General features: G+C 40.8%; 3 protein-coding genes across 6 annotated transcripts; 1 reads left to right on the top strand and 2 right to left on the bottom strand.

Annotated features, from left to right (window-relative positions):
• Positions 1–54,620: 54,620 nt before the first annotated feature.
• QRSL1 (glutaminyl-tRNA amidotransferase subunit QRSL1) lies at positions 54,621–68,723 on the bottom strand. 2 transcript variants are annotated; one of them, XM_055809487.1, is made up of 11 exons: positions 68,593–68,723; positions 68,239–68,398; positions 66,991–67,089; positions 65,480–65,576; positions 63,585–63,761; positions 61,125–61,300; positions 60,881–60,993; positions 59,156–59,348; positions 58,647–58,764; positions 55,535–55,740; positions 54,621–55,048 (listed from the first exon to the last, which is right to left on the bottom strand). In XM_055809487.1, exons 1-11 carry the CDS (start codon positions 68,614–68,616, stop codon positions 54,837–54,839), a joined length of 1,575 nt encoding a protein of 524 aa, XP_055665462.1. In that variant the 5' UTR covers positions 68,617–68,723; the 3' UTR covers positions 54,621–54,836. The 2 variants fall into 2 exon arrangements, with proteins under 2 accessions (XP_055665462.1, XP_055665463.1); XM_055809488.1 differs by lacking the exon at positions 63,585–63,761.
• A 58-nt stretch (positions 68,724–68,781) lies between these two features.
• RTN4IP1 (reticulon 4 interacting protein 1) lies at positions 68,782–93,221 on the top strand. 3 transcript variants are annotated; one of them, XM_013304584.3, is made up of 9 exons: positions 68,782–69,148; positions 70,725–70,876; positions 71,683–71,751; positions 72,007–72,131; positions 77,332–77,380; positions 78,897–79,033; positions 81,272–81,455; positions 82,816–82,908; positions 83,647–83,927. In XM_013304584.3, the coding sequence occupies exons 1-9, from the start codon at positions 68,902–68,904 to the stop codon at positions 83,671–83,673; spliced, it is 1,083 nt and encodes a 360-aa protein (XP_013160038.2). In that variant the 5' UTR covers positions 68,782–68,901; the 3' UTR covers positions 83,674–83,927. The 3 variants fall into 3 exon arrangements, with proteins under 3 accessions (XP_013160038.2, XP_027651956.2, XP_005244094.2); XM_005244037.4 differs by lacking the exon at positions 83,647–83,927 and adding an exon at positions 93,088–93,221 and having other exon boundaries at positions 68,877–69,148; XM_027796155.2 differs by lacking the exons at positions 77,332–77,380; positions 78,897–79,033; positions 83,647–83,927 and adding an exon at positions 93,088–93,221.
• Positions 93,222–93,521: 300 nt separating this feature from the next.
• Positions 93,522–139,362, bottom strand: CRYBG1 (crystallin beta-gamma domain containing 1). The gene is made up of 22 exons (XM_055809486.1): positions 139,292–139,362; positions 136,596–138,082; positions 129,524–130,976; positions 129,262–129,438; positions 126,651–126,698; positions 126,419–126,537; positions 124,902–125,064; positions 123,789–123,928; positions 119,897–120,023; positions 119,554–119,589; positions 119,011–119,153; positions 118,631–118,757; positions 118,394–118,539; positions 112,046–112,172; positions 111,823–111,855; positions 109,978–110,087; positions 109,592–109,721; positions 105,724–105,863; positions 103,245–103,368; positions 101,895–102,053; positions 98,892–99,054; positions 93,522–96,078 (listed from the first exon to the last, which is right to left on the bottom strand). The coding sequence occupies exons 2-22, from the start codon at positions 137,342–137,344 to the stop codon at positions 95,990–95,992; spliced, it is 4,503 nt and encodes a 1,500-aa protein (XP_055665461.1). The 5' UTR covers positions 137,345–138,082; positions 139,292–139,362; the 3' UTR covers positions 93,522–95,989.
• Between the last annotated feature and the right edge of the window lie 4,817 nt (positions 139,363–144,179).

The following is a 144,179-nucleotide window of genomic DNA, read 5'->3' as shown; positions in this document are numbered from 1 at the left end:
ACTGTAACTTCCTAAACAAAAGAGGCAAAAATGTTCTAAAACCAAGCTATAAAATGGAGCTGTAAATCAAAGTTATCTAATCAGAAGATATAAACATAATATTTGGATAATCTCACAGAGGGATAATGAGTGTCCAGAAGTCCTGTACTTGCAAAGTCATTGGATTGAAATCTGCTTGTATATCCTTGGAAAACTCAAATGTAGCCTTATATTTCAGAAATTTCTTCATCAGGTTAGTGGAAACACAAAATACCCTACTTGCTTAATGACAAATGTGGATTAAGGCAAAGATCTTTGCTCTGAGACAGCATTTCCAGTAAAACATGGAGAAGTGCCAGCAAGAGGGAAGGGTGGAAGAGGTCACACTTGATTTTAGAAGCCGCAGTGTTGTCTGCCTGGGAGAGGACTCCCAAGGTCACTACCCAGCAATGATGGGCAGGCATGAGAGGAGCTTAGGAAATACTCCAACCCCGTGGCTGACTTCCCACTGAGAAGCAGGTGACATGAACAACCAGGCTTGCAAGGAAAGGTGAGTGACGGTATTGTGAGCACTGAGAAGCCCTCAGGGTGCATTGTAGCCTGCAATTTGGATCAGCAGGATGGGAACTGCGCTACTGCCACGTAGCCATGGTGGTAAACGAGCATACCTAAAACTGAAATCATGCAGCACTTGGAGGGGAAGTCTGTCACGCTCATGCCTCTTTCCCAAGCCCTTGGAGGTGTTTCTTGCAGGTCAGGTCTGTAGCACAGAGGGATAACTAGGTGGTGAGGCAGAGAGATAGAGCATCCTTTACGGCTCGCTCTCTTCTCCATATGGCATTTCCTCACCTTCCTCACCCAGACCAGGCAACAAAGGAGAGAACTTACTAAAAGCTTTGTTTTCCAGAGTAGTTTGGTGTTTTCTACTTAGTAATAGCACACTAGTGGAATAACTTTTGCAGCCTAAGGTAAATCTGCTTTTGTAATAAAAATGGTTTTATGGAGAAGCTCAGAAATCAGGAAATCTGACTCCTCCTGGAAATCAGCCCTTTCTTCCTCTTGCCCCAGATAACTTTTGAACATATTGACCAATTCCACCCTTGCCTGACAGAAAGATATGAGGTATTAGGCTGCTATGGACTTTGTCAAAGGAGGTGCTGCGAAGCAGTGAGGAACCACCCCAGGTTTGATGGAAACTGCAGCATATGCTCAGCCTTTGTTAGCCATCAGAGTCCACACTGTTGTTTACCTTCAGGATGCAAACTACAGGATATCAGGTTTCCATGTAGCTCACAGAACCGCTGCTGTTTGTTTATCCCACATTCCTGTAATTCTCAATCAATGACGGAATGATTGAATTCCTGTTTGTACCTTTATTTATATCATTATCTGGACCTGAAAATAAACCCATACTGACCCTTTTTCAGTTAAGCAGAACTTTTGTTGATAAAGACTCCTGGAAGTATGTAGCTGTTTGTCTGTAAACATTTTTGGTGCTTGTAAGCTGTAGCACTCTACCCTGAAATGCTCTTGGTGAGGTGGGTTGGTTGCTCATCTGCTCTATCAATGACCCTTTCCAGGATGAAGGTGGGGGGAGTTGGTTTGACTGATCAAAAGCTAATCTGCCACCTGCAAGATTTCAGAAAAAATGTCATTCTGTGGCATTACAAATCTGTTACAATTTGGTTTTTAGGACCCATTTGCATGCCTGAAAAGATGAAAAGAAAAAAAAGAGTTCAGATCACATTAAACCAGTCCCAAACACCCTCACAAAGAGAAGCTGATTTAGTTTGTTTTCCTGGAAGAATGTCTATCTAGGTTTATTTCTTCAATTACATTGAAACTCACATTTGTAATACATCACAACAGAGCAGCTGCAAAAGACCCGTGAGCAAACACGAGCCAGGCACATTGCTGAAATGACAGCAGGGTCGCCTGGACACCTTTCTAGAGACAGTGAATTGGTGTGAATTACCCATATTGTATGCACACCTTCCTTCTCCAGCTGTGGAGATGAGAGGAGAAAAGAGAGGGCTGAAGGGGCCCTCCACAAGGGCTGTGCCTCTCTCAGGGCTGAGCCCAGGCTTGTTACAATCCTTGCCTGACACAGACACTGCTGTGTTCGAATAACATTGTCTTCAGTCACACCACATCCATCACATCTTGAGCGCTACTGAAGTTCATAGGCAAATGGCTGTTTGCTAAGCAAAAGCCCCATTTAAAGTGTTTTCTTAGTCTCTGTATAACTTATTTAAGGGAAAGTGACATTTATTTTGATGTAACAGTTTTGCTTAAACCCTTGGGTACATCGCTCTTTATTTACTAAAACTTCTGCCTATGCCTAATGTATTTTTTCAAGGATAACTTTCTCAAAGTGTAGAAGTCATCTTAGTTACCATCAAAGCAGTAAAATCCAGTATTTCAGTTTTCCTGTTAAGGCTTTATTAAGTCATTAATTGTGCTAGTGCCAGCAGGGTATCCTTGTAAATTTAAAGAACCAAGGCAGTTATTTTGTAATATGCACGTTCCAGGACATTTAAATTATTGACCAGGTATGTAAATAATTGATGGCTCACAAACATATCAGTGTAAGAGCCCTGGAAAGCATCTCGTTCATTTGCCAGGGAGATGGTGGGGTCAGGACTTCTGTAGCAAATAATGATTCGTTCTTCAAGACTCAAATGCCATTATCCTGCTCAACTGCGTGAACAATACATTTAGGCTTGAACCAAGAAATAAACCTTTGACGCATGCACTGAGTATGAGGAACATTGTGTAAAGGTACCTTTTAGCGATAAACACGTGAGTCTGTTTTCATTTCTGTCCTGGCCCCAAGCTGAAGTGGCCTTGGAAATGAGGAAGCCCTGTGAATTTCTCAAAGCATGAGCTGGCAAAAAGAAAACTATGTCTATCAAGGAAAATTGACCCCTACATGTCACCATCTCGCTGCCGCCGCTATATGCCATGCCTCCCATGGACCTGGCAGCCCTGCCCTGGCGCAGCCATCACAGGCAGAACCCCACTACGGGCAGTGCCATGGCTGCTCGGGATGGCACAGAGATGCCAGCCTCTGGGGGCGGGTGTGGGAGCACACCCCATATCCAACCTGTGTGGAGCATGGAGAGGTGTTTGGGGCTGTGGATTACAAAAAACAGTGCGGTCACTGTTGGCCAGCTATCAAGGGACACCAAACTACCGGTGGCATGGGAGCAAGTGGCGGTCCTTAGGCAGTGCCCTGCACAGGCAGCCCAAGTTCCCACCCACACACCGTGTCCTTGGCACAGGGCTCTGTGTGTGGCTGTCATTTGGGTCTCCTTTGGAGCCAGCCGAGGGAGGAACATGGCTTTGAGCCAGCCGGTGGCTGGGGTGGTCCCTGCTGAGGTGTGGAGGGATGTAGTGTGGGAAGCAGTGTCAATGAGCTACAGATCCACAGCACCATATGTGAGTAAAATCCATGCTGCACAATTTAAAAACATGCAAGTATTTGTCAAGTTGACCAACAAGATGTAATATCCAAAAGCATATAGGTCACCAGAGAGGCAAAATCCACTGTCCAGCCTCTGGAGTGGGAAATTCATCCCTTTTCCTAATAACTCATAGCTGCTGTTGAAGCCATGCCCACATAAATATTGAATTTTTTTAAATTCAGTTTAAGTCATCAGTCTTTCAGCTGATGCTTTTTCTCACCCAGCTTTTGCCACAGGCTTGCTGACCCTTTTTTCATATACCAGGTTTAGCCTGATGCCTAAGACAGAAGAAGGGGGACAGTGAAACATGAGAGGTAATGGGTGACCTAGAAGTAGAGCTTCAAGAGCATGACAAAAGGTGATGTACAAAAGGTGACTTGAGCTCACTTGGCAGTGGGGTGCTCCAGCAAGGGGTGAGAAGAGTGAGGAAAGGCCACTGGGAAGCCCAGAGGGGAGAATATCAAACAAGGTTAGAACCCCTTCATTAGGAGGAATGATGTAATATATCCTTCCTCACCAAGTGAGAAAAAGGAACAATTAAAAAGTCAGGAACGGTATGGGAAGGTGAAGCGTAAAGAAAGAACCTGAGACTCGTGGAAGGAGACAGTACCTGAGGGGACCAGCAGCCGCAGCAGCCTGGGTCACCGCTCGCCCAGGGTGAAGGAGCCTCGCCATGCACGTTCCTCACAGGTCAGATTTTCTCAGCACCAGTTATTCCCCTCTTAAAACCCTCCATCCAGCTTGGCCCCCTCTTTGTCTTTCAAGTGAAACACTTCAAAAGGGACTTGGTAGAGTACCTTAGCCCTGAAAAGAGTGAAATTATGTCTCCTGTCTCTCAAAAATTATATCCTTCCTAGCGTGCCCCAGGCTCACACATCTTCATGCTATTGATACATAAGAAATCTTGGACCTATTTTATCTTCGCCCCCCCCGCCAGTCAGGTGCTCCTCATTTTGTACTTGATTTTTTTTTTCTCCTTCTGCGGTGTAGATCTAGCACTTGTCTTTGCTGAATATTTTCACAGTGATTTCATACCCTCCACCCAAGTTATTATAGATCACTTTTAGCTCTAACCCTGTCCTCCAAAGCATTTACAACTTACAGTTTGGTGTCATCCACCCTGAGCACTGTCATTTAGTTGTTAATGAAAATATTGAGCGAAAGAGAGCAGATACCACCAGGTCTCCTCCTAACAATCTCTCTCCCCACCTGACAGTGTCTCATCACTAACTCCTGTGCTAAAAGCAGGTTTTCAGCTCCTTGTGTCCACACCTAAGGCTGGTTACAGCCAGACTGTTGCTAAAGCTTGTTTATGAGGATGTCATGTGAGATGATTCTAAGTCATGTATATAGCTTCCCCTTAGTCCACAAGGCTGGTTACCTTGTCAGAAAAGGACATGAGATTCATCTGACATAAGTTTTTAACAAAACCAAACTATTTGGGCTGTTCGCTTAACCCTTTTGTCATCTTCTGGGTACATGTGAACTGATTGTTCCCTTGTTTTCCTGGGAGCCCAACAGTCTGTTCTGTAATTCCCATGTCCTCTTTCATATCAAATTTACCTTCTGCAGACTTCTCTTCTCTTCCACACAGTATTGAAAATAATTGGTAGTGATTTGAAGGTTTTGTTCGCATGGTATATTATAATGAAATACACTCATGCACACCCACCCACCTGGGGAAGGGCTGGGTGATATCTCAGCCAGTCTCATAAGAGTTTTGACAATTGCCAGATGTTCCCCATCTCTGGGAAGGTCAGTGATTACTCACAGCTAAGAATCCCGTTGTAGATGAGAAATAACCTCAGGCAAATGGAGAAACGGGGAGGGAAGAATTGGGCCTCTTGAGGACAGCAGTGTTTTTGACAAGCTGACAGTAGCACAGCATATAGGAAAACTTGAAAAAAAACCAACCTGCTGTTGTGAGAAGGTGGGTCTTCCTGGTAGTCTTTATTTTTTTAACTACTGTTTTTTGAGCACAAAATTACATTTATGATTTAAACCTTTCTTTACAGAGATTTTTTCATTTTGGAGTATCCTGAGTATCTCTGTTCTTCTGTGGGATATTTTCTCAGTCTTGGTGTCAGATGATGCCCAGAAATTACTCAGTCAGAGAAACTGACAGCATTTGTGTTCCTTCTGCATTTCTGATTCCTCCTAGACCCAGGGATTCAGTTGGGGGGAAACGTGACTGCAAGAGTATTAGGAGAGAAGATAATATACTTAAAATATTTAACAAGACTGAGGTAATAAGCAAATTTGAAGCTAGCTAGCTGTCCTATGATTCTGAAGATCTTTTCTTTTCTTAATCTGAAGAGCTTATATATCTTATGTATTTTCAGAGAAACAGAAAATACATGTCATCTAATGTGTGTACCTGAACATCACCTTGCTAAGTTTAAGCTAGTCATCCTAAGCTTTATTTACACTGGTGGAGAGAAATAGGCCCCTCTAGAAGGTAATTCATCAGACCTACTTTATTTACATCTCTTTATGAGTCATTCTCTTGAGGTACCTGTAGTTCTCTATTGAGTATAAGTGGAGCCCAGGATGATGTGGATAATTTCAAGATGTCCATGTTAGATAACACAACTTCATTCAAGCAACCGTGAACTTGTTTTAAGAAATACTAAGAGGTTTTGGGTTATTTCAGTCTTTGATTTTAAAAAAACACAGTACCAGCACCAATAGAAGAGCCATAGAAAGTAAATTAATACATTTTAGCTGGAGGCTGTCAAGACCAGAAGGATTTGGGAATATTCAAATTTCATTCTTCTGAAGGACTAATTACCATTGTCAATTTGAATGTTACAAAGCTTCAAGCAAATGCAGAAGCATTCAAAGATCAGCCATTTATGCTTTGCATTCAGTACAAAAGTAGCTGAACATTTGTTCTCCTAATCTTTTATGCCTTCTTTATTGTCATATGTTGTTTGACATTCAGGAAATAACACAATGTTTTAATCAACAGTATAAGATTGCATTAAAACTTGATGACCCATGGTTTAATGGCAAAACTGAGTAATTAAAGCTGTGGCATGAGTAATAGTTGGAGGCAAGTTCTGGTAAGATTTCTTCTGCAAACAAGGGAACTTCCAGGACTTAGTCACCCGCGTCCAGGGGCACAGAGGTGGAGGAGCCACTTGTATTGCTTTCCTCTGTTTTGGGCTGTGTGGTGAGCCCACCAGTAGCTAGACTTCCAACGGTCATGCATAAAGCGGTACAGTGCTCTTTCCAAGGTGCAGCCCATAGTGATGGTAGTAGAGAGACTACTGGTAGTCCTTTTACAAAGGGCTGGTAGTCCTTTAATTGGAATAAACAACAGCAAGAATATGCTTATTGCTAAATATCAAAGCTGCTTCTGGTGCAAGCAGAGGAGGAAATCTCTGCTCTGACCACCACCCCACCCCCAGATATCATGTATCTCTGACAAGTTAATGGGAGGATTTTGATTACAACCAAGAAGAAACTCCATACTGAAACAGCCTGGTATGAGATAGGTTCCCTATTGTGTCCTGGAGCTCTCTTCTTCCTCTCTCACTGTCACAGGTCACCTAATATGTCAGGCATGAAAGGTGCCTTAATCTTTAGCTTTGCTGTCCTGTCTGATACAAAGCATGTTTTAAAACTCATGTCTAGGGTGTCTTATTTGTAACATTTTCCAGCCGTATGTAATAAAGTAAAACCTGGTTCTGGTACCTTAGAAGAACATTGTCTTCTTGGAAATGTCTGTCATCCACACACTTGTACCATGCAGGTCTCCCAGGTTTGTGTGTGGTCTGTAGCAGTTAGGAAAGAGAGTATCATGGAAGGAAAGAGGGTCGCACCATTTTCCCTCTGCCGGCTCTGCTTATCATAATGCTATCATCTCATAGGTATGAAGTGTCTAAAAATGAAAGCTTTGAAACAAATGCCCACGTGGCAATGTCCTTCAAGAGAATCGGGGAGTGAGATGACCTAAACATGGCTCTCTGAGGACAGTGTGTCACAGAGCCCTGAAATGTGGCCAGATCTTAGGAAGAACGGGAGAAGTGAGGTTACACTGGCAATGTGCTGAACAATGCCTCACACATTTCAGAGGCTGCACTTCCACCAGCAAATTGAACAGGGCGCTTGGAGCTCTTCCTTTGTGAAATGTAATCATATTACCTAACAGAAAAGCTCTCTCTGTAATGTTCCTAACCCCCCTATAGAATCCAATATACATTCATTTTGCTTCTGAAACTGGTATTTTAAAATCCTAAAGCTAAGACATGCTGTGGTTTCTAGCACAGTGGCTGCAGCATCTTGCAGGTTCTGTCCCTCTTCCACAGGGCATTTCCTCAGGGCATTTTCTGAAGGAGTTTGCTCATTTCAATTGGTTTTCAAAATAATTTGGACTTAGGTAGGGGTGTCAGGGATCATTAAGGAAAAAAATAAAATCCTGAGCAAAGTCCACTCTTGTTCATAGAGTGTTTGCTTCCATTCGTACCTTCCTCATATAGACTGATTTAAGTTGTTGGTTTTTCAAAAGGAAAAACACGGACACAGTAGCAGTACTATGGTAGGCAAAAGCAAATGTGCAATCCATATTCCTTTCCTTGTTCAGTGTAGAAAGATCAGGTGCAGAAGAGCAGATATTTACCACTGTACCCAAACCGCACCCTATGGTACTTGCCTTGGGAATTAGAAAAACTTTCTTAAAGTATTCTTTAAGATACTGTTCTTGGTCCAGAGATAAAGAAAGTGAATTTAGGTCCCACATGGCACTTCTCAGCTGTCTTGTAAAAATAGCATTTTTCTCCGTTACAGCATAATAACTGTTCTAAGTAGTAAAAATAATGCAGTCCCTCTTCTTACTACTTCTTTTTTTTTCTTTGTGAGGTGTAGCTTTTCTCTCTCTCTATCTGGCTGTTTCTACTTGTTAATAAATAGGGAAGGAAGGATCACACTTCTGATCTTTGAGGCCTTTCTCTTAGAGGTTCAGCCCTGAACATGGGGTCCTGGTATTCCTCAGAAAAGCAGCTTAATTGTCATTCTTTTCACATATGCACAGTCATTCCTCAATTTCTGTATTTCATAGGAGATGGATAGTAGAGATAAAGTAAGTATGCACTGAGATTTAAAGCACAGCTCACCTCATCAGTCCATAGCAGCAGAGATGAGAAAAAGCCCACCTACCTGAATAAAATGATTGCCCAGGCTGTCATAGCATGCATTTATTCATTCATGTTGCTCCTTGTACAGAAAGACCATCTAGGAAAGAAAAAAGTGATTTATAAGACAAAAATAAATGCACTTACCTAGCAACTAACTGGATTTATTCCAGTACTTGCTGAACCCCCTGCGGAGCAGTTCTTATTGATTTGTAATAGAACCTATCAAAAGACCTTTTTCAACTGTAGATGTGCTGTCTGTGAAACTGAAACTGGTGAACCATATCATGCTCTGTTCCTGGAAACCTTTCTGCTCCTGAGATCAAAAGAAAAATTAATGTGTTTTATTATTTTCCTGTCCTTTCATATGCTGGTATCTCTTAGCTCAAATAATTTAGATGCTTCTCAAGTGAAGTTGGCAAAGGCTTCATAGTGGGAGAAATTATTTACTTGTATATGCAGGTTTGCTACCAGGCCATGTTCCAAAAAATAACCATGCTAATTATGGGCTGAGATAAGGTCTGCATAGTCTGGCTTAAGTTAATAATAAACTGGGTTCTACTGGCTTGTTTTCTGCCTTTCACAGCACCATATTTAAAAAAAACAACAAACCAAACAAAAACAAAACAACAAAAAATCCCAACCTCTTTTGTCATTCAGACCAAAGTTTCAACAGAAAAGGATTAAAGGTCCTTGTATTGAGAATGGAAGTACCACCGACTGCTTCTGTGCCTGCAGAACTGCAGTCAGGTTTTGCCTGATGATCTCAAAAGGCTGTCTTGTAACAGTCTGATAGCATCAGGTTTTGCTCTGAAACCGTTTAGATGTCCATACTGATAAGTAAGCAGATTCCAGGAAAGGCAACCCCTCCTCCCTCAGCCACAGTACTATATGGAGAATTATTCAACCAAGAATGGGAAAAGCACACTGAGAGCATTGCTAGAAGAATATTGAATGATCTAATTGAGAGAGAGAGTGAGTGAGCGGTAAAGCTGATGTAACAGAAATGATCGGAATAGACATGTCTGAAAATACTTGAAATTTATGGTGTTCTCACTTTTTTTTTTTTTTTACTCTAGAGCATCACGACTTACATTCAAACAGCTTGGTAGGTTTGAATTTTAAATTAAGATGGCTTAGAATTATGAATAAGACCATTAAGTATTGCCTTAATAACCTTTTATTGCCTGGAACAACTTCTATAATTGCCAAGGGGAAAAGAACTTCAAGCATTTGCATTTGAGTAATTGATGGGCAATTTACAATGTTTGTTTTCTATTTTCTGGGGAGAAACGAAAGGGCCCTAATTCTGTTGTTGACATTTGTTTTTCTCTAATGTGATTTTCAGAATCCAGTCCCATTGATCTGCAGTAGTGTGCAAAGCTTATAAAAGTAGCCAGCCAGTTTGAATCTTGGAAGAGGGAGAACACAGATTTTTGTGGGATGAGAAGTGTGGCTCCAGTCTGGGTAAAGCAGTTTGTGCACACTTACTGCTATTCTGTAGGGTTGTCAGCGCCACCGGTCCTATGAGAGTTGCATCTTGCACTTGATTCTAAGGTTGCAACAACCCAGCCACTAACCCTGAATACCAGATATTCCCTGGGGATTAGGAAATGAGAAATAGAACTGAGAAAGAGTTATTTAGAAAAAACATGCTGCAGTATCTGTCCTTTACAGGGGGAAATACACAGTAGCAAGTACTACACTGATTAGGAAGGTCAGATTGATTGGCATCATCCTAGCATTGCAAAGTGGCGTTCAAATGCAGAAACAAAGATTAAAAGACTGCAGTGAATCAGAACTTTGGTTGGCCTGAGTTATGCTAGAAGTTTAATGTGATACTTACAATGCCGGCTTCAAAAATCTCATGATGGATTTCACTTTCCTCTCCAGGTTCCTTCAGGTCAAGGCTAAGTTGTGTTTTACTGGTGCTGCCCATGCAGTCTTTGTTTGTGGATAAATATTATGAGTGTTCTCAGCCTGGCAGTTTTCACAAGCAGTAAGTAGTTCTTAATGTTTTAATTGATTTTGGCCACAAACGAGGAAATGGAAAAGAAACTAGAAGCATGAGGCAGTGCAAGACAGAAGTACCAGTATTCAGATTCCCCTAATGCAGATTATTTTCTTAGAAAAAATACTCTTGTTGAATAGGACCTTGAAACAGTCCAATGTGGAAGTGGCAGAAGGTGAAAAACACCCAATGAAAGGCATTTACAGTGGTAGAAATGATATTTTCTAGGCACAAAGCAGAAACTTCAAATTCCTCTGAAGTGTCCACGTGTCAGGAGCTTGGAAGCTTACTTTTACTCATAATACATAGTGTTTTCTAAAAGAGCTCAGAAATTAATTAACTGGTGCATGACCTATTGTTTATACATTTGAAGAACTGAAGGTTTTAGCCGCGACACCAGTTTTTGAAGGTGTTTGAGAGGAGATCCCGGAAACTACGGATAAATAAATCTGCTGTGTCAGTACCAGGCAAATCACTAGGAACTGCACTAAAGAAAACAGTGTACACATGGGTAAATATGATATATAGGGGATGGGCAAACACCGCAAAGACTTACTCTTCAGGAATGTATCAGAGTTTGCTTTCTGATGAGGTTAGTAGGGATGTTGATAAAGAAGATCCAGCTGCTTTGACTACCAAAAGGCATGTGACAAGGCTTTAAACCAGGCAGCTGTGGATGTTCATCCCTGCAGATACATAACGAGCTAAATGAAGAGGGAAGAGAAAGGAGGAGTCTTGCATAGTTTTCACACTGAATGCCAACCAATGGAGGCTTATATAGCTTTATGGGGGGGTAGGGTTTAAGGTCAGTGAAGGGTCTGAACAGGCAAAGTGACCAAACTAGCAGTAAGATAATTCAGAACAGTAAAGGTAAGGGCTAAATGTGAAGGATCTCTTGATATTGTGTGATAAAATGACAGGTGAAATTTGACATAGATAAACATAAAGGGAGGTCAAAAAACACTTCTAATTTTACAGTGTTGGAATCTGAGCTGCTGTTTTTCAGAAATGAGACTTTGGGGTTATTGCAGACTTTGCTAAGAAACTTTGTAAGGAAAGGAAACTTTGGGACTAAACAGGTGTGGGTTTGTGGGTTTTTTTCTGTCATGCTGTTGCATACTCCTGTTGTGCTCCAGTAACCCTGTTCAAGCTCCTGGAAAAGGTATAATAGAACTTGCAAAGGGGGTGAAGGGCTGAAAGCCAAGAAATAATGACTAAACAGCCATGAACTTTTCAGTGTGGAAGCTAGATGACTGAGGGAGGGTCTGGCAGATATCTACAGTACTGCTAGTGGGTATGATGAAGAAGACTGAGGAAAAAATGCTTGTTGTATCTTGCATCACAATAACTAGGAGTCCTCAAACAAAACTTGTATGGGGCAAGCTCCAAACAAACAAACCAAGTAATTTTTAGGAAACATGCAAAGAAGCTGGAGAACTTCTGACAGAGGACGTTGAGGAAGTCAGAGGTTTATCTTTGTTCAAAATGCAGCGGGATAGATTCTGGGGGGAAAATATGTAAAGATGCCAGCTTTGACCCCAGATGCCCTTGACTGGGGGTCTGGGGCATGTACCAAGGAAGCATCCAGGTACAAATACAGCTGCTCTTGGGCATTAGTGTGGGCCAACGGTGGAGACGGAGCAATGGGGAATATGAACCTGTGACCTCCCCAAGTATGACTGTTCTGCTCCTATATGAATGTTCTTCTGCTCTTTAGGTACTTAAAAATGCAAAACAGTGAGTGTGTTTTGCCTCTGATTCTCACTGGAGATTAGACCTGATGGAAAACAAACTTTGGACACAAGAGTGCATCCAGACCATGTGACCTCTAGTTATGACTTGCTGGGACTGGAGTCACCCCAGAAGATGTTATACAACATTCTGTTAAAAAGATAATTTCCCTGTGATTGCCATGGTATTCTATTTGGCAAGTACTGTGCAGTATATCTCTGGCACTGAAATTTTAATATATTCACTTTAAATATCCACCAGTTTCCGCAGACTGAGCCTGAGAAAACTCAGAGCTTTTTTTTCTCCCTGCTAAAGCTAACAGGTTATAGCATATAAATTCAGATGGTAAGCAACTTCTGGGAAAGTGTACAAGAAGGTAGGATGTGAAGCTGAACAAGAAAACAGAGTTTTCAATGGCTTTTGGTTTTCCTCTTACAAATCTGTGATGAGTTGCCTTTTTATGCTTTCAGGTGTGGAAGAACAAAAAATTCAGGAGTCCTTTAAAAAGATAACCTCACACCTGTGTTTTACACTAAACCAATTCTGAGCTGCAGCAACCAATACTTGAGCTAGACTTATTATTTACGTGCCACCATATTACGTGTCTAAGTGCTTCCCGCGGAGCAGCCTGCTGCAGCTGAGGTAATTGTTCCCAAGTTTCAGCCCTAAATGTGCATTTCCTTTTCAGCAGATGCTATCTGAGTGCAGCAGCATGAAGTTCAGCCTGTGCTGATTGTAGCCTGTGCTTGCCGGTGACTCTCTGTACACACAAAGCTACACCAAGTTGAACTCTACACCCATACTACTTCTGGTACATAAACCAGCTCATTTAAAGCTTCCTTGGGTATCTCTGTTGCTTTGAAGCTTCCAACATAGGTGTAATGTTACCTGAAAAGAAACCATAACTGGAATTGAAAGACATATCCTGGGGAAAACTACAGGCTTTCTCCTTTAGTTTCTCCATCTACAGCCAAGATTTGCTGCAGGAATAGCACCCTTGGATTAAAATCCTGGTTCATGGGTAGGGTCACAATTTTCAGTGACTGTGACAGATGGGTCAGATGTGTTATATAGATCATTGCTGCAGAGGGAAAGAGGAGGATGCTCAGTGTTACATGGCAGGACTGGAGATTGATATTTTGCTTATCTTCCTTCTGGAGTGACAAAAGAGAGGCAGTCCTGGCTAGGTGTTAAGTGCAGTTTCCCTTGTAAAAGCAAAAGGTTTTCACTGCAAATGTTGGCATAACTTCCAGCAATCCAGGAAGACTGCAGAAAACAACTGAGAATGGGGGGTTTGATGCTTGATACAGAGCTGTCATCTGCAGATGATAGTCACAGGCTGTGCTGGAACAGTAGCTTGTGTTTCAGATCCACTTGTGACATTTTTGCCTTTTTTCCTGTGCATCTTTCTTCTTTTTCAGTGTTTTATATAAGATTGTTGTTACCCGGAGATGCCTGCTAAGATCCTATATAGATATTCTTTTATAAAAGAGCATAAGGAAAGATTTTGTGGTTGGTTGGTTGGGGTTTTTTTTCTACCCCCGCCCCCCCCCCCCCCCCCCCCCCCCTTTTTATGCAAAAAGAAGCTGTGGCATAAAGGTTGATGAAGTTGCACACAGTAAGAAATAGGAACAAGTCCAGTTTTGCTCATTTCCCCCTACCCTGGCATCTTATCTGCTGACTTGCATTCACTCTCATACAATAAAGAGCATAGCTAACGCCAAATTTAGCTCTGTGCGTCAAGGTTTACCATGGACCGCTGCACTCTTCATAGCCGCTAGCCATTCAAAGCTCTTACCTGTCTACCATTTCCTAGAGGTCAGTTCTTGTGTTTGCTATACAAAGGCTGACATACTCCCTCTGTATTTACTTTCACAGTCGGATATTCATGTTGACAAGTTATTCCAGTCTCTTTCTAGATACCTGTTCAGGTAGAGTGGAAGAGTCTTCTTCATTGTCATTGCCATCATCAGGGGCAGCAAAGACACCAGGCAGGGACAGAGTAGGAGATAACTGAGGGACTGTGTCTTTGTCTTTTTCCTTAATGGTGCAGAAACACTTAGAGTATTTTCTTGCTCCATGTTGGAAAATTCCTATTAAGAAATGTCTTTGGAGTAACAGTAAATGCTCACTTAAGGAGTGTGACCCGTGTTGCAGTTTGTCAGAAGGATGCTTGGTGTGCAGTGTGCACGACTGAAAATCACTTCTGATACCTCCCCCTTCCCTCATTTCCCTACCCATTTTACTAATAAATAAGTCACAAACCGAGCACAGAAATATTTTCCTATTATTTGACTCTTCTCTGTTTATAGCAGTGTTACTCTGTATGCCTCACTCTATGCCCTCCCATGGCTGCAAAAGGTTTTTTTCAATAAAATATTCTCAAGCTAAACCTAAAAGTCAGTAATACATCATGGGTGTTCAAAAAAATTATTAGTAATATTAATGGAAGCAAATTGCTTCCACCACTTACCATCACTTCATACATTCTAAATCACGTCTTAAGAACACACCATTGATGCTGCTCTTTTTTCAGTTCAGCATTGGCAGATGCCACTGGAATAAAAGTCTTGACAAGCAGTTGTCATAACTTTTTTTCCTCCTCCTTTAGCTAGTAACTGATTAAAGAAATGCCAGTTTTCCCACACACTGTGTCATATGTTTTGAATGCATTATGTCTTAAATGACTTTGAAATAGTTGGTACAAGCTAGCTGGCATCTCTCTGGCAGCTCCGGAGGAAGCCAAACATAATATGCATGCACTTTTAAATTATCTATAAGCAGTTCTGTTTGGTTTTCAAGGGTGAATGCTCAGCTGTGTTTCATTTCCAATGCATTTTTGTTTAAAGCTCATATTTAAATATGAATGTAGTAGTAGATGGGGAAAAAAGGAAACTAATGTACATTGTTAGTATTTCCACAAATTTGAATAGTTTCAGGTTTTATACTTCAATTAAGAGAATGGAGCATAGAGCTAATTAAATAATAAACACAAATTAAAAAAAAATAGAGTAGGATCTAAACCTACATAGTTTTAAAACTATATTATCTTGAAAGCAAATGTGAATTTGAACTTTTAATGCCATTTTGCCACTTGTCCTTTAAGCACTGCTTTTTCTTTATCAACACCCAAAAGACTTTGGTAAGAAAGGAGAAATGGAGAAACTGTCTGCAATCAGAGCTCTGCTTCATAATCATGAATCGCCCCTGGGTCCATGGATAGAAGTTGATAAGACTCTCTTGAATTTTAAAATGACACTACTTACTAAGTTGATGTTGTTTTTTTTTTATTAAAATGAGAGTTTAAAAATACCTAGATGAATAGCTATGATAAAGCTCATAGTAAAGTTAGGGAAATACTTTTACATGAAGGAAGATCCTAACACGACTGCATAGGCAAAAGAAAAATATGAATACAAGACTCGAAGCATGTCCCTGCAGAAATGGTCTCCACTGATGCTAGGACACCGGCTGTTGTGCTTATCCAAACATCTGTCAATAGAGACATGGCAGGGTAAGTGGTTAGGAAACTACCCAGTAACAACTTCCCCCTTATGACTGCCACAATAGGTCTTAAAAAAGGTTGTAGATGGCTGTTTCTCTGATTATCATTCAAGCAAGAGTTTTGGAGACACATTATCAAAGCTACCGCTTGAATAAACTGCAGATCAGTATGACTCAAGGGCAAGGGAAAAGTCTGAATAAAATTTCAGGGCAAATCCAAGAAGGGACCTAGAAAATGAAAAGAAATAACAGGCTTAAGAAGCTGAGACTTTCTCCTGAGCTTGTATCTTGAGGGATGTAAAAAAATTACAAATACTAAGGTACAGATGTTCTGATAGATACATAAAAATTAATTAAGTAGCTTAAACGTCTGTTTCTCTGATTTCTGTGTTTCAAAAGCCTTTGAACCACCTTATTGCTTTTGGTGTCTGCAAATAAACGTAAAAGCAAATGAAAGTATTTATCCTGACTTTTGCTAAGAGTGATCTTGGGATATTAGTTAACATCAAGTAACTCCATGGTTATCATGATAATCTTTGAACAACACAAGGATCCTGGCACTTCAGTGCTTTTCCCCAAAGCAGAGAAACTGAAATGGGGTGCATTCACTGAAGGTGTTATCAAGTCTGTTTGAAAGTTAGTTGCATGGAATTTAAGTAGAAGGTGCCTCTTCTACCTAACCAGCAGGCAAACTGAAACAAAGAGAACCTGCTGAACCCCAGGCAAATCTGCAACCAGGACTTGCCTTGAGAATTATAACCAATATGTTGTAAATAAATGTTTGGGAAACTCTGACTTGGAGAAAGTAATAACCTGTTACCTCAGCACTTGCTCTAAATCAAAATGTTTGTTATCATGACCTAATTATGGTAATTTTATTTCCATCATACACAGAATAAAACAGACAAGTGATTTACTAATGGATCTTGGGCACAAAGAAAAATCCCAGTCTAAATAACTAGTGTAACACCTTAGTATACTGAGACCTAACTCTAAAGCTATCTCACTGTCTGTATAATATAGCAGACAATCTGGAGGATGCTTCCAGCAGCCCTGCCTGAGGACTACTTCCCATACAGTGTTCAGCCTTCATTTACAGAAGGGAAGCGAGATTTCCCTCTGCACCCCCAACCTTTGTCAGTCACAAGGCTTTTTCCTCTTGTCGCTTCTATTTCACCATTCACGGACCTGTAGAAGTTCCCTGGCCCCTCTCCTCACCCACCACTGATTTTTGCCATACAGCTCTAGGAGGGCCTGGCATCCTTAAGCCATCAAACTCCAGGTGGAAATAAAAATTTTTTTCTTCCATTTTGTTCCTGTATATTTGCTCCTACAAACTGTTCACCTGTACTGTTTGCTTGGATTCTGTAAACAGATGCTTCTATTTGCTTTTATTTAACCTTGTTTGCCTTAGGGTGATTTTAAAGTAGTTATCTGAACTCTTGTAATCCCTCTGGCAATCTTAAAAAATAAGATACTGGCTGCTTTTCGGGTTCACAAGCTCTGTACTGTATTATCTAAATTCAAAGAAGCTATGTCTCTACCTGTTTATGGAGGACAGTTTGAGAGCTGGTTAAAAAGGGTTTGGGAAGAAGAAACATTTCCCACTTACCTTTGTCAGCCAGAAAAGATCTCTTTCATGTAGCAAACACAGAGGGCCATACCTCATCTCCAAGGGCACTTAAATTTCTCCATAATAGATTGATTTCGCTTCTGAAGGAATGTTGTGTGTGTTTTGAATATAGGACAACAGTTCCTCGATAAGTATTGGCTGTGATTTAAAAGTACATGAAAAATTCTGTTCTTTTAGTTCATCTTTTCTTCATGTAAAACTTGGTGGGGGGGGAGGGAAGCTTGAGGAGGCTGTGATAAGAAGGCAGAAACAAGATAAATACAGCTTTAGGCTAGCTAGTTGGGCATAGTTGATAGTATAACTGTGGCAGCATGGCACTGAAGTAAGAGCATTTACCCCTGATTTAAGGAGCATTTGCAGCCTGTGCTGTGCTTAGTATCACGTCAGATATTTTACATGTAGCACCTGAGCCAGCCAGCTTAGGCACGTCTACTCAAGCTGCACTGTACCAACTCGCGTAGTCATGGCACTCACTTAATGGGTAGAGTTTTGAATATTCATATGGAGCTAATTCTGCTTCCTGGAAAATAAATGGAGTGTGACTGTCGGCTCCAACGACAGGCAATCACTCGCTCCTTCTTGAATATTCAGTAAGGTGGCATGGCTTGGAGTATTTTATATGACAATTCTAATATAACGTTTGGAGGGGATGTGGATTTTTAATTGATAGCTAAGTAAGCAAAAAGCTGTGGTAGGGCACTAAAGACCAAGTAAAAATACAGTTGGTTAGTTTAACTGTCACTCACAGAGAAACTACATGCCTTCAGTAGTATGACAGAGTTGAAATACCACTACAAATCAGCCTCCTGACTGGTCCATGGCAAATGAATAGGCACCAAGTTTATACTTTGAAACCATTCACTCTCACAGCTGCATATCTTGTAATCAGACACTGTGGAAGGAGGGGTGGTCACTGTTCCCCCCATACATTATGTTGAATCTCATCCTTTAATCAGCCACAGCTGAGAAAGGATAAGCATTGAAAACATTACTTTCTAAGTATCAGCTGAGAAGCCCTGATTGTAGTGTTGCAGATGTCTCTTTTCAGCTAAGTAATTAAGTATAATGTGTAAGAAGTAGGTATTCTATATGGCAGTTGACTAAACCCTAGCAAAGAGTAGAGGAATATTTTTACAGTTCCCACAAGGCCGCCTATTTACTTTGAAGCATTCCCCAAAGGTGACTTTATGAAACACAGCCTCCTCTGGTAGTGGTGGTCTTCTAGTTTCCTTCCTCTGGTTCTTGTGAGGTGGGAGGGAAGATCCCAGGCCAGATGTTCATATGTATAAATTGCCACCACTCTGCTGAGTCTCAGCCTCACTAGGCCAGTCCTTGCCACCTGACCAAGCAGAGCTAAATGAATTTTGTAATTATTACAAACATCTAATTAGACTGGATTCTCCTGTTTCATAGGTGGATTTAATTCTGAAGTGGAGATGATTAAAAAAAATAATAATTCCTTAGAATAGATACAAGAAATCCTATGTTATGTTATACCCTTGAAAGTCCTTTTCATGAAGCTGTAAATCATAATGCCATGAAGGCAGCATGTATGGAAATTTGCTGATTATTTAAGATCCTGAACTTGCAGGTTAGTAAGCAAGTTTAAAAGATTTATCTGACTAAATGTAGATGTCTACATCTGAGCTACTCATCTTCAGCTGTCTTCATAGTGGCAGAGACATAGTTGAAGATGAAAAAGATTAAAGATGAGTAAGATTCATGTCATCTGCGAGCAGATTTCTAAATTTAACTGAGAGGAATTGCTCCTTCAAAGTACCTATTTCCCTCCATCAGATATAAAGGAGTTCCAGAGTGTCTAGACATCTGCAGTATAATAATCTACATCTGATCTAAAGTGAAATGTCCTCTGTCATCAGTTATTTCAAGTTTTTGCCTGTGATCACAGTAACAAAAATGATTGGGAATCCATATGGGTGCAAATACCAAAACTACCTAAAACGTGATAGTGCTGAGGTGCCCTGTGATACTGTCTGTATTTGCATTGCAAACTCAAGAGAAGCAAAACCAGTTTGTAAAATGCTGCAACACTCCTTTTCCATCAAACACCAAGTCAATGTCGATTATATGTACGTGCAAAAGACCCCTCTAGCAGGCAGCTGTGTTGAGTGCCATTTGCTTGGACATGACTTCTGTTTCCTCACCAGCCCACAAAAAACCTGTTATTTCCCAGGAAGCCTCATTTGGAGCATGCCTTTTGTGAGGGGTCTCTGACTACGTTAATGTTAGTATTGAGTCTGAGTTTTTTAAGTACCGAATACTCACTTTTATTGCTTACCCTGCAAAACTCACTGGCCTGTTGCTGAAAGTGATGCTGAGGCAGAATCACAGATTTACGCTTTGTTTTGATGCAGGTTGGAACCTGCCAGCTCCTGCCATCTGGTTTATAGCATCTTCATAATCCAAACATACTGTCAGTCTATGGCTATGGATGTCTGGGATGGAATAGTTTGTTTCAGCTGGTAGGTTCTGCAAGTGATGCACCTAGGGGTGGTTCTACGAGGCAGCAGATATTAAAAACCCTTCTGAAAGCATTAACAGTCACTGAGTTTTATTTGGTGCCAGGGCTGGAGCTGAAAGTAGTATCTGGGTTTGGAGGATGAGTGCTGAAGAGGTAATTTTACCACTAGATCTGGCCAGATACTCATGTTTAGAACTGAGGAATGGTGCCTGAGAAGACAGGTTGATAATGTAGAGTGCTCTGTGGGGTAGGGTTCACGTGGGGTGTGATTGAGGCTATGTTTTGGCTTCGTTTACTGTTCAGATCAACCACAGCTACAAATGCTAGGTATTTCTGGATGACAAAAATGACTTTTGGAGAGAGGCTGGGGTGGGGCTCCAGTGGCAGTTTCAGGGGTCATAGTTAAATTTGGGGCCAATGCTTGGCCTCTCCTTAAGGTGATGGACAGCTGGATTGGACAACTAGACTTTTAGCTATAGAAGGAATATCATCACTCTGGCCTAGGTTATGGGCTAGTTTCACAAAAGAACACACTTTTTTTTTCTTTCTGTGGCCTGCAGCTAAGGTAGAGGTTATGGTTAGCAGGGCCTGATGGTAAGTAGGTATCTATGTGGCAGTTTAGGGTTAAGGCTGGTAGCCAGAGGGGAAGAGCTCATTCTTTTTTCAAGCTATGATAAGTATCTTGGGACTCTAACTATGTCCAGACAGCAGGTTAGTGTAATAGCAGGGCCAGAAGAACAATGTTTGAAGGTACAACACAGAAGGCACTGTGGACTAAGATACTGGCTTGCCAGGAGGCAAGAATATTTAGTGCTTCTCTACAGCCTGCATGAGGGTTTTAAAGATACAATCAACTTTAAGGTTGGAAACAGCAGAGCCTGAAATACTAGTTTGACTATTTGGATCCTTAAAGGTGCCATGTCTAGGCATCAGGCAGGTGTAGGTTTTGTAGACCCATAATCTGGTCTATAACTATACCAACTGGAGTTTGGATTTTTGAGTACCAGACCTTAATGAGTTTGGATTAATCCAAGAACATGAAGACCTTAAGCTGAAGGGCTGTGCAAGAGGTGGAGAATGGTCTTCATATTACTTCAGCTTCCTCCAGCAGGCTAGACACACATGAATAAATGATGTGTGTATGTGTGTACTTTATTAGTTTTCTGTGTTTGAGAAAAGGGCTAATAAACTGTCTTGTGCTAGGGCTGGTAGAGATACTAACAGCAGGACCTGAAGACGTATTCATGGCTATGGTCTTCAAGGCCTGATCTCTTACAATGATGACCATTGCTAGAAGGGAAGGATAGGTTACAGGTTTTTTTTCTTTCCAGGTAGGCCTCTCTGTGTTAAGACTAAAGCCTACCTTTATGGGTGGGAATAAAGTTAAAAATTTGGTATGTAGAACTACATACATTTAGTATATAGAACTAGCCTAAGCCAAAGTCTTGTCAATGAATCTTGTAAAACATTCAAATTTAGAATGAATAGTGGAGAGGAATTGTTCCCCTACTACTGTTGTCCAGTAGCCACACACTAACCACATTCCTAATGCTAGTTATACCAAGAGGCATGCCCCACTAGCAGATGTATTCACAAGGAGCTTCCTTCCTTCTGATACCAGTCCTCATCCTAATCTGCTAGGCCTGAGAAGATCCAAGTCCTTGAGCTCTTCTCAACATAACCTTAACTGTAAGCATAACCACAACCCTAGCCATAGGCTTAACAATAACAAACTCATCTAAACATGAAGAAATATCATACTTTCCTGTTGATAGCAGTCCAGTCCACAGGCATTTCAGTACCTGTAAATATCTGTAAACCACTAGCTCATCAGCTGAATCTTGGCTCAATTACATCGCCCAGAGTTGCCTCTTCTCTTCAGCTCTCCATTGAACTTAGAGTAACAAACCATTCTCGCACATGGCCCCACATCTCATCCTCTGTCATTGAACTTTGCACCACTAAACTGAGATCTTGAGCCCCTTTTCCATAAGTCTTATCCCCTCTCCAGTCTTAATCTTAGGTGTGAATAATAGTTCAAGTGACATAAAAATCAGTTTAGCTAGTGAGATGGACTTGTCATGACTAGCCTTAAGCCAGTTTCTCTTTTCAGTCTGAATCTCCATCCCACTCCTCTGCACTTGACAGATCCATGACAAAGCTGTTCCTGCTCTCAGTAATTGTAACCAAAAGGAGTACGCTAACCTTCCTTCACAAGCATTCCAGAAGTCTGAAACCAAATTAAAAACACGCAGGACCCAGCATATGTCCTAGGAATTTGATCCTTCCAGTCCAGAGCCCCACACCTTAGCTCATCCTGAATTTAGACTTGCCTAGAGCTGGGGAGATCCCTGTTACAGCAGGAACAATTTAATTTCAGCATTGGTCCCTATTCTGGCTCAGGGCCTTGTATTTTACTTTGACCTTCAGTTGCCTGCTCTTTGCAACCCTACCTCCAGCACCAGTTCTAGCTGTAAACCTAACAATAGACCAGAAATATCTACCCAGACAAGAAAGAAAAAAAAAATATTTATAAGGTATTCTGTCCTTCTCCTGACTGCATTTGCTTTCCATATCAGTGGGCCATGCAGAAATGAGATTTGCCTCCACTGCTGCATGTGTTCATGCCTTATTCTGGCTCATTCTTTTCCTGCTCCACAAGTGACCACAGTTGCTGCCCCACCTTTGAGTTTGGTCTTTGGCCAAAGACACTGTGTAGGAGAACGGTGGGCTTAATTTTACAAATACAGCAGCTGTTCCAGGAAAGCAGCCCCGATAAACTGCTTGCAGACCTTCTGGGCATCCTTTTGTTTCAGGAAGAAGACATGCATGAGTTCCTGGGATTCTTTGTGTTAAAGATTTCTGAAACTATTGTTCAAACTCTCTACTTATGGGTAATGAAAGTGGAAAATTAGTATGAACTCATCCAGGAATTTGCCTTCATTGAGTTCTTGGAAAATACTGGTGCTTTTAATGGAATCCAGTCCAGCCAGTGCCTGGCTGGGGACAGGCAGAGTTGCATCATCCTCCACATGTGCTGCAGCCTCTGTGGCTCACCAGCTGGGCCAGCCAGATGAGGAGGGAGCTGCCAGCTTTTTGGGGAGGGGGCAAGTGAATCCCTACAGTGGAGGAAGAGTTGTTGTGGTCCACCAACACACTTCAAAGTGCAAATACAGTGACATACGGTCACCAGTCAGCTAGGGTGTAACTTTATTATCAACTATGGGACATGTTAGATTATCTGTTACAAATAAGCCAAATTGTAGTTAAATGAGCGCTGATCAGATTTTACACATCACCATAGAGCATCCCTGGTTCTTGTGTTGTTTCTCAGGCCCTGGCAATGCTCCTTGACGTTAGGTCCTGATCTGCTCTCTTTAGTTTTCTTCTCCACTTGTCTGTCCTCAGCAATGACTTTTCACGAGCTCCTATGTGCTATGCAAAACTGGTTTTTACATCAGAGGTTTTATCACATCTGCTATGGATAGCTTAGTCTGATTTGGCATTTCTTTTAATATGCTACAGTCTCCAAACTGCCTCTCTCCGGTTTATGTTCTTACTGAGCTAGGTTAAATACAAGTAAGACCTTTTCTGTTACAAGGTCAACTCTTTCTCAGGTTCCGGCATTAGCAGTTTATCTGGCCATGTTGTTTTGGGACCCACAACACTATCTGAATAACAGTGCCTCTCACTGCAGCTTGTGAAGTGCTGCTAAAACCTGTTTAGGAATCTCCAAGAACAGACTGTCCTGCAGACCTTGGCGCATTAGCAAGGCAGAGTTACAGACCTACATGTCGGCTTTAAGGGTGTGAGTACTCTTGGAGGGGCCTTTCAGGTTTGTTTTCTCTGTAAGGAGACTATTTACATGTGCCATCTGGATGCAGTACAGCCCTGTGCGTAGTAAGAGGGAATGATCAGAGGATTAACTTTAAAAGCACATTGTAGCTCTGATTTAAAAAGCTATTGTAGACTTACACAGTAATGTCCTTAGACCTGCTCCATAAGCCGTACCTGGACCAACACAAATATAAGCCGTTCTCCACCCTGTTAATGCCGCTGCTTTAGGGCAGCAGGCAATACACCCACCTCCTCCATCTTCCACACTCTACATTTTGAACCTTCCATAATCCACTGGCAAGAGGGGAGCAGCAGCCCTCTCATCTCTCCAGTGAACAGCAGCAGTTTTCTCCTGCTTCCCATCTTCACTGTCCAGGCCCAGCACCTGCTACCTCATGCCAGCCCATAGGCAAATGGGCGCTGCTCACACCTGAGCTAAGCTTTAGTCCTCACACACATGTCTTACTCTGGTTCTTGCTGTTTTCAGATCTGACTGCAAACTTTGGACCCCACTGTCAGTGACCCTAACCCCTGCTCAACCTAAAAGCTAAAGTTAAAGCTTCCACCCCGTATGCTATCCATACCGCTTTCTCCTTACCACAAATCAAAGCCTCACTCTCTGCTGTCCTAAATACTCTTAATCTAGCCCTAATCCCAGGGCAAGCAGTAAACCTGATACCCCAGCGTGATCTGATGCTGGCTTTATGCCAAATGACTGTGAATCTTTTTGGAGCCTGGTGCTTTATTTTTTCTAAAAGTGCACTGTAAGTCATTGTATTCAGCACCATTTCTTTTATCATTTGTTGCTAATTTTCTTATTTCTGTTCATGAGAAAATAAAAAGCACAAGTAGTCTGGGCTAGCAGTCAGGTTATGGTCATAGCAGGGACTAAGGTTTGAGGTGTTTTATCATTCAAAGCCAAGACAACTAAAATTTGGGGGTGGAATTATGGTCAAAGTAGGATGGAAAGGTTTGTCTTTAACACTAGTTGTGCAGGTGTCTCTGGACAATGCTGAGGGCATTGGGAAGTTTGGATTTGCAGTTAGGCTGTTGTGTGCTGAAGAGATTGCTTTGCTGCTGGATCCCACAAAGTCATCACAGGTGGTCCAGAAAGGGCTCTCCCTGCAAAGACACTGCCCACACCAGCACCCAGTGCTCTCCTGCTAGTAACGAAGGACCTTGTGTTTCCTTCCTTTGGTCCAGCTTGGGGGGCAGTTTGGTCAGAGACCTGCTGAGCCTGGCTTACCCCAGGGAAGTGGGGGCGACTGGGGGGACTGGTGGCAGTGAGCAGTGTATGGATTGAGAGCCCACTACAAATCCCACTGCAGATTTGTGGGGGTCTTTTTTGCAGAAACTTGTCTGAGAGCAATGAGGTGAACAACTCCTCCAAGAGACGTGGTAACCAAGATTTTTAACTCACAGAGAATTAATGTTTATGCCATAATACTGTCACCAGCAAAATGCAGGCTCTAATAGTCTTATTCCCACAAGGGCTGGAGAGAGTTAAGGTACAAATGCTTCCATCATCCCTGTTAATTTAAGTGAGCACCTGAAACTCGCATACCATGCCGGCAGACCTGAGCCAGCATAACAGGTTCTACTTAGGGTTGCCTTAGTGAATTGTTTAACCTAAAAAACAACAGAACCTGAAATTTTCTTGATGTGGCAACAGGCTAATGTTGCTGAGACAAAGGGCCTGCAAATAAGCAGGGGTCCCGTGACACAGGTAATGAGGCTTTTGCAATGATGGAGGTCCTTAAAAATGGTCCTCATCTCTGCTGGGACTTGTATAAGAAAAAAAAATTATACAAACATTAAACATGATACCTTTAAAACCAGAATGTAAGTCTTGTTGAAACCTGTCATATTAGCAAGCCTAGAAAATTAATTCACCAGTTATGTAGCACTAGCAGCAATTTATTTACCACAGTTTAAAACGAAGACCTGTGTGAAGGCTGAATTCATCGCGGTAGGCTTAAAGGGAGCCTGCATACATCTCGGGAGCAGCTGGATTTTTCTGAGTGATGACGGAATTGAGGATTTAAAAGGCAACTTCCGTTTACTTTTTTTTTTTTTTTTTTTAATATTTGGATTTTCAAATCTCTCAGCTGCTGATGGAGTAGGGGTAGAAGAGCTGTGCTGTGTGGCTGGCCTTCAGCCATGCGTGGGTGTGCGGCTGCGTCTCAGCCTGAGACATTACATACAGTGTCTAATCGTGTAAACCATAAAATCTCACGTGAATAGTGCCATTGATGAAGCTTGCAGGTAAGGGCTGCTTGTGTGAATGACTGCTTGAAAGACCCAGCCCTCTAATTTCAGTCTGCAGGAAACTTTCATAGCTGTGTTTTGTGTAAAAACACCTAAAAATCCGCTCCTAATAACAATCCTGGCAGACTTGCTGCTGTGGCGTAGAAGGTATTGCTGATATTTAGCTGACTGCTATGACCGTGAAAAATGATGAATGGATTAAGGCCCTGGCCAGGCTCCCAGTGGAACCGATCAGTTGCACCAGGAGCTGAAGCCACTCCTAAATATTGGCGGGGCTGAACCCCTGGAGCAGGGATAGAAGACAGACAATCCCTGAAAACACCGTGAAGTGCAGTGAAGCTGACCTTGCAGCCCTAATTTTATGCCCAAAGGACAAGAAGGTGGGAGGTAGGAAAAGGGGAAAGACTGAAGTTAATAAACTTGTGTTAATGATGTGAGTCATTCCTCCAGTGTCTGCAAAGAAGCAGTTAATTTATCTGCCAGGAATAAATTAACACTGTAACTGCTTTGCTAGTCTAATTACCTTGCAAGCTGAAAGGAAATGAGGGCTTGTTGTTCCTTAATAGCTTTTTCTTCAATGAACAACTTCAAACATTTGCACTAAAAATAATGGGGATGAGGAGGTGTGTGTGGGGTGAGATTTGTGTGTTTTGCTCTGAGTAGCAGGGTTTGTTCATTCTTACAGAGACAAGGGAGGAAAATTTTATGCCCTAAGCTAAACAGATACATTAGATATATGTGGCAGACAACTGTCTCAGGGTAAGATACTTGGAGAGAGAGTTGTCTTCCTTGCCAAAGCTGCTCTGTTCCATACAAGGAAGATTTCATTCTAAATATTTTAGATGGATCTTGATCATTCAATCCAACAGATACATAGTCTTTTTTTCTTTTTTTTACCATTTAATATCCTCTTCTGTGCATAAGTGGAGAAGACTTCACATAATCATTTGGCCTCATATTCCAATACATTACTAAATCTTTTGTCATTAAACACTTTTTTTCTAGTGCACCTAAGGAAGGGAATATTAAAACCAACATATTCCTAGGAAAGTGAATTTGAAGGTTTCAGATACCCAAAACGCAAATTCTGTGTCTATTTGCCCTTCTCAGGAAGTTTTGAATGATGCCACAAGTGTGACTTTGGACACCAGCTCTGAAATATGTCACTGGCTATAGCACATGCAACTGGATTTGAGGAAAGTTGATAGGTAGTCATTTTTCACACAACCACCACATTCCTAGATGCTTCTGTGGGCAGAATCAAACACTTTAGTACAAATGTGAAGACCTATGACTGATTATAAAGACCTCTGCAGGCAAGTGTTGTGGGATTTAATATTTTTGGCTGAAAATCTCACTGGATGAAAATGTCACAGAACTTAAACGTTGCAATATATGTAAAGGAGAGATGAGCTTATTTGGAGGCAATAGTTGAAGAAGAAAGAAACAAGAAACTCACACTGGGAATATTTGTACCAGCAACTCTCCATTCGAAGCCAGTATTTACTGTGCACAGGCTTTCAGAGACCATCTAATGTGATGGTTGGATTAAGTGCCAATTTTTCATTACTTAGTCACTGAAATGTCTGACTACATCTGTTTCTTAGCAGTTGTACAGCTGGTTAGGAAAAAAAATCAATAGAACACCTACTCAGTAGAATTTATTGATTTTTGTCAAAATTAAAATGTTACGTGGAGAGGGTTCTGATTCAGCGGAAGCCACAAATATTTTCTCCCAGGACCACTATGCTTGATGAAAGGGGTTGTTGCAGTTCCCCTGCCATAGGCTGCTATCTCAGGTGAGTTCCTGGCCAAGTGGCCCCTAATGCCTGTCCTGAAAAATCAGTCCTGGCAAATCAAAGGGGTGGGCGGGGAGTAACGAGCTTGATTGTTTAAATCTGGTTTAAATGAATGAGAGAATGCTTCTGTAGGAAAATCTTGGGAAACAGTAACTTGTACCTATATGGCTGGGTCTGGAGCGTATGCCCAGAAGTCTGAGTGATGCCTGGGTCCCCACAAACCAGGTTTCCTCTTGTCCCTCTGGAGTCCAGACAGTTTATTTTTCTGGTTCCTCTGGCAGGTACCCAGTGGTAGAGCTTGGGGATTTCCAAGCCACACTCTGAGACACATGGCCAGGTGCAGGCTTTTTGGTGGCAATATTAAGTATTTTTATACTGACAGAGCGTTTTGAATTCTGCTGGGGACAAAGCTGTTTTAAAAGGCTGAAGACTTCTCACAGAAGAGTTTAATCTTTTAAGATGTCTCTGTTTCAAAGTTAAAATGGTATTTTGACTGAAAGTACATGAAAAGGCAGGCTCTCACAGAGCTGAAGACAGACATAAAGGTGGTTTCTGTGCAAAATGGGCAATTCTGCTAGCTGATGCAGGCTTGTAGGAAACTGAAAGGATGGTGAAATAAGTTTGAAAACTCTTTTCAAGGAGAAATCATTTCGGCAGGCTTTTGAAAATGTTATGGACGTTTACAGTAGCCCCTATCACCTCCTCCTTCCCTCATGTCTCTGAAGTAGAAATAGTAGGATGGAAGAAGGTTCTGTATGCAGTAATCTTCACAAAACCTGCATGAAGAATATATTTTGGAGCAAAGAATTGAACAGAAGCAATAGAAAACTAGTTTGCCGCAAAATGGATGGAAGAATAGTACTCCTCTGAATTGCTTTCTTACTGAAGCATCTGCTTGAAACATGGAGCCTTCCTGTGTTACGACAGTAAGGTAAGAGGTCTCCCATGCTGTGGTCATATAGGGTGGAGGTGTTGCTCAGGAAAGCTGCCCCGTTTCTTGTATGTCTGTGAAGCATGTGGTTTCTATATGAAGACAGAAGTATATAATAAATAAGGTATTTTGTAGATCTTGAACTGTTGTTAGAAAAGCAATAAAGCCAACAGAAGATTATCCTCAGGTCTTTTGTTGGTGGCATTAATTCAGAAGATTAGATATTTAAATTTTGAAATTCAGATTTAACTGATTGAAAAAATTATGAGGTTTGGGGTAAAATTACTTGAATCTTGTAAAGGATTACAGAAAGAACTGTGTAACTGAACACTTAAGACTGTGCTTTCAATTTGTTTTTAAAATCTGTCATCTAAGAAAACATGTTAGTCTCGTAATTGTCCATTTTCAGTAAAATAGTGGTCTTATTTAATATGTTTTGCTTTCATTAAGTTCTCTTTCCAATTCTTGATTTATGCTCCTATTAAATAGGTTTTTATATACATTCTAAAGTGTTTGTTGGTTTTGGATCAGTTGGCCAGGAGAGAGTAAGGAATCACAGGAAAAATCAGGGGGTTTTGATGAAGGAATTTGTCTGCTGGATTTTCTAGTAAAAACCAAAATTGCCTGAGAAAGCAGGGGACTTGACTTTGTAGTCAGAATTTCAGCAACAATGTTCTTACGCATTGGTTTTGTTTCCTGGCAAATTCTGCATTACTCAGGTACAACCCAAAGTATCTCCTGTTGATTTTGAATTTGCTAGAGATTTTTATAATCATCTCTTTATAGGAGAAGAAAGGGAGAGGAAGAATGAGTGCTAGAGAATTAAATTATAACTGAGTATGATTGATTGTATCTGTATTTTTTTCTCTTTGTTTATAACATATTGTTTCTTAGTTTGTCTTACGTGCCAAGATGTCAGGAAGATGTTTGTATAGTAGTTATAAATCTTACTGCAAGCCTAGAAAAGGAGATTAATAAGTAATACCAAATCAGTCTTAACTTCTTACGTACCTTCTCAGTTACTGAGGACTTCCATACGAGGTTAGATCTTTCCGTATCTCCAGGATAGATTGGTGTGTTAGATGTTCATCCTTGCTACCTGCCTTTAGCACAGCAGCAGGTGTTCAGCAGTTCACATGCACAAACATTTTGAAGATTGCTCTGCAAGTATTAGCCCATTTTACTCACCTATGGGGCTGCTTTTTGTGTATATTCAGTACTTTGGGACTGTTCCTGTATTTTGATAAACAGACTCCAGAGTGTAACAGGAGAACCACTTGACTGCTTAGCGTCACTGAAATCCAAAGTTTCTTGGTCAAAGATTTTGTCTCTGAATGCAAGCAGGAATGAAAATACATCTGCATGCGTGTGTGTACTTATTTTTTTTTAAATTACTAGAATCTGAAGATCTCTGGATAGATATACTGGGTTTATAAAGTGGTATATTTCTAAGGTGAATTCTTAAATTTCAGGTACCAGAAAAAAATTCTTTCCTCAGCTACAGCTTCACGGAAGTTAAAATTAATATATAGGCTTGAATGAGAGCAGAGAATGATGTGTAGATGTCTTATTAGGCACAACATAGAAGCAAAAAGCCCAGGGTGAGTTCCTCTAACTCCCTTGTGGTGACCTCCAAGGGTTATCACTGTTGAGTGTAGGCAGAATTCTGTCACCAAGAGGCATGTGCCGCTCTAAACCAGGGAAATGAAGATCTGGAGAACCTCATCTGGGTGTTGTGCTGGGGCCTGAGAGATATCTCCTCATCCTTCTTGGAAGAGGAGTTTGTTCTTCAAATGAGTGCAAGGGAATTCCATGGGCTCCTCTGCAGTAGCTTCCTTCCGTCAGGAGATACTGTGCGGGGACACCTTTGTATCCACTCTTACACAAGGGCCAAGATGTGCATCAACTGATCAGCGCTCTTGGGAGAATAGGGAGAGTAAAACAAAAATTGAATGAAATGAGAAGGTAATGTTAGTAAAGCTGGTCAAAACTCGGTAATTCATTGCTACTGTCTACAATATTGGTGGCATTGCACCTGGCAAACTGGTTTTAAAAGAAGTGTGCCATACAGAAACTTTCATTTCCTCATGGAGACAAGTGTTGCTATAATAGAGTTCTTCAGCCTAGAAGACCTAGAAGGGGATCATAAGAAAGCTTAGTGCTGAAACTAGAAGAATTATACCAGAAATAAAATGCATAAGGCCATTGAAAATGCTTTAATTTAGTAAAATATCTGCTGTTTAGGAAAGGCTGGAATTCATACGAAGGTTGCTCTGGGATTTAAAATCTATTAAAACGACTTGTGAATAATTACTTGCAGTAAACATTACTGACACCAACTCAAAAGACCTGATGTACATTGGTTAAATGTTCCTAATAACAGTTCTTAAAATCCAGATTCTTCTACTTTCAAATGTCCATAATATCCTGAGAAATGAAGTCTTAGATTAAGATTTTGTTGGTTTAAGATAATCCAATACATGCTTTAGAATCTGCATGACTCATTATAATAAGAGATTAGCTACGTTTTTCCAGAAAAACACTAAAGAAATAATTAAAAATTGTTGAAAATTAATGATGAGTTTTGGAAGATAGAAATAATCTGGAGTTTCACTTTCTCATGACCTTTGAAAAATAGATTAGGTTTTCTTCTTTTGGCTTTTCCTTTCTTCTTGTAGCATCATTCTATCTTTGCTCACAGGTTTAATGTTGCTGTGCAAAGATGGGTGTGGGGTATTGGCATGTCTTTAGCTCAGGACATGGACAGCAATTGTTGCAGTGCATGGAGAAAGCAGAGCAGGAGAACCTGGCTTGAAGAGTTCAGACATATCCTGGGATGGAGAGCTGCCGCTGCCAGTCAGACTTCATGAGAATGTGGCACATCGTCTGTAACAGAAAGAGGGGGAAGAGTGAAAGACAAACCTCATGGAAAAAGAGATTGTGAAGCTAAGTGCCAATATGATCATTCTGCATGAGGAACAGTGCACTACATAATGGTCCTTAGTGCAGCAAGCATGGGGAAGGTCCCTTACAGGCAGACGGCAGGTGACAGATCACAAAGAGGCTATATTTGCACCTCATAGACAAGTTGATTAACCAACTCTCATACACAGAGCTGAAAAAAGACAAGAGCGCTTGCAGTCTGTTAGGGCCGATCTGAGCTCAGTGGGAGAAGGTGCTGCCATGTACTGAGGGGGTGTGATCCACCACTGCCTATTTTCAGGAGCATCCCTTGCTCCACTTCTTTGTGATGTGAGAGTGGTAGTTATGGGTTAAGGATCTGTCTTCAGTGTGATCTTCCTTCTCTGAAGGCACTTGTCTTTCATGTGAGGAGCCCCAGTCTTTAGATACAACCAAGAAAATGTGTCTTCTAAAGAAAAAGCTGTTAAACCATAGCTGAGGATGACAGGCTTTACCCATGATATTACTATATTACACTAAGCATTAAGTGCTGTACCCAGGTAGAGAAATCTTCTGTGAGGCAGAGAACTTCCAAAAGGTTAACGTTAGTGACTATGTAAATATAATACATTTTATTGCCAAAGTCAATTCAGCATTTCATGAAGTGTGTTGCACTGGAGTGTGGTGGTATGCTGATTCACTCAGGCATGGCATGGAAACTTCTGCTCAGAAGTCATAACAAGGCCCTCTGGAAATGTTCATCTTGCAGCCTATAAATAGGTGAGGCCCCCAGCCCATAAAGACTTACTACGTTACTGGCACTTTCTGAGCAGTGAGGGAAGTCATAAAATGAGGGTTTCATGACTTGGTCATAGAACTAGAAAGAAAAAAACATTGCTTTCAGAGCTGGAGAGAAGAACTCAGTGTGAATTCAGAAAAGACATGCAGAGGAGGACGCCTTCAGAAGACCTGGAGTGGAGGCTCCATGGACTTTGTCAAAAGTCTTGTGCTTGAAGGCTGAAGAGCCTGTCTGGGTGAAAGACATGGAAGGTTTTTACTTCTCTGGAAATGTTCTCTGACTTTGTGACAGACAGTGCCAGAAGGCTGGGTGCCCACTCCTTGTTAAGACACCAAGTCTTCTGAATTTGATCCAACGACGATTTACATTGCAAAGGATCTGAAACATTGTTAATTCCACACCAAAACATGCTTTAAATCTACTTTCATCCCTAAAATAGCTATAGCCTATGTAGAACACTAGAACCTGTGATTATGCTTAAATGCTTGAGCTTCTGGCATCTAGGGGTGAATTTAATCCCATTTTTCATTACTTAAATATTCACTAAATAGAGTATATCTGTGGTCTGCAGGCTAATTGTGAAACAAGACCAGTTTGAAATACTAGTGATGTGTCATTGACTTGACTGGTCTCCATGGATCATGACAATGGTATCATTTCCCCCAACACGTCCGCTTCTGCCTAGATTGGAAGAAACACTCTGTGTTGCCTTCCTGAGTAGAGCAATGACTGCGTGGATCGGTTTAGGTGTGTGGGCGTAAGGCTTATCAGCACATGTAGAAAATGTTTCTTTATGACTGATGGGGTACTGTCAGAGGTAAGAGAGCAGGAAGACAGAATAGATTAGAAAAAATAATTGTAACAGAGCTTCTACAATAAAAACTCATTAGGTTTTTAGAGAGAACCAAAAAAATTAGTGTTGTAAAAGCATCAAACAGCAATTGTACTCTCTGCAGTCATTTACATGAATCTCTTGACTGTGATAGCAAATCCAATAACATTTTCTACCTATTTCTGAAGCAGCCTAGCTTTTTAGAGTGAGCTTCATTTACTATGAATAACATGTTCCTCTTTCAACTCAGAAAACAATTAAAGATTGTGGCTACTGACGCCTCAAAACCTTGGAAATATCCACGTTTTCAATGTTTATTGTTAGGTAGGCAGAAAAGAATAGTTTGATCTCTAAATAAGCATTTTCAAGACCTCAGTAAACCATCATTATTGATATCTAAAAATGTAGCAGATGTACTGCTAACAGATGATTTGGGCTTTACTCATCTACCCCTGCTTGAAGCTGCTACAGCTGATGTAACTGTCTAGAAAACATTTTGTCTGCAATCTAGTAGACAGTAAGAAGCAATACTTGCTTCCAGCTACTTTTCTAGATCACAGGCAGCTTAAATCAGGGAACAAAAATACTCCTGAAGGTGATATGGCTAAACATTTTGATTGCTTTTCTGCAGATCCTAAGAAAAAAATTGGGAATAATTCTGTCAGCTCTGTAAGCATGGAAACGTTGAGGTATGCCCTAGTAAGACGTTTATCTCTCTAACCTGCAGTGAACAGGATCTTAAAATATTTTACAGCTTCTATAAGTTATTTCTGCACATTAGGTAAGGCTACAATAATTAAACCTTGTTTATTAAGGTTGAAGAGACTCTTTCAGTAATTGCATAATGCTTCTCTTTAACAGCATACCAAATGTAGCCTTAAGATCAAAATAGTCACATTTTGACTGTGATATGCTGGAGGAACTGCTATAAATACATTAGACCATTAAGAAATAGATGATAAATATTTTGGCTATAAGTGTACCCACACAACTGGGTACCTGTGTACCCATAGTAGCTCAGTAAGATACAAACACATTTTATGTGATAGTCTGTGCTACCTCTGAAATACCTGATTTCCTTCTGAATTCAGAAAAAAATTGTCTTAGCTTAATTCAACCACTTTCTCTGGAAAAATTGTTTAGAGTTCAGGTGATTCTATTATTTACTAGTGCTTAAATACTTGACAGAATGTTGGGTACTGTGTTTGTGTAAGGGGTGTTATGCACTGAGAGACCAAGGAGCATGTGTTTACGTGCTGTGGGAGTATTGATTTCGGAAATGGTATAATTTTCTATCTGTCTGTAAAAAGCTCATTTTCTTGGTTACCCAATAAAGTCTATAAATACCACATTCATATCTACTCCTGATGTAATAGCTGAAACACTCTTTCCCTTGGGTAAACTGACTTGCACAAACTGTGAAAACTGATAAATAATGGTTGTACTGAGGCTAACTGTGAACTAATTTATATTGCATGTTTAAGGAATGGATTTTTAAAAAAATCTAAAATGGATAAGTGTTACTTCAAGTAATAGATAATTGTATTTGAGTGCAAAAAACGTGCACTTGCCAGAAAAGTACCTGACCTCTTGAGAAACATTTTCCTAAAACCCCTCTTAAATTAAACTCTGTCAATGAAAAAGACTTTTTGTGAGGAGGCATGAATAGTTTATTATGTCTGGGGGCGGATATGACAAGAAAGACGTCTCACCTTACAGCAAGGTTAGGCAATGGGAAAAGTTTTTCAATGGTAAAACTGGTGAAGTAGTGGAGCAGATTACCTGGGAAGTCCATCAAAGTTTCTAGACTTTGAGCTGTGTAGAGCAGATTAGACAAGTATCAGGAATTACATGCATGTACTGGGTTTAACTCTGGAGGAGAGTTGGTAAATTGTTTCCTGGGATCCTTTGTTTTCCTTTTCTGTCCTTTCCCCTCTCCCTCCCCACACCTCCAACAGGCTGGTCTTTAGGCCTTTTCAAAAAAAGGAACAAGCCTTCAAAATCATCCCTGAAAAATCTGTACCAGTTGGGTTATAGCCCTGAGGTTTCTGCGTCACCAGCAATAATTCAACTATTAAACCTTATGCTGAGGCACATCATGGAGCTGGTGCTCATCGTGGCCTTTGTTCATGGACATGCTTTCCTCTGGCTCTCAGACTGAGCGTGGAAATCCCCCGTGGGGATTTTCTTAATCTTAAGTGGGGGCTTAACTCTGCAGCTCGTCTGCAAAGTCAGAGCAACTCTAACTTCAGACCAGCCCTTGGAAGGCAACTTGGAAGTCACTGCTGACTTATTCCCAGGGAAAGTAGATTCATAAAACCAGCCTGTAATGGCCATCTGGATTAGCGAGGGACCAGAGTAACCAAGATTAATCCAGCTACCTCTTAAATATCAACAGAAATGGGTATGCCACAGAGTTACACAGACTCTGACATGCCCTTCTTAAAGCAACTTGCCTTTGTGTAATTTTCATTTCAGGCAGAGAGGTGCTCATGGCTGACAGTTAATGTCTTGTGTTGAAGTGTTCACCGTCTTTGGCAAGATGCTGTTCATAGAATCATGGCTTTCCACCTCAGGATCAGGTTTTAATCCATTGGTTTCTCTTTTTTGAAAAGCATGCAAAAAAAGATGGGGTAACCAGGGCAAGTACGGTAATTTTAAAAAATAGATTCTAATGTGGTTTTAGGTTACTAATTAGTAAGAGGTCCTGTGCTTCACCCATGTTTCGGCAGATGGCAGTTATCTTGTGATTTGCTGGGCACTTCAGATTTTGAAATGATGCTGAGTGGCCTATAATTTTCTCAATTAGTAGTGGCCTTAGTAGCCACCTTTGGCAATCAGGTAATTCACTTGCTTTCTATATGTTTTCTACAGGTTTTGAGATTGCTTTGTACTTTTTTAAACAATGATATCTTGACATTCCTCAGACTTTGTTTTAGTGCTTGGTACAATTTATATTGTATTTAACCAGTGACAACAGCAAGATTGTCTTTGTTTCTTTACACCGTAAGTTAGTTCCCAATAACGCTACTTATAATAATAGCTGGCATGTAAAGACAGAAAAAGAACAATCTATTTGAAAACATCAGAATAAGTGAGAATGTGTGAAAGTTTACTTGTTGATTTATAAATGGGGAAATTAAAGTTCATTTATAACGGCTTATTTAATCTCTAACTGAATGTAGGCAGTAACTTTCTAATGGGAACAAATACGCATATTGACAAAAAAGTTAAAAATTATAGTACAGATATTTATTGATTTAATTCTTTAGTCAACCAGTCTGGCTTTTTAAACCAGTGGCTCAATACTAATAAAAATAAGCATGTTATACAACGTTACAGCTGTAGGACTTTCAATGCTGGCAAGGGAGTGCTTAAAGAGACGAAGGAAAAAGTTGCTTTTGCCTTCAGACTGGTTGCAGGCTGTAGTGTGGGTAACACAAGCACTTCAGCAACTGCTGCCAGTGTGGTCTTAATGGGAGGCTACACTAAAGCAGAAGTTCAGTTCAGTTTGGATTTATGCTGTATTTTATCTCCCTCCTGAACATTCATACTGGAATCTGGCAGTGTATCTGGGAGGACAGACGCTGTCTGAGGGACTCAAGATACATATAGTGATCAATCAGATAAAATACAGGATGCAGAAACAATTCACTGAAAATTAGTTATTTGAACCACAGCCACATCAAGCCTTCCCGCTTCTTATAGGCAACCATAAATCTATAAAGATTAAACTATCCTTCCCTTCCCGAGTTTTGCCAAGAAGTTACACAAAACTTCCCAATCAGCATTTTTCTTGAAGCTTTTTGCAAAGCTTAGTGTTATAACTCATCTTTATTTAAGCCTGGAATAGTGCCAGAAGAATTGTACCTCCGTCATTTCAGGAGGCAATGTCTGACTTGTGCCCAGTGCAAAAGAAAACCTTCCCCAAAAAATTACTTGCAATGACTGGGTAGTTTCTTGTGACTGTAGCTCTCAAACTGGAGAGTACGAAGCCTGCTCCCTCCCGGTGCCTCTGGGAAGGCACACCATCCTAAAGGTGCAAGGAGGAGATGGAGCTGAGGTGGCACCAACCCAGGCTGTTGGCTGGCCTTCAGGGGAGGGAATAAGGCATTACTGGAGCAGATGGCAAAGTCTGGCTTCTCCTGCTTCATTCCTCTACACCTCCTGCAGGTGTACCTGCATCCTTTGATATCCTTAAAATCAAAGGGAGCTGCTGAAAAGTCTGCCTAGGGCTTTCTAAAATCCTCATCACCCATCCTTGCAGGTCAGATAAGATTGATAGCTGTATATGCCCCTGGTTTCATTTTTTTTGATCAATACAATCGCATCAGATGCTGCTGGTGCCCAGAGGTAGGGGAGCTGGGTGCAGTACAGCACACACTCACACATCTAAATGAGCTGTGTGACCAGAATACAACAGCACAGTGCATCAGGGATACACAGACCCTTAGAAACAACAACCAACAGTGTTGAAAGGGATCTAATTGTTGATGAGTACAAGCCAAACACCTCTGCAGTTTTTTGGACCTTACATCTTCAAGCCCTTATATTTTATGAGCAATGCTTAGGCACAGTAGAAGTGGCTAGGATGTGAAAAGAACAAACAGTTCAATGTCAAGAGCAGATCATGTGGCTGCAAGTCAGCCTGCTTGCTCACTGCACTAAAAGCTCAGCCAGGGTACGGCTGGAAATTCCCACTCAGGACGTTAAACTGGAAACTGTTTTGTGCTGAGAACAGTGTGGGTGTGGGGGGAGACAGCCACCCACTACAGCAGGGAAACTCCCCTGTTCTCAGGAGGGTTTCGAGACTGAAAAATCAGATTTAGGGATGAAGGTGAAGCAGCAAAGGTACCTCAACACTTTGCTGCAGTCCACTGAAGACCTTGAGCTGGAGCCAACTATTGTCCGTGCCGCCCTGACACGCTGCCCACACCTGCCTCCCGGCAGCAGCTGCCTTCCCCTCCGGGCACACTGGTCCCACCGGCCGTGCCCACTGCCCCCCACCCTGGGCAGCCCCCGGCACGCAGGGGACACAGCGAGGCCTGGCCAGGCAAAGTCAGTGGGGACACGCTGCCGAAGCCTGATTCACACAGGCACACGATGGCAGAAGAAAGCCAAAAAGGCATAGGGAGGGTTTTTTCTGTAGAAGTACTCTCACCCTTATACTTGCTTATTTTTGGCAAAGACATCCCCTGTGCTCGCTTTAGCAGAGGATTGACGATATGTAGCAACCCCTACTTGTCATTATGCTCTTTTCAGGGCAGCAGCACTCGCTTCTGCTTTCTCTCCCTGTTTAACAGTCAATGATCTGGAAAAAGCAACAAGGAGTAAGGTGACATTGCCAGTGCTGCAGCTCTGGGGGAGACAGGCTCTCTGTTGGAGCTCATGCTCTACCTGAATGTCAGTGGCCAGTCATGCCATGTGGTGTGTGCGCTGGGGAGGCATGTCCCTCGCTAGGGTCACCTAACCCAGCGTCTGCGCGGGCCTCATGGTGCCCTGGCAGCTCGGCTGGGGCAGCTAAGGGATGATGGGGAGCTGGCGCAACCCACCTGGCAGGACAGGGGCTGGACAGCCTGGGCAGAAGGGGTTGCAGCCAGAGAAGATGGCAGGGGGACCTCTCTCTTTGAGTGGGTAGCAAATTGGGAACAGAGGTCAGGTGGTGGCAAGTGTGGGGACAGATGCAAAGAGAACTTGAACTATGGGTGTTGGGAATGTAAGTCTGTGAGAGCAGCCACACCGAGAGGCCAGCACTGCCCTGGGTGGCCCCAAACCATGGTCGACGCTTTTGTATTAGTCGTGGCTGAACTTTTCTTCGTGGAACACGCCCTGTTGCAGTAATGGGCTGGTAAAATTGCAGTGCGCTGTTAGGAGCTCCCGTAAGCTTGCGTTGCACGCCCAGAGAAAACAAAGGCTATTGAGATAATGTGGCTGCTGTCTAAGCAAGGTCTGAAAAGGCTCCAGCCAGCAAGGTATGGCCTCGCTGGCAGCACTGTGTGCATCTGACACCACCCAGCCTGCCTGCCCGTGGAGTGGCAGTGGTCGCAGCATCAGTGTATATGTGCTCCTCCTTTTCTGGGGGTCACAAATGCCCTTTGGCACAGCAGTTATTTTAAATGAAAGTCAAAATGCTTTTATCCCTCTAAGCACTCTGGGATCTCGTGGTAGCGACAGCAACAGCTAAGGGCTGTGTTTCCTGACGAACGCACATGCCTGTGTATGTGTCTGGGGGTGTGTGTGGGCATCGTGTTCAAGGAAGGGGCTGGTGCCCCAGGGTGCCGGGGGGGCATTTGCCCTTCAGCGGGACTCTGAGTGCAGGGCTCCCCCAGGAGCCCCCCAGGAGGAAGCTCCAGCCCAAAGAGGGCTGTCCTGGCATCTTTTGCCTTCATAATAAGTGACAGTATCAGCAGCAAGGAAGAAAGGGAGCTGCACCGGCTGCTTTTGGCAGTAGGTACCCCTGCACGTTTCCAGCCTTGGCTGTGTGAGCTTGAGCACGTCTTGCCTTGCAGAGGGGCCCTGCTGTTCGCTGTGGAGGTATGGCTTCCCACAGGCAGCACGTCTGCACATGCTGGCCTGGCCTCAAGCCATGAGACAGGCAGATTTTGAAAATTGAAACAATACAGACTAGCGAAGGAGACAGCAGCCTTCGTGCAGGGGGAGGGCAGTGGTGGCTTTCCAGTGGAAACGTCCTCTTTCTGCTGGTGGTACTGTGGAAGGCATGGTGATGGGGATGTGTAGGATTGCAAGAAAGCAGCAAATGGTCACTGTTGAACTTGCTGCAGAAGCTAATAATTACCAGTGAGGTGCCAACTCCAAAGAAATTAAGATAGGCTTGACATAGTTGCTTGATGATGTTGCTATCCACTTCATGGACAGTGAAAGCTGGTTCAGGACCTGCAGGAAGAGCTGTCAGAGGCACTCTGGGTCTTGCAGTGAAACCCAGATCTGGGCAGGTCTTGGGATGCAAGAGGAAAGCCTTACAGTGCAGTAAGAAGGGTTCAAGACAGCATCTCTCTTGCCCCCCAGAAATGTCAAAACTTTCAGGAGCCTGAAGTCCTAAACCCAAGCTTTAGCTTGTGAAAAGGGACCTGACTGAATTTTAAGGTAGTATTGAGTTGCTAGTAGCTCCTAATGAGTTTATTTAATTTCTTATTTCTCAATTTTCTGTATCTATGCTGTCACTTTAAAGTAGCTGCTCGTGTTCCCAAAAAGCAGCCAGTTCTCATTATATCTCTTACCTTGAGACCGGGATGAGAAGGCAGTACTGGGAACTGCAGAATACCTTCTTTGAAAACTGTTGCTGGACCAGACTTGATTTTATTGTCCATCCAATACAGAGAGCTAAACAGCCAGCTGCTGGTTTAAAATTGGCAACGTCATGACTGCTCGGGTATCAAGAATGTCAGCAATTCAGCAGGGCAATGGGAACAAGGGACTTTACCTCCTGCCCTGGATAAAAATACCATAATCATAGTCATAATATTCTGATTCTTCAGTTTATAGCTGAGAACAGAATCAGAGGTGGCAAGAAAGCATATTTCAGTTTTATACTCTCAGAAATATTTCAAGTATATTTACATTTTTCAGTTGAGTGAGTTGCTGGAAGGTTAAAGGCTTTATTTCTTCCCTGAATCTAAGTAAATGTGAGGCATTGATTTAAAAATAAATAAGCGTTAATCCTTTTAGTCATTGTCACTTTAATGCTCACAGTGGCAGTGCTGCTTGGAGAAGGTGAACAATGTACTTTGATGGCTTCTAAGTAGTGCAGCAGAGAAGATGAAGCTCTTCCTGCTCAAATTCTTGATGGTGCACTGCAAATTGATATGATAATTACATCACATTGAGTGCACGTTCACAAAGTCAGCAGCTCAGTTTTGTTTAGCTTGCAGCGTGCCGTGGGCATTTAGGGATGCTTTTCCATTCACTGGTGGAATGGGATGTGTTGCACATCAGTATGGCTTTGGGACCTTAGTCTGAAAGATTTTCAGAAGGTATCTGCATGGTATTTTCAGCTAGACCTTCTCCTTCAGCCAAACCATATGTGTATGCTCTCAATACTAATGATTCTGTTTTGGTGTCAGTTGTTTTTTGCTCTCAGTTTGTTTCTGTGAAGAACAGTTCTACTGCATTTTTTCAGAGGGATGATCAAAAAATGCGAGTCCTCAGGCTTCAGAAGCATAAATATGTCGTTGGTTCAGGTGCTTCACTTTAGAAAGGTGAAACCATAGCAATTCAGACTTCTCAATTTCCCTGCACCCCATCATGTGAGACACCTTAGGTCAGGTTATTTGATCTAGAAGGGCAAAATGCTTGCACAATCAATCACGTGTGGGAGAATGTGATGAGGACTGCCCAGGCACAAGGACGCAGGGGCTGGTATGTCTGTGCCCCTGTGTCCTCAAGGAAGGACCTGGGGCTCAGCGATTAGTGATGCTGCAGTGGGGCAAAGAGCGGCTGTGGCACAGTGCTGCCTGGGACAGCACAGCAGCCCTGGAAGCTGAGTGGGCCTGGGGTTTTGCTGTCAGATTTGGGGACATGGTACTTGCTAAGTGACAAGCTCTTTGCTTGCCAAGCAGAATAATTAATTCCAAATAAGCATGATGCTTGCTCAGGAATGGCATCTGTGGAGGCTGCTGGGAGCTGGCTGCATCCTCACTACCTGTGCCAGCAGGTTTCCTCATGTCAGCAGCCCCTGGTAACTTTGGTAAAGGATGTGGGTAAGGCAGGCTGATCACAGCAGCTCTTTGGATACCCTTAAAAGCTTTAGGAAAGGGATTGCCCCATCTGTGAGCATCTCCTCCATGGAGGAGGCAGGGAGTAACTCTTGCTTGAAATGCAGGTCCAAAATGCAGGAACTTGTTCTAGTTTCACCTTCCATGCTCCTTAGCACATGCCTTCAGAGCATGGCTTGTTCTGCTATGGCCTGTCAGGGTAGATAAAGTGGTACAAGCTCATTAATGTGGGTACAGTACAAAGCAAGCAAGGTTTGCCCTTGTTACAGCAACTGGTGCACTATGAAAAACAGACAAGATTTCAGGCACTTGAGCCTTTTTCCAGGTTGTCTGCTCCTTACACAACCACAGATATGGACATGGCTACTACAGTGCTGTATAGGTGTTCTATAATACCTGGCGATTCCCATGCAGAAAAGGAAATATGCACAAACTTACATACAACAGGTAACAAGCCTTGCAGTAGGTTGTTGTGTTTAAAAAAAGAAATCATACTAACTGAAACAAGAAACCTTCTAAACTCAGTTTGGCTTTAAATCCAGCTTTAAAACCTGTAAGTTCATCCTGTCATATATTACTAACATATGACTTCACAAACAAGTCCAGGTTTCCTATCTCCACACCAACACAGAAGACAAAAGCATAAGCTTTTTCATTGAAATGTAAAGCTGACAATTTCTTTTGCTAACAGACCAGTTTACAAAAGGCAGGTACGCCTGGATGCTTGGTGACAAGCAGGATCTGAAAGTTCCTTCAAGGCTCCCAGCTGCAGTGACACAAGGTCAGAGCAGGCTGCAAAGTCCAAGCAGCCACTCTGAAAACTGATGAGTTTCCATGCAGTTGTGAACAATATGTTCATACATTTGCTTTCCTGACATTTCTTGTATATTCAGTGTTTTATGCCGTGTCTGGGTTTCATGCTATATAAAAGGTCTGTATTGCCAGTTTATTGATATGCCATAGGAACCGCGAAGGATGAACCTGGAGGATTTTGACCATTGGCTAGAAAGCAATTGGCATACAGAGAGGCATATGTTTTCTCAACGGTTTTGGTAGCACAATCAATGATGAAACCACTAAAAAATTTGTTATCCAAATGGTTGTCCACAGCTTGGTGACCAAGCAACCCACAACCCATTGAAATGCGTGAGGCAATTCACGCTTTCCGAGCACCGTTAGTCTGGCTGCCAACTTTGGAAATTAACGCTGTAGCAATTTGCACTTGTTTCGTGTATTCATAGCCATAGATCTGGAGACAAAAACAAAACAAGCCCTTAAATTTAGGAGGATTGGGGGATCCTGAGCTCCATGGAGTATTGATGAAAGAGTATAAAATCCTGGATGTCATTCAGCCATGCTTATTAACACGGTTTGTACCTTTGTTCTTGGTGGCTATTTTCTAGGCTTTTTACTTATTTATTTTTCTTTCTTCCAACAGTCTTGCAAGGAAATCTTTGACCTACAATAGCCTTGCAGTGGTATTGGCTTTGAATTGAATCAAGTTTCTGTAGGCATTTGAAACACTAAGGGGGTCACTAAATGTGAGATTTGTATTGGGCTAAGCAAACTGAGTAAGAAGTGGTTGCAGAGAACACAATAAACATCTAAGTATGAAAATGCTTCAGTTGTGGGAGGAAAAGTCCTGGCTTTTAAAGTGGCTCTATAGGCAATAGTTCCTTTAGGACATTCAACTGGAAAGTTGCTTATTTGATCTTCCAAGAAGATGTAAGTTCTCCCAGCACAAAATGCTGAGCCATTAGGAGATTTGGATTAGGAAGGAATAATTTCTGTTCTGAGAGTAAGAGAATACTGCAGCTAGATTTTTTATTCTACAAAGACATATAAAGGGCCAGCAGCAGAACATTGTGTTACTGTATTGGCAAGATGACAAGGTTTGAAAGTGGCAGGCATTAAATAGATAGGTGGAAGCACAATTACTTTGAATAAATTGCTTTTTCTCTCTTTTTCTTTCACTATTTTTCACACCTTCTTTCATTATTGCTGTTAAGTACTAATTACACTACGATTTGTATTACAATCTGTAAGAATAATTGGTCCTGTTTTAAAGCATATCCTGTAAAAGGACCATTTCACAAGGTGTTGACTAAATTTATGACTAAAGCCATTCTCATTCCGTGTCCAATACAACTCTAATAAGATGCAGCACTGATTTCAAGAATGGGCTTCTGTGGGTTTGATTATTTGTGCAGGATAACCACCCTGATGAAAATTTGTACCATACTAGAAATCAAAGGACAGGACTGCATCATTAATGCCTGAATATATGTGTAATAAAACAACTTCAACCTTTAACTGTCCTCTGATATTTTTAACGTCATGTTTCCTATAAAACAATGAAAGCTAAGAGCAAGGGTATGGACACACAAGGAATGACTTTTGCTTTAAAGATTCATTCCTGTCTGCCCTCCTCTGAGGTGCAAAACTACTCACAGGGCAATGTTTTGATTTTTTTTTAAGGGGGGAGGGAGAGGCAAAGCAACACATGGTCAAGTATTAACTGGAGTAAGGACAGAAACTACTTGTGCATGCCGAAGAAAGGCTGCAGGCATAAATTTGTTTAATGTCTCCTGCCTTTGGTTGTGGGGGAGAAGGGAGGCTCCTCCTCTTGGTGGGTTTCTGGTGAGTGGGCAGTCCCTGAGCTGGCTGCGGGGGGTAACTGCTGCTTCTGCCCCTTTGTGAGAAAGCGACCGACAGCAGGGCACGTGGGACCTCTGGCTGCCCCAGCATTAGGAAAAAGTGAAAAGGGGAAACAAATGAGCACCCGTTTAACTCCAAGTCTTGCTGCGGTGAATAAAACCAACCCAAATGCACAAGGACATGATAAGGAGAAATTATTTAGCTGCTTAAACCAATGTGAGGGTCCTAGATAATAAACAGAGGAAGTGGAATTGCTCATTTATGAGCATAAATTCAATAGAGATGGCATTGCTGGAACTTGATGGAAAATTTCTACTGACTGAAATCTTTAAATCACTGGTTATAATCTCTTAAGAAAGGTTTAGTGGACATAAGGGGATGAGAAATAGCATGCTATGACCAAAAAAAAAAGGGGCATGATTTATTTACTAATGACAAATGACAAAGAAATGATCTCATGGATTGATTTCCCACCGTGAAAAGTGTAAAATGGAGTATGAGTTGCTGTCTGTGGAAGAGTGGTCATTTTTGTGGAGGACCAGATGACTGGCTCCTTCAGTTACTATCTATAATGTATAGGAAGAAAAAGAAAGTCACTTTTTTGTGGGAGACATTAATCCAAATGACATATGTCAGCAGTCTCTTGCTGCCAGCACTGAAGCATCTTCAGAATCACTAAATAACATTCTTCATTTTCTTGCTTAAAAAGAATTGCACCAGGGAAACTCTAGACTAGACTTCTGTCCTAGCTGAGGGGAGGAACCACAGAACTAAAAATTAGCAGTACGATAAATTTAAATGGTCATAACTCGATTACATTTGTTGAAGGCAAACAAAATGCAAATCAGTAGCTTTAGCTGATACAATTTGACAAAGTGGAAAACAATTCTGAACTAAGTCAGTTGAGGGGAAAAATGTAAATTATAATTGGAAAACATCGAAGAATACTTTACGGGTTGCCTAATAAGCTGTAACTGGGAAGAAATAAGGGTACATTAGTTTCAAGAAAAACAACAACATCCTAGCCGAGGGAGCTGTTAAAACAATAATCCTCTTCTCCGTGAATACATAATAATAAGAAGAATGGGGAAGCTGAGAGTGACAAATATAAGATAGAAACTTCTAACTGCGAAAGCTGATACAGCCCTTTCCATAGGATAAGCTACTAAACACTTGAGCTAAGGTAAGACATTAAACACTTGAGCTCTAAGCTTTCTTAAGAATAAAAACGACCTTTCCTTCCCAGCCCAGCTGTGCTCCTGGTCACCTACTGGTGCCACTGGCAAGACAAAAGCTTTGTCACAAGCAGCAGAGAAAGGACTTTAAAGACGTTTATAGATACAAAACAGGGATGCTATAACCATGTCTTCTGACTGTATGATATCTTCCCCTCCATAATAATTTGGGAGAATGCTAAATTGCAGCTAAACATTTGAAAATGCGTAGCTTCCCTCCAGGAAACTGAGTGGGGCTGAGAGGCTGTGATGAGCGTTGGGGTGGCTGGTGGGGAAGCCCCAAGGAAGGCAGGGGGGAAGCTAACCTGTGAGACCTGCTAGCATTTCAATGGAGACAGCCAATCATAAGTGTGTTGTGCCTTAGCCACAGGAAAAATAATAGAAACCATGGGGGGGGGGGGACACTGGACTGATAATGCTTTGAAAACAATATAATATGACTGTCAACAGACTGATAGAAAAATGCTTCCTGTCAAACCAACCTGAGAGCTTTATAATGTTGTTAGAAGAGGTGGTTGATAAAAATAATGTTGCTATCATACATTTAGAGTTGTAGAGTGCTGGTTTTTTTTCTTGGATGGTACTTGACACTTGTGTAGAAAGTGAGTGACACAAAACCAGCATAGCACACTACAGTAAATATGGCCTGCTTCCACAGAATAATAAGAAAAATTATTTATGGTGAAGTGATGCAAACGTGGTCTCTGTTGGTCTTGTCCTTGTAAGTCTTATCAGGCTTGTGGAAGGCACCCTTAAGTCTGATGGCTAGTAAAGCTTTCAGAAGGGGTGCCATAAGTACAGAGTTAAGTCATATCCAAAAAAGATCCGTTTGAAAACGATTTCTTTGGTTTCTCTGTGCAGCTGCTCTTCCTCTGTAAAGCGGAGAAAGCCAGGGCCTCCTACCTACTGTTAAAGATTAATATATTGAAAGACAGAAAAATATGACAAGTGTTCTAGAAGTGGCATATGGGTAGGGACCTGACAATGTCAACCTTATAGAAACAGAGAGATATCTCCAAAGGTTATTCGTGAATGATGAAACTCATTTTCAGATTTCATCTTCATGTTTGGAGACTTCGTAATTTTTCAGGGCTCTTTCTTGCCAATGTTCTTTAATGTTAATTACATATAAAGGTTAGTGCTTGCAGCAGGTCCTAGAAAAAAGGCCTAAAAATGGGAGAGATCAACAGAATAATGAAGCGGTGTTTAGTCTTCCTGTCCCCCACCCATCCACTGCGCTAACTGATACTTAAGGCAATGACAGCAATTTCTGACTGTAGCAACCAGAGTCTGAGATGAGTTAAGTTCTCGTATCTTAAAGATTAAAATATACTTTAAAATGGCTTCAATGTGTTGTTAATTCAATAGCACATTCACTCTGGTAATACTAGACTCCATGGCAATATGATGTTTGTTTAGTGAGTTTGCTCATGAAAGCCACAGGCAATGGTTTAGGGAATGTCTGTGCTTTCAGAATGAAGAATGGCAAGACAAGGAAGTTTTGGACACCTTTGTTAGGCAAGCATGCACATTACTATGTTTACTGATTCTCTTCTTGACGAGAACATGTTCATTCCATTCACAGCAAGAAGAACCAGTTTTCATCTCACTTTTGAAAGATTCCTCCATCATCTCCAGTCTATCAACAAATTCCGTGTTTATTGCCAAATTCATCAGGCAATTTTGTTTTTAAAGAGAATAAATTTAGTGGCAATGAAGTGTCAGACTGGAGAAGCAAGAGTCAGAGATACTGTACACAAAGAGTGCAAAGGTTGCACAGAGAAGAGCAATAGCTCCCTAAAGTTCCTTTATGCCATAATTTGTCTAACAGTCTCACTTTTAAAGAAGAAAAAGAAATAAATGTAGTCTTTATTTTCAGTTAGGGTGCTAGTTCAGTGCAGGTTCAGCTGAAGTCTGTTTTTTCACCAGGTTCAAAGCATGTTAGATCAAGTCCCTATCCTCCAGTGCTCCAATTTAGTCTCACAGAGATGATGGAACTGGGGCAATGCGCCTCCCTTTCATCAGGCTGTTTGCAAACATAACTGTGTGTGAAAAGCAAATGCATTAGAATATTTTGCTGACTTGCTTGCAAAAATGATTTTCTGCTTTGGTATTCCATTTCATTTCCCCTCATTTTTTTAAGGCATGCTACAAGCTCCCCACCACCATCCTTTCCTCTAGCATATACTAGAAAAGAGAAATTTGATTTTCAAGAAAAACACGCCAGGTGGAAAAAATACGCTTGGCACCTGCAATGTCTCAGTGTATATTCTAGGGACAAAACAAGAGTATTTTTGTCCAAGAATAGTGTGTTTCTCTGAGTTCCTCCCCCGAGATTGGTACGAGGAGGTGTAATCTGCTCTCCCCTTGACTGAAGATCAGTGTGGCCTCCTTGCTCGCTGTGTGACGGACCCCCTCCTGCCAGGATGTGCTGTGGTCCTGCTGGGCTGCCCTCAATTGAGAAGGTCTCATGGCAAAGGTCTGCAGCAGTGTTGGCCACAACACAGAACGTTTTTTGGCTTTGAGGGTGATTCTGTTGACTGGGTGCTTTAAGTCCCAAATCGAACAGGTGTAAGCAGAGCTGGGTCCTTTTTCCTCTCTGGGGATATTTAGGCACATCCCCCAGGTCGACCTCATGCTGTGGGATAAGTTATCACCTCGACTATATAGTCAGTGTTTCACATAGCCCTTGTGGCTTTTATATGTTCCTCACACTGTGTGCGTGCATCTATTGGTGCTTTGAACCTTGCGATTGGGCCAAGATTCAAGACTGAGATGGGAAATGAAGAAATACATATTTATCATTGAGTCCTTGGAAGCTAAGAAGCCTAACAATTATTGCTATCACTATGCTTGAAAACTGTAAGAACAGACCTATTAAAACAAACAGTCCTAAGAAATGCCCTTTTTCTAAATGATGTTAGCTTTCCTATGGACCAGCACTTCTGGCAAGGTGCCAGGACTGCCCTCATGTCTTCCTGAAGACAGCCTTTGCCCTGCCTGTAGTGGACAGCCCTCTCAGGGGCAGCTCTTCCTCCTAAATATCTTCTCTGACTTGTTGTGTGACCACTGTGATGGAGCCTAGCGCCTTCCCACCGCTGATCATCTGCACAGCAAGCGAGCTGGCCTCCCTAGGAGCGGGCAGACTGACTCAGAGCTGCTGCTGCTCTCTCAAAGTCTTTTTGAGGTATTTCATGCTCTCCCTGAGCCAGGCGGTGTTGGGTGTGCACTGTCAGTGAGCTTGTGTAGCGCAGGGGGCAGACACAAATACAACCCAAAATGAAAGATCCAGAATGAAGTGTCGTTTACAGCTCAGCTCAACAACATGGACATCCTCCTGCCCGTCACACTCCTGACTGGGAATGCAATAGAGGATTTTGTTGCTTGTCTGCCTAAATACTCTGATGTTAGATGTTTTCTTCGGTAAAAGAACTGGCATTGTCTTACATGCTGTATCAAAAAAGCACAGCACAAACTTTGCAACACAGTTGTGCTTTCCCCCTTGCTATTTGAGTTAATACCTGCCAAAGTGCTATGGCTACAATATACTTTTAAAGTAGTAACATCCTCCCTGTTTAGGTTATGCCACTTTCCTTCATAGTTTATCCTGTCCATTCCTCTGGGCATAAGTCTTAAATGTAAGCATTAAACAAAAATCTACACTTTGTGTATGAACAAGAAAGTAACATAATGGCCCCTCCTTCTAGCTCCAGTTCCAGTGACCATCTGGAGACTTCCTCGTTCAACTCTGGATGAACTTCAGCTGAAGTACAAGAGGCAGTTTGGCTCCATACAAGCTGTTCCAAGCCTCATTGTTGCTATTCGCAGTTTGTCTTAGTGACAAGGCTGCATTTTGCCTATTGAAGGTTTGGTTTTAGTGATTCAGCAAGTTTCCACTGTTCGCAATTGAGAGTAGATCATTCAGGCTCTTATGTTTCCAGCACTGTGGATACAATAGCATATTATCCTGGGGTGGGTTTTTGTTGTTGTTTTTAGGGGGGGGGGGTGGGGGGGTGGCGGGTAAACATGCAATAGATGCAAGCTCTTTTCAAGGGCAGGTTCTTTTCCTGATATTCTTGCACAGTGTCTATTGCAATGGGGCTCTGTTTGCCTGTAGCCTTCAAAGCAAGCCAGTTATGGAACAGAATGAGGACCAAAACTCCAAGTTTTTAAGTGTGGCTGCAGCTCCTCAGGCTGTATCTAGCTGTTGTCAATAAGTGATGCACTGTCATGAATCATCAGGCCACAGGTGAGATTTACTGAAGCTACACAGAAGAAGCTGGATTTTATTGTTCTCCAAGTCCATTGGCAGCAAGGGCTTGGAAAATGATTGCAATGAGGGTAAAGTTATCATGGAGTCACAGAACAGTCAGGGCTGGAAGGAACCTCTGGAGATCATCTAGTCCAACCCCTTACTAAGACAGGTTCTCCTAGAGCAGGTTGCACAGAATTGTGTCCAGGTGGTTTTGGAATGTCTCCAGAGAAGGAGACCCCACAGCCTCTCTGGGCAGCCTGTCCCAGGACTATGCCACCCTCAAAGTAAAGAAGTTTTTCCCTCATGTTCAGATGGGTTGAACATCCATCTGATGTTCAAAAACCACAGGTTTCCTCCCGTGTTGCAGTTTGTGCCCATTGCCCCTCATCCTGTCACTGGGCGTTTGACGCTCACCCTTAAGGTACTTGTAGACAGTGGTAAGATAGTGATAAGTAAAGATATTTGAAGGACACATTCTTTGTTTCTGATGACATGAAGCTGGGAGTTACTGTCAAAACAGTGGAGAGTTGGACTCTACAGGAAAAACTGGAAAACTGATAGTTTGAATAGCAGTAATGAGGAATGCAGGCTCATTAACCTAGAAGCCTAACAATGAGCTCTCAGCTCATATGGAAATGCTTATCTGTTGAAAGCAATGGAGACAGAAAAAGCCCCTGAGTGCACTGGTTAATTGTAAATTGGCTTTGAGCCGCCGGTGTGGTGTAATATGGCTGAGTAAAAGCCAAGTGTGGTTCCAGATTGTTTTGGGGAGGAATTTTTCAGGAGCAATGGGGAAATATTAATGCTGTTGCACTTTTAAAACTGCACCTGGAATCATCTTTACAATACTAGTCACCTGTGTTGGAAGACAGATGGATTCAGCTGGAGCAGGTGGAGTGAACGGCTACAGGGATTAGCACAGGGCACTCTAATACACAGGAGTAAACTGGGAGAGCTTGATTTATTTGTCCTAGCAGGATAAAGGCTAAGGAAGAATGCAACTGTGCTCTATAAACACAAGAATGAATTAAACACAAGGAGTGAGAAGGCATATTTAAACAAAAGAACAATATTGCCTTGAGCAAATAGGTGTGTATGGCTTGGATGTGATTAAAGTTTCTCACAAAAGGTTCTGGAATACTAATAGAAGAAACCAAAATACTCTTTAGATAGATTTTAATAAATTTATGGAGATGACTGTATGAAATAGTTACCTATGAAGAGAAATTGAGCTCATGAGGTCCTTTTTGCAGTGTGTCCTTAGGCTTCCTGAAGTATATTGTTAATTACATGTTTTCCTTTTGGTCTTTGTTAAGCACGTATTATGTGTCTGTGTCAGGCATTATGTGTGCCTGAATAGTACTCACTTTGGGACCAGTTTTCAAATGCAACTCTTAAACATTCTGGTCTTGGACTAAATCAAGTGGACATTCTAGTTCAGAGAGGTGCAATTCACAAAGGCACCCACCTTCAAAGATTTCCATTTAGGAACATGAAGTTGGGGCCCCTCCCTCCTTCAACAGAATATTTATGCTTCCTTGTCCCCATGTCCTTTTCTTCCTAAGTCTCTGGCTTCTCAAATGAGTTAACAGCTTCTATGACACTTAATCTTCCCCCTCTTCCATGTGTTTTACCCCCTGGTGTTTCACAGCCTGCCTAGACAACTTTTCTGTGCTTCTCTGTGTCTCTTCCCAAGCCGAAACTTCTCCTCTTGGGTGGCACAGTGAAGTGCCTATTGCTTGTACCCCATACACTGCAGCAGTGCAGGAGCTTCTCTCCCCGTTGGGATTGCTGTTAGCAAACAGCAGGTGCAACCCAGCAGCTATCCCAGTTCACAGTACAGTGCAGGCAAGTGCCCAGTTGCTGCCAGCCAGTAGTGACCACCTACCACCTCTGCTCCTGCTCCCTTGTTGCTCCATCTTCCGCACCCGCCCGCAGCAGCCTTTCAGCTGGTCTTTCCTCTGCCCTGTAACTTCAAGCCTCTCCCACCACAGTGCACCCTCCCTTGAAGAGGGGCATCTAACCCAGGAGGCTCCATTGCTGCCCCAGGTGTTTGGGCCAGCACAGATGACAGCAACCCATCCACCACACATCACAACCAGTGCAGCAAGGCAGGTCACACAAATCTGTTCACTAACCAACACAGCGACCTACAAGAACAGTCCTTTTAGAAAAAAAAATAATTTCCCAGTGCTTTGAAGTCCATTTAATTGCATATTTTGCAGTGGCATTTGCTTTTGACTCTACAGCCCTTATACCCTTATTGTACAGGTATCGGCCCATAGCCCAGGCTACAAAACCACACGCAGAACCAGGCAAAGCCCCCCAACTTGAAAACAGAAATGCGGGAACAAACAAGTAGCAGCAGTCAGGTTAAATTTTCCTTTGAATTTCTCCTTACTATGAGTCTATTAAGGAGAGTGAAGGAAAAATGACATATGTGGAAACTGCATAAACTGCAATATCGGATTGCAGTTGTATTTAAAAACATCTTAAGCAAAAGCTCTTAATACTTTTCTTCTCAAAAATAACTTTTCCACTACACAGTGTCCTTACAGTTTCTAAAGCAAACATTTGCACCCCTAAACATTAAAGCAGATTACTTGCTTGCTAAAGCTCTAGCTTTTTGTTTCCTTCAGGAAACACTGGAATTATCTGGGCTCACGGTGTGGTTAGGTTACACCTACCCCCCGCTGTGGCAACTGCAATACCATAAAACTTTTAACTCTATTATTTTAGCAAATTGTTTTTCAAGGCAGTTATATAAAGTATTTGTATAGACAGGTTGGGGGTTTTTAATTTGTTTGGGGTTTTTTTGTTTAACCCCCAGACCTTTCTGCTCCCTGGAATTCCTCCGCGTCTGTAACAATGAGTTTCGAGTCTAATTACCCATCACAGAAACTTGTAACTCTGGAGCCATGACTTGGGCGCTGGTAGCAGCTGCACAAAAAAAGCTCTGCTCAGAGATGCTCTGCACAATCGCTGTATCTACAGTAATCTGGGATGTTAAGCTACTTCAGGAACTGCTGAGGACCCCAGATTCAACTGCTTGAGAATGGTTTTCTAATATGAAGACAGCAGATGTCTCTTAGGTATCGTCTTGTACAACTTCAGTAACTCGCTTACATTCAGATGTTTGACCATGCTGGTTCCACTAGCCGTCATCTCTGACTTAGTGAAATTCCATCCTTAGGGGAGCAAAGAAAGAGCATCAGGTATATAGTCCCCAAAAAAACACAAAACAGCTGGGAGTGGAAGCAGGGCAGAAGCCTTATTGGGGCTGCCTTGTATCTAACAGCCCAGAAATTTAACGATCTACCCAGGAGCTCTGTTTTCAAGTCTTCACAACCTTCAGTTCAAAGATAGGTCTCAACTACTAACACAGAAGTTGTAAATGCTGTGCAGAATGGATGTCTGCTTGCTTGGTTTGTATCTTCTCTACTGTGTATTTCACTGCATAGTTATTCTATGCTCAGAAATCTACCAAAAGAAGAAACTGTGAAGGACCCGTGTCAGAACAGTCAATTGCTCTTCTCATCTGAATGCTTGTTTAGAGGATGCTGGACACTGCAATCAGAGTCCTGTTTTTAACAAAAGTAGTGCAGGTATACTAACAGTTCCCCTTCCCTAGCTGCTTGGGAAACAAAATGAGAATCTGCCTCGCTCCACTTTTTCCATCAGATTTCTCTTAACATCAGGGGAAGTTTTAAGAGAAAGATTGCCATGCACAAGCAGGGATTTTCCTGTGGGACAGAAGTCAGTCCAGAATTAATTTCCAAGGGAAGGAACAATTCTCTGCTTGTTCTCTTCTGTAACACTCTAAGGCCTTTCATGTGTCTCCAGGAATACTCTCCACAGTCCGAATTTTATCACAAACTCTGGGCAAAAGACACAGACCTTTACTTTTAGAAACAGTAAGCGGTGGATGTGACTGCACATCAGAGAGCAGGTATCCCAACATGGATAACCTCACTGACAGCTCTGGTCAGCAAGCTGATGCAAGACAGGATGCGCACAGTGACATGATTAGAGGAAGAAGAAAGTAACTACTCAAGGACTACTAGACATCATCATTCTTACAATGGATGTAACCAGAATAATCTGCACGACGTGTAAACCTGAAGGTTATTTCACCTTCTGCATGAGTTTGCTAGAAGTAGGGATTTACTTATTTTAAAAATTAATTATCTATACAGTTATTCCCTTGTTTCCTTTTGTATATACCTGTTGGTGAACAGATCCTTGATACCTTTGTTCCATTAGAGCTTGTCTGGTTGTTTCCATTACAAAAGTCTACGCTCCAGAAGGAAACCAAGCCCTTTGGCAACTATGCAATTTTCACACAAAAGTTCAGGTTAGTTGTTTAATGGGCCAGATACCTTACACACCCTCTGGGAATGGAAAAAAAAGCAGCTCCACAGGCATAAGATATACAATTTCAACTTGCTGTTTTTAATGTCGGTTAAAAATGGTTCTTAATAACACAGACATGTTTAGTTAATGATTCACTTTGCCTTAATTACACAGTAACAAGCTGTCATGATTCCATCCTAAAATGGATTATTTCTGCAAAAGAGAGTTAACAGCAGGAATATTTTTAGACCAACCCCATAGGTTTCTTGCTTTAGCTGACTAGCAAGTCTCACGTTATGAAAAAGAAGCAGATTTCTGATGCTGAACAACATCGTGGTCGTGCCTCTTTACTACTTCTAGCTGGATCATTGGGAATTTTACTTGTTTTTCAAACCATCTGGCTACAGTGAGAAGCTGCTTCTCCTGGAATGAACGTCCAATGAACTGAAGCCCAACTGGCAAGCCCCTTTCTGAAAGAGCTGTAGGAACATTTATGGCTGGCAGTCCTGAAAGGAAGATACAAATGCAAAGATAATACATTAAACAAATCCAGTTGGAGTAATTTCTGTAGCAATTCTAAGAGAACCAGAAAATAAATTCTGTAGAGGAAAAAAGACTAGTTAAATAACTTGAGTCAATGAACTAAGGATACTGCTAGCTGATCACAAGAAATCAGAGTGATTTAAGGAGCCAGCGTCCTCTGAATAGATAATCAGCTCTCCTTAGAAAAATTACTTTGGTCTCTGGAACTTGAGCAGATTCATCTTACCTGCAGTCCGCACTCAGTTCCAATGTGCCCCACTTTAAAATCTAGTCTTACATTCTAAAGAATTTAATAAATAAACTATCCTTATACCTGGCTATTACTGTGAGACTTACAACACAGGGGTGAAATATCTTGATTTTAAAGAAGAGGTTAAATAGCTGAAGGGAATTGACATTAAAAATGACTAGGCAGGGGAAAACATAGATGAATTCCTGTCCCTACTCACCAGCCATGTTTGCAGCCTGTGTTAGGATGTCATCTTGTGCGCTGCGGGTTCTGTTGTCTTCTTTGATGAATTCCATGTATGGTACTGCATCACTCAGAGTGGTAGGAGTGAGTAAAATATCAACACCGCTCCTGAAAACCTTCACAAAGTCATTGGCAATGAGACGTCTGACTTTCTGTGCTTTAATAAAATAATTCTCATAGTTCCTAGAAAGAAATATGGACATGAGGGCCTGACATTTAATTCCAAAACCACAGAACTTAATTTCTCTAGTTACTGTAGAAAAGACAAGCCCAGTATTCCCTTTGGTTAAAAGCCTAACACTGGTACTTGAGTTTTTGATAAGCCAGGAGCTTAGTCATCAAGCATGGTGTTTATGCTCTCACAGCAATGAAGCTGTTGGAGAAGGAAGAAATGAGGGCACACTGCTGGAGAAAGGTGAAGGGAAAACAAAATCCTAGTTTACAATGATTAACTAAAAAATCAAAACAACAATTTTATGACCATTCTGAAACTGTGTATTGAATTTCACTGCTGGGCAGCACAGCAAAGCCTAGAAACAATACAGAACTCAGGAGGCCTGGAAAATAGGCATTAATCATTTAGGATTCAATCCAGCAAGATACTTACAGCACGTGAAAAAGTCCCACCATCTACAGGGCTCCAAATGGACTTAAAGCTATCCATGTGTTTGTAGCATACTTCTCTGTAGAATACTATAAAGACTTTATCTTTCTTTAACTTTTTTTTCTCATGTAAACATGTGGTCTATGGATTTCTAAACTGTCTTTACACAACTGGGAAGCAGAAACAAATTAGTCAGCTTTATGTCTATTGTTCCTTTTAACTTCATATGCAGAACTGGTAAAAGTGGAATCCTTAAATTCAGAGAAGTTCAGTTTCAAAAGTAATTGCCACCTAAAACCACAGCTATGCTACATGCCAGAGTGTTTGTAGATAAAATGTAGATTAAAACTGCCCAAAAGCCACTTTGTTAGAGCAATCTAAAGTTTTGGTTCTGAAAAACTGCAGTGAAAATAGTTACAATTAATAGACAGCAGATTCAAGTTAAGTCGTCATATCATGAATTTGCCCTTTTTCTACAATAGTTTCTGAAATCATTCTAACTGTTAACTTTAGAAAGTCCCTAAGCACCACATCTACATGTCTTTTAAATGCCTCCAGGGACGGTGACTCAACAACTGCCCGGCGCAGCCTGTTCCAATGCTTGACAACCCTTTCAGTGCAGAATTTTTTCCTAATATCCAATCTAAACCTCCCCTGGCACAACTTGAGGCCATTCCTCTTGTTACTTGGCAGAAGAGACCAACACCCAACCTCCTACAGCCTCCTTTCAGGCAGTTGTATAGAGTGCTAAGATCCCCCTGAGCCTCCTTTTCTCCCGGCTAAACAACCCCAGTTCCCTCAGCTGCTCCTCATAAGACTTTCTCTCTAGACCCTTCCCCAGCCCCGTTGCCCGTCTCTGGACACGCTCCAGCACCTCCACGTCCCTCTTGCAGGGAGGGGCCCAAAACCGAACACAGGATTCAAGGGGCGGCCTCACCAGTGCCCAGTACAGGGGACGGTCACTGCCCCAGTCCTGCTGGCCACGCTGTCTCAGATACAAGCCGGGATGCTGGTGGCCTCCTTGGCCACCTGGGCACACTGCTGGCTCACGTTCAGCTGGCTGCTGACCAGCACCCCCAGGCCCTTTCCCCCAGGCCCTTTCCAGCCACCCTTCCCCCAGCCTGTAGCGCTGCGTGGGGCTGGTGTGACCCAAGGGCAGGACCCGGCACTGAGCCTGGTTGAACCTCATGCAACTGGCCTGGGCCCATCGGTCCAGCCTGCCCAGCTCCCTCTGCAGAGCCTTCCTGCCCTCAGCAGATCAACACTCCCGCCCAACTTGGTGCAGTCTGCAAACCTACTGAGGGTGCACTTGATCCTCTTTTCCAGATCATTCCTAAAGATATTAAACACAACTTCCTGAACAACCACCTAGTTATTTTACAGATTACAAAAGCAAGATAAAAATAATCTGTAAAATGCAACATTTGCAGGAGACACAGATGGCTTTACTATTTATTCTAAGAATGCTTTTCGAACCCTGTGTTCTGTTCTTCAAAAGTAATTTACTGTGGACAAGAACAGGACTCTCCTGTTCAATCTTGATGGAAGCCAATTGTATATTCCTTTACAGAAGAGTGAACTACATGAATTTTAAAGCAGCTTTAGGAAAGCCGATCTGGACAGTTGTAACCAGAAGGAGCACACTTGGCAGGAATATCAGCATTCCATAAAAGCTGGTTGTTTCATACTGACTGATAACATTCCTGTCCCCTAAAGCAACTAGAAGTCATATCTGACGAATACTCCAGCAGACAGAGCTCTTTCTGTAGTGCACTTGCATTAAGACTGATGGCACAATTAATATTTCTGTTAGCATCTGAACAAATTAAGACAGAGAAAACCAGCACTTTTACTACCATAAATTAGGACTGTTGGATAAGGACTGAAAAATAAGGGAAAAAAGGTAAAATTGATCCATGCACCAGCCTCTCTACATGAGCTGGATAAAAACCTGTCTTCTGTAAAGACATCAGTTCAGTACCTTTGCCAGGGCCTTCCTTTCCCTGTATACTGAGGCAAAGAGCTGTAAGTTAATTTAATTGCCGTATCTTCTGTCCTTCTCTAGAAGACCTCACTAGAATGCATCAGTAGTTTTTCTATGCAGTTCTAATGGAATTAACAGCTACAGAACTTTGAAAACTATAGCAGTAATGGCTTCAGTATGATTTCAATGTCATACCATAGGACAGATTTTTCCTTAATTCAACTAATAGGCGCCAATAATACCCTGGTAGGAGGAAAAAAAAAATCACTATGTCGTTTTATTTATTTAATTTAGGAGGCTCACTGGTAAGACTAACGGAAAACATTATCATTCATTACTAGCAGTTCACTAGGTATTATATAGCTAAAGCAATAATAATAAATACAAGTAGCTACTAGTGTAAGGATGAATATTTTTTTCATGTCACGATGAATAATTAATCACCATTTGCTTAAAGAATTGTTAACTTGACAAATTTAAGTTTGAAGATGTTCTGCTTACTGTTTCAACAAGAAATAGTTTCCTGACAGAATTCTTCCTCTCACAACATCATTAAAGCCTTCTCGTCGTGTTGCAGCATACATACTTTCTGTGGACTTGTTCATGTCAGAACGGTGTCCTGAAAAGAAAAAGCACTTTGGAAATTAATACTTTTTGTAATCCTTAAGATTTTACAACATAAGGTAGTGTTATACATAGTAATACAATAAGCCACTGTTTGCTCAGTTTGACATACTACCATTCCAGAACAACAAAGCATATGATTCCTATTTTATTATAGATATATAAACAGATTTTAAGCCCAGACACTCCTGTGTCTAGAAGTGAAATATATTACAGTATGTATTTATTTACTCATTTTTCTTGGACAGCGTTTTTACTTCATTCATCTTGAAGAAAGAACACCAAGCATTCAACCATGAAGAGCATATCTATTATAACTAATACTTTTTAATGGCATCCAGCAACGTCTCTATTGTCCGAGAAAAAAGTTTTTTCAAAGGCCTTACCATATTCCAGTCCATCAAACCTGGCCATATTTGATGCCACTTCTGCTGCGCACAGCACATGATAGCAGACAATTGAGTAACGAGTGTGTGGTAGACTCACTTCAATTACTTTAGCACCTGCACTCTTAAAGAGGTCAGCAGCCTTTGACCAGACAGCCAGAATTTCACTAGAAAGACCTGGTGCATGATATTCCTCAGAGAAAAACAAAAAAGGGAGTGATTTTACATACTGATTTACTTACAATGGCAACCAAAACACAAATACTCCTTGCTAAAAAATACACTGAAACTATCACCTCACCACTATATGATTTAAAGTACTTACTAAAGCTTCTTGCATCTACGAAATATTATTCAATCAAACAGTATTAAATTAACAGGATTCAGTCTTCTTAAGAATACTATGTTCATCTCAGTAGGATCACCCCACATATTGCAGCCCACAGAATTTCAGCAGTTTCTTCCCAAGGAGGAATTGCCCAATTATTTACTTATTTGTCTATTCATGGAAACTGTGATTCACTGCTCTGCAGTTTGTGGGTAGAAACTCTTCAGGTTTAAATCCTAATACTAGGGCTGCTGTGAGTAGGAAAGATAAAAAGATATTAGGGCCACTGCATACCAGTGGCAACTGGCTTGCCTCAGTGAAACAAACCAACCAACCCACCGAAGAACTACAATCAAGGGGTTGGCACAAGACTTAGATAGCTCTTAAACAGGAACATAGCTTAAGTTAAAGATATTCTATTAAAATTTTCTATTTTTGAAGATACTTGCTTGACTTCTAACCCACAGTATCAGGGTCATAATACTGTCTAATTCCTGAGTAGTTATGACCCATGTTTAATATATGCATGTATCTGTTTAAGATAATCTGTAGCAGTAGAGAACAACTGTCCAAAGGATATGAATAATTAACCAATACCACTATTTTAGCTTTATCAACGTCTAAACAATATGCAGCTATTAATTTTCTAGGCATACAATTTTTGCATTTCACAGATCCCGAATAATTGCTCAGTGGACATCTGTTTACCAAATTAAATCTTTTAATATACCTGTTCTAACACAGGTTCAAATACTGAGAATCAAACCAACAAATGTTATTCACATTGTCTCTTTGAAGGCAAAGCATTTACTAAATTAAAGATAGGCTGAAGTCCCAAATGTTGTGCCTAAATTGCAAGTATCCTTACAAACATGATTGAATTGTATACATCAGAAGCCAGATTACAGTTGTCTTTCAATCCTTATCAGAGCTTGGTGAATTACAGCTCCTTCTGCTACTCAACTGCTTTTAAAATTCTGCTTTGTGTTAACACAGTGCCATTTAGTCAAGTATCTCAAAGCACTGCACAAACAATACTAACGTCACTGTGTGAGACGGCACTAAAAGCAACTTGGTTTGAGGTTATACAGGTGACTGATGAAAAAGTAACAGAAGGAACCAAGAACTGAAGTTCCCCATTTGCCTTGGAACTTCCCAGTAGAGCTTCCCACAATAATGACAAAATGTTTCAGATGAAGCATTAGCATGTGCTTGCTATGAATTGCCTGCACAGGCAACAGAGCACATACGGCTCTTTTCCAGGAGCTGCTTTGTACTGTCTTCACTGTTTTAAATCATGAGAGACTACAAGGTGGTGAGCAAGACACAAATATTTTTTTGTTAGGTATCCTATTTGCCATTCCTGTCCACAATTATTGACAGAATTTAAATGTTACCTTTGGAATTCCTATCGAGAGCTTGCTGATGTCAGTCAAATTGGGTAGCTCAAACGGCTTAAAGCTGTCCTGAATTGTGGTAGAGTCTTTAGGATCATGTCCAGCAAGCGAACCTGAAATTTGACATGACATGTAAAGAACAGCAAAATATACACTGGGTATTCTGGGTAGCCAGAATTCAGTTTGGTTTTAGGTAATGTAAACAAAGGTATGCTGTATACAAAGACATATGAAGTAGTAATACCTAACACAACTGCTGCATCATCCACACATCTGGTTAGGATTCCTGGCACATCCATAGAGTTCACTAGGGGAATGAGACCATGGCGAGAAATCAGTCCATATGTTGGCTTTAAACCTACTAGACCACAATGAGCAGCAGGGTTTCGGGTAGATCCTCCTGTGTCTGACCCTAAGGCTCTACGGTTTCAAAAGGATTATCAATTAGTAATTCAGAACTTATCCAAATAATAAAAATTTACAGCTTTAAGATGCACGGATTTAAAAATGCGTGAATTCTTCCAGATTAGAAGTCATAATCACACAGCCTAAATTTCAGTCTGCTCCCTATGTCTGCTATTTTTTATCTGTTCTCTTACTTTTCTTAGTGTCTCTGCACTAGCCATCAGGAAAGCCCAGTTCTCTTCACAAAGCAGAAGTAGACAGGCAGAATTTCAGCCATCTGAACATGGCCCTAAATACCTACTTCTGCCTTCTCTGTTGGTCTGTTCCAGTACTGTGGATTCCAAAAGATACACCTCATGTGATTTAGTGTATGATTTTCAGACATCGCTGTCATAGTCATTCAGCAGCTAATACGCTATGAAGCAGCATCTTTCAATATACAATCAAACAGTGACACAGTACACTTCTTGCCCCTAACAAGAGGGCACACTTTTTGAAGTCTAGGATGTTTTTACTGCTTCCAAACCTACAAAGCATAGCATCAGAACTCCCAGCTTACAGCAGCTTAGGTGCAATTTTAGGGCATTTTTAAAATTTTTTTTTTACTTTTTTTTATTCTTTCACAGGTGAAACCCTGTTCTTTCTAAATTGAAATTTCTATTACAAAAATTGTAATGGAATTGGAAATTCGTATTGCAATGAAATCCACTCTTCTAGTTTTTAATAATTTTAAGTTCAAGCACCATTTAAAAAATAAAACAGCTTTCATCTAAATCTTTGCCAAAAACAAGTTACACTTCAGGAGGAGGTATAACTTTTATTGAAGTGGTTACGTGACTTTTCCCATAGGCATCTGTTTCTGAGATGGCTGAACCAATTCAATTGACTTTGCTGAAGTGGAATTTTTTCAGAGCTTTTGTGTTGATATAAAAGATCCTCAATTTTGTAGCATTTCTGTACATCCAAATTTCAAAGTGAAAAGACAAAGACTGGCAGCATTCCTGATGCCTGAAAGAAACTAATAGAGTGGATATACAATAGGTTATAAGCAATAAAATAGCTGGACAAAAAAACCTCCATGATCTGACAAAGTGCTGAGCAGTGCAAAATGAGAGTTCAGCATGCCCAGCAACATAAGAGAAGGTGCCAGACCCTATCAGGATCAGCCCATTCTGGCTCAGGACAAGGACCAGCAGTCCTTGGGAATGGCTGCATCGAGTTCGTTTTCAACAGTATTAAAATGTTGAGTAAACTACATCTTAGCAAAGGGCAATGAGATGAAGAGAGGTATCATTTAAAAAAATCATAAAATAAACTGGGTCTTGTATATAAAGACATTTTTTTTAAAAAGCTGTAATCAACATTAGCAAAAAATATTTCCACAATAAAATAGACACTTACAATATAGTCAATGGGTAAATGAGAACACAGTAACTAAAAAGCATTCTTAAACACCTTCCAGTTAAGAGCACAACTGAAATCATCTTCTATAAAATGTGTTCCACTATGCAGCTCTAAAAACTGTATAAAATTAAAGGTGTGAAGTTTTAAGGATCAGATTTCTTTTACCAGTTGGATGGGAAGATAATATAGATAACTGATTTGTTAAATAGCATTTTGCTAGTTCATGCAGATAATGATTATTGTAAAAAAAAATAAATCTGCCTTTTTAAAATCACTTTAAAAAAACTCAAACCCCCCCCCCAAAACTAAAACTGTCTTCTAACTTTTTAAAGCAGACAAGTCTGTAAGTATCCGAGTAGTATCTGTGCATCCTTCTGTTAAGTCAGGGATTTGAAAGCTTTCAGATCCCAAATCTCATGTATTACTACATAACTCTGCTATAAAAACAAAGGAGGGGAGGAAAGATTATTATACTGTTACAAATTAAGGGATCTCCTCATTTGCTGAATTACATTTTCAGCATGTATTTGTGTCATGCACTTTCTGAGGAAGATGATGTGTCACAAAACCCATGTTAATTTTAAGAGAGTATGTGGGAATAATAATAAAACTGTCATTCCTTTATTGCCATTATCATTTTAATTCACCCAGCACAAAGTGGTTGTATCAGTATGATGAATAACACTCAAAATTAATAAGCCTAAATTTGTCTACGTGGATTAATCCTGGCTTCATCATATGCCACGAAAAAACTAGGGATGCCGAAATAAATTCTTGCATGCCAGTGCAAATAACCCTCCTGGTTCAAACTAAATTATGAGAAAATTATAAAATTAAAACCTTTCAACATATTTGGAGATATTTAATAAAAAAGCAATTTTTTAAAGCCTCTTACGCAAAACATGTGAAAGATGACACAGCAGCCGCACTGCCTCCTGAGCTCCCTCCTGTTATTACCCAGTTAGACTCTTCGTCCTCAGAATCGGATTTTGGAACAGATTTTTCCTTGTACTGTCTTGAATAACTCCAGGGATTTCTGACTGGTCCAAATACCCCATCTGTACTCCCAGATCTAAGGTAGTCAGACAGGACAAATACAGACACAAGCGACAGATGACACACTGCATTCTCCAAGTTTTTTTTCTTTATCCAATTCCTCATCCTTCATCATAGCAAATTCAATTTCAGCTTAAAGAGACTGCTGTATATAAATCCTTGTGCAGCCAACTTCAACAACGTTACATGGAACTGTAAAGTCTAAAAGATCTTCACAAAGGATCTGAACTCATACCTCTTTCTATCTCCTCTGTGTCTAATTCCACTGAAAAGAACATAATCACAAAAATATAAACCTCATTTAAGCTATGTAACAGTAAACCCGAACATCTGCTTCAAAAGAAACATCTTCTGGTTTCCTAACCCTGCATTTGGAAAAAGCAAAAGATGACCACAGTCTTGCGGAAAACCATGCTGCTAAAGGTGGGGGGGAAAGCCCCACAATAGCAGGAACAAGCACTTCTCTGTAAATAACACACTATTACTCACTCTGTAGCCCTCTCCTGAGGCCACAGGTTGCTGGTTCAGACTGTTACACTGACTTCTCAGAAACTGGTTTCAGTCAGATGCCACCAGAAGCAGGGGTTGGGGGTACCTTCCTTCTTCTTCACAACCTCCACCCCATGTTCCCCCTGACTCCAGGGGGGCAGTGTTATGATAGCCAAAAGATCAGTGGGCAGTTGACACAACAGTTGAAAACTAACCTTATTGAGGCATCATTACTGGATTCACACCCTGATCAAGCACATGGAGCAGCCATGTCGGTGCTCGCATAAGAGACCATGCAAACACACAGACCAGAGGCCAGTAGTGGGATAAGCTTTTGTAGGAGAATCCTGCACTTTAATTAGCTTAGACTAGTTGTAATACTGCATAATCAGCTCTTTCCCAGCTCCTCCTTCAAAGAGTGTCTCTGACACACTATTTACTTTACCCAAAACAATACAGTCAAAGTATTTCCACCCCATCCACATGAATTCCCAGTCAAACCTCTGTCTTCAGTTTAGGTAAAATAAAAACAAAACCAAAACACAACACTTATTGTTTCTCATAGGTAACTAAAGTCTCAGACATTCCTTTCCAGATCCAGCATTTGTGGTGACAAAGATGCCTATCCCTAACTGCCCAGTGCTGTTCCTTGCTATAGGTTGGCTGCCTTCACTGATTTCCTAAAGAATCAATTTGTGAGAGTATTTTCTATCAAGCTCCTGACAAAAAGTCACCAACATTAGCTTAAGCAATTTAAAGTGTTACTTTACATTAGCCTGTTTGCAGCAAGTCAGGGAGCACTCATACAAATTAGTCCAGTGGCTGACCGGCAGAGGTGGTAACTGCCATCAGGAGCATGATAATAATTAACTAAGTGCAAAAACCACCAGTGAGGAGAGAGAAAAAGGCAGCAATTAACTGGTTATGTAACCAATTCTAGTAACAAGCTACTGGATCTGGAAGAAGTCTGCTCCGTCTCAGCCTTCTGCAAAGGCTGTACTGCTTCTTCCCCCTCAAACACAGCTATAGTTGAACATAGTTTTTGCAAAACTCAGCATTTGTATCATTTAGACAACAGTATAAATGCTCAGGGAGAAATTAATGCAACTTTATATGATCTTCATGGGTAAGTATTCATTATTTCCTAACCTCAGAAAAAGACGAGTTAAGGATTACAGGTAAATTGGAACAGATTGTGTGTATTTAATGTGCAATCACACATTAAAAATAATAAGTATCACTCACCCCATTGCAAATTCATCTAGGTTTGTTTTTCCTAAAAGCACAGCTCCCTGATCCATTAATTTCTGAACTACTGTAGCATTGTAAGGAGAAACATAACCTGAAAACAATCACAACAATTATAAGTGAGTGGTGAGATACAGTTGATTTTTACAAGTAGCCACTCTGAACACTTCAAAGTTGTCATTCACAGTGTCAAAGTTTTCCTTCAAAATAACATGAGTAACTTCCAAAATTTAGCAAAAGTCAATCAAATGCTGTTTTGTTTGCAATGCCTTTTTCTTCTCTCCACAACTTAGAACCCAGTAATTCTGGATTATACATATCTCGAGTGTGGAGCTAAGACTTCACATACCCAAGTTACCGGAAGGGTAGCATTCAGCTAATTGGCAGAAACTATCTAAAATTAGAATTGAGAAAGAGCTCCTTTCTGTGAAGTGCTAAACTATCTTGAATTATCTCCTCTTATCATGAGATAAAGGAGCATACGGTTAACCACAGGCTGAAATAGTAACTGGCTATTCTACAGTAAACATGTGCACCGTTGACCACTCAGACCTTACATAAACTAGACTGAGAACCATGACACTCACATGAGATCCTAGGCAGCAACCAGTTCCTTTTGTGAATATTGACAGGGATTTCTGCACCCCCAGCCTCAACAGGAACAAGACATCATCACTCCTAAGTCTCTCAGCCACAACAGTGCAATCAATCACAATGGGTCTGAGAATGTGCTTTACTGAAAAGCATCTCAGGTAATGTAACACTTTTTAAAATGGCAAAGCCATATTTCGTTTCTTCTGCTGTTTAAAAAAAACCACAATCAGATTATGGGTCTGCTAATTTACTTGAGCTATCGCTATCTTCCACAAAACTTTTCAATTTCACTTTGTACAGAACAAAACAGTTACAAGGAATATTTTCTACTTTTGCTTATACCCTGAAAACTTTCTAACACCTTGTAAATGCTCGTGGCGTGTTAAGACAAACAACGAGCTTAGGAAATCTCAAAAAATTTAAAAAGCCTTATAGAACATATTTGTTTATCAGGTACACGGAGAAAATAATTGTTAATGTCTACTCTTCCTACAGCCATATGAAAAAAACACTTAAGTCAACAATTATCAACAGAACAAATAAAAAAAAAAGAAAAAGAAAAAAACCCGTATTTGGATTTTGCTAGACAAGCACTGACTGCTCTCCTGTAGAACTAAAAGTAACATGAAGCAAAATGAGAACTATAGAACAACTATTCTAGTATATAGGCTATAATAAACATCACATTGGTAACAGCATGTAACTATGAATAAAGGAGATAATGTGCTTGTAACAAGAAAAAGATGCATCTGTAATACCAGGATGAGCTTGGCAGAAATTAGACAAACATATTTTCGCATCTCATTTTTTGAAAATATTTAGATTTCTGGAAAACTCCACTCCATAAACCCTCTGAAGAAAGAAGCAAGAGCTCTAAAATCAGATCTGATTTTACTTTAAAAGCTCTACTGTACCTTTTAGCATGTTTGAAGCACATGTTGTCTCAATGCCAGCTGTATTAAAGTTGTCCTTTACTGCAATAGGAATTCCATCTAAAACACCCAGCGGCTGACCTGCATTAGGAATTTTTGCAAAGACAACAGAGATTAAAACAAAGATAGATGTGCAGTCTTATCAATTACACTTTATTTTTTTTGTCCCTTTGGGTGTTTTTGGAAACAAGAATGCTATCCACTTAGTATTTGACGGTTGTCTGTCACATTTTCAAGAACCATCTTCCATTCTAACTAGCATTGAGCATTCTGCCAAACCAGACCAGGCCTCGCAAAGCAGAGCTCTGCAAACCGTGTGTAAGCCTGCAAGACAGGCAGCTGCTTTCATATAGGTTAGCTATCCCAAAGGAGTGCTTACCTTTTCAAAATGTGACCATGTAATGCTTATTTCAGCCATAGGTGCTGCCTAAATCTACTCCATCCCTAGGCTGGGAGCCATAAATTCTGCCTACCTGACATACACAGTAGATACAATCTAAAAAAATTACTGAAGCAGAGAAAATCTTCCCTAAGTGATCGATTATCCACCATCCAGCCAAAAAAAAAAAAAAAAAAAAAAAATTAAATTAAAAGGCCTGTGTCAGGAAACCAAACACTCTGGGTGGCAATTTTCGTAAGCTGCCAGAGGACAGCAAGTGTCACCCAGAAAGGAAAAAAAAACATACCTCGTTAGGTGAAAACTTCCCTTTTCTGGGAAAGCAAAGGAAAATGAGGACAATCAGCCTCTAAATGCTGTAGATAACAGGACTCAATGCTGTTCTGTTCACCAACTAATAACTGTGATTAACAATGTTGTTTTATTTTCATTTGCTTGCTTAATTGAAACCTGATAGGCTCTACCAGGTGTTTGCCTATCCCAGCCAACAGGCCTGCAAAAGGCCACTGCATCTTCCTGATCCTAGGAACTGCTGGCTACCAATTCAAAATAAATTGGGAGAGAAGAGACAACCCACAGCCACGATGTCGTTCAAGAAGCACAGACCGTATTTAATCTGCAGTACCTGGTTTGGTTCAGGTTTTTGCCTCTGATTTTTGACCTGAATATGCTACTGGGTGCCAAGCACACACCATGGGCATGCACCCACGGGAGCCTCAACCCCCTCACCCCCCGGCAGCACACAGCTACCCGGAAAGGAAAATGGGATTCATCTAACACAAAGCGTTCCTCCACGACGCCTTTTTGGGGACTCGTATTAATTACAAACGTACCTCTGCTGTATCTTTTCTCTGATTCTTCAGCCTGCTTCAAAGCTGCTTCTTCCGCCACGGTAATATAAGCGTTCAGAAACTTGGTGCTTTTGATAAGGGAGAGGCACCGCCGGCAGAGCTCCGTCGGACTGACACGTCCTTCCCTCAGCGCTGCCGAAACCTGCAAGCGCATCCCCCCCTGTTAAAGCAGCCAGGTGACAGAGCCCGCTTCGGGCGTCGAGGGGACAAAGCGCCATCCCCGGGCTCCGGGGAGCGGAGACGAGAAGGGACAGACAGACACCCGGCGGGCCCGCTCGCCCCGGCCGCCATACCAGCCCGCGCCGCGGCGGCTCGCCAGCGGCTGGCACCGCTCACCTCGCGGAGAGAGGCGCGCAGCATGGCGTCCCGCTTCCCGCCGCCTCACGCTCGCCGGCCCGCTACGACCCCTCTCCCGGCGCCGCGGCTGGGCGCCGCCATCTTGCCGCAACACCGAGCGGCACCATTGGCAGGGCCGCCAAGAAAGCGGCCGGCCATTGGCTGGGGGTGCCTGCGGGGCGAGGGCGGAGGGCAGGCAGCGCCGGCCGGGCCGGGCCTCCGGCGCTGAGCGCGGAGGCGAGCGGGAGCGCCGCGTCCCGGGCTGTTCCTGCGGGCGCCGGCTGCTCGGCCCGGCCCGGCTGCCCGGCCATGCTGTCGCGGGGGGCGGTGAGCGGGCGGGCGCTGCGTGGGGCTGTCGGGTCGCCGCCGTCCCGCGGCCTCCGCGCCTCTCCGCGGGCGCCCTCCGCCATGCCCTCCTGGGTTATAGACCGGTACGGCCCTAACGACGTGCTGCGCTTCACCAGGAACATGGTGTTCCCCACCATAAACTTCCCGAACGAGGTCATCATTAAGGTTCACGCTGCGAGCCTGAACCCCATCGACCTTAGCATGAGAAGTAAGTGCCGAGGCCGAGCGGCCGGGGCTCGCCTGGCGCGATGGCAGGGGGTGTGTGGGCTGAGGCGCCCACAGGGCCCCGGCCTCCGCCCCGGCACAGGCGACGCCAGCGGCCTGCCCCGGTGGGCACCTCGGCAGGGTCCAGAGGGCCGCTTCAAAGCACCTGCTGCCCCGAGCCCTGTGGGAAACCGCCTTCTCGAAACTATTTTTTTCAGGTTCTTAGGGAAGAATGGTACAAAAGCCATTGCCTTTCTGAAGGCGAGTATGTGTGTTGCAGGGCTAAGCTTTTAACCTGAGTGACTAAGTGCCGGCCTCCGCAGGCTTGCAGCTCACAGGTCAGCTTCCTTTTGCGAATAGTATAGCCGTGGGGGGCGGGGGTATTTCCTGACCTTCTACCCCATCCCCACCATCTGGGTGGTGGCACTCTCTGGACCAAGAGCCTAGCTCTTCCAAGGTGTCGCATTCCACCTCCTCCCACCCCCCCAAGAGGTGCTGGATTTCCCTCTGAGGTGGATGGGGCTGAAGGTCAAAGTTGCCACAAAGTTGACACGAGCAACATAATCCAAACCATGTTGTTAGTTGACGTGCCCTTTCTTCCTGAATTGGCATCTGGGTACCTGATGTCATCTTGTCCAGGAAATCTGTATTTTTCAGTGACCAACTCTTTGTATTTGACACCTTTAATCATTTTTTTTTCCTTGGTTTCAAGGTTTGGAACACAAGAAAAAGTTGTAGAAGACCTTATATTTCATGTGGAGAAGTGGTCTTGCATGTCAAACCAGATTCAGTAGCATATGCAGAGGTATCTGCAGGAAGCCTGCTGACAGAGCCATAATTTGTGGTTTTGGTCTCTAATAAATGGATTTTAAAAAAATCTTGGTGTATAGTTGGGGTTTGATTATGGGACATCTGCTATCTGAGGATTGCTGTTGAGCAACCCACTTGTACTGCTGGGCTTTAACTACTGTTTTGAGTCAGTGTAAAAGTATTTGGAAGAAACTACATTTTCATCCTGCTTTTGTGTCTGTTTCTTCTCAGTATTAAAGTGCTTTCTAGCATAGTAGGGCACCAAGGCAGACTTGTCAGGCATACATGCCTGAACATAGACTGTTTTTAGGCCGCGCAGAGTTACTAGATGGGCAATTCTGACAGCAGCATTTAGCTATTACTAGGGAGATGTGCCTTAGTATGTTTTACAATGACGTTCACATTGCTTTTTACAGTACTTTATTTGAAAAGACAAATTGAAAGCTTGGATGACTTTTGAATTTGTAGTCATGTGATGCTGTTGGAAAATGGAGCATATTCAGCATTTCCAGTGGACGACTTAGAATTTCTGACAGTGTTATCACATAGAAAATGTTTTCCTAATGGAGAGCTATTTCATGGACAAATAAGCCAGAATAAGATTTGCTCTTTATTTGTAAAATCTGTAAAAGTATGAAATATTGCAGATTTTTTGCATGCTTAAGTTACAACAGAAGTGAGGCATATTAAGTAAACACAATGCTTCTAATTGGAATTATCCAGTTAATAATGAATGCTCAGTATGGTATGTCATGCTTCATGTTTTGCAGGTGGTTATGGTGCAACTGCATTAAATATGAAGCGGGATCCCCTGAAACTCAAAAGCATGGATACTGAATTTCCACTAACACTTGGTCGAGATGTCTCTGGTGTTGTTATGGAATGTGGACTGAATGTGTCTTATTTCAAACCCGGAGATGAGGTGATATCACCAATTTCTTGTTGTTTTTGGTTTTTTTTTTTTTTTTTTTTTCTAAAGTGTATAGTTACAAGGTACTATGAGATGTTCAGCTTTCATTTTCCTCTTTAGATTTTTTTTTTTAATATTATTGAACTCTGAATGAGGCCTATCTGGCAGTAAATTCCTAGAATGCTTTCTTCTGTACCTTTTTTCTCTGAAAAACATGGTCTCTTCCAGACCTCCTTCTACAAGTTAATTTCCCTTCTGTTTTTTTAGGTTTCTGTCCCTTTCAGTGGGGGCAAGGGAGTACTGTATTTATTTATAAGTGCATATTCAAGATGCTGCTTCATTTTTGACTGAAGATAGAATTCTAACAGGAAGGGATTAGTTGGGTTTTTTTCTTGTGTAACTTAGTTAGGATAGGAACTGTGGCATCCACTTTGTGAGTCCCCACATAAATCATGATGATGTCTGCTTTCACATTTACCAATAGCTTTCACATTTTACCAGTTCTAGTACATTAAATCTGATTTTCTCCCTGCCTCATCCCCTCCAGTCTGGGCTTTCCTGTCATGGAAGTATTTTGGGGTTATTGAAAAATTATGTCTTATACACAGTATGGTACAGTTTATTTACATAGTTCTGCAGTCCATTTGGTCTTCTGATGTTTTTTGCGTAAACAGTAAGCTAAAACTGGTTTCTGATAAATCATAGTGAAGACTTCTGCAAATTGAAAAAAAGATTTCTGTAATGAAGAAAACTTTCCGTGTAGGTACAATCATGCAGAAAGTCACAAAAATTGATAGTTGTTTTCTGTTTGGTTTTAGGTGTGGGCAGCAATTCCTCCGTGGAAACAGGGCACTCTGTCAGAATTTGTGGTAGCTAGTGGAAACGAGGTAAACATTCAAAAAATGTGGTGGACAGAAAACCAAAATTGTAAAGATTGGCATTTGTTTTCTTTAATGTCTAAGTAACTGTTTATTTATTAGTGCTTGAATTGTTTTAGACTCCAGCTAGTTATTAAAATAGTCATTAAAATTAAAATTGAAAATGTGGAATACACAATCTGCAATTCAGTAAAGCTTGTCTAAATATTTCAGTGTCACATAGGATCTTCCATGTGACTTAGATATGATTGATTTGATTTTCAGGTGTCTTTCAAGCCGAAGTGTCTCAGTCACACAGAAGCTGCCTCCTTGCCATATGTAGGTCTCACAGCATGGTCTGCAGTTAACCAAGTTGGAGGACTAAACCAAAGTAATTGTAGTGGGAAAAGGTAAGTAAATAGTTCTTGTGCTAAAACTTAAGTGTTTCGTTTTTATACTGACTACCTGCTTCTAAGACATGTCCAGCAGTGATGAGGACTGTTATACCATGACATTCACAAAATCAGCTGGCCTGAAGGTATTAGGTTCAATCTATACAACTGCTGAGAGAGAGGCTTCTTTAGAGGGAGCCTCTGACGAGGACCCTAACTGAAGTAAGTGTACCTAGTCACTTGCTGCTTGCTTCCTCTATATAGCGACTATATAGAGGTAGCCCAATGTATATCTAATGCATGGGACTATATAAAGAATGTACGGATGGTATCTAGGAATTCATAGCGAGTTTGCCTTTTTGCCTACTAGGACAGGTATCCAAATATAATACCCTCTCTGAGTTATTCTGGCATCTCACAAAAAGCCCTCTCAACCACAGAGGTGTGGTTCATTCAGTTCCTGCATGTGCGGGCTATTTGGAACAGACTGGTTTTCCAGCTTTTTTTTTTAAAAAAAAAGAGCAGGTGACTGGGTCCCATTTGACCTGTAGGCCAGAACTTTGATGGGGTCAGGAATGCAGAAGAGAAGAGGGAAACATGCAAGACCGGCAGCCAAATCAAATAGAAAAATTGGCTTTGTTTATCAGCCTGTTAATCTGACAATGGCAGATGGAGGGCAGAAGAGGAAAAATGCATTGAAAGATTGGAGCAGATACCATTTTTGTTCTGATAATTGAAATTTGCACTTACTTTGGCCTTTGAATGTTTGTGTAAATAGCAAAGTGTTCAGAATGGAAAGAAAGGCAAAAGTGAGAATACCGGAATTGAAAAATAATCATTAAAATTACGATGCTGCACTAAAAATTTAGGTCATAAAGTAACTATTGGACAGTAGGAATCCAGGTGCCTGACCTCTTATCTTGGATGTACCTGTTGTAATGCAACACATTGCAAAGGACAGTAGATTTATTGAAATTCTTCACCCGCATCTTCGAAAGGTATTTGAGTGAGTGGTGGTTCATACATCATGGTAAATTCCATCATAAAAATATCAAGTAATTGTTGGTTTTAAAGAGAAACGATGTTTTGAGAAAATGAAATTGCAAAATTTAAACCAGTTTCAAAGAGTTGTCATTGAAATTAACTTCCAGCTAGTGATAAAATTCTTGATACATTGCCTGCCTTTTTATTTTTCAGTTTTAGACTTTTTTTATTATCTTAACTTTCACGTGTAAATAGAATTAACCTGAAGATACATGTTGGTAGGCTAGTGTTGTTTAAAGTATCTTCCCAATCTTCAGGTAAGTGTTTAGATTGTTAAAAGTTAAATTCAAACTGCATTTATTTTGTGTCTTTACACTTAACATTTATGTTCCCAATAAATATTTAATTACTCTGTCAGCAAAAAAAAAAATTAATGTACTTGTAAAATTATGATGTTTCCCATCTAGAAGTTTTGAATTGTAAAAACGGCAGAGAATGACTTACATGATGGTAGCTTTTTTCCCCTGGAAAATTTTTTATAGGAAAATACATAAAATACATTGAAGAGGCTGTGCAAAGGTATATTCTGTGAACTTTACATTACTCTCTCAGAGCAATAATTTCAAAATACAAGAATTTTTGTAATGTTTCTTAATTTCTTGAAATAATTTAATGTTTGGTAAGAAGTTACCTACATACGTGATTTTATGTTGATCTTTTTGTCTCCTGTAGGTGTATATAAATAGCTATGTAAAAGGGTGCATATACACACAAGAGTATGTCTTATTTTGAAACAGCAGCTGTATTCCTTGATGAAAGCTACTTCACTGACACTTTATTGCAGTGTTAAGACATCTTAGAAATAGCGAGATTTTTCTGTTAGTGTGTATTGTTTTCTTTGCCTCTTTTAAGATGGATGGGTGGGCTAACCAGAAAATCTCCTGAACAGTCCAACATCTGAGTGTATGTTTAATTGCTAAGAGTATCTGTTGCATCTGCACACACTTGTCACAGATTTTATTTTTACAAGTTACCAGAAGTGTGCTCACATTGTTCGTGATGTCTCCTGCTTCGCTGGCTCCAGTTGTTTCTCCATAACTTTTATCCTATACCGCTATTTATGTTGATATTCTTGCACAAGCTAAAAGTGAATATTCTTGTTATCCAAAATGTTCAGAATGACTCTGTTGTTTTGAAGTTCCCTGTGGACAATACCTGGAGAGCTTCTTATATGTGCCCGTGTCCTGTTTCAGTAGAAAGAGGGGCTGTGCTTGTTCAACAGTAGCTGTTAAATATCTCGCTTGCTGTATTCACAAAAAACATGATAAAACCAAACCTGACAATTTGAGGAGTTCTTGAAAATGTTTAATATTAAGTAAAGGTGGTTTATATAAATGCAGTCAATATTTTATACATTTAAGTATGCTGGGGAGAGATGCTGAATTCTGTTACTGTAAGCTATGAAATGTACGCTCCTGGTTTATATTGTTTCAATGAAAATTTGAATGATATACCCCAAGAAAATATTTTTCTTCAAAGTGTGTGTGTTATTTCATCATTTTATCTGTTGAGAAGTACGAAGCGAGTGTAGGTTGTAAAGCTTCTTGATAGGGTAAATGCTTCTTGATACAGGAATAAATCTCAAGGACTTTTCATTGGCATAATCAAATGGAATGAGTTTTATATATATATATAATTGAGACATTCAGTAAGTGTAATATTTTTTATTTACAATGTAGCAGAATCACTGGAAATTGTTAGTTGTTTATAATCTGGAGAAAATATTAGTCCTAGATCTATACACCCACTCCCTACCCCCTGTGTCTTTTGTGGGGTGGACACACAGCTGAAACAAGTCCTGACCCTCTGTTGCTGGTTTCTGACCACACCATAGTTTGAAGCAGGGCCCAGGGACAAGGGCTAAACTCTCAAATCCCATGGTATGCTCATCTGGAGAGATCTGCTGACTGATCATTTGAACTGCTAGAGCCTCAGATGGAGCTTGGTGAATGCTGGCTTGAATTATGTGCCTCTGTCAGACAGGAGCAAAAGCCTGTGGTATGAACGTTTGTTTTGTTCTTTTGAGAAAATTGGTTCTCTTGGATCTCTGTTCACATCAAATAATTCATTAGTTTGTTCCCTTGTGCACACGCTTGTGTTAGTTTTCTCCTGAGCTCACCTTTGCAGTGGAACAGTAGTTTCTCTGATATGTTTTCTCCTGGCTGTGTTTTCCCGAGGCAATGCAAATAAAACTGCCTGCTTTGGCACTTTCCACCATATGTGGTCCTTCGTTACTGTTCTAACAGGTTCTGCACCTTCAAACGCTTCCCCACTTCCTTGTGTTGTGCCAAACAACATGTCTTGCTGTCCTCAGTGCTGTAAAAATGCTCATCTGTTGAGCTGTGGCACATGGATCTCTGCTTCAGAGGCAAACTGTGTCTGCACAGAAAAGCTTACTTGAAGACACAACGTATGGAGAGAGTTTCAATAAGTAGAAGGTTTGGTAGAAAATAGCCCATGTATAACATAGGAACAAATCAAATCTAGAAAATATTTCCACCTGAAGAATCTCAAGGGCTTTTGTTGAAAGAGAAAAGGAAAAGTCCTAGCCATGCAGCTCCCCAGAACTGGAGATGGTACCTAAATCCCTGAGCAAAACCGTACATTTTAAAATGACAGCTTTCTCCAAAATTTGTAGTGGAATAAATGCCATTTGAGCAAGGAGTGAAATTGGAAAGGCGGTTTGACAAGATTTTTTTGGAAGGATTTGGTTGTGACTGTGCTTTGTAAGCATAAAGATGGGCTTAACCTAGTATCTTGAGTGTGGCATCCCTGCGCCTTTTCAAGTATAATAAAATCTAAATATGAATGTTTCTTCAGGCATCTGTTGTTAGAAGCATGGTTCTGAGGATATGTGTGTTTTGGCAGATTTAAAAGCTGCAGGCATTGTGGTTTCACATTCTTAATCTGAATTTTGCGGCTTGGATCAGTGAAATAAGGAGGGAATAGAATCTGATCAGTTACCAAAGAGGAAGCATTTTAAAATGGATACTGTGACCAAAGCCAAGTCTCTTAGGTTACTTCAAAGAACTTTTTTAAACTGAGGTTCCAGAATGTGTATTATAATTTTGCACTGTTAAAAGCAATTTCCTTCAACATCCAGCACAGTGAGATTTAAAACAGGAACATCACCAGCTTCTGAAGATACTGAAATTTTTCTGGCAAATGGAAGTTCTGAGAAACATGATGTTCTCCAACCCTATGCCAAGACTTCATCTTGGATCTTCCTTTTGTCCCAGAATTAGCAAATGAGTTCAAAGTCCAAGCCCTTTTTGTAATTTCAGCAGTGAGGCTTTCTTACTAATTTACTTTCTGAAGTTTAGTTATTTAGTAAAGTATCCAGATGAAAATTTTGAATAGCAATTAAGCTGCTAGCAGTAAGGTTCTCACACAGCTAAACTTGCAGTCATTTTTACGAAATTTAGGATAGTGTGTTCAGTTAAAATAAACTCTCACTTGCTAGTATTTCACTTTCTTGCTTGTGTGCCAGTTTGTTTCCACAACCTGGCATTTACAGGGTCTTGTTGAGATGTGTGAACTAGAAAAAAATCTTCTGCCTTTTTTCTAAAGAAAAAAACAGATACGTTAATTTAATAGAACTTGTTTACGGTGAGGCTACTTCATCGCATTTTTATCTTTCTTTTAGATAAATATGATGCAATATGGGAAAATTATGTTCCATATATTCTGAAGTTCTGAATCTCCCTAGTGATGGTAAACTATTTTTTTCTCTTAGATAACACCAATTTGTGTAAAGTGTTGGTGAATCTAATTTTTTTCTTTTAGAGATATGACACTGGAGTCTGGGAGGTGGAGTCTCTTAACTGATTTTGTCCCAAACTAAGCAATTAAGTTTGGGGAAATGAGGACAGAGGGGTTTGGGTGATAAAGGTTACTGCCTGACAGTTCCACTGCCTGGATTAGTGGAAAGCACATACAAGGAAGTCTCTTTGGCTGTGCTGTGATTACACTCTTGGGACAGGAAGCGTGATCAGCAATGTTAAGTCACATTATGGCTATCTGAAGAGTTAACCTCAAAGTAACATGGAATGATAAATACGGTCTTTTGCTTGAAATAATTGGGTGTCAGATGTGTATTGGAAGCATTAGAATACATAGTTACTGTAGAGTTTATTTAAAGAACTATTTAATATATTTTAATTTTTTCTTACAGAGTATTAATATTAGGAGCTTCAGGAGGAGTCGGTACATTCGCTATACAGGTAATATAAACCAGCATGCTGAGGATTCATCTTCAAATTATTCTATGTAAAAGAAAAAAATGGAAGGGGATTGAGGGAAGGAATAGTGAAATAGCAAGTTACTGATTGGTCTGTCTGATATTTCCAGAAGTGAAATATTTTCAGTCTTATTGCTTTTCATTTATTACATTGTATTAGTTTAAAGTAGGAAGCAGGTACTTAGAAAGAAACAAGTTGTGAGCATAGGTGGTGAAAGATTGCATTTAACCGTTTGGGTGAAGGAAATCTCCGATAGGTGTAACTTGAAGTGTGTAGCCTGTTTTCCTTATCCTTTCAGTCAGCTCTGCTGCATAAATATGAAAAGAACTTGGTGTATGAGTAGAAAAACTGATAGCGAATGTATCATTACCTGACGGTTGTAGGTGGTCAAATGATAAGAGGGGCAGCAAGCTTTTATGTGCAGTGTATGTAAAGCACAGTGGCTTAGATTAATTTTCCCTCACGGTCTTTGCCCTGCTGCCCTTTTGTCTGTCTTCACTCCAGTAGTTCTAAACTTTGGAGAGTCAACATGCTCTTTGAGTGATCCATTAATTGTGGACCATCCTCTTTTCATGCTGTCATTTAATTTGGGTATTTTGTTTCTAATCAGTGTTGTCTCATGCTGAAACATGTTTCTCTTGAGAATATGAAAAAAATATAGAAGTTGTGTGATTGTGTCACTGTGTTTCATGTTACTAGACCATAAATGTAGTGGTTTTAAACAGACGTAGGGGAGAATTTTTAGTGGTATGCTATTTGCCTGATCCTTGATAAAGCAGGTGACTAAATTAGATCAGTATGAAAGGCTGACCAGGCACTGACTAGTTGCAATTTCTACTTGATTAGTCCTGAGTAAACTAATTAATCTGGAATAAATGTAAATAAAGATTACTGTAAATGAAAAATTATATTACAGAAAAGATAAATAACTAGCAAAAATCCTTTACTTTGGTATAGCTTTTGGAGTAGGAGATAACCTCATGTTCTTCCTGTGATAAATCAAAGATGACTTCCTCCTTTTTCTTGTTATTAATATTTAAGCTATTTACAGTGAGACAGATATATGAAATACTTCATGAGCAGGTATTTAAAAATATTTAATGGCTGATCTAGTGACAGTTTTGTAGATGGGTAATTTGGACAGTCCCTCTTGGTATACATTTAGCTTGCAGATTTAGATGACAAACTGAATATTTTATTTGAAGGCTTATTTGTCCTGAGACCTGATATCTGTAAGTGGCATTAAAAACCCACCCTCCTTCCTCCACGCCAACTCCTCCCTCCCCAAAAACTCCTTAAAAGTTGATAAATTGTAACCCTTGTTTGTCAGTGGCATGTGTGACAAGTTACCCTATGTTGGAGCACTGTCTCCCCACTCCTTACTAAAGGTGCTCATTTATTATATAACTATGACGATGCTTTGGCTTTTTAAGTTGTTCTTAAGGTTTCACTATATTTTAAACTTCGGACTTCTTTTGTTTTTTATACTTTTTTTTAGCTAGTGAAGGCCTGGGGTGCTCATGTGACAGCAGTTTGTTCTCATGATGCCAGCACACTGATGAAAAAGCTTGGAGCAGATGATGTGATTGATTACAAATCTGGAAATCTGGAACAGCAACTTAAAACATTACCCTTGTACGTGTTCGTGTTGCTTAATACTGAGATGAAGGAGTTGGCGGTCAGACCTTTTGCCTTTTCATTGCTTGATTTCAGTCTATCAGAACTCCCTTTTTTTTTCCTTTCTTTTTTTCTTTTTCTTTTTTGGTCCCGTCCTGTGTGTGTCTCCCTGCTCCCTGTTTTCTAAAGCTAGACTTTGTAAAGCAAATTCATCCCAGCCCTTTTTGAATGCGATTTGCCAAGTGAGTATCCAAATCACAGATGTCACTGTAAGACTAAGCCGGTTAATTGGGCTTGTGGAAGCAAGCTCACTTTCACGTGCTTCTCTTCAATGACTGTGATTTGAACGTTTTGTCCACTTCCATCAAAGGATCTTGGAGCCTTTACAAAGCATGAGTAAGTTAAAATAAGTCTCAGAAAATCCTGTGTGAGGTTAGTAAATAGTACAGTTGACCTTCTAGAGGGAAGGACTATGTTATGAAGCAGTTAAACAACGTGCCTGAAGGTCTTTAGCCACTGTGAACTCAACTGGAGTAAATTTCTGTAACACTGAGTATGGTTGCCTCTGATAAACAGTCGCGCTTATCTTGTCACAGCAGTTATGTTTAAACTAGCTTGGGGGGGTACTGTAGAACTGAAGTCTTTTTTACTTTTGTAATCTTTCCATCTCTTTAAACTTAGTTTACCATGACTTGTATTTGAATATGGTATTTACACTGGTCTTTTTAGCTAGATTGAGTTAACTTTCTGGGAGGGGAAATCGAAGCTGTTCAGTCTATGAAAGAATCTGACTGATAACTGTGCTAAGAAGGCTGTTTAACTATCCTGTGATCATCATCAGGCCTGAGGTCAGCTGTGAGGGTACTGGTAATGTCTGCATGGGCAGGATGTGCAGTAACTAACTTAATAGTTTGCAAGCAGTGCTAAATTTGCCTTGTGCAATTCAAAACCTTAAATGCTAAAGGCCCATTCTAGCAAGTGACTTTTTAGGAGATACAGCAGCACTGTCCTAGGGTGCAGTTTTATGATATAGCTAAGCTGATCAGTCAGGTGTACTGAGAGTGATGTTCCTACTTCCCTCCCCTTTTCAGTTGTACTGACTCTTCAGACCCTATAGTGAGTTAGTTTTTCCTGGAGCATTAATTTTCATTATTTTAATTTCTCTTGTTGGCAGCTAACTGTTAGGTTGACTGAACTTTTACATGAAGCCACATCCTTAGAGGACGGGTAGGAAAACTGTCTTTCCAGAGAGAACTTTTCTATTTAATTTGCATAAAGTATTTTCCCTCTTGTTTGTAGGTTATTTAGATAGTTGTATGTGTATATACATATCTGTTGCAATCTGGAGATTGCTGGAAGTGTACAGATCAAAATGAGAATGAGCTGTGCATCTGACAGAATAGGTGCATAGCTCTCTGTTGCCCTATTCAGCCTTTACAGGCTTACGTGCTGGGATAATGGGAATGAATGCTGAAACTCTGCTGGGATAATGAAAACGAATGCTGAAACACTGGCTCGTTGCCAGAGGCTACATGTACTTATTCCATGGAGGGAAGGTTTTAGACCTTTTGCATTATTGGGTTCTATGTTGAACAGGTAGATGCAAAGAAAAGAGCTGTCAGTAGAGGTGAAGTGGCCCCAAAACAAATAAGATGGTAAAAAAAAACCTTTTTAGAAGTACATGTTTAGGATTGGGTCTCAGAAAAGATGCAAGAAGATAAATGTTAGTAGAGTAATTTATTTGTGTAACTTTGGCCACTGGAACTAACTTTCACATGAGTACAGCATGTACAGGAGATGTTCCTAGTCAGGGTGTGAGTCCAGACTACTACTGACATGCACATTGTTCAATGCTAGGACCAGACCTCAGGATGGTTCCAGTAGTCTCAGTGGGAAGGCTGAGGAGAGAGAGCTCTAGGTAGCTTTAAGCAAGTGGAGAATGTAGTTGGGTGTCTAAGACTGCGTTTTGCAGTTTAAGTTATCTAAATAGCCTGTGACTGCTGTGCCATGATTGGGCAATAACCTGTAACACTCATTGTACAATAAAGCCGGGATTTAGCTGGTCTTGGAATAAAGCTGGGATTTAGCTGGTCTTGGGACTTTCTTGCCACTGTCCTGCAGGGAGATTGTTTTATTGCATTGCGGTGACATGTAAAAATGTGAACTTGTAGCCAGTTTCTGATATGAATTAGCTTAATTATGATGAAATTATTTTTCCCATATTGTGATTTTAAACCTGTGTTTGCATGTCTGCAGATTTGATTTCATCCTAGATAATGTTGGTGGATCCACTGAGAATTGGGCTCTAGATCTCCTGAAGAAATGGTCAGGAGCAACATACGTTACCTTAGTGACACCTTTCCTGATCAATATGGACAAACTTGGAGTGGCAGATGGCATGTTACAAACAGGAGTCACTGTTGGTTCCAAAACCGTAAAGGTATTTGACAAAATCCTACATACTTTAATATTATGTATTACTCTAGTAGCTTCCTTCGTGGCTTGGATGATAGTCGTGCGGCTCATGTAGAGGCATCCTGGTGTATTTTCCTCGTACATTAAGTATACTTCAGATGCATTTTTATTCTTCCCTTCTTTCTTGCACTGAAAAAAAATATGTGTTGGGGTTGTGCTGATGGGCGTATGTGGTAGTCTGGGGTGCTGTGCTTTGAAGTTTTTATTCCTTATTGTGCTTTTCATTGTGGCCTTTTCCATATGGCCTCCCTAGTGAGTCCTGCTGACAGCTCGTGTTTCATAGTAAGCAGAGCAAATCCCTGCCTCATTGAAGTGAGGGTAATTTTGCTACTTGCTTTAGGCTGGTCAGCCTTTCTCTCAAAACATCGTTCCATGACTGATTCTCTTCATCCTATTCCAGCACAAGAGAGTAATAGAAGCGGTTGAGGGTGGCTAGAAAGTCTTTCATCTCTTTCATGTTCATGTGTCTGGATGGTGATACTGATTTTTCATGAGTGGATCTTAAAACGTTCTGCCAGTGGCCAGATCAGTGAGGCTTTTTAGAACTTTTCTTTTTCTTCTCTCAACATGTGTACTTGCTGTCCAGATGAATGCTTTTCAAGCAGTTGCTATGGTATTCCTGTAATGGCATGGTTGAATGAGATTCTAAGTCCTGCACCAATACTTTCAAAGGAAAGCTTGAAAACAAAATGAAAAGGCTGGGAAGAAATAATGCGATACTGTTTCTCAGCGTGCATGTTTCCATGATGAGGAACATTGTATGCCATGCATTAAAAAATAATCTCTCTCTGGCAGATGATGGCTCTTATTCCTGTAATGACTTACCTAGAGGAGGGGCTCTTGACTTGTGCTTGTGAGATCTTCCCAAAATGCTTTTCATGTAAGCTGCCACCTGTCATTGGACGGTGATGACTTTGGAAGATGTGATGGTGGAAAGTTTAATCACTGACACTGAGGTGGAAGGTTCTAAATGTCACATTGCTGGGTTTATTTCACCTCCTTTGTGAATGTGTGTAAACATGTAACACCGTTTCCCTCTTATGTAACAAATAATGCTGTTTCTAGCTGAGGAGGCAGGTGTTTGTTTTCTCAAGAAACTGACTTGTGCAATTGGACACACAATTCACCCTGATCCTATTGTGGTAATACAACATCCCTGTCTGTACATATAATCCATGCTTAGGTGACATTTTTTCCCAGACGTTAGCATATAATTTCCGTGTCTTTTCCTTTAAGTTACTTCTCTAGTGTTTCTGGTATTAATTTAAGTTCCCTTTCCAGTTTTGTCTTACAGTTTTTTAATATATTTGTGATTTTTCTTGCAGCATCTCTTTAAAGGAGTCCATTATCGGTGGGCATTTTTTATGCCAAGTGGTCCAAGTTTGGATGAAATAGCAGAACTAGTTGATTCTGGAAAGGTATGTCAGTAATGGTTATTTGGGTATTTGTGCTGAAGGAGGTGCTGTTTTAAGTCAAAAATGGTGTCGTTCACAGTTAGGGAGTAAAATGTTATGAGAGTCACAGTGAGGAAAACTACTGAAGAATTGACTTGCTCCAGCTTCTAACTTCTGCCGTTTGCATGGAATTTAGGAGTTTGTAATCCTTAAGACTGTTCTGCCTTCTCCCTCTCCATCCAACCTGTTTCTAGAAACAAAGTTTACTAAGTTATGAGGAAAGAATGTCCAGTGGTAGTTTATTTTTGCCAGTGGAAATTATTTAGCATGAACTCTGGTGTTGAAAATTGTATGTTTTAAGAGGCCTTATTTGTTTCATTTGGTCAGATGGAACATGACTGTGTATCTGCACATGCAAACTTGCTTAGCCTGGATGATCAGGAGTCCTGCCCGTAATTGTGCACAGAACTAGAATGTTCAGGTTTGCAGGTCACAGATGATCTGCATTGGTAGAGCGGTGACAAGAATCTTGTGTTTCGTTATTTCAGTGCTTCAGAGTATAGTGTTTGTGCTAGTTCAGCACAGTGACTTGGAATATTGTGAGTGTTCCTAAGCTTTCGGGGAATCTCAAGTGGACTTGGGGAAAGGCATAAAGTGACAGGTTACTGTTTTTCTGATCTTTTCAGATTTATGAGCTTGTTACAAAATGTGTGCGAGAGTGAGCAGCTGATTGCCTGTTTATTGGATTGTGTGGTGCTGTAGGTCCTGGCAGTGTCCTCTTCTGGATAATTTCGTGTTGCCAAAATTCCCAGAGTAGAGAATATTGACAACTGCTGTTCATCTTTCTATGTGGTACCGAAACAAGAGGAAGCAGAGTCTGCCATGACTGCTAGTAATTCCAGTATGTGAACTGTCAGGTCATCTGTGCTCTAAATTTGTGCGTATTAGTAAAATGTAGATCTCTGTGAGTGCTGTTCCCCTTTTTTGCTATGCATTGTGTTCCAGAGTTTGGAGAAGAGTAAATAAATTGTTGTCATACTTAAGGCCTGATTGCTTCTATTTGCCACCTCAGTGATGCTATCAGAATAAAAATCTTCCTGAGTTCAGCCACTCCTATTCCTCTGTCATAACCAGTGTGCTGCTGACACAGCCAGTGGGAAGTCTGTGTTTCCTAAAAAGTTACCTGCTCATAAACAGAGGCTGCAGCAGCATGAGCTGTGGTGAAGTGTGATCCTGGTTAGAGCTTTGCACCACTCTGCTTTGCATTATGTCCAGTGCTGTAGGCGTTATACCATGGTCAAGAAAGAAACCCTAGAAGATGGTCCTCATTCTGTGATGCCATCCAATCACTCTGCTAAATTCTAATTTTCTAAGAAACAGAAATGCCTTTATTTTTGTTCTTGCCTTTTGTCCTGATTTTTAGCCAGACACAGCTTATTTTCTGTTCTGCTTCTACCTTGTATGCAAAACAAATGCAGAATATGTCCACAAAAGCCTCTCGGGAAGCACCTGCTTATGCAATAGAGAGAGGGCTTAGTGGCTGTTCTTTGCCTAATAATCTGGACAGGTGAACTGTAATGCCATTTAAAATGTATGTCATACATATATGAATGTCCTGATGTACTTCTTGTTGTAAGATGATCATAGGACAAAGGTGTTTGCTTGGTCTTTAATTTTCTGTGCAAAAACAAGTCATAATGGCAGACTTGTTTATCTGCATAGTCATTATTCTAGCAGCATTTTACTTTATTTTGTAAAATGTAAACACCCATGCTATCATCAGTATTTTATAACACCAGGTGTGTTCCATTTAGACAGATGTTAACAAGAATATGACCTTTATTGTCTAGACACAAGAGTTCTTCTAAATGGACAGGTCATCTATTCAGAAGAGTAGGTGTTTGGGAAAAAAGTCAGGAGAAAATTACTGGAGGAAGCGTATCATAATTTCCCTTAGCTAAGTGAAAAGAAATGTTTATGTTTTGAATGGGAGAGAATAAGTGAGAAGTAAAAAACACAGAGCAGTAAAAGTATAGCAAGAAGACTCGGGGAGGCTAGCAAAGTGAGCTCATGTAGCTGAACTCTTAGTTTTGAGTGAATACAGTTTTGAATAATGCAGATTTCGTTATTTTGAAATTTCAGTGAATTGTCTTTTCTGTTACAGGTGTTTTAATTTTGAGATTGTATGAAGCATGAATAGGAAAGCAATTGGAGATCTCCAGAAACTGAAAGGCTTTTTTCAGGAAAGTGTAAATCATGAGGGGGGATTTAAATAAAGGAAATTAAAAGGAGCTGATGGCTTAAAGAAATGATGTTACAGTAAGTGAAGCTTTGAAGAGCACACCCCTGAAGCACTTACAAATCGTATCGATTTGCCAGTGTTTTTTCTTTTAGTCCTTTTGTGCCGACACAGATTTTCAGTTCATCATTTTCCTTTGCAAAAGCAAAATGATTCTCAATCCTTCAGTGGATAAAGAATAAGCAAAAAGGGCATTTTGGTTAAAGACACTGGGTTTTCACATGGATGATCTTTGTAGCAAGGGATAGAGATTTACAAAATGGCAGCTATGAGGAGTTCTTTTAACAGCCTTTTTTCACGGGGAGGAGAAGGAGAGGATTTGATGAGCTGGTAGCACAGGGAAGGAAACTAATTTTCCTTTTGTAATTTACCTGCACATCAGCTCAGTTCTGGGGATTGTAAAACTATTTTCAGTATGAGCTGTTTTTCTCTGCCTTGCGACTGTGCATCTTGCAAAGAGACTATTGTGAGACTAAGGGGCTGGGAGGCTGCTGCAGCAGTAGTGGGCACGGAGAAAGTCAAGTATTTCCTTGTCAAATTTTAGAGATGCTGGCTACTTTCTAAACTGCCGGGAAGTCCCTGTTGTGGGTTCAACTCCAGTTAATTACAAGCCAGGAAGGACTGGCTTTACCTGAGCTCCACCAAATTGGCTGGTGAAGCACATGTCAGAAGCAGGGGATCTCTTTCCATGGCAGAACGCTCCTGGTGAATTACAAGGTTTTCATCTTAGGACAACTGAAATCAACAGAGCCTTCAGTTCAGGACACAGGTCTGCTGGCACACTGCTGAAGCATCGTCACTGGTCTCTGCTGCCAGCATCATCACTGCAAGGCTAGTTAAGAATTGGTTTGATGTATTTGTGGTCAGTGTTGTGGATTTAACATTGAGAGTCTTGGGTTTTGCTGCTCGCTTAACGTTTTCCTCCTTTCTAAGGATCTGCCATTTAGTCCTTGGTGAAAATATACCAGACTCATGTAACTACATATATTTGTAGAAAGCCTTTAACATATAACTGAGCATTTACTTTGCCTTTTAGAAGGCCTGATGGAGGAGGACAGGCTCAAAAGACTCAGTGCGATAAGGGGGAGCACTAAGTATGTTGTACATTTCTGCTGGACCATGATAGGATGTGGGTTAACATGCTGCCGTACAGCAATGTGAAATTTTCATTTTAAATCAGTGCTATTTAAATGCAGTGCAGGTGTGTGTGTGCAGTATTTCTGGTGGCTTAATACTCTTTCCTTCAGAGCTGAGTTGCATCAGATGGGCTGATGGCTGAAAGTTGATTTTGCAGAAGGAAGGCTAAAGGACAAGTAGAGTCTCCGACCATGAAATGAATAGATCATTCTCTGTGTTGTTTGCTTTCTAGATAAATCTTACAGCACAGGCATACGTAAGAAGAACAATTGCATGCCTATATGAATGTAATTTTTGTGTAGTGTACACATTTTGCTGAAGACGCTAGATTCTTTGGACTTAGCACCTGCTGTTGTGCTTTGGAGGACAGGATGCTGACTGTTCTTTGGCCCTGCTGCTGTCTTCCTGTGCAGTGCTGTACAAATCACATAACCTTTTGCTATTGTAATTTCTCTATCTACTAATGAGGGCTAATGCCCTTTATCTGCCGTTGGTGGTTTGCTCTGAGATACCCTGTCAAAATGTGGAATTCACTTGTTTTCTATTGCTAGTCTTTGCTATTTCACAAGTAAATAACACAAATGGATATGGTAATCCACTTTGACATTACTTGGGTTTTGAGTTGTTTGGGTGGCCATGATTTCAGATGGCTTACATTCCTCCTGCTAGCATAGGTTATCACAGCTTTTTGACTCTGTATCCTAACTCCTGTGTATTGATTGGCTTCCAATTCATCTTGTTACAGTTCTGCAAGTAACTTTTTCCCTGGCCCTTGTTGCACAATTGTTGCAGATTTCTTTCATCTGTATGAATATCAAACAGCTAATGTAAAGTATATGGAGTCCTTGAATGTTCTCCAAACCTGGCATCTCTACATGTGGCCATCTCTGCAGTAGTTCCAGTCTTTGTCTTCATGGCTATGCTAAGGTATCTTGAGGTAGCTGAGGTGACTTGCCCTTGGGTGGTGCCAGCTTTTATTCTGCCTATCTGAAAAAGGACCCTAGCATAGTGATTCTGTGCTTAAATGTCTAAATTGACTAGGGATCAGTCCTCCTCCCCACTCTCTTTAGTCACTCACACTTGTTCCAGCGACTGTCTTTCTCCATGCTAAATTGCAAAGCTTGCACTTTTTTTTAATTTTTAATTTTGTGTTTTCTTGTTGCGGTGCTTTTGCTTGCCAGGTTGGTTGGCTGGAACCCAGAGATGTTGATCAAGGAGAGGTTGCCAAAAGCTCTGTTCAGTCCTTTCTCTTCCAAAAGGAACCTCTATCTGCATTTTGTCACGGCCACCAAAAAAATCACCACTGTGATTTTTATTAAAACACATCTGCTCCTCTTCCTCCAGGACACAGTATCTTGCTTATGCTCTTTATGAAAGTGCTATGTGATTATATCATAAAGCATCTGTGAAGACGACTAATGGGAATTTTGCATACCGTGGGGTGATAGGGTTTGTATATGTAAATTCACATAAACCACAATGAGGTCTGGAAAATTTTCATCATATACCAGGTACTTAATCAAATGTGTTTCCTCAACCTGATGTAATTGCATATTCTGTAGAAAGTCAGTCCTAGTGTTCTGAGCGCTAGTCCACTAGTGTAGGATGGAATTATGTTATGTCCAGCACAGTGGTGAAATGTGGGGACAAGACAGCTCTTGTCTTTTTTGAGTTTGATTTGCTGAGACCTGGGGAGATGCAGGTCATTCATCTGTTCTTCTAATATATATGTAATATATTTATATGTAATATGCTTTCATACATAAATATATTTACTTATATATATATACATAACTGTACTAAAGTTTGTTCTGTCTTAATTATATGGTAGCATTGCCCCAGGTTGCTTTAATTACCAGCATAAATATCAGGACAACTACTGTAAACGTGACAGCTAAGGGATTCCAGAAGAATTGCTCTTTCCTTTAGTTAATAGTTTTTCAGCATGGTTAGTAGGTAACTAAACCCAGGATCTTCCTCATTTCTACTCATTTAAGCTTGGTCTAGGTTAGCACACACTACGATTCTGGTCTCGTTCCAGTTTCTTACTGCTCTTCATTGTGTTCTGTAGAAGCTGTTAATTAAGGAACTAGGGATATTTTTTTAAAGCTGCTTCTACACTCCAGACCATAGCCTGATAGCCTGCTTAACTGGGATTTATCTTGTAGCATTTTAATAACTGTAGATGATACTCATGAGTTCCTGTGGGCTGCTGTTAGAAGCTTGATGTAAAATTATGAACCTTGGCTTGGAAAACAAACAAAAACCTGGTAATACAGTTGTTGTTAAGATGACTGTGGGAGTAGACCCCAGGACACATGCCTTCCATTCCCGTGTCTTAATGCAGGACCATTCATCTTACGGCTGTATGAGACTGGACCATTTTTACTTCTGTAGGCGCTTTAGCCAGAAATACCATGTACCTGATGTCTTTTTAATGTGCTCTTAGATGAAAGTGCCTATTTTCTGAAATAACAGCTTAATCAAAAGCATAGTACTGTATAGTTGCAAAGCTACCCATACAACATGGGACCAGAGCCAGCTGTTCCAGGAGGTAAGAACCTTAATCTTTGTCTTCAGTGAGGGTTGACTGTAGAACTTAATGTTGGCAAGCAGTATGAAGCTCAGCGTACGCTGTTGCATGCCATTTTAAGGGGAAGGAAGGATGAAGGAAGGGGTGGGATTGAGACCCAAAGAGCATAGAACTTGAGTGCAGAAGAGAAGGAGATGCTCAGCTAGAGGGAAGAAATGACAGAAGCAGCAGTGTCCCAAACCAGCATTTTTTTCCATGAGATGGCAATAAAGTACAGTGTGTTTAGTATCAGGACAGGGACTATTCTTTGTAACGACTTCTGTTCAAGTCTCTTGTTGACATTGAAGGGAGACTCACTGAAGGCCAAAGGAGAGTATCAAGCTCTGCATTTGTGCTCATACACTGCATCTGGGCGTGGGTGGTAATTGCTGGAGGAAGACATCTCCTAACTCAGCTAGTGCAAATGGCAAGCAGGTCTTTCCCATCACGACAAGCCCCCAAGAGGATTTTGGTATCTGGTGGAGCACGTCACAACTTTTGTTCTGTGCATATGCAAGTATCTTTTCCAAAGCACGTACACGAGCCATGAGCAGACCTGTGGCTGCTTACCGAGGTGTAGGTAGGGTGTGTGCAGTGGGAGGCAGCAGCTGGGTGGGAGGCACTCGGCAAAGCAAGGCTGCCCGGCAGTTTTGACACCGCCATCCTTTACAAACCTGGGGGAGAGCCAATGCACTGTCATTGCCCTTGGAGTGATAGGACTGTTCCTTTCTGCTTTGAAGTAGGCTTGCTCCGAGGGCCTCTGAGGTTTGGTTGTCTCTCTCCGGAGGATTTCAAGGCTCTAGCTCTCCCTCCAGCGGCAGGAAGCACTCCTCACTCAGCGGAGTGACTTGTTGCTAATAAACGGTCAAAGCCCATCTTCCTTCATGTTTTCTTGCTTGTCCCCTTCCTGATATATTCAGACTGTGTCTTTGCTACCACAGAAGTGGGGACTGCCAAGGGTGGTCTAGAATTTGCCATTAGCGGGAGGGTGCTCCTGCTGACCAGTCAACTCCTGCCCGTGCCTGCTCACTGCCTGCTGCGTTCAAAGCCGGATTGGCTGGGATACCACTTCTGTGCGCTATGTAGGATGGCCTTAATCAGCATCAGCAATTACTCTTTTTATTTTTCCAAACACACGAGTTCATTTCAAGAGACCTGAGATTCATTTCTATAGTATGACCTGCATCGGAGAGAATGAAGAGGAAGAAAATACCTTTCAGGCCCAATCTGTTTTCAGATAAACATTTCAATGCGCGCGCGTGTGTGTGTAATCCTTTCTGTCCCTGACTTTAGTTTAATCCCTTTTCCCTGAACAAATAGGTGTCCTCTGGCAAGGAACTGATGCGTGGTTGTAAATAGGCAGTGTTTTTATTATCCAGTTAATCTCCATTTATTATCACACATTCAACAAACAGCAGACGCTCCCCTACTTGTTTGTCTGTTCACAGGAAGAAATTTTATCTTAGTCAGTGGATTATGGTAAAGGCTGAGTGAATCACTGTGCTGCAACACGGTCAGCCCTTTCAGGGTTAGTCAAACAATGGGACTGACCAGCCAGCCAGATAAAATGTTTAATGCTCTAGATTTTCAGGATCATCGATTTAGTATTCATGTCTCTCTATAGCACTGCCTAAAGCCAGTGTTTAAATGGAGCTAGAGGTTACATCAATGTAGCAGATGGGCTTTGAGTGTGTGGTGGCTGCAATACACATGGTGTTTTTAACTGCGAGGCTGAATTTGGGGTGCCTCTGAATCCCTGTGTCACCAATTTTCAAATGCGATGCTTTGAACTTTACCTAATAGGCTGAGGACATAACATACCTCATTCTGTCAGGGTTATCAGCTGCAATCTATAATAAATGACTGCAGGTAGCAGAACACTGAAGTGTCCTGCTCTGTTTTTTATCAGTTGCTGTATGTGTTTGAAATTAACTTCTGCCTTTCCCTGGAATCCCTTGTGCTTCACACCCCTTGTGCTGCTGCACTGCTTTCTTCCCCGAATACCTTTCCCCCCTCCCAGCCTCTTGCCCTGCTAGGGTCATGTGTCCATGCTCCAGCAGGCTGCTGGGGGGTTTTCCCTTTATTTTCTCCTTACATACAAAGCTGTGCTTCAGTGAACTGCTATTAACAGTAAGTACTTGTACAAGTGTTGCACTTGTGTTTGGCTCAACAAGGTTACCGAGTTTTTCCCCAAGCTTCTGCTGTGAAAGCAAGGGCTGGTCTTCCTCAGAACAGTCACTGCTGACCAGCAGCATGTTCCTCCTGCTGGTAAGTCACAGCAGCTGCAGTTTACCCAAAGCTATTGTCTTACTCGGTGTTTTTGCTGTCCTGGGTCCACGTCCCTGACTTTGCTGATGCCCGAGACATTTCCATTCTCTGCTGGATGCTGACCAAACATGATTTTGACTTGATCGTTCATGCCCAACGTTTCTTCCCTAGTTGAGCAGCAGAAAGGTTACACGGGATCTTTGTGGCTTCTCTAGTGCATTACTACTCAGTTTGCTAAAGGTTTGTTAACAGAGATTGTCCTGGTAGAACAAGGAAAAGAATTTACCCAGCCTTGTACCCCACAGCATGGCAAGTTTGAGGCACATAGTGAATATATTTATTTGCACACTTTGGCTTATTCTGAGTTTTTCTTTGGAGGGGATTCACTCCTCCCTACTTTTCTGCCATGTAAAGTTTCACACTACTGCTGAGCTTGTGTTGACAAAAAAACCCAGGAGGCTCTAGTGACAAGATGAGGAGGCACTGCAGTGTAACAGATTATTGATGCCTTGGGTTACCGTTAGATAAGCAAAATCTAGTTATTGTAGTGCAATGAGTAGACTTCAAGGTAAGGCACTGTGTATGAATAAAGATAAAATTCAGAGCACTGAGAAAAAGATGTACATAAGCACGGACAACCACCAGACTGCGTTTGTTGTGCTGTTGGGGAGGATGCTGGGTGGTCAGTGCTGCTGCTTGGAAGGTGCGTATGAAAACCTTTCCTGGGTAATGCTGCATATTCACCTTCTAAGCAGCATGTCTGAATACCCAGCCCTTGCCTTGTGGTGAAAAGCAAGCAAGCCGTTTGAGAGATGGCACTGTTCTGATGCTGGCGAATTGTTTGTATCCTTATTGCTGTTGGTGTTGCTTTTCCATGTAGCAAGGTGCATGTCCGACCAGGAGAGGGCAGTTGGTTACTAGTTCTGGAGCATTCAACAACAGTGTGTGCATGCTAGTAGCTCGGGGAGGGGGAGGGCGAAGCCTGAAGATACTTTTCCTGTAACAAAACCAGCAAGGATCCAGTTAGCGGATCCAAGGAAGGAGACCAACCTCAGGGCAGGCAGGAGCTTTGGGAGGTCTTTCTGTACACAGATTTTATACTGGCCTTTGCAAGGCTGACTCAAAACTTGACAGTAGGCAAGTATTTTCCAGAAGCAACTAGGATTTATTTTGCCTCAGTGTACAGACAATGCTGTCTATAAAGAAAATGCTCATAGGGTTTTCAGGCTCCTTAATAATGGGTAGACTGAGTAGGGTAGTTTCACCTTCATTATTAGAAATTAAAATAATCCAGAAGGCTACTCTGCTATTTTAGCGTTAATTTTGTAGTCGATGCAAGATGGGCTTAATCATGTATGCCTGTTGGGATACACAGTGGCTGAATTTTCAAGTGTGTCTAAATGGTTCAGCAACAAATGTTTGTGGACTTTTTTTGTACTTCATTTGTGGCCAAGTCTTTTAAGGATACAGAGGCATGTACTGATGCACTAGAATCATGAGCACCTTTAAAACATCTGACCTTTTGAAAATCCTTGGGTTTAACAAGAAAACCAGCAGAGAAAGACGAGGGGGAAAAAAATGTTCTTCCTTTTCCCCAGCATATCGCTCTCAACAACAAAGTTGAACCACAGTGTCAGCTTTTAAAGGGACTTACAGCCTTACATGGTAACTTTATTGTTAAAAGAGTCCCAGGTGAGGGCTCCAAATTGTGCTAGTAGAGGTGTTTCAAAACCTGGGCAAAGAGCAGCACGAAGTCTTTCAGGGACCTTCTGCATGCAGGAAAAAAGTTAAAAGCTAGCGACTACCTCATTTGGCAACTTCTGCCGTAAATACTATATAGAAACATCCCCCCTTTCTTCATACAGCTTCTAAGAGTGAAGAAGATACATTATTTTATTCCTAATATGACACTTTCTTTATTCTGTAGATTCAACCAGTTATCGATCAAGTCTTCTCTTTTTCTGAAGTTCCAAAGGCCTTTCTGAAATTGGAAGGAGGACATGCACGTGGGAAAACAGTGATTGATGTAATTAGTAAAAAATAAAGTATCTCTAATCATTATTCTGCTCACATCAGTCCTTTACTGGTAAATTACACTTGAACATGAGTTGGTACATAGCAACTATTTCTTCTTTAAAAGCTCACACAGTATGCAAAATTAAAAAAAAAATGTTTTAGAAGAGCCTTTTTGATTCCTTCATACTCTGCCTGTTAATAACTGTTAGTATGTCGACAAGAAATATTAATGTCCCTTAGGTGTTTCGATACTAAGAATGTAGTTGTGACTTTTGCAGAACACTCCTCACTCTTGGGTAGGAGGAACAGCCAGCAGCATTGGAGCTAAAACATCCGGAAAACAAAAGCTAAGTCCTCAGAGGGTGAGACACACTGTCCATATACCCGCTGACTAAATTTTAAGTGTCCATATGAACCTTCTGCTGTCCTTTTTCCTTGGCCTTTCCTTGTTCTGTTCACCTTTATTTTTTTATATATATATATATAAAAAAAATAATATATATATATATAATTACTCTATCTAGTTCATTCTCAGAACCTATAAACTTTTCCTGTACTAAGCGGTCACATTGCTGCCTCAAGACTGGTGCCATAATCTTGATACGGCAAATCTCTCATGGCATAACTAATCTGAGTAGAAGCATGGAACAAAATCAGTCTGTAACTGATGATTAGTCCAACTTCTGGCACAGATTCAGCTGACTACAGCATTCTGCAGGTAGGCTAGTCTTGATTTTGTCAGTTATCAGGAGACTATTCCTGCCATGCCCACCATCACTGCCGGTGGCAGTGAAGTGCTGGAGGGGGTATGTGTCTGTTGGTCTGCTTTTAAACCTACCTTTTTGCCAGATGGGCTACGGCCTGACTTCCTCTACCATTTTCCAGGTAGATAGAAGGAAAATAGTAACCTCTTAATTAAGAACTGCACATTTACTGTGGTGCAGCTGTGGGGATAGAAAAACTCTGCCATGCAGTGCTCCCACCAGGGGACAGAAGCAGCAACCACTTGAACTGTGGCCCCACATACAAACGCACCGAACACATGCTTGTATCGGAAAAGCATCCATTCTTCAGAGCCTGCAGCTATTCCATACCACGTATTTGCTCCTCATTAGCTAGCTATCGCAGAGGAATTCCGGACAGAGAAGAGCACAAGGCAGAAGTAAAACTCACCATAAGACGTCAGCTTTCTACCTTTTAGAAACAATTTCAATAAAAAGTTACCTATCTTAAATTTATTTGTAAAATGCTATTTATATATAGCAAGAGCACATCAATATGACAAAGTACCACTGTTTGGAACCAATAACAACACATTTTCTATGAAGAACTAAAAGCAGCACATTTCAGAGCAACGAAACTTCCATGTCTGTACAAAAGGAAAATTAGTAAGGCACTTCCTCTAGGGCGGTAACAATAAAAGCACCAGTATCCTTTGAGGCAATACAATAATAATGAAAATGTTAAACAGACTTACTATGCCAGACAAAGGCCTGGATGCTCCTAGGAGCAGCTTGTATTAACACTGGTCTAAGCCAGAACAAAACACAGCAGCATAGTACAAGACTTTGTATTTTACCTTTCTGCCAACATTATTAAGGAAAACTAAGAAAACCAGTTTAAGAGCAGGGCAACAGAAGAACCTCCTGCAGTCATTACTATGTCTTCAAGCCCTTTACTAAACCACTAACTCTTACTTTGAATGGGCATAGCCCTCGTGACTGGGCACGTATCCACGCTTGGCTGTGCCCCTTCCTGGAGCAGTCCGACACGTCTGCCCGCGGCAGCCAGCAGCCCACCGCAGACGTGGCCCTTGGACATCACCAGAAATACCTGGGAGCCTGGCTTTCTCCACGGTAAGCCCAACAGGCAGTGGCTGAAACAACTTAGTAACCACAGTGCTTAGGTGCTGTTGCAGTCATCTTTAGTGATACTTTCCCTAAGAATTCTTGTTGTCTGTATGATTTTAGAGTTCAGGAAGACTATACTTACTGGAACTGTTTTAAAAGGTAAAAATTTGACTTGGCAAAGAAGTAAAATACCCGTAACTCAAAAAGTTAGGAAGCCTAGAAAATGGACAAGTTCTTCACATTCCGATGCATCCTTTTGCCAGCCCTCTTTTTCTAACAACCATCTACTAATTTACATCTTCTCTACATGAGAAAATACAGATTTTTTTTCTTAATTTAGGACTTAACTATATTAGCATACTAACTATATTTGAAGTCATATGTTAAAAATTCTTTGGATGTGCTGTGTGCTAGCAGTCTTTAAACTTTCAGTAAACATAAGTTTGTTCCAGCGAAACAAATATATTAATTTCTAATAGTGAATACGTCTCTATACTACAGTCCATAGGTCCAAGTTGCTATACCCACATACACACTGCAGTCTTGTCCTTGATAAAATAAGCTTTTGTTATTTTTTTAACCCTTCTCTCAGTTAAACAAAAAAACTTTCAAAAATAATTTAAAATTATGCTTACTGACTATTCTGGATTAACTACTCACTGCCACAACTGTAACTCCACAGGGTCTCTCAAACCTTTAGTTCTTCCACTGTAGCCCAAGGCATATGACCACTCCATCTCACATTTGAGTTGTGATGATAAAAAAAGGTTTGAGACATACTCAAGTTTTTATAGGGTTAATAATCTTAGGCAGAGGTGAAATCATTCTGTTGCTTGTTCTCTTTGAGATTGCAAAGAAAAGACAAAACTCTCATTGTTGATCCTTTGTCCTTCAGAGATGGCAGTGCCATTTTTAGTGTTTTGAGTAGTGGCTAACTGAAACAACATCTTTTCTTGTTTGGGTTTATACAACCAGTGGTTCCCAACACTGCGTTAACTTTTCTTCATTGACTGTGTTGACAACAACATGGTCACGATCATATTGCGCGCCCCCTGTAAAGAAAAAATTCAGAGTGTAGTTTATCTTTGAAATAAGAGACATGTACTCTAAGTTTCAGGGCAACTCTACTAAGTGTTGGTGTAGAGTGTCTCTTCTCAAGGCACTGAAAAGACAAACACATTTTCATCATTGCTTACTTTTGGAGTTACTTTTGAAACAAGGAAGCCTGCCTGCTCCTCTCCATCCCTTCAGTAATTCAGTACCTTGGCTTTTTCAGCCTGGGTGGAAAGGAAGGAAACACTGCAATACAGGCAGGTGCAGCTCCTTTAAGACTGTCACTTCCCAAAAGTCACACTTCACTATTCAGTTTTCCCTCAACAGTTGGTCACTTCACTCTAAAGATGATGTTTACACAATGAAGTAAGTCCTGTTGTTAACACGGGCGTGACCACACCAAGGACAAGGTCTGGTACTTGTTTACTCTTTTTTATCATAATCCTCTATTTTGAACAGCTGCATCAGAAGTCAGCACACACAGATTATCACCCATGTTCAGCTGTTTCCCCTGGCAGCTGAACACACCTGAACGCAAAATATAACCCTTTCTTAAAGGGGCTTAATTTACTCACGTGATGCAATGCCAAACATGGTCCCATAGAAGAGCACCGTTAGTATTCTGACTTAAGAAACTTGGAAACAAAGAAACATTCAACTAGAGCTGAAAGTCAGAACTGGCATTTTTGTCTCAGATCCAGTACATACCACAAAGGTGTGGGACAACATGCATCTCATGTATTATGACGCACCTGCAATAGCAGGTAGTATTCCCACTGGAAGCAGCCACCTGAGCCAACCACTTCCAGAGAGCACCAGGATACTCCTACAGACGCTGTCATTCATTCTACACCCCTATAGCCTCATCCTCCCTGAATGAGCAGAAGACATGCCTGGCAGCTGAAAGCTTGCCATGGGTGTAACAAATACAGGTTGTAGCAGATCTCGGAAAGAAACGTGCCAAGCATCTGAACCTCTGCATGGGCAGGCACATTTAAGAGCAACTCTCTTGTACTGAGGAAATGCTGTCTCAAGTACCTAGCTGTTCTCTGCTGCAGTAATTTGAGGGAGGCTTTCTGGTGCCACTGCCCTAAACTAGAAAGGTCTATGACAAAGTTAACACCCACATGATTTCTCTCCTTGCCATCACCAGGCAGTTACTAAAAAGAAGCAGATACACAGCAGAAATACTTGCCAAGTTCTTCAGAAAGAAGGCAAAAAGAAGGGAATACAAGATCAAATGCTCCCACAGGAAAAAACCCAACAGCTGATCAGCAGCAACAAAAATAACATCAGCTACATAGCTCAGTTATCACAGTGAGTGCAAGAAGCGTTTTGTAAGCAATGTCTGATAGAATGTAAACATATTATAATGGAAAAGGATGGGATTTTTTCCAGTGGAAGAAGAAACTATTTGATAGAATGGTGCTCTGGACAAGGCTTTGAGCTACACCAGTATATCCACAAGGTGGCACTGGTAACTGCACAGTTGAACAACTGCATTAATTTGCTGAAGAATTCATTAATGCTCAATCTGTGGTCAAGAATAGATCGGCAGAATTAGCAGAAACAGGTAATGTTCCTGCTAGGCTTTCTCAAGTAAAAGCTAAGTGGTCCTACTCTTTCATATTTACCATACAGATTTACTTTTTTTTAAACTACGAATGCATCTATACTTTATCACCCGACCTATCCATTGTAAAGTTCTTCAATTATAAGTGCGGAATACATAATTGCTTTTAACATGATTAACTGAAGACAAAGCAGTGTAACAGTATTTCTGCTCGTTTCATGCAACTGAGAACTGACTTCAGAAAAAGGTATGCAGAGTCATCATGACTAAAGACTCCCTTGAACTGGAGTCTTTTTGATAATTGTATAATGAATCATCACTAGCTTTTTATTGCAGTAAAGAGAATTTGTGACTATTTGTGCCAGTGTTTTATTATGGGCAGATATTGGATAACCCTTTTCTCACAGTTCTGACAGTCCTGTCCTCCTTACTTGTGAAGTGCTGACTGTTGACTCTGGTATTTTTCCTTTTTTAATTTTTTTTTTAAATTGCTGTAATTAATGTCACAGCATTAATGCAGAATTAAAACAGCTAAAAAAATTAACAGCTATAGAAAATTATTACTCCTCCCACCTGAAAATGCAGTGTTATATAAGAACATCCAATTATGCTAATTTTGCTAGTCATTCCATTTGTTGCTTTTTCAGACCTACTATGAAACTAAGAACAAAATTCAGAAACAGTATCTACATGAATCAAATTGCTGTGACAAAAACTGTAAAACATGCATCAGACTTTAGGCTGCTATGGCAGAAACGCACGTTCCAAATAAAGGTACAGCCATTAAAGAATGAAAAAACTTTTTGCTTCTGATCACATCAGTGTACAGGCCTGCCTCTGCTTTCCTAATATCCTTTGACTATTGCATCTACAATTACTATATAAGAAAATTTGCTCTATACAAATTAAAGTTAATGAGAAGCTAGGTCTTTCTTGCTTCAGCATTTAAAATAATTATATTCACATCACCCAGTGCCACGTAAAATTAACTGAGGATATCTACAGTGAGTGGACACTGGGAATACAAGATAAGCAAGTACTGTGAGTTACTACACTCCATGAAATTAAGTCCTAGGGCCTGTATAATTCAGAAGGTCAGACTAGCTAATCGGGTCTTTTTTGATTCTAGATTAAAGTAACTATAACACCATCCTTAATTTATAGGCACATTTAGTGCCTATCCCACTGTAAATAGCATGTAATTAAGACACAATGTAATGAGATAACACATTTGCTTACCTTTGATATCTAAAACCAGCTTGGGTTTCATCTTGCTATAAATCCTGCCATCAGGACTAATATGCCAATATTGTTTCTCTTCATTCCGTTCAAATGAAAGACCGAGTTTAGAGCCAGGAGTTATAAGATTTCCAACAATTGTCAAGCAGCAATCCTCTGCCATCTGTATCATCAGAAAGGCAACAAGCTATTATCAATTTTTTTTTACTTATAGTATCCACTGTTTTTTATCAGATATAAGAGAAGTCAGCAGGTGAGAACAGAATCTAGGAACTTCTTTCCCTAAAGGAACATATTTTTGCCCCAAGCTCAAGACTACTTACTTTTCTTTTGTTTCTGTTTCTGCTGACACCCTCCACTGCAGAAGAACATTAAACTAACCATGCTGTATCAGATCAAGAGGTACAATTAGCACCTGCTTCTAGCAGTGGCCAATAACAGATGCCATGGAAGATCACATTCACTCTGCTCTTGTATGCAGTACGTTCCTGGTCTACAGCGACTTCCAGCCCAGACTTTTCCATGCAGAGCTAATACCTTTAATACTTGGACAATTTCTGTCCCATACGTGAATTTGTTAGTTCCTGTGCACTGAGATCAATGTAACCCTTTTACATGAACATGCTTCTGTATCATAACCCTTCTGTGGCAAGCAGCTCCAAATCTTAACTACTACTGTTATTAAAAAAAAATAAATTTGATAGGTGACTACTGGTTTTATTTGAAGCTCTCCTCACCCCCTTCCCCTCCCTTTTTTTAAGGGATGTCTTGTCCATGCTGTTTGCAGAGACTTCAATCATATCATCCCTCAAACTGCCCCCTTTGCAGGCTAAAAAGTCATAGCTATTTTGTCTCTTCCTTGCTTAGAAGCCCTCCATCTCTGCACATCTTTTTTTTGCTCTTTATTTGATTCTAGTTTTGCATTAACCTTTTGAGATGAAGGACATAACTGGACAGTATCAAGTGTATGAATTTCACAGAGTATCACAACAATACTTTCTTCTTGGTTCTATATTCTTTTCCTACTAACTTGTATTACTTGACTTCAAAACTCTGCAAGTGTCTCTATGGTTAAAAGAAGTGGCAAAAAGCAAGCTTACTTGAAAAGAATATTAAGCTGTATTAGTAGTAAGTTACAGTAATTATGCTACATGAAGAGTGATTTTTAATAGATCACCATAAGCTGCCTTGTAACTTCTGAATGGACTTCAGTGGCAGATTACACACCCGTCTGCCATTGTTGATATGGCCCTAAGCTATTATATATATAGTTTTGAAAAAGTGGTACTTCTTACTGTCATAACCTAGAACTGAAGTAAGTTGATTTAGTTCTGCAGTTCTGAAATCCTCTTCTGTACCTAAAAACATTCTCTAGCAGGGCTTGGAAGACTCAAAGCTTACACATTAGGTCCACTAGGCCACTACTTCACCCATCTCCAAGACACTTATGAAGAGTGAGGGGACCTGAATTAATATCTGCTACTCATATCCGCTTCTCAAAATGAGCAGAATAACTTTAATATCCTGCTCACTGATTATCCCATCTATCTGAAACAGCTCTTCCTCGAAAACCTCAGGCAAACCTCAAGGTACCATGACTTAGTGAGGTGACCTAAGCTTACAGAAAGAAAGGTGCAAGTTCCTCCAATAACCTGTGTCTGCCTACATGCATGTACCTACTCACCCATGAGCTTAATTTTCTTCTTAAAATGTGGTGAAAACCAATTTTTTGTGCAAAATACATTTACTGCCATTCAACAAAAAGATGGCAGAGTTCTGTAAGGTTTCAGTCATTTAAGATCAATGTTGCCAGCTTGCACTCCGCACTAAGCTACCTGGCTGCTATACAGCATGGGCTGTGTATTTTCTGTGCACAGAAAAACTGATTTATGAGGATAAAAACCAAGAGCATTTATATAAAATAGTACCATACTGTCTCCATGTGAACACTTTCCATGAAATGCTTGAGAGGCACTGTCAAGACAGAAGTCTTTTGTATGCAATATTAAAGCTTTTAGCTTACTTTGCATCACTTTGCTGTCTGCATAAATCCCTTTTACTACTGCCTGTGTCCTGTAAACATGTCCAAACAATGCCTTAGCTTATTAACAGTGAGGTTCTTCCCTCCAGCATAGATGACATAGTTATAAACGGCTCCTTTGAAGTTATACAATCCTATAGAAAAAGTTCACGTGATTCTTTAATACTGTTAAACGGCTTGACTGCAAAGTAACTTAATTTTCCTTGGCCAGCATCCCTGCCTAGGACTGTTCATGCTTAGACATAATGAACTGTGCATACCTCTGCTCACCTCAATGACAATTCACGTATCATTAATTTTATGGACTGTGAGAAAAGTAGTACTTCATTTGGAAACTTGTACGGAGAAACAGAAAAGGGATGAATTTGAAAAATACAGAGGGGATAAAAAACAAAACAAAACAAATAAACAGATCAACAACAACAAAAGAGAAGAGTAGGAATTTAAGTTTGCCTGAATGCAGAAGAGGATATAACCTACATCACACTAACTGACCTACCACGAGGTATTCCTAGTTCAAAACATTATCAGGGTCTGCATTTTAAAAGGTCTCCCCTGCTTTGACGCTTTTGTGATATTTTCACTGTGGAGAAAGAGGGCATGAACGCAGAAGGAGCTCATGAAGAGGCAAGACTATGATCTTCTGGTGTTGACTATACTTATGAAGCTACTATTCTTTAGGGAAGAAGTAAATCTTAACTAAAAGCTCTCAAAATTTCAATTACATCAAAAAAGGTATCATACAACTAGTTTGTATCACCTGAAAAAGCCAGACTTTGATTAAAAAAAACAAAACAAAACAAAAAAAAACCCTCAAAAACCAACTCCCTACAAAAAATTACATTACAGCTGAAATAGAATAAGCCTATAAGATAAGTTAAGATGATACAGTAGGAATTGAATTCTGAAAACCCTACTAGTTGAGAGGAAAAGAGCAAAATCACATTGAACTTGAACCTCACCCGGCACTTTATGAATCCATCCTGATAAACCCAGATTTGATCATCTGAGTCTGTGTCTTCTGCAACCTGTATTCTGAGAAGATTCAGATTATCCAAGTTTCCATCAGCAGACATGAACTTTCCCGTTTCCTTGTTTCGAAGCCTGAAGTACACACGTTTCTGCAGAAAACAACAGAACTCTTTAACCACAGTCTCAGTGCAGAACACATCTTGCTCTAGTTAACTTCAGAGCAGTTATTGTTCAGTGCAAAACCCTGTGCCTCCCTCTTTCTTTCAGGAAGCTTAACTTTTCTACTTTAGAATTTAACTCCAAAGTTCATAAATATCTAGGACAAGCCCAGCTTTGAGAACTCGCCATTCTGCATGGAGAGTTTTAGGTTTTCCTATGCACTGAGATCAGCACACAGTGGAAAGCTATGCATTTTTAATTCAGAGCAGCACTAACTTCTCCCTGCTACCTTCCTGTATAGATGCTTTTAGCTTGCATCAAGGGTGCACTTGTGCAGTGCTGCTCATTTCACTGGCAGCAAGTATTACACTGCACATTTGTGCTGTGGCTTGTTAGACGTTAACACTTCTGTTTAGACAAGTTTCAGCCGCGGCAGTCAAAATGCATTATTCCTAACTGCTTAAGGCTATACAAAGACAACTCTATGACAGCAAGCAAATGCGTTTGGTTACAGGTACAAGTAACCCATGAATTAGAAAAAGTTGTTTCCTCTACAAAAAATGGCTCAGTGAGAACTCAAATGTTAAAGCTCACAGGACTGCTGCTGCAGCACTGGAGCAAATCACATGGTCTTTATTTAGAGAACAAAATGAAAAGGACACTGCAAGAGTAAGTTTTGCATTAGATTTGCAAATTATTCTTCCAAGTAATAAGCAAGGAAGGACCTTCCCCCTACATCAACACAAAATCACTACTAATTGAAGTATCCAGTTTTGTTGACCGATTTTCTTGTTGTTCCACAAACAATGCAGACAGTAGAGACAGGATGCCAATAACCAGTTTGGGTGCTCATTATAAAACAACTTAAAATAATTCATATATAGTAGTTATAGCCGTTATTGGTTAAAGTAATTTAGCCAATCCTTATATGCTGTCTTCTATGCTGGTTTAAAGTATGCTTAATGAACAGTTCAAGCAGTGGAATTGCAAAGCCACACAGCATAATCAAACAGCTTTTATTACAAGCAAAACCATAGAATAATTTCTTTACACTATTGCCATTGCTGAAGCTTGTAACATGCATCAGGACTGTAACATTGCTTTCAACTGTGTAATATCCCCCCAACCCCATTACAAAATATAAATTAGTACTTGACAATCTCATCTCAGAGCCTACTCACCTGCAGTAAAGGCCTCAGAGAACCTATCTGACAATAGCCACTCGCTTTATACCAATCTGGAATTTCATTCGGTGACAGCAACATCTGACGCCCCCTGTAATTACTATGCTCATAAATTATCCATCTATGAGAAAAAAAGACAGAAAAAAAAAAAAAAAAAAAAAGACAGAATGCTTTTACTGCCAAATCCTGCTTCAGAATCAATAAACGAGTTTAATAAAAAACCTGTCCCACACAGTATTAGTGTTTAGCTTTGGAAAGCCAATTACCTTCTTTTAAACAAGTCTTCAAAACTAATAAAATCATGTCCTGATTTAGATCAACCACATTAAAATGAATACACTGGAGTTCACTTTTTAAAGTCCTGTTACCTAAAAATTACAATCTGAATGAAACAAAGCATTTTCTTGTCTTAAAGGGAGAACCCAACTTTTAAATATCATGTTTTCAGCAGGTACTGTGACTCCCCAGGGAGTATGTATGTATATGCTACATATGCCGTATATGCTAGATAGCTGCATGTGCAGAACCAGGAGTTCTGTGTCTCTCAGTCTGGACACGCCTGACCCACATAGGACAGAACTACCAGGGACGCAGATTGCAACAAGCAAATACTGGAACTGCAACAGGATGAAGTTCTCTAGGGTATTTTGATAAGAGGTTTTATTTCAGAACACCTCTGTTCTTCCCAAATACCGGAGGGCAGGGGTATAACAGAGAGAGAAAGAGTAAACATGCAGAACAAATTTTTTTGGCGTTCCCTAGCACGTAACCAACCAGGCTTACAATCACATTGAGAGCAACATGTCAGAACCTGACTTCTGCTCTCTACTACCGGTACAGGCAGTGAATTACAACTAGAGTTTGAAATAAGAGTACAATACAGTCCAATTTGTTGAGTTTTCTCATACTAAATTTACTGGGACTGTCCAATAGCCATAGGTTTTTGAGTACATGAACAGTCAATATGCACATTTTCCTGTTACCTCTGTTCCTCTGATTTGTCAGCAGACACCTACATTCAGAAGAGGCACACTCACCTTAATTTTGGTGCTTTATCACAGCCTAATACACATCTATCCCCAGGTATGAAATTAATAGCATTCTAAATGGATGTCTCTCAGCAAAGGAAGATGAAAACCCCTTCAATAAGGGAGGCAGTAGGGGCAAGGACACTGAAACTTGTATTTTGACACAGTTCAGCAGCTGACACTGCTATTAGGAAATGAGAATTTTCATATCATACTCTATACATTTCCAATGATCAAACAGAAAAAAACATATATATTAATTGGACAGGAAACACACATAATTCACAACTCCATTACCTGGAATCACGGTAACCCTGTTCTTGGCAAATAGTAAGGTGATGTTTGACTTTATGTTATTTCATGTTATGGAAAGGGAGAATCAACTATATGGTGGTTGTGGTGAAAGATACTGAAATCTCAGGAGACTTAAGAATACAGAGCATGTACCTCTTCTTATGACCTTTATGTTTCAAACTTCAGCTCAGTGTGCTAAGGAAACCCTTTGACCAGCTTTTATCCGGGTGGGAAAATGGTTTTCTGTACAGATCTGGTATTGGCTATCCACTTGAGGGCAGTCTTAAGTTATTCAACAGCATCTCTCTAGTGCACACCTTGGACTTTTCCCTCTTCAAAAGAACATGTTTAAATGCAAAGCAACAGTAGCATCGATCTATAGTTAAAAAAAGTCACATTCTTCCAGTCAGGAAAAAACATACACTTGAGACAAGTATCTTGGAGGTAGAGGTTAACAGGAAAAACACAGAAAGAGAAATTTAACATATCTGCTGGAACACTGGAAGAAGACAGCACAGTAGCTCTCAAAATGCTTCCAGACAAGTTTTTAAACTTCATCACAGACTGTTTTTTTACATGACCTTCAAAAGTAAATTTAGAGAACACAACTGCTCAAAACAGCTAACGAATTTAACTGCTAGACTTACAACCAAGAGTTTGACCCGATTCCTGAAGTAAAAGAGATTATTACTAATACCAAAAGAGGCCAGATCATGATCTGACTGCACCACTGTGTCCGTAGCATGTAGGTAAAATGATGAACATGAAGACTTATTAAAACATTCTGAACTTATGACACAGATAACACACTGATTTATGATTGAGACCTAAATCAAGAGCACAGAAGTTAGTTTTAAGGGTGCTATGCAAGCTGGCTTTTATAATATGGCATGAGAGAAGACACCAGTTTCCCTGCCAGCTTTATTGAAATAGATTTCAAATTCTAGCACAGGGCACCGGTAAGTGGTAACACACTGAAACAGGATGTGAAAAGGTTCTATAAGAACAAAAGGTTCTATAAGAACAAACTCCACTAATGCACTGCACACGTTATGATATTCTAATTTTATACTCTTTGGTTTCTGTTGTCTGTAATTTTTCTATTGCAAATAAGTACATAATTCTAAAACATCAAAAAGTGATTTTAAACTCACATGCCGCCAAGGACTTGAACTGAAGCTATTCGAGGATTGTATCCCAGGAAATGGAGATTTAAGATTTCTGTGCTGAACTCTATTTTCTTTCCTTGGAAACCCACCTTCTCAAAAAGAGCTATGCATGGTTCAGACAGCTCCTGCAAAAGGAAGGTAAGCACTTTTATAGGATGTTAGAACTCCAGATGGTGACTGTGTACATCATTACCCCACGCAGCCTTTTTATTTAAGAGGTTTCTTCTTGATGTAATATCAAAGACCCTCAATAATGTTTTTGTTCTGCAACAGGTGACTTAAATTCAAAAAGCAAAAAAAAGCCCTTATACAAAACACACAAGGAATCCTGTATGCAACATAAAACTTAATCTTAAGGCACACACAAATCTCTCTGTGCTTGATTCTTACATAGTATCTTAGGTATGTTTTAAAATGCATTTTAATTAATACCATCTCTTTCTTCCATTGCACTAAATCCCACTCATTGCAGGAATTTTCATCTTCACAGCTGAAGACACAGTAAGATAATAATGATTTCTACTGCTTCAAACGATGACAGCTTTGTCAGCACTGCTTATCACTTACTGCTCTCATTTTTAATTCTTATAGTAGTTTATGGCAACGCCTCTGACTAGAGAAAAGCTTCAAGATTCATACTTCTGAATTCTGAATAATTCTGAGGAGAAATTCATGACTCAAGCAAAAACTCTAACATCTGATGTGGGGAGATGATTCTTCTCCCTCTCTGCCAAAACACTTCTGGTGTCAAAAGGGATTCTGCCCACATGAAGCTCCCCGTAACACTGAATCAATTTTAAATGGCTTCTGGATAACGAACTTTGGACTTTTTTCCATGTGGCAAGGTATCTTTAGTGGACTAGAAATAACCTCTCATAATTAAGGCCTTCTCCTGGAAGCTCAGAGGTAAGGGTTTGAAATCCCTTGGGGTAAAGTCAATTAAGCCCGAGTGTCCTGATGTTACAGTTTACGCTCATAGACAGAAATGACCCTGCCACTCCCTTTCTCACAAGTCTTCCAGCAACGACTGCATAAAACCAATGCCATAGCTAAAGAGCTCCTTCCTGCTGGCATGTGTTCAGCACACTGAAAACACATCAACTGGATCGGGAACGCCCAGCATGACGCAGTCTCAACAGACTCCCACCTGGCCTCAGGCATGGAAACAGGCCCTCCAAGGCAGAGGTGGCTCCATACACGCATGGCAGCGGATATCTGTGCTTCCAAGTGACTTTGTTAGGCAAGACCTCATGTCTACCTGTTTCTAGACAGCGCTTAAATTCCTCTTTAATCTCCCTTTAGATGTTTAAGGGCCCGGATGATAACATTGTGTGTCACCATTATCTCTGCAACAGTCCAGATTATTGCACAGCAGCTGAGCTATGCTTCCTGATCATACCTATGCTACTAGGTTGTGGAAAACGTCAGGAGAGGCCTTTCAGCTTACTCCAAACTCAGAGTATGCTGACTCCCACCATGAAAGGCTAACACCAGTTAGACTGTCACGTGACATCACGGGTAGAGCCCAACAGAACAGTCCCACCATCACAATGTCCTGGTGTCTCTGACCCCTCTGCTACAGACCTGCACCCGCACTCTGAGACATGCAACTGGTCAGGCAGCTGCCCTTGAACCATATGCAATGCTTCAGAAATAATCTACTTACGAAGAAAACACACAGATAGAAAAGGAAATCCTTCAGTCTTGTGCCACACCTTCCACTCCAGGCATTTTTTTTACATTCCGCAGCAACACTGTTATATAAAACGTTCCCCATAGAGGGAAGCGTAAGGTCAGCTCACAAGTTTCAGTATTTCACAGGTACTGCACTGTACGAAACTGGTGCTCCTGTATATCTACATTTAGGTATTTCACAGAGTCACTCATTAAAAAGAAGTATTTTCAACAGGACTGTTCAAGCATAAACCATATTCACACGTGTTTTTATAGTATGTTCAGGAAAAAAGAACATGTAGCAAATTCAAGAAGGAAAAATGCTACTTTCTATCTGCAGCACAACCATGTGGACCATGCAAAGCAAGCAGAATCAAGCAAAGATACAGTGATATTAAAAAAAACCAACAAACTGAACCCTTAGGCTTATGAACAAAAGCCCTTTTAACTTTCACTTCTGTTTATCAAACATCCCTTTCATTTCCTTTTTTTATGGTCCCTTAGAAATGGATCCCTGCAAAGGAGAGTTAAACTAGGTAAGTATAGTAACGTGACATACTAAAACAGCAAAGGTGCTTCTTGTATAGAAATGCCACAGAAAAATCACAAGTCAAGTTTGGGAATGGGCAGATGGTGGCGAGGAATTAAGATTGGCACTGCCAAAAAAAACAGTACCAAAAGAAATCTGACAGGTGAAGTCAGTATCTAGAATAATAAAGTTCAATCTTTTGTAACATTATGAAAAATTAACAGTATAATATGATAGTTTCTACCTAACTTCTTATTCTCTGTATTCTGGTTTGCTAATAAACTGCTGAGCAAAGCAACCCTTTTTCCTCTTCTCCAGAGGCAGCAAGCCTCTGAAGAAGGAAGCAGCAGCACATGACTTGGAGACAGATGCAGCTCCATGCTAACATCTAAACTGTGATAAATTGCAGGGCTAGAACAAGTTTCAGAAGTTGTAAGAACTTAAAGAGGCACAGAACTGGCATTTGGTTGTTTTAACACAACAGTCCCTGTCACAAATCATAAGTATTCTAAAAGTAAGCTGATCCTTCCAGTTTGAAAAAAAGAAAACATCTTAAACCCAAGTACTCAATACCAATATGTACAAAAAAGCCTATTTTAATTCATAGTGATGCCCCACCAAGCTTGGCTAGAAACACTTCCATTGTTTTTAATAGGATCTCTACTGGACAGCAAAAGAATCCAGAGGGCAGACATACTTGCTTCAGACCTTTGCTTACACTGTACATCAAAATGCTCCAGATGCATGAAAGATGATGACACATTTTCTCCTTCGTCAACTGCTACATCACTGACAGGTTACCAAAATTATAGAGGAGTGCAATAAAGTTGCCAAATTCAAAAACAGAGATCCAATAGTGTACTCAAAATGAGTACCACCTCTTCACATTGCTGTAAGTTCCCGGATTCTTGACCACATTTTTCTAGTAATTACTTTGATCTTAAAAGATATTTGCAGATTCCGTAAGTGATCCATCATAATGATTGGTTATAGGCTTGAGCAAACTTGTTCCTTGCCACAGATGAGTTACAAAATATGTAAATGTTGTTTCATTTGTATCCACCACACATAACAACAACACAAGCTGATTTTGCCAAATGGCATTGGGTGTTGCTTTACTTCATCCAGAAGGGTGCATTATTTTGTGATTAACTCAAACTGCATTTCCCTGATGATAGCAACAGTGTTTTATAATTACATGTATTTCATGCAAAGTTGCTTAGTTAACTCTGCTTTTTAATATGCATAAAAAGCCCAAGGTCCACAGTACAGGTATTTCTTCACACTGTCCTACTGACATTTCTTAACCCAGTCTAAGTGGTCTCTCCTACTGGGAAATGAAGAGTTTATCTGACACGTTTGACACTTTTTACGGAAGTCCTTTTATAAGCTGTTACGAACAGTGATCCCAGGCAGCTGCTTCTGTGATATCCCCTCCTTCACAGCAACAGCACAGAGGTCAAAAAACCCAAACTGCAGCTAGGCCATTTAACTGCTACCACACAGGGGAAAAAAAACAAACAACAAACAAACCAAAATCAAAAACCCTCCTCTGTTGTCTGTGCATCCCCAGCATTTTTACTGTTGCAAAAAAATGGGAAAGTCAGAGTCATCAGCATACTTTACAATATTTCTAATAGCTTTACTTACAATATTTATAATCTGTAAAGATTTAAGAACTGCTTGGGGTGAACAACCCATTGCCGTCAGATCAGGATAGATTCCTTCTTCTAACACATACTGGTTCCCGCAGAAGTCTTCTTGATCATACACTATGCAGCTGCAGGAAGAAAAAGAAATAGCCTAGAATTCCGTGCAAGTAAAATGATGCTAGTGTTTCTCAGTCTTTAGCAAGAGGCACTGAGAGAAACATTAGTTACAATGTTTTGTCCTGACACGATAAAGATTGATGGGTAAACTGCATAGTATTGTTCTCCTTAAGTCCCCGAAACCACTTCAGTTGTTAGAAAACTGGTTACTTTTTTAGAACTTCTACCATTTCAGTGATTTTGCAACATTCAATCAATATAACTTACCTGCCATCTAAAATTTTTGAAGACTTCACAGCAAATGAATCAATACATCTTGTGTTTTTTTCAAGTATTTGGCAGTTACCCTTGAATTCAGGCTCTGAAAATAACTGGACCTTTAAAAAGTTATAAACATATTTTAAAACAATTCATTCTTCAACCTTCAGTAACATGTCTCTACCACTACTTCTATAATTAAGATTAAAATATACTTAAAACACCCAGAGTTCCTCGGTTATATATCTTTTTTGTTATGTATTCAGTGCTGCAATCCTTATTCAAGAAAGCAAGGTAACAATACCAAAATTTCTGGCTGTAAATCACTCGGTAACGTACAAAACAATGGAGACAAAAATGAACAGAGACAGCTCCTTGGACTATATATGGCAGAAGATTTTTGAATTCCCACAGAATGGCGAGAACAGGCACATCTTTAGTGAAGGGCTATAAATGGTTTTGGTTTAGATTAATCCATTTAATCTCCAAAATACATACTCTTCCCACTAAATGAAAATTGCCTGACTCCCAGAACATAATGGGACATAATCCTGGCCAAGTACTCAGCATGCCAACAGGCATTGGTATGTATTCCCAGGCTAGATGGGCTTTATGTGCCTGTTACAGCCACAGATGGAGTCACATCAGTTCTTTCTCTGCTGGGAGGATAAGAGAGGATACATCACCCAGAGTCTTTTGTCCTTGTTAAGAAGAAAAAAATTTCTAAGCAGCAAACCTGCTCATTTGGTTAGAGGGTAATTAACCCTGATCACACAGAAGTCATCCACATTATCACACGCCTACCAGCTTTATTCACTCTTAACAGAGACACGAGTGTGGGCACGTACAGCATTCTCCGAAGAGGAACGCGCTGACGGGGGATGCACTCTGTTGACTACAAGCCATTACTTCTTTGTTTCCTTTGGATAAGGTCTTAATAGGCCCATAGTATATAGATGCAAATAATTTTTCATGCACGCAGCTGAAAATAAGCAGCCTTGAGATTTTTATTTCCCATAGTTTATATATTATACCTACACAGGCGATGCCAGCGAGGCATGCTACTAACCAAGAATAGAAAATGAAACATCTAAGACTTTTCTCCCTAGTTTTTAGTTCCATAACATACTCACCATTTTGACTGAAATGAAAATAAAACTTTGTACAGGGATAAACATGAAAAGGTTTACAATTAGGAAAGGATGAAAAAAGCCACCCATTAGCCTCACTGTTAAAACTACATATATGTACTTGCACACAGGAGACAGTCCAACGTAAAAATATTAGCTCACTGCATGGACAAGTTCTCCCTGTCATTTCCTTCTCTTAGTTATTTACAAAGATGGCATTAACTTTTAAGCACAACCCAGCATTATTTGTGAGTGAATAAGATTCCCTTAACTACAAAGGCCACTAGCAGAACTGTTAAGCAAAGATCTGGGTTCAAAAGAAATTACATCACAACTGTATCATAAACGATATCTATTGTAGAGCCCCTGCCTCAGCAACAGAATCCAGGTACCTGCACCTCTGCGTAGAGGGCTGTGGCCTTCAGCTCCTCAGAACTATCACCAATACCCCAAAACAGCTCATCTGCTGAACCAAAACATTGCCTGTGCCCTGAGAAAGCTCTGAGGGCAGCTGTGTATTAAAGCCCACTCTCCTTGGGCCTTAATGTGCTTTACTTAAGAGGTTTGGAAATCAGCCTTCCTTCACCTCAGTTCTCATTCTTTTGTCTGACTACATCTGACATGATATGCAAGTACCTGGTGTTACACTAGGCAAAAAGCTGTTAATCTTTCTTCATACATGTTACAGACATAACACAGTATTTCACTTCGACAAGTATCTTACCTTGACTTTACCCCTTTCACTTCCAACAATATCCTGCAAAAGTTTGGAGGGGAGGAAAAAAAAAAGGAAAAAATATTTTAAACAGTAATAAAGTAGCAAACATACAAAAGTTTACTATTAATTATTGTTTAAAGTATGTAAATAAACTGAATTTGATAGAAAAAGTATAGCTCCAAGTTACTCCAGAGAAGCTTTCAGAACAAGTATAAAATGAACTTCTTACCATAATGATGGGCTGAACTGAAGATATTTTGCAATTCTTCCCCCCCCATGCCTCAATGCTGGGATATAGCCCTTTAGCCAGTATATACTGCTCCCCCGTAAACTCAGGATTCTCATAAGCCACCCACCTAAGAGAGACAGAAGAAAAGGGCAATGGGTAGAAGTCACACTACTTTTCCAAAACACAGATGTGTATTTCATTACCGTCTTAATGTAAGAACATAGAAAAAAAATTCTCCCCTCAAGTGCCAAACTACAAGGCTATTAAAACCCTGAAAAAACTATAGTGTATCTGATACTCCAAAGGCCATGCAAATTTCACTTCCTTTCACCCTGCTATGTTGATACGAATCAGAGTGAATTAGCTAAAGCAGACCACAAGTTAAAGTACATCATCTGCTAGATACCCTAAAAGCTGACTCCAGTAAGAATATTTCGGGATGTTTCACAATTCTATTATTTTATCTAGATAAGTTCTTTTCAAGAAAAACAGACAGATGTCAGAATGCAATTTTTTTGGATAAAACTAACTTTCAGAGTCATCTGGGCAGTGAAGATAGTAATACTGATTTTTAATGTTGCCTGTACCTACAGTTCAGTTGTGTTCAAGCAAACCCCAACAGAAAGCTGAGCTGCAACAACAGGCATATATGCTCATGAGAGCAGGCTGTTCTCTGCTAGGAATCACAGACATCAGCAGGAAGAACATCCTTGAAAGCTAAGTATTGAAACCATCACAGATTTGACCAGATTTATGTATTTAAATTCAAAGCCATTACTATAACTACTCAGTCAGATATCATGCTTGACACAGGTCACAAACTCAGATTTCTGCATCAAGGCCAAAATTTCTGTCTCAGTCAGAATATGCCTTTTTTGAAAGACCCTGAACTTTTGAGATGCACAGAAAAGCAACCAAATCACTACATACCTCTCCAACATTCAATCACCCCTGCAGCACTTTATTTCTAGTCTGAAGTATCCATTGTCAGCTAGTCTTGCTAAGCATAGTCTAATAAACCATCTATTATGGCATTCTCCTAACCCTTGCTCTGCGCTGAAAGCCCAGATAATGCATTCCCACACAGGCACTACCTTTGGTTTTGTGAGAACCTACATAACTTCTGTTGCCTTTCACTGCTAGATTTCCCAAATTTTCCCATCATTATATTTTGGCTCTTTTTTAAACTCCTTTTTTCTTTTTTTTTGTTCGTTTGTTCGGGGTTTTTTTGAGTGGCAGTATTAGAACCGGCCACAGTAACAGCTGAGTTTCATTGGTTACATTTACATAAGGATCAGGACATCTTGCTGGTCCCTGGTTCTACAAGATAATCTTCTACTCGCCAACAACCAGCTTTTAATTTTAGCCAATGCGTTGCATAAGGAGTGTATGCTAGGTTATGCCAGAACCCACTTTCAGTGCAGTCTTCTTAATGTAGTTAAGAATGTCAACACAAACAAAAAATTTCACATCATAAAGCAGTAAAATGATATGGAATTTAAAATGTGCAGTGGAGGCTAACTTTCACCATGTAAATTCACCATAAAATGATCTCTGTGTCAAGCAACTGGATTCTGTTAAACTTATTCCAAAACCAAATACCAGAATCTCTGCAGATACAACAAGTGGGATTACTTCAAACTGCAATAAAGCTGCATCAACATGTATGTGCTGAGAGGATGAACTTTTTATTATTTGTCCATGGCAAACACCCATGCAGTGATTTGCATTTATCACTGTTCACATCTCTTGGTTTGCCTCAGATATAATCAATTATTCTAACCTGTTATGCACTAATTACTTAAGGCATATTTCAAGGCACATTTCAAAATCACCTCATAGTAATTCATCAAAGAGACATTGGTATGTACAATAAATTGAGCAGGCAGTTCAAATGTCTCAGGTGTGTCTATACCTGTATGCCACATATACCAGAAGCTGTGAAAATTGAGGTTTTCTTAACCAATTTCTTCAGCAGACATTCACTAGATTTTTCAGTGCACAAATGCTAGGGTACAACTACTGTGCATGACAGTTTAACTTCATTGACATCTATGCAAACAAGCATTTCTGATATTAAGTGAATGATAAAACATGGCAGATGCCTCCTAAGAATCTCTCAATAGCAGTTATTTCATTTCTCCCATCTAATAAGAAGCCGAATACAGAAGTAATCGACTCACTTGCATATGTTTATGCTGAAATCATTGGGATTTCAGTAAGTAAGTACCACTCTCCCATGCAAGTTAGCCCATGCAGTTAAGAGAGCTTCTAGAGTCAGGGCTTGCTGTGAAATACTTGCGCTTTTCCACTTCATTCAGAAGCCCCTACAAGCTGCTGAGAGTAGTAACATCATCAAGGACAGGCAGCTGAATTCAGTACCAGCTAAACCTGTCAGACCTCAAAAGACTATCCTTAGGAAGGAGCACTGCCTTAATCCAGCTTCTGACGTAACAGAAAGGCCTGGAGAGCAAGACATCGCCTCCATATCTGAGAAGGAGAGTCAGTAACCAGGCACCACAAAAAAACTGACGTACTGCTCTGCCACATGGCAGCAACCACCCTGCCCTACATGGAGCCAGTTCTCTTAACAGTTTTTGTAGAACCCAGCTCTACAAATTGCCTGAGCAACAGCCTCACCCAGGTTGCTCGTAGGGTGGTGCTGGAGACCTTTACTCCTCTGCACCATCCAAGCCCCTGGAACCAAAGATGCTGAGAAAAGTGTCATTTATGTATTGTTAATATTATTACACACACAGTATCTTTCCCCAGAGTCTTCTATATATGATGTCTAGGAAGCACAGCTCCAAACAGTGTCCGAAAGAACAGTCAAGAATCCAAATGCAGATAACTTGCCAAAAATTATCTTTGCCCATGGTTAGCCCGTGACTCATCTTACCTAACTTTATCTTTCATAACATTGGCCATTTCTCTTCACATTTGCTATTTCTAACATTAGCTGAGAGGGGTAATCCCCATTTTTGCATTGATCAGACTCATTTTAGGATAGGACAGATTACCTACATCCTAGAAGGACCTTCTCTCTCAACTAAAAGAAATGACAACACCTTCATTAAACTAAATGCCATAGCTGTAAACAGAAAGTTTTCAGGGACAGCAGCACTCCTTCAGGTCTGAAATAGAATCCATAATCTTTAAAGTTTAAAGACTACATGGAGTCAATGAGTTTAAATTGGCCCATACATACTAAGCAGATAGACCACGAGGGGCCAGGAAGTTAAGTGGCATTTGCAGATTTGTAGCACGATGAACAGAGAGGATGAAGTAATAAAACTCTGTTTCTAGGAAAGAGAGAAAACAGGTTCTTTATCATACCCTTTTGTGCTTGTGATTCCTAGTATCCCAGAGACCCGCAAACTTTAATTTTGCGACTCCTTGAAAAGGTTTTTTTGATGTCAGTTCAGCTCAGTTCAGAAAGGGAGGGAAGCAGAAGCTTTGTCCGAAATGTTTTCCCATGGGGCACGCAAGGGCTCTTGCCCTTTTCAGCTCCCAGTGGAGGTTTGTTCTTGTACCTCAGGTCTCCTTAGTCTCATGCGTGTTACCTTCCTAAGTGCATCTAGATTAAATTTACTGCATTCTGGCTCCTGTATATGAGCTATTCATCACCTAATGATTTCCTTAATATCACTATCCATATGTACACTAGAAGCAGCCAAATCTGCTCTGTAGACTAATTACTTGAAAATTAGGGGAAAACCAGGCTGATTACAGGACCACAGTAAAACAAACGCCTACGTAAAAAAGATTTGGAAAAGTTCTTCCACCAAGTTCAAAAAGTATCAAATGAAAGACAAAGAGTTTTTTCAGTATTTTTGGCTAAAGTTTCATGAGTTTATGAATAAAGAAAAGGCACATTTCAAATATGCAGTTTCTGTGATTTTGATCACTATTAAATGTAAGCTTCGGGAGTTTTTTAAGCAGAGATGAAATCAAAATTGTACAACAGTTGATTTTGGTACTTGCTTAAACCTGTAAAGGGTGTTACCCGTTGCTAGTAAATACTTCCATTTTCCGCCACTTAAAATTCTGCCAATTTGGAAGTAAAAATCAAACCCTACTTAGAAGAAAGGCCTCTCCTATTTTCAGGCAGTCTGCATTGCTTTCTCTCACCTCAATGGCACAATAATAAAATATCCTGGATTTTATGCTTGGCTGGTCTTTGAAGAACACTCAAACATTTTAATTTTTAAAACTGTCAGCCCTCATCACCTTAGAACTTTTTTGGGGGTTGTGTCTTTAAAATGGATTTAGCTAAGAAGTTAAAATACTGCTTGGAAATATCCTTCAGAAACACAACAGCTGAAAATTTTAATGCAGCTAGTGTGCAATTACCCCAAAACGGACTATTCAGTCCCCAAATGCAGAGCTGGGCTGTCTTCAGCATACAGTTTAGAGTTGCAATTCAGCTTAGAACTTGTCCAGTAGTATCTGTGCACTGCAGTGTCAGGCTTTGTTTCCTTTGATATACCCTTTAAATTATGAAGCAATGAAATTATGTGGGAAATACAGATCATCTGTTATCTGTTACTGCTGTAACTGCTTACCCCAGATACCTGTAGTTAAACAGTTGCTATGAAGGGTTTTATATTTTTGACTTTTTCTTTCTTTTTAATGAAGTATTTTCAATATGATACCAGGAAGGTTACTTTGAAATATTATGACAAGCTATTACTGAATCTGTCACAGTTCACTATGACATCATCTACACTACAGTCTAACCAGCTCAGGAAATTGCTCAATGGATTATTCATCACTTTTAAGACTCATATCTTGCAAGAAAAAGATAGAAAACCTTTTCACCTGAACTGTTACTTAACACTTAAAATAAAGCACTGTATTACCAAGCATGATTTAACATGAATCATTCAGCCTTTCTGACACATTAGCAAGAACACCACCACAAAACCCCCAAACACTCACAACTTCTTTGAAAACAAAAGGGTCCTACAAGACTGTTAAGAGCTGAGTGCTAGTCACCTGTTATGAACAATGCACCTACATTTTTATAAAAGCTTATCACTACAAATTACATCTTTAAGAGACTACAAGGTGAGATTACAGGGCAGTAGCAGTCTGTGGGAAAAGAGTTTTGTTTGTAATGACTTCTAGCCACCTTTACCACCAGAGTATTAGAGTCACGCTTAATCACTGGAATATGCAAACTCAAGTACCATTCCTATCTCAGCTGCGAGACACATTTACTAGACCAACTACACAAAGGGCATGATAGGTAACCCACAATTTATTTTCCAACCTTCAGAGGTGACTCTTTCCCATGAATCTCCCTTGCGTATTACAGAAGACAAAAGAGCACGGTGGCTTCAGAGGTCACAAGGCGGAAAAAAACCTGCTGTCACACCATATTCATATACAAACTAAAAGCGTTCCTCTGGAATGCACTGAGCTTGCTTCTGCAATCTTTATCCAGACAAAACTAGCAAGGATGTAGCACAGAAAACACAGAGAAAGATTTAGGGGTGTTTTTGGGTAAAGGAGAGCTTTCAGCAAGTCACCTGCATACCAGAGAGGGAGAGAGACAGTACCTCTCATAATTTTGTCTATTTGGAGACATGATTGCTAATACTTGTTTCTGTTTCCAAAATGCTTTGATGCAGTCTGCAAGGCTGTGTAACTGATGTACTGAACAGATCAAACAGCAGTCTATCAGCTTATTGACTGTGTGTGACAACATAGGTGGTACAAAAGAGTGAGAGTTGTTAATGGCCATGCTAACACAAAGTTTTGGGAATGACTGCGTTCAAAAAAAACTAAAAAAAAGCCCCACCATGATACTAAAACACTATTAACCTACAGGATTCACTATAGTGTTACTTTTTAGAACAGTTAGTATCCTTAATACCAGAACGTATTAGTGAGCATAGGAAGAGTTATCTCCATTTTACACACAACCGAGAGAAAGCAAGGAATTTACCTCTGGCCAAACACAAGAAGCCTGGAAATTAGTGTCAAACCTGAGAATTAGTTCCATAACAGTTTTGTTGTTAAAATGCTTTAAAAAACCCGTAAAAATACAGCCATGAGAACAAGCTATTTCTACCTCTGCAATGAAACACCCTCTCATACTTTCCTACTTTGTGTAACATTAAGTCTATATTTTCTGGCACCATCTGATCTTATTGTGAAAAGAAAACCAATTTACTACACATGTTCACAAACATTTTACTTTTAATATTCTGCAGTCAAGGGCAGAACATTTTATCTGAAGACTCCACACAGGCATTAGAAGTCAGAATGCTGAAAAATACCATCAAATTCTGAAAATAACAGCACATTTAAAATTAACAGGTAATTGTAAGTATCACTTACACGCCACTTAGCACATTTATAGACTGTGTCCTCAGCCCATACCCCGTGTCTTTCAGATTGGAAATAATTCCTAACACATTAATATTGGAACCCTTTGATCCAAAGTCTTTTTCACTGTACATTATCATATGGGAGCTTGTGAAATCCTGTTAAAAGAAAGAGAAACATCATAAGGAAAATGCAACATGACATCTTAATGCACTCAGGAGATGACTACTACCTGTTCTTGGAACTTACACCAACAATTGGTCGCAGTGACTGCAACTCTTCATCATAGCCTCCCCAGTCTGTCCAATCCCGATACGCTCCTTCTTCCAGCAAGTACTGATGGCCTTCAAACCCAGGCTTCTCATAAGCGACCCAACTAAACAACAACAACAACAGTCTGCATGTGAAAACGGACAACAGCCACTCTGTGTTGTTATGGAGGAGATACATATGTGTGAAATTTGTTCTTTTTCTGTATTTGCAAAGTTAACCCAGGCTTCTATCTAAACCCAAAACCCAGGAAAACAGAGAAAATAAATGGGTACTGAATTTGTCCACTGCAATTTCCAGCCTATGGAGTTACTACTTCAGCAGAAGGGGAAATATTGCTGATGTTCTCCCACACTTACATTCCTCCCAGTACTTTCATGGATCCCACTGATGTAAGTGGAAGGCTTGTTTTTTCTTCTGACTCCTTGTCATCAAGCATAAAGATCTCCGATTCTATTTCCACATGTCTCCCTTCAAAGAAAGGCTTCTCATAAATGATTACCTGCAGCAGAAATGAAGTAAAAGAAAAGTTACAGAGAGCATGATAAATTCTGACAACAGACAGTTTCTTTTGCATGGGCACATAAAGTAGAAGGCAATATTATGGAAATAATTAGTGGGATGTCTCTGTCTTCTTAAAGAGGTCTTTCCCTTAGAGATGCAACATGAGGGCCTGAATGTTCATTACCCACCTGCATTATCCAGATAGATATTAATACTGTCATATATGTAAATGATGGATGCATAAATGTGACAGAAATTGCAGTTTCATAGTCATATACAGCAGGATCAGCCGCTAAACCATCAGTAGCTGGTACATAGTCAAGATATATTTATCTACCCATGTGTACCTCATGTGTTATAAAATAACTTTGGACAATCAAATAAATATTGACTTTTACCTTTGGCTCTCCACTGAATTCAACTTTGCGACCACCCTGTAAAAAAAAAATAATAAAATTAAGTTGTCTATACTTATAGGCAACTGTAAGAATCATCAGCTCTTCACAAAGACAGAATTAAGATGAAACCTTCCTTGAAGAACACAAGTGAAAACAAAAAGGCAGATTAAAAACAGAAATGGATGCAATCAAATGTTGAAAGAGACAAGTATTTTACAGACTAAAAATTCTGTTTTTCAAAGAGTTACATTTTTTTGAGTCTTGAAATATCTAGCCACTTTAACACAACATTTCTACACATAAACACGGGTAATGTAACTTGCAAGTAATAACAGTATTTTACCATTTTCAAGGGCCTCATGGACCTAATGTAGGCTTCCTTCTTCTCCCAGAATGCTAAATTTGGATATTCACCAGGCTCCAACATTAAAGGAACTCCCTGGAAACCAGGTTCTTCATAAATCAGCCATCTAAAGGGCAGGGGAGGGTGGGGATAAGGAAAGGAAAAGATAAAAACCTCATAACATTTCTGAACAGTAAAGAATAAGACAATATGCCTACTTTAGGAAAGACAACACTGTACCCTTAATAAAACTTTGCTTCTTTACAATTGCCAGCTACAAGCTGGCATATGGGCAAAATTCAGTGCCTGTGCAGGAACTGCCAATAACAGATGTGTTTTGTTTGAACAGGCTAAAAAAAAAAATTATCAGTACAATGAACAGACAGTTAAGAATTTGATTTTCTCTTATCTGAAGGCAACTCAAGTTTTGACTCAAGTTTCAAGACTTAAGGTTATTCTGTATTATTTTTAGAGTAGTTATAAAATATGCAGAATCAATTTTCAAGAACTTAAAAGATCTCTACTAACCTAGGCTTGAATTTGTTGCAAAAACTTTCAACACAAAGTTCTAAACTTGTGTTATACATAGAAAAACCTGACAACTCCTTAGAAATCTATTTCCTCATGGTTTGTATCTGCTAATAAATCTGCTTTGAAAGACATAATTTTAAAAATTCCTGATGGGGACAGCAACGGTAGTTTTTCAAAGCTTTTTCAAGAAAATCTTAGCCGGTAATCACTGGGAACAAAGAAACATAGTGCTGATCTTTGCATAAGGATGGCGATGTATTTCTTCCAGTTAAATTTACTGATCTCTCAGAAGTGCAGCATGGAGCAGTATTAAACAAACAGTAAACTGGAACACTATGCAGCCAACCCTTCAATCATGTAAGGATCATAACGTATAAATCTGGCGATATCAGAAAGACTTTAAAATAATCCAGCACTCTGTTATGCTTAAAAGGCCGATTCCAAGCTGATGCAAACTGGCACAAGTTGGTATAGCTTCACCACAGACGTAGGGTTCCAGGAAACAAACAAGGAGCTTACGTTTTATTGCTGTCTATAGCTCAATGTTTGATACCTTGTGTCTCACCACTCAGTAGGCCCTCAACTTACGGCCAGTCACAAGTGATGTTCCCCAGGGCTCAGGATCAGGGCCAGTCCTGTTTAATATCTTTATCGACAATCTGGACAAGGGGACCAAGTGCACCCTCAGTAGGTCTGCAGACAGCACCGAGTTGAGCGGGATGCTGATCTGCTGAGGGCAGGAAGGCTCTGCAGAGGGAGCTGGGCAGGCTGGACCGATGGGCCCAGGCCAGTTGCATGAGGTTCAACCAGGCTCAGTGCCGGGTCCTGCCCTTGGGTCACACCAGCCCCACGCAGCGCTACAGGCTGGGGGAAGGGTGGCTGGAAAGGGCCTGGGGGAAAGGGCCTGGGGGTGCTGGTCAGCAGCCAGCTGAACGTGAGCCAGCAGTGTGCCCAGGTGGCCAAGGAGGCCACCAGCATCCCGGCTTGTATCTGAGACAGCGTGGCCAGCAGGACTGGGGCAGTGACCGTCCCCCTGTACTGGGCACTGGTGAGGCCAGACCTCAAATCCTGTGTTCAGTTTTGGGCCCCTCACTGCAAGAGGGATGTGGAGGTGCTGGAGCGTGTCCAGAGAAGGGCAACGGGGCTGGTGAAGCATCTACAAAGCAAGTCTTGTGAGGAGCAGCTGAGGGAACTGGGGTTGTTTAGCCCGGAGAAAAAGCACCTCAGGTGGACCTTGTTGCTCTCTACAGCTACCTGAAAGGAGGCTGTAGGAGGTTGGGTGCTGGTCTCTTCTCCCAAGTAACAAGTGACAAGACAAGAGGAAACGGCCTTAAGTTGTGCCACAGAAGGTTTAGATTGGATATTAGGAAAAAAAAAAATATCATGGGAAGGGTTGTCAGGTATTGGAACAGGCTCCCCAAGGAAGTGGTGGAGTCACCATCCCTGGAGGTGGCGTGTAGATACGGTGCTTAGGGACATGGTTTAGTGATGGACTTGGCAGTCCTGGGTTAACGGTTGGACTGGATGATCTTAAAGGCCTTTTCCAACCTAAATAATTCTGTGATTCTAACTTCATTGCAAAAATTTAAACATATGGAAGATGAAGGAGAAAGTACAATCTGAAGATAAAGGTGCGTTGACTCATTTTCATTGGCAGCTTTTAGTAAACAACAATTAAGCATGAACACTGGGAAACTTCAACGAGATACAACCACACCTGCATGGCAAGGTGACTCAGAATCAGAGCTTAACTCAACTGCCAATAGTGAACTATGCCATGCCTGTAAACTAATGGAAAGAAAAACCCCTCCAGCATGCAAAGAAGCAGCAACAATTTACTGAATTTCTCGTGCAAGCAATTGGCAGAAACGACTTCTTTCTACACTGGACTAATGAACTGACATCTGAGAGATTATTTTTCAACTGTCTACTTTGCTTCCTAGTGCAAATACGAGTCTGCCTTTCCTCAAGGGATCCAAATGCAACACAGAGAAATGAAGACTAAGAGTTTACACAGATTTAGTGCAAAAAATGTTGTCACACTGATGCAAAAATAAGGAGCAGTCTGAAGCCTGAGAGATGTGCGCTGGCTCTGCTTTCTTACAAAAAAATTGTAATTTCACTATTCACAGAATGCTTTTAAGTGAGGGACAGAAATGAAGTGGAGAAGTAGATGAAGTCAATTAGTAATCAACCTCTAAGTAACTTACCTGATTTCATTACTCTTGGCAGACATGTAATTTGCATTAAGCTTGCAGTTCAACAGAAATAACCTCCTGTCAGAGAACCAACTGCCTGGACATCTTAAAATTTCCTTATATACCCGAGTGCTTAACTTTTTCCTTGAATCAAGGTGTAAAGATTTAATCAGATAAAATACCCTTTACCTAACAACTAAAATGCCTCATTTATCTACTGGCATATTTGAATACATCTTTGCAGTGGTATGTAACACTTGTCTTTAGTTGGGCAGGTTTTGATAGTTAAATAGACTATTTGCAGCAAGGCAAATGCCATCATCAGTGCTGAAACACAACACGGCCAACCGGTAACAACCGAGGTCTGCACACCCTGTGAAGTGTTCTGCAGGACCCAACATCACTGAAAAGCAATTCCACTCTTGCTTTCTCTGAAAGCGGCCTCCATCTTGTACATACTTTTCCTAGTATCACTTTGAGGCATATTTTCAGTACCAATTTACAAGTTTGTTTATTAAGTTATCAAAACTACCAATTGTACAATGTCTGGATTTTACTTACAAGTCTCTTTTCTCATAAAAGCTTGTTTAGTTCATGGCATACATTAGACTCCTAACTCACATGGCTAGGTAGTTTCAGGTGACATAAACAGGTATGTCCTAAACGTCACCACAAACACACCGATTAAAATGCACTGTGAAATACAAGACTGCTTTCCAGAGTCCAGATGTGACACCAACTGTTATTTTGTAACACAAGGGCTTGCAAATTTTCTTCTCCTGGTACAAAGATGTAAAGTTTAGAGGAAAGCAAGCAGGAAATGTGGTCTTGTAACAGTTCATCCCCAAACTCTCACAATGTTTGCTTGAATGAGAAAGAGCAGGAGAGGCTAACTCACTCCTTTGCTACAAATATACAAGGGTTACTCTGTCTTTACTATGTGCAAGCAGGAGAAAACTGGCTTTAACAAGTCATTTTAAGAGGTCAGCCTCTCCAAGGGTGGAAGCATTACAGTGAGGTACTAATGCTACTGTCAACAAATACTTCCAAAATACAGGACTAGAATTAACATAAGCTTGCTTGCATGTCTGATAGGTGTAACAAATAGTTTAAAACAAATTCCTTTCATAGCAGTACATGTTCATGCAGAACTATGCACTTACATGCCCCAGTGTACTTTGATAGAACAAGTCTTCTGAGTGGCGCCGAACACTCCTGTTTCTTCAGTGTCGTCAAAAAAGGAAGTCACGATTCCTAACCCTTCAGGTTCTGTATACAAATCAATTCGGCAAACCCTGTAATCCTGAAAAATGAAGATTGCCATAATCACTTAATCTGTGCTGTGAGTTCTGTAATTAATGTGGATAACTAAATCAGTTTTGAAACATCTGTTTATTTTAAATTGCTTCTCCCTCTTGTCAATTACTACTGCTATTAGATGCCTATAATAAAAGTATAACTAGGCCAGTTTGCCTGTCTCTGGACCAAGACAGTCAGCCAATCTCTAATCAGCATTTACATTGTTTACTTTCTGCCATCCAGGCAGGAATGCATCTTCCTTCATCAGTTAACATCTCCTCTAGCAAATTAAATCCGAAGAAAATACCAAGCAAGCCATTCTTGAAGAGAACTGCAACTTAAGCAAGAATTGTAGTTACAAGCAATATATATTCCTCCTTTTTCTTTTCCTAGTCAAATTACTTTATAGTTATGTTTGTTTTGGCAACCTGCAAAGGTAACTACTTAATAGTAGGTTAAAAGTGCACGTAGGAAGGCTGTTCCACCACGTGTGAAACTCCATGGTAAGTTTCCACATACAGGGCTATTTTTTTGAGTATTAAAGGAGGTTTGGTGTTTGACACTGAAGTTTTTTAAGTGTAAATTTGGTTTATATTAAAAAAAAGAAAAAGTCACAGACATCTTCTGCAAATCTGAATCTATGGAATTACTGATGGTTTTCTGGGATGTTTTTCCTGAGAGACTGACCAGGCTAAAAAGAATATGCTGTACATAGCATTTTGGAGGCTATTCTAATAATAAACACTAAGTTTTCTTCTTGCCCTATCCTTCCAGTGCATGCTACCATAATCCCCACTGTGCAAAAGTCCCCACATTTATTTTGTGTATAAACAAAAAATTCAACACAGAAGATTGTTTCATGCATTTACAACTCATGTTACACTTGTGTCGTAATACACCAATCACACTTTTTATCAGTATAGAACACCACCAAGCATTAAAGATCTATACAAATTTACTTCACTTCTATTACTTGCCTTAACAACATGTCTTATTGAACCAATCACTGCAGGCTTTAGAGATTTGCATTCCATTTGCTCTTCAGAAGTACCTGCACCCCAAATATCTGGGAGTTCCAGCTCTCCTTCTTCCAGGGGAATAGAGGGACCTTCAAAATTTGGTTTCTCATAGAGTATCCAGCTTAAAATAAAAAAAAAAATATCTCATTTTTAATGGTGCTTTATCAAGTGTGAATTGCAAAAATCATGCTCCCATTTAACAAATCCTTTCATAAGAAATATTATTTCCAGACCCTTCCTGCCACCCCAGTACAGCTTATTTGCCCAGTACTGCTGATACAAGCCATTTCTGGTCTCTGTGATACTTTTAAAAACAATGGTAAAAACAAATATGCCTACCACTGACTTTGTAATTTCATCCAAAACTCCTCCACCTTTTTAAATTGATGATTTGGGGCAGCAAGACTACTGTCTGTGAATACCAGACTTTTGCATGAGATACCAATCAGAACCAATTTGTAGGCCAGAAAATGTTGACACTGCAGACTGTTGTGTCATGTATAAACAGACATGCTACTTGGATCCTGTGAACAGCAGTCTAAAGTTTCACAGGGGCTTGTACAGATGTGCCAAAGGATGATAAGACTGCTCAGAAGACAAGCACAACTTTAACAGCAGGTTTGAATATATCACTAGATGAAAACTATATCCGTGTGCAAATACAACCCACCCTCTGCTCCAAGCTCTCAGCTGAAAAGGGGAAAAAAAACACCCAGTCCCCTAGTCCACGTTAAAAAAAGAAGACCTGGTTCACACAGATCAAAAGATTTTCATTCCAGTTTTCTGAAGCTAAACAGCAATCAGTGTGCTTCCCAGTACCTCCTACTGCAGCTAGCCCTTTTTTCCTGCAGCTTACTATCAGATCACTACTTTTGAGAACCTGTTTGACTGTATCACAGCCCGGCCACAACTTAACTTGCCACGCTATCCAAACTAATAATGGCTGTTCTCACAATACTATGAAGAAAGTAGGAGATGAACTTGTTTTGACTTACTCTTAGGCAATATAGCTTTTAGAGAAAAATTCCCTCTGGACTTATCAGAGAAAGAGTCAACCATCTCTACACCACCACCTTATACCTTTGGAAACAGAATTAATCTTCTGCATCCAAATCCATGTCAGACATGGCTTTAAAATCCTTTGCTAGCCTTTTAGCCCAATCCAAATACTTTGCAAGAACCCATAAAGGGGAGAGGAGTCAAAGGGCAGTGTAGCTGGACAGAATCTGTCATTTCATCCCATGCCTATGCCTGGTGAAATGTTGCAGCCTTCTAGATCTTAACACTCACTCAATTTGTCAGTAAAGTAAGTTTCCCAGCCCAGAACTTCCTATTGTGGAGGAAAAATGCCACGTTCTTGCTCAATGTCTACTTTACATTGCCAGTTTGCAAGACAGACTTACTGTCAACTGCATGCTGGGTTTCAAAAGATTTTTGGATAGACCAATAACGAAGAGTAAAAATCAATCTCTTACCACCCTCTGATGACTTTAACTAAAATTGTTGGTGACAGAACCCAAGAACTGCAATCCAGAACATCATGGAAAACTTCGATACCATTTTTTTGATAGTCTGATTCACAGTATATCACCAGCTGTGTTAAAAAAACAAAACAAGAAAAAACCACAAACACCAATAACATATAATTCTATCTTGGTATGCTTTAAACATAGAGAGGAACAGTAAAGATAATAAAATTGATCTTACCTTGCCAGGTCTGGGATTGATTTTACTTTGTCCGTTTCTTGAAAGTGCCTAATAACGGGGAGAGGAAAGTAACAAAAAAACCCACAAATCAAAAATGTATTCAATGAAGATGCTCAGCTACAAAAACTGAGCTAGTAAAACAAAACAAATATTAGTCTGAACAGTAAAAAGCTGGTAACACTTCAACTACACCTATTTACTGTTTCGATTCCTTCTTCCTCCTGAAGAAGAGTATCTTGCCACAAATGTACAAATTTACACACTTTTTTTTTAATCCTGAATTATCATTTCACTGAAGCCAATTAGCCTCAGATTTGAAATGCTTTAAAATCCTTCTGATCAGCTTCCTACATATTCCAGGAGTTTCAAACCAAGTGACTACTTTAAAACCTGGCATTAATGAAGTACATGCTCTACAATGATAAAGATATTAATGAAGGTTTAAATGTCTAGTAACCACAAAGCATGCAGTAATTTTGAAGGAATATATGAAAAGACTGAGGAGGGATGATGGCATATCCATGTATGAACTAACTAGCATAATCAATTTTGTGCTGAACACCTCGTTACAAGATAGGTTTCTTCAAAAAACACAAGACACTCTGCATTAAGTGATAGACTACAAATGTGGAGAACAAATAAAACACATTGAGGTACACAAAATCTAAAACAATGCTGAAGTCAGTGATAAAATTTATGATATAGAATACATGGAAAAGTTGTGGTTGTATCACTTCATCTTAAAACAAATAAAGCAAGCACTGCAATTATGTGTTTGGTTTCCTAGCAAGGACAGGAGTACTCATTCTGGGACAAGGTCCTGCTCTTCTAGGAACTATTCAAATGAACAACAAAAACCCCCAGACAGGTCCTGCCTCTAAATAGGCTGCAGCCTAAGATAACCAGCAACATGCGCATGGAACTAATTAGAACGTATTAGTCAGCACAGAGGGCAGGTAGTGGTCTCAAAACAGAGTTCCTAACCACCATCAGATTTCTGTAGCATCATCAAGATGCGTTGAAGCATGACTGGTTTTTTAGCCTGTGCTTCAATTCCAGTTAGAACTTGCTCTGTGTTTTAAGGAATTACAAAGTCATTGTTTTGGGCTGCCCTTACTTTTTTCCTTCACGCTACCCATTAGCCATCGCATCATCATTTTCTTAGTCAGTGGAAGATGCACAGTAGGTATACATCATACAAACATTTCCAGTTCCTGTCTAACTTGAGCAAGACAATTCCGAGTCAGCAACAGTGCTACAGAAATCCTGCAACCCTTTGGAACCTAACAGGCTTCTCTCAACAGTGAGCTTATATGTATACATACACCCTTGCCATATCAGGCCTCCATACTCTACTGAAAAATTGAAACCCACTCAGGAGCAACAGTTTAAGTAGCAAAAAAAAAAAAAAATAAATAAATTAGTACTATTCATTTAGCTTTAAACTCAAGATTTCAAAACCCAAGCAGGACCATCCGGAGTAAGAAAGCCTTTCTAACTGGCCGTATAAGTCTACACCACTGCAAACAACCCCCCTAACTTTTATCCCCACACTAAAACATTTCTCATGAAAGACAAATCTACATCCTCAAAATTACAAGATACCATGGATGATTTCCTTCTGCAATGTGAAGAAGAAAGAAGATTATTTCTACTACTCCTCCACTCCCTTCTAGTAGAACTGTAACAGCAGATAACCATTAGCTTTGGAAGAGTATTTCACAAACTTTTTTATATGCTGCTTCAATTCCACAGTTCACATTAATGTAGTTATTAAACTCTGGAGAACCTATTTCTTCCCACGGTTCTTAGATCTCAGGATTATAATTTTCCTCTCAGGTAACAGCAAAGGCCCACATCAACAGAAATAGCAAATACCATAGGACATCGGTTCATCATTTTGAAAACAGAAATCACAAAGTTCTCCCACATTAGGGTAAAGTTGCCTCAAAGGGAAAACGTAAGTCTGCCTTCACTCATGATGAATAGATGCTCCTAATCAGCCAAAGGAATCGCCACCCTCTACTGTAGCGGCACTTTCAAAAATTACTATTCTGCAGTTCTTAACATATTATTTAAGAATATGTATGTTCTATCAAATGCACAGGAATACTGGGAACAAAAAGAGGGCTAAAAAAGAAAAGCTTGTCCTGTTACTCATTTAACAGTGTAATGGCTGAGTGTCTTGCTGGAAGAGGAGAGAGGTTAGTGTCAATAGAAGAAGCAGGCATGAGCTTTCTGAAGTTCACAGAAAACACTCTACTAATTTACAATAAAAAATAAAATTTACATGTTTACATGAGATCCGTTTCAAAATAATACAAAATCAAGTATGAAGACTTATTCAAACATACACTTCCATATTTGTGAATAATCTCAAAACAAGGGCAGCATGAAGAAACATAATCATGTTAATAGATGCCATCTCATTTTCACGTGTAGCCGACATCAGGTGAAACTGATACCACACCTACATTCACCTCCATGTATTTACAATCTATGCATGTCCCTAAGAAGGGAAACAAAACAACACAATGTATGCACATCATCTATAGAAAATAAAAAAAGCTGGGTAACTTTCCAGGCAGATTTTAATCAACACAGTACTTACATCCACATCTAATAAACCAGCGGGGACATTTGATTCATATCTGCTTGTCCCCAGCCAGCTGGAAAAACTTTTCTCAGGGTTCCCATAACTGGGCATTTGTAAACTTAGTTCTTTTTTTGCACTATCTGCTTGCATATACTTCTCCACAAAACTTGGAAACTTGACATCTGAAAGAGACTGAATTGCAAAATCAAAATTAACAGTCATTCAGCAGATCAACAACATTTTACATGGTTGCATTTCATGAATGATGTTTAATTACCTCAGATTTTTGAGGCATGCTGAACGGCCCAGAAACATCCTGTTGTAAAGGAGGCATCCCCGAGGAATCAGTTGTAAAAGCTGTTGCAGTGTTATTTACTGAAGTGACAGAGGGATTAAAAACCTTTTCTTTAGATGTAGAAGACAGCAAGCTTGAGAAGAGGGAGCTTTTTTCAAGCCGGGATCTCTTAATTTCACCATCTGTACCATCAATGTTCTCCTTTCCATTTATTTCTTGAGTAAAGGCAGGTTCCTCTCTATTACATGACTGCAGGGCTTTGAATATGATACTTTGCTCTGTTGAGGCACGCTTGGGCCTGACTCTGGCTATTGTTTCCAGGCTTTGCATCTTAATTTGCTGGGCTGGTAACAGATCCTGTGTTTTGTCCCTCCTCAGTCCCAAACCAAAAGTAAACACACTAGGATCAAATACTTTCTCTAAGTTGTCTTCATGAATGGGAGGCATTGCAAAGTGGGGTGCTGGGGACTTGGGAAGCTTTGACCTCTTCTTTTTCTGGGGTAAACAAACTGAGCTGTCCAGGTTTTTTATTGTTTCAGCAAACTTCTTCATGTCAGATGGGGAATCAAAAATACTATCATCCTCAGAAGATCCATTACAGGTTTTGCCGGGGCTCTTCTGTGTATTGATAATGTGCTCTGATGCCAATATGCCATCTTGACTGCTGTCATCATACTGTGGTGCTGCAAAGCTCAAATCTCCCGGCTTTGCCTTTTTATCTCTATTTTCCATCTTGCTAAATTCTGACCTAGAAACCTGATGGGATGGTAAAGGATATTTATCATCATTGCAAGGTGATAAAACATCTGTGTTTGCTTCATTTCTGTGGAATTCTGAGCTTGTGTTATTTCTTTTGTAGGAAGTATCTTGAGTATTTTCAGTTCTACTGGGCAAGTGCAAAGGCAGTTTAAAAGGTGGACTTTCTTTTTTAGCTGTGTTTAATTCTGGATCAGGTTGCTTCACAGAGACGCTACCAGCATCATTTTTGCTGCTTTGGTTAAAAAGGGATATTGCAGCTTTTACTTTAAGTTCTGTTGTCTTCCCAATATCCTCATAAGAGGCAGAGCCTTCTTCATTTTTGCCTTTTAATTCTGCAGTGCTTTCTTTCTCTGGTGTGCCATTTTCAAGTAACTTCTGGCGACTGCTTTGCCTATTTAACGTTTTATCAGGCTGATCGCTTTCCTTAGGTTGTTTTCCAAATTTCAGCTTTGCTCTGCCAACAAATGTGCTTGGTACGGTACTGTTTTTTGAAGCAGGGATGTCAGTAGGCCTCTGGCTCTGGTTAGCACATTTATTTTCAAACAAGGAAATTTTGTTGGCAATGTTGCTGTTAGTTTTATTAACTGGTTTTTCGAGAGTTTCCTGCTCACCTTCTAAACTGTCTTGATTCATAGGTGCTTTAAAATTCAGCTCTACATTCTTCAGTTTGGCTGGACTACAGGAAGCAAAGTGATACAGAGTTACATCTTTAATTAATCTTAAAAAGACTTGTAAATAATTTTCAAAACAAGAAAATGTAGCATTACAATGAAATTTTCCAGTCATATTAAATTTAAAATTTTGTATCTCAAAAGGAATTAAATAAAAAAGGAGTAACTATATGAACAACCAAAAAAAATTAGACACTAAATAAGGAGAATATATTTCAAACATGTATGTAGTTCTGTAATGCTCAGTAAAACAAAAAACAGAGGCCTACAACATGTGCAGTTGAGGCAGAGAGCTTAACTAGGCATGACTGACAGACATTAAAATTTAATAGTGAATAGGCAGAATAAATTACACGCATGCAATTCCCTACAGAGTTTAGGAAACAAATCCCAATTCATTAAGGTGATAATGAGTTGGTTAACATTTGAATGTACCTCTCCAACAAGTTTTGAAGACAGCTGCCCAGATCCTTCGAAGCCCTTACACTGCAGAAGCAACCTCAAATCTAGTGAAAGACCTCTTCTGGCCTCATTAGTACTGGTGGAAAAGCAAACTGCCCCCAGTCACTGCACCATCACTTGGCTAAGCAAACACTGCATGTGAGGACTCTCCCATTTCCTTCAGGGAAAGTCAGCTAACAATTAAAATTGTGTAAACTAAACCTGCTAATTTTACAAGAATTGAATTAGGAAACACTTACAGAAACTTCTCCATCAGAGTGGATAGAGAAAGCATGTACAAGTACATAGCACACAGTACTCATGTACTATGGCAGAAGGCTGATGACATGCAGCCGTGGGTTTTAAGCCTCCTTCCTCTGAATACCTCCATCCAGGAAAAAGCATTTGTCCATGTCACTTGCTACTGCAGGAACAGTATGAACAGAGGTGAAGATGCAGGGCATTTGTCTTCAAGATTTATCAGTCAGATAAGGAGCGTCAAGGACACCACCATCACCTCAAAGGCAGACCTGTTCTCCAAAGAGCAATCTGGAGACACTCTGCAGTGGCAGCACAGATGGAAACTGCACTACATGAAGACTGATGATGGCAGGAGATAAAAAACTAGCTTGCAGCAACAATCTCCAAAGCCTCAAATGCTCTATCAATCAATGGATGGTTCTGGTATTTAAGTGCTTTCTTCTTTTTTATCTACACAAACTGTGTTCACCGAGCACTCAGGCAGCTCTTTAGTTCAAGAAAAAAAAGCATGAGATACGAGTTAATATGAACAACCTAAAAACTGAGATCACTCCTTTCTCCTTCTCCTCAGACCCATCCCAAGCATACTAAAGCAAGACTCTCCATTGAACAAGCTTCTTTTCTTGGGAAAAGCATGAAGAACAAACTTACTGAAATAACAGAAGGAACCCAATATTAGCTGCTTAAGAATCTACACAGTAAGCAACTATTAAACATCACCATGTCTTTTTGGAAAAGAATTCCCGACAGCACTCATGGTAACTACCAGCCTGCTCATGTTGGTTCACATAAGGCCCTTATGAAGAACACACGATCAATAAAAAAGGAAATAGTAAACTTAAGAACAACTGCCCATACTTCAGATAGATGCTAATCAAACACACTTGGAAAATTTAAGTCCAGAGAAAGGAAAAAATTATTCCTGAAAGGGGGAAGGTAGGGAGGGAACTACCACAAAACATAAATATATTTAGACACCACTTTTCATCTGCAGTACAACTGTTTTTCCTAACATTTTGGAAGTTAAATTATTCTATGACTTTTTTGGATGGTTGCAAGGGACGTCTAAAGATCAGCTAGTCCAACTTCCTGCTCAAAACAGGGATAGCTTCAAAGCTAGATCAAGCTGCTGAAAGCTTTGTCTGACCAAGTTCTGTGTATCTCCAAGGGTCAAGATTTCACAGCCTTACTAGGGAAGTGTTACAGCAGGTCAGTCAGCATCACTGTGAATTATTTTTGCCTTATACCCCATTGAAAGTTCACTGTTGCAACCTGCAACCATGGCTATTGTCCCTTCACTGCACACCTCAGGGACAAATCCTGCTCTACCTTTTCTGTAATACCTCTGTAGGTAGTGAGAGGTGATTGAGGTCTACCCATATCCTTCTCAGTTGAAGAAATCAAGCTGCTTCAGCTTCTCCTCGTACATGGTATGCTCTAGTGCCATCACCTTCTTAATGGCTCCCCACTGCATTCATTCCACTTTGTGAACATCTCTCTTGTACCAGAAGAGAGTTGGAATAGGAGGGAGAGGTACAACTTGATACAATGCCACAGATGCAGACTCTTGAGCACCAAACAGTATCTGCTTTGACCTGCTGGCTATGCTCCTGGCAACATGGCCCAGCATAGGTCTAGCCTTCACCTGCTACGAGGATGCACTACTGACACATGCTGAATTTGCTGTTCACCAGGACCCTTCATGTCCCTTTCAGATCAGCAAAGGATATTGATTCCTCTCCTTCCACCTGTATTTTCAAGAGGTATCACTAACAGCCTAGTTATCTCAACAGACTCATTTCCATACCATCATTTTGTCACTTGCACTACTACATGCATTTCAACATAACACATAACATATCTTCCTAATAAAATCTGTCTCTCCCTGTATGCCTTGTCACAAGCAAGTTTAATGGTTAACGCTGATAGTTATCAGCCATGCCCCAAACCTGTTTTAAATGAACACCTAACACCTCACAAGCCTAGTTTCAAGCTTTGCAAATGTATGCAGAAACAACCACTTTAGCATTTTGTATTTCACATTCTGTGGTATTTCTGCACAGCAGCAGTAGCAGGAAGAACAGCTGACACCAAACAGCAATAGAAAGCTCAGCCCTGGAGCTCCATCCACTACAGCTGGCCTCCTCTAACTAGTCTTTTCATTACACCTTTTTCCATGCTAAGAAATACTGATTTTAAATGCAGCCAAAAGATATGTCTTATTGCAAGAACTGAGTTTCAAAGCTTGTTTAAAAGTAGATGTTGTTTGAGCATCCTTTAAGTCTCCCCTCTAGTATGGGGGGAAAGCACTGAAAGATGGATTCACTTAACAGTGCAAATGCTTTCTTACAAACAGCCCAGTGTGACTGATTCCTGCTACCCATTGCTGATCTGCAATGCCAGGAACAAGCAGGCACAAGAGAAATACTGATGTCCTTCTCTTCAGCTACACCTTGCAGCTAACCTGTGGGAGCAAGCAGTTAAACCTCTTCTAACGAGTCATAAATGGAAGGTGAGTCACATAGTTGAAGCATACTGTCCAAAGCATGTCAAGCACGTAACTGATGCCAAAAAACGTTGATGCCAAAACATCAGATTGAGGTGAGCAAAGAAAAATGGCATGTTAACAGAGCAGAATAATTCAACAAGTGGGCATAAATGCAAAGGCAACTACAAAACCATGTCTGAACATCAAATCTGACAACTGAAGCCAAGTTTTGCTCTAAGCACATCAAAGTAACTACTGCCTGAGGTTTCATTTACTGATTAAGATGTACCATCAACCTCAGTTTAGTCTCAAACCTGATAGGTTTTCCCTTTCAAGAGCAAGAAGTATCCTGTGACTTCCAAGTTCCAGTACACAGACATAAAAGAAGAAAAGACAGAAAACACTATCATTACTTGCAGAGAACCAGCAAAACCAACTTCTTTTAAAACTGTTTCTAAAGAAACTTGATTCCCAGAATTGGCACAATGTCATTAGTAAGAGACAGTATGCATTTTTAAGTTGTAACTACTTTGATTATACAAAATCCATCTTATAGGAGGCAAACGAGTCTGTGAGTAAATGACTGTTTTTCAGTCTGAAAGGGATTAATGTGGATTATCTAACAATAATTTTTCAAGTTTTGAAAATGGAAAAGTTATCTGTTCTCTAGTTCAAAGCAGTAACAAGAGAACAAAAAACAATACCATCTTCTAGTAATGGCACCATCTTTCACTTTCCCATTTTACAGCAGCTTAATCCACATCCAGGTTTACCGTTCATGTGTTCTGATGAATGACTACAAATTTTACCAGGTAATCTGACCATATCAGTTTGTCTGGCTCAAGAAACTGTAGTGCTGTGCAGTGACAGCTACCAGATGCATCAGGAACTTTGCATGCAACACAGAAGTCCCCACCCAGGGCTAAAGTTCCTATTGCAGCAGCAACGCCAAGACACAGTGCACCACACACCCCATAAAATGAGGTAAAATAGAACAAGCTGTTTATTCATTAAAATAAAATCTGTCAGAAAAGATACTTGTCTATGAGCACAGCAGAAGATAATTCACCGTACAGCAAGCCAAGGGGATACCCAGAAAAATGAAATTCAGCTACGCAGGCATTTATAACTTGATCATCGCTAATGACAGTAACACAAAGAGAAAAATATGAAAGCTACCTTTCCTTTGAAGTTGTGAACATACAAAACTTCACAATTTAAGATTTGTAATCTATACTGCCAGACAGCAAAGCATCACCACGTACAAAAATACCACAATTTAACTTTCAGTATTATGCGGTTTTAATTCAGTTACAAACGAACAAACTCTATGTAGAGTATTACAAATCACGCAAAGGAAATTGTTCCAAATGCTCCTGTGCTTCTCCAATGTGGGAAGCATAACTGAAAACACAGATGTTTCTTAAGCCGTAATGTTGAACCTTCACATCCCTGTAACACGACTGCACAGCAATTATGAACATGTGGTGTACCTCAGGTGGACCTACAGGATTCAATGTACTCTTCTCACGTATAAATGAACGTACCAGAATGAGGAAAGCAATAGTGCATAGTACATAGCTGTGACAATCAAACAACGGAAGTAACAAATGTCATAAAGTGATTTACTGTAGAAAAGAACATAATAGAATCCAGGAAATCAATTGCTGGACTCATACTAGTCATTACAGTGGAATTTATAAATATATCCACTTTATAATCCTAAGGAAACCACTGATCTCCTCTGTTTGACAGATGACAATTTCTTTGAGTTCAAAACCAAATCCTGCAAACTAATATATGCACAATTCTGCAAATTCCTGATGTTATTCACACACATAAAAATTGATAAGCGATTCATCCTAAACATACTTACAATACCAACTATACATACTGACATTTCTGGAGTCTGATCTATCATATCATTTGATGGATCAAGTTCTACCTTGTGTCCTACATGTCTTCACAAAGTAACCAGCAGAACTTACGTTGTTTCAAAGAACAACTTGATCATTTTCCTTATTCTGAGATTTTCACATACAAAACCTTCAACCACATCCTCAGCTGGTTACAGACAGCAAAACTACACTAAGGTCAGTAACAGCCAAGCTAATCTGAGCAATAACTGGGGCCCTGACAATGATGACAGAGCAGCTTCTATTTATGTTAAATTATTCCATATAATGGAACTGACACAAAGAAATTCTCTATCCACAAAAAAAAAAAAAGGAAAAAATAATTAATTTTCTAACACATGTTAACTACAGTGTTTGTTGTATTAACTGTAATTATGATTTTTTTTAAAAAGGCAGTTCTTAATTGAAAATAATCTAGATAGAGAAGAGAGAGATAGCTAGTGTTCCTATAGAATCCTAAACAGAGATACAGGCAAAATCGCAGCCACAGGGATAAGGTAAGCTAGTTTGTTACTCACAGGCTAATCTTTGTTGTGACTGTTCTGGAAGCATCCGAACTCTTCAGCTTCAAGCTGTCTAAATCAGAATTTGTCTGTTTCTCAGCTGACGTACACAGGTCTCCATTTTTAATCCCATCAGTACGCAAGAAAGCTCTTCCGTCTGAACCATTGCCGTGCTTTACTGCTTTGGTCTCATTTCTGCCTTCAGTAAACACCAAGGCAGCGTCTTCTGTCTTAGCAGCCAAAGATTTGGGAGACTCCAAGCCGTCTTCCCCAAAAGCCACAGGTATAGCTCCCTTTTCCACAGAAGTTCTTTTTGTCACTGGGTTACTCTCTGGTGATGCTAAAGGTTGCCTTTTTGAAGAGTAATCTTTTCCCTGACCCTTCAAACCAGTAGGGGAAATGGGGACAGAATCCGACTGATTCTTTTTGTATGATCTTCTCCTTGCAGGGGTTGCATTTGAGATCTGCTGCTTGCCTTTGTCAGCTTCAGTTTTAGATGCCCCTTTGTGAGCAGATCCAACTCTTAGGTCCTGATTATTACTTGGGGAAGAGGAATTCCTTTCAGGAGTCTGCTGAGGAGTCTTCACTTTTCTTTCTGAGTTTATTATCTTGTCTGAAAACACCTCAGAAGGGACATCATCCTCAAAAACAGATTCTTCTCTTGAAGCAGTCTCAGCCTGGTTTCTTTCTCCATTTGGAATGTCACTAGATGACTGAGATTTTCTCCTTTTCCCGGATCTTTTATTAGCAGATTTTTTATCCATCGTGTCTGAGTCACTACAGTTTTCTTCGGATGTAACAGTCACAGGTTCATTAAGGAGTTCATCTGTTTTTCTTAGATAGATATCAACTGTTAACACTCTAGCAGAATGAGTGCGTTCATTCACTGCAGATTCCAACTCGTATGGCAAATCCTTTGGTTTTGCATGCCCAGGCTCCTCAGACACCCACGTGTTCACAAGCTGCTTGTGGCTTAAGATAGTTTTTTCTAAGTCTTCACTAGGCAACTTTCTCAAGCTTTTTATGAAATCTGGAGTTGTGGAATTATTTATATCTGTGATGGATTCTTTCTCCAGTTCCAGGGTTTCCACATTCAGGCTACTCTCAAAGAAAGAGTTTTTAATGGTTTCACTACTGCTGCTCCAGTCTGCTGACCACTCACTGTCAGAAGAGACTCCTCTGCTATTCCATTCTGAAATGGTATCACGATACAGCGGTCCTACTTCCCCACTGAAATTATATTCCTGTGTCTCACAAACAGCACTGATGTTTCTCACTTGGTTTTGTACTTGAGGAGCTTCGTGTCCTTCCTTTACGTGCCTACAATATATCGGCTGCGCTCTGGGGGGGGAAACTGACCTCTCCCCTTTCCGATGTGAAGCGTGTTCTAGTGAACTTTTGACATTTTTCCTTTTCCCTGTACCAAACAGATTTCCAAGTCTTTCCAAAACTGGTTTCTTTTTATTGTCTTCTCTGGAAGAATCTGGAAATTGTGAAGTGGACTACAAAAAACAAACAAACAAACATACATTTGGTTAATGTCGAAATTGTTTCTATAATACATTTGTTTGTATTAGCACCACCTATAAATTAAAAGGACACAGCGAAGGGAAACAAAACAGTGTATTGAACAACACAAGCTCTCAAAAAAGAACAAGAAAAACAAAATCCTCAAAGAACAGTATAAATCCCAAGATCCTTCTGTATGTTTTTGCCTGTTTGTTTACAAGTATGCTCATGTTGCCTTACAATATACCAACACCGTATGTCCCCAGTCTCAAACTTCTGCAGTTAGTTAACGTCACCCAAAATAATACAAGAAAGCATCCCGGCATCTGCGAGACTGGGAACAAACTGTTGGTCAAAACTTCCCTCACAAAATGCAAGAGTGGGGAGTTTAACTTTCCTCTCCACACTGGTTGAGTTGCACCGGGAGAAAATAGCTTCAAAGGTGTAAGTTGTATTACAAGTCATACATTTCTCATTAATGAGGTTCAATAAATACTTGGGCTTGTTTTGGGCTAGAAAACCCAGAACTATACAGAGCCACTGCATCACTCAATGAGCATTACTGGGTCAAACGCTGCCGTGGATTACTCTTACCGAAGTTTTCCCTTACAACTTCTAATTAACATGGTAAACAGGAAACACGCAACAGCACTGCCGAGTATACATGCATATTTGCATTTTAATATATTAGCACTTTTCACATGCCGGTACGATGAATACTTGTTTTGAGATGTCCATTTCAAAACACCGCGAGTATTTCCTACTTCGGCGGACCTGACCTGCCGAGGGGAGCGGGTTCCCCGCGGCAGCACGGGGGCTGCTTCGGCGCGTTTTAAACATAGTTTATTCGCTGCACACGCCGCGACCGCCCGCCGGCGCCCGAGCGGCTCTCCCCGCGCCCCGCGGCGCTGCAGCACGCGCGCCCCCCGCGGCCGCCCCGGCCCTACCGCCGCCTCCTTCCCCGCGGGGAGCGCTACGGTATCACCCCGCCGCCCGCCGCCGCCCAGCCCCGCGCCGCCACGGCCCCCGCGTTACCGGGAGGGTGAAGCCCGCCGAGGCTGCCGCCGTCCTCCCCCGTCCCGGGACGGGATGAGCAGGAGGAAGGAGCCGCGGCGGACTTTACCCGCCCCCAGCCGCGCCGCATCCTCGCCCGGCTCCGCAGGTGCAGGCGCGGCAGCCTCGCCCCACGCCCCGCCACTCACCGCCCGGCCCGGCGCGGCTCGGCGGCCCCTGCGCGGAGCTGCCCCGCACGCCGCTACCCCGGCGCCAGCTGTCTGGGCGCTCCGCCTCGGCCCGCCCCCGCACCGCGCCTCCTCCCGCCCCCAGCCGCCGCTCTACCTGGCCGGGCCACCTCCCTCGGCCGCGAAGGGAGGGGCGGTGGCCTCGTACCGGCCCTCAGCGAGGGCGAAGGCCGAGGGGCAGCGGAAAGTGCGGTAAAGCGGGCGCCCTCGGCCACGGGCGAGGCCTTCAAAGGGGCGGCGGAGCGCGAGTGGGCGCCGCATCCCGTACGTGCCCCAGCGGCCCGCGCCGCGGCGGGTTCCTTGTTACCGAAGGCAAAGCGCCGCCCCGGGCGAACCCGACGGACTTTGACGTCGAGGGAGAAGTACCGCGGGCTGAACGCAGGCGGCTCACGCCGCCGCGGCGGCTGGCTGCAGCGAGGGCTGCCCGGCGCGAACCCGCGCCCGGACCCGGGGAGGGCCAGCGCTCTCCCTCCGCCCCGGCGAGGGGACGGGGCGGCGCGGGCCAGGGCCTCGTACGCCTCCGCCCGCTACGAGGGGCTGCGGGCGTACCCGCTGCCACGGGTGCGGCCTCGCCGCCGCCCGCGAGGAGGGGTGTGTGTGGGGGGGGGGCGGCGGCGGCCCGGTCTACCCCCGATCCCGGCCGCGCAGAGGTGCCGAGCCCTAGCAAGGCGCCGGGAGTAGGCGTCGCTCCCCCCAGCCCCGCGGCAGTACCTGCCCGGGTAGGCATGCTGGGGCCGGCACCGCCTGGCGGCTGGGGCCCTTGTGGCAGACCTCGGTTCAAAGCCCTGCGGGGCGATGAACCCGCATTTTCCACCGCGGAGCGCGGGGGCCGGCGGGCGCGGCTGCCTGCGCCTGCCGCCTCGGCCTGTGCCTGCCGCGCCGCCCGCGGGCCGGCCCCCGGCTGCAGGGGCCCCAGGTGGCGCCCCCCGCCTGCCCGCGGCCGGGGCGGCGTGAGAATGACTCCGCGGCCTAATGGTGCCGGCGCTCTCCCCGGGCGCTCAATTAGTATTTAATGCTTAATGGATGCTAAACTAGTCCTCTTCTAATTAACGCTTAATTACTTATATGAAGTGGAACAGCTTCAACAGGAAGGACTACGCAGGTCTCACTTCGGCGCTTCTGACGGCCGTGTGCGGGGGCGGGAGAGGCACCAGGTCAACCCGCCTGCAGCTAGCCAGGAGGCCTGGCCTGCAGCATGTCTGGCCCTCTAGCTATTGAAGAAAATTAAGAGTTTTTTTAATCCTCTCGCTTCCTCCTCCGGTGAAAAAGTGTTAAGTTAGTTATTTTTCCTTCAACAACAGACTAAACTTGGCTTCTGTTCTAAAACTCCCCCAAACGCAAGCTGTGAAATGGCCTTGGCTTCAGGCAAGCCCCACAGAGCCTGCTTAATGCTGGTGAAACGGTGTGCAGCAGCGAGGCTTGCCCAAACACATGAAAAATACAGAAAACCTGAACTGGGGAATATGTAGAGTTAGCTTATACTGCAACCAAAAACCCATGGGACCCCATGTCTTTCCCTACCTTGCTGACCTGTGTTGCTTATACAATGATAAGCCACTGTACCACCAACGAAGCCTGGTGGTTGCACATATAATATTTCCCCAGCAGCTTTCAAGCAGGCAAGTCTGTGATCGTGACCTTGAGCTTAAGTTCTTGGGTTGTTGGGGTGTTTTTTTTTTAAAGATAGTGAAATAATCTGCAAATGAGAACATCTGATGTCTGTGTTTTCCCTCCCTTCTACAACTTCTTTCAACCAGTAGAACCAAAACACTCAATTAAATAAAAAGCAACATTGAGGGCTCTGTTGAGTTCTAACTGTCTGAGCTGTATAAGTGCTTTAGTGATAACAAAAACAACTATAAATTTCCCTATCAGATGTGACAACCATGAGTAATGCAGCCCAATTACTATCTAATTTCTTTATTCTGTGTATGTATTGCCAGTACTAACTAATTATAAGGAGATAGTAGAGGAGACAGTAATGAACACTGCTATCTAAAAAAAAGGCAAAAATATGAAATTTTTAGGAACACTTAAAGCAAGCCAATAAGGAATGGGTGGCACTAATTTTTCTGAAAATTCATAATAACTACAAATGCGAGGAGGTTGTCTATATTGTTAATATTAAAACCTGGTGAAACACCAAAGTAGGGGAAATTTAATTTCATTATGGTGTCAACCTGCATATTAATATTTGGATGTAAAATAGTCGTCAGTCCTCTAAATTAGTTAGGATTACATTATCAACCTGACAGTCATTATACACTTGCAGTCAAGCTTTGGGTTTGCAAGATTACTCTTGAAAAAATTAGTTATTTGAACTGTGGATCTGGATTTCTGTCTTCCCAGCAACTGATTTTCATAAAGTCCATGGGAACTTAATTATCTTTGAGACGTCTCCCCCTTTCAAACATAAACTGTCCAACAAGTTCAAAAGGTGTTGGATGGAAGAGAGGAGGGACAGCCAGCCAGTCCAGTCACATAAGCCTTGTTTCTTCAGGGAACAAGGATAAAGATTTTTTCTTGATCTTGAAATAGCTGCCCTATGTAAACTGTTTTGAAGTAATTTCTTCATACAAAGTACCTTAATTATATACAGCTCTTTTCAAAACACATAAAAGGCCAGGTACTTGCCCTGAAGAGCTTGTATTTTAACTCAGATAAATGTAGGTGAGCCAGTATTGCCAGTGCAAGAGGGCACAGAGACTGAGCTTCTCAAGAGCCTTCAAAGTGGGGCCCAGCCTGACAGCACAGTACAGGAATGCTTGACTTCCAGAACAGAGCACTGAGATGTTTGATTTTCAGAAGGCACGAACTATCCTTACTCTGCAGATCAAGTTTCTTCAGTGTGTTTCTGCTCCAGCATTCCTACCCTTGAGATGTTAGCCATTTTAGAAATCCCTGATCAAAGGCATTGGCAACTGAAAAAAACCCCAGAGGACATGCCTATCCATTCCTTGGACAGCATGGAGGACATCCATTCAAGTACACTGCATGAATCTTTAAAGTGGTGTTCTAATCTGCAAGCAAAATGCCGCCTTCTTAACCAAGAAATGTAAATCCTGTTTGTATTTATATTCATACCTGTTTATGTTAGCATTAAAGTATTTCCTCTGTTTTTGGCTGGGTTTTTTTCTCATTAGCTAATGTAAGTTGCCACAGCCAAACCCCTAATTTAACAACGTAATTAAACGTGTCCTTTGCTGGTCTCCAGTGGAGAGAGAGCATAAGCTACTGTGATTTGTTGAATCAGAACTTCAGGCTGTGTCTCAAGGGATCAATTGGATGTTATTTTCTTAGATTAGTTCATCTGAGTCAGTTGAACATGACTGAAAACACTTCTTAAGAGCACACATTATAGAAAAAACTAGTATTTTTACTAGTCATTAGCAACTTTGTGGTAACTAATAGGTGGTAATATCTAGTGTGGACTGTAATTTAAACATTTACTTGCTAACATATGATCACCTTCGGAGGGGAAAAAAGCAAAAATATTTAGTCAAGGGTAAGTCTGAGCTTGTGTCGTTCACTAGAAGGTCATGAATAACTGGATTTCAAGTAACATGTAAACCTCTGAGACCCTTCTGTCTTAGAACAATGTAGGACCCTTCTCTCTTAGAACAATGTAGGACCCTTCTAAGCTCATGCTGGAACGCCAGTAACTTTGGGTATCTTTAAACGACAGTATTATTAATTCTCACAACCATGAGAAACAGAAAGCCTCAGAGTTCTAGCAGTCACATGATATCCAAAAAAAGTGCATTAGCCAAAAACATTTAAATAAATAAACTACTACTCTTCAGGCTGTAGCATTCTGCAGCGACTGAGACTCAAATACCCAACGCTAGTAGTGCCAGGCTTTGTTAGGCTGAAAATTCATTTGGAGTATTGCTGGCACAATGTGCTGTAAAAACATTAGTGGGAAAACCAGAAGGAAGGATGTACAAATCAAAGCTAAGAGAGAAAAGTCTGAGAAGCACAAGACCTGCTCAAGTCCCTTTTTCAAGTCCTACAGAGAGAAGATTTCATACCGCAGTCCTACAGGTGAGTGCCCTAACTACCGGCAGAGAGAGAGAGAGAAGGAATTTTAAACTGAAATAAAGGCTTGCTGCTTTTGCTTGCGTTCTTATTTAAAAAGCGTGGGGGAAATACTATACTTTACAAAACGTTTGACCTGAAACATTTTTTTTGTGTGTGTGTGTGATTCACTGAAGGGAAAAAAGCAGTTATATTTCAATTTAACCTAAACTATTTTCAAACTTAACCAGTTGCCTTGCCATCAGCCAACTAGATCTGAATTACTTCAATTCACTGTAATAATTTTTTCTTGTTTATGCTGACCCTTCACAAAGCCACAAAAGAGGAGTTACTATTATGAAAAGTATAACTTACGTTACGTTAACCCACACAGTCTTCTTCCAAATACCAAGAGTCTGGCATACGTGCATTAAATTCTTTTGGCATTTCTTTCAAACGTATCAGATTTCAGGTTGACAGTGGCACAGAAAGAAATACACTTTAAATTTAACAAGTCCACTCTGGCATGGAGTTTACTCCCTGCCCCGTCTAGCTATTCGCCTGTTACACTTACAGAGGACATAAACAGCAATAGCCGGATTTAAAACAATTTCAGCTTTACCTGAGCTCTGCATACAGGGAATGTAGTTATCTAGATTGGGGAACTTACCTGAATAACCAAGCAGCTATAAATGTGAGACTGTTGAGCAGACTGAAGTGAAACAAATAAATCTTCTTAATAGTAATATTTTTTCCACAAACTGTTTATATTTTCTATTTTCTACTAAGTCCAGATATTTTAGCAAAGCAGTTCATGTCTTCAAGAGAACAA

This window comes from Falco peregrinus, chromosome 7 (assembly GCF_023634155.1).
Source record: "Falco peregrinus isolate bFalPer1 chromosome 7, bFalPer1.pri, whole genome shotgun sequence".
Lineage (NCBI taxonomy): Eukaryota > Metazoa > Chordata > Aves > Falconiformes > Falconidae > Falco > Falco peregrinus.
This window is presented reverse-complemented; position numbering and strand designations above follow the sequence as displayed.

Excerpts from the sequence above, each read along its gene's own strand:
- QRSL1 (XM_055809487.1), bottom strand. The coding sequence starts at position 68,616 with ATGCTGCGCGCCTCTCTCCGCGAG. Across the intron at positions 67,090-68,238 it reads AGAGAAAAGATACAGCAGAG|GTCAGCCGCTGGGTGTTTTA; the intron begins GTACGTTTGTAA and ends TTCCTAATGCAG. Across the intron at positions 59,349-60,880 it reads TCTCGATAGGAATTCCAAAG|GAATATCATGCACCAGGTCT; the intron begins GTAACATTTAAA and ends TTTTTCTCTGAG.
- RTN4IP1 (XM_005244037.4), top strand. The coding sequence starts at position 68,902 with ATGCTGTCGCGGGGGGCGGTGAGCGGGCGGGCGCTGCGTGGGGCTGTC. Across the intron at positions 70,877-71,682 it reads ATTTCAAACCCGGAGATGAG|GTGTGGGCAGCAATTCCTCC; the intron begins GTGATATCACCA and ends GTTTGGTTTTAG. Across the intron at positions 77,381-78,896 it reads TCGGTACATTCGCTATACAG|CTAGTGAAGGCCTGGGGTGC; the intron begins GTAATATAAACC and ends ACTTTTTTTTAG.
- CRYBG1 (XM_055809486.1), bottom strand. The coding sequence starts at position 137,344 with ATGGATAAAAAATCTGCTAATAAAAGATCCGGGAAAAGGAGAAAATCT. Across the intron at positions 126,699-129,261 it reads CTGGTTTATTAGATGTGGAT|GCACTTTCAAGAAACGGACA; the intron begins GTAAGTACTGTG and ends CCCCGTTATTAG. Across the intron at positions 120,024-123,788 it reads ATCAAAGTACACTGGGGCAT|ATGGCTGATTTATGAAGAAC; the intron begins GTAAGTGCATAG and ends CCTGCCCTTTAG.